Below are 144179 nucleotides of genomic sequence, written 5' to 3' on the forward strand. Positions count from 1 at the left end.
GTGTGTGGTGGGAGGAAGGGGCGGAGGAGGGATGACAAAATGGGAAGATTGCATAAGGGGCTAAGATAAATAAGACGTTTTTCAAGTAAAAAGGAACAAGAGGTCACTGGAAGAGGTAGTGGAGCTTCAGACATAGCAAAGGTAAGCTGTTGACAGAAGAGGCATGTGTTTCTAAAATATTAAACAAATACTTGGACTCAGTTCTCACAAAGAAGGCTGCGGTAATAGAAGACCAAAAGAGACACAGATGGAACATGGAAACAGAATAGGGAATTAGTACATACTCCAGGAAACTAAAAAAGTTCAAGACTTCAGAAGAACCATCCTGGCATGCTAAGAGAAGGAGACAATTAGATTATTAGTGTTGGAAATGCTGGGCATGGCATAGGAAATAGAGACGGGTTATAAATACTTGATGGACTGAAGTATAGTCAAGAGCTTTTAACCCCAGCCTCTCATTAATCCGTGCAAAATATTCCAGATTGTGATGGTTCATGGCTGACAGAAGAGCCAATTTTTGCACATGGCAGCCTTCAAGGTCCTTCTGCGCCATTTGCTCACTTCTGCTCTATCCCAGAAACCAAGCTACCAAAAGGGGGCAGAGGTGGTTGAGGAGGAGGTGAGTCCGTAGCCCCACTGCCTGAATAGCCCACCGAGAAGAGCTAGTATGCAGAGTGGAAACAGAGCACATTACTCACCCCAAGGCAAATTTCAGAAGTTGCAACCTATGATATTGGCTTCAGCATTATAGAAGACATTGTGAACCCTAATCGGAAAGAGAATAGAGAAACCTCAGGAAAGTCCTGATTGGGAACCAGCCAGAAGGAATGTTAGATATCCATTTAAAAGCCACAATGGGCAAAAGAAAGATTGGAGGATAGCAGAGGATAGCAGAGGATACAAATGTGCACTTCTTAATGAAATAAATACAAACAATTCTGAGACGTGCATACAAAGGCACCAAATAGTATGGTATCAGTGAGCGATTACATTATTTTGGCAGTGCATGAAAGACAGGGTAACCAAAATTGCAGACTAATTATAAAAAAGATATCATACAAACAGAGAGTGCAACACAATGCAGCCAGACTGATATGGGGACAGAGGACCTTATTTATTTATGAAGGTTAGAGAAACTAGGTCTGTATTCTTTAGAAAAGAGGAAATTAAGAGGCCATCTCACTGGGTTAGAGATAATTCTGAAGGGACTAGATAGGATAAAAGCTACAAGGCTGGTTGAGCTACTCCCAGATACAAGAACAAAGAATCATGAACACTGGAGAATTGTCCAACAAAAATATTTAGTCAGAATTTCTTTACAGACTGAGGAAACAGGCCAGTGTATGAAATATACCACCAAAGGCATCAATAGGAACAACAAATCTAAACAGTATTTACAATTCTGGATTTAAGATTTTTTGAAAATGTGATTAAAGTGGAATATTTGCACATGCAAAAAAGTAAATTAAACCCATGCACAAATTAGGCACATCATTGTTCATACAGTCTTTTTTGTTTGGTTGGTTTTTTGGGTTTTTTTGGCCTTAGGTAATAACTACTATATCTGAAGGGGAAAATATATTCTGGAACAGAAATGCTAACTCAGAGAATGGACATAGATCTAGACAGGTTTCTTGTAACTCATCCATCATAAAATTTCTTATATTTTACCATAACTACCTATATAAGATTTTTCCTGAGAGACTCCCTGTACGGTGCAGTCCAAAATAATAGTACAGTATACATAAAGAGAGAGTGTAAGGAAAATCCTCAGAAAAATGTTTGTGTTTTTTAACCTGTCTGAATGAGCGCTCATCTCATGTATTGTGTATGCAGCTGATACATGACGGGATTCTGTGATGTCTGGGTCATAAAGGTTTTGATTTAAAAAACTGACTGCACAGTCATACAGATGATAAACACGTATGCAAAATAAAATGTAGTATATTCAAAGGAATATACTGATTTTAACTCTACAGAAAAGGCTGAAAGTGTTTTAATGGATGGGTTTCATCAAAGTATGCCTGCCTGAGACCTTCAACAGGAATTTTTCTGAATACTTACCCATCATTCTCTCCTGTAGAATAGTTCTTAGTGAAAAAGAAGTACTAAAATAGTTGGAACAAAAAAGAGAGCGACACATTTCATTCCAGGACAGAAGGCAAACAAACTCCTTGTCCTAACCACAGCATTGGAAGGGTTCCCTTAGGTACCATAATTTAAGACTACTGTAATGTACTCTACTTGAAGCTATAATGTGGGATCATTCAGAAGCTGAGATTAATTAGGAATGTGGCATCCTGCTTGCTAATATCAGCCTTTCCAGTGAGAACCCATACCACCACTACTTCAGACCAAGTCCCACTGTGCACTTCCCGGTAGAATTCATGACACTATGTGTGACCTTTAAAGCCCTAAATTAGTTGGATCCAGGTTACCTGCAAGACTACCTCTCTCCATGTACCATACTCCTCAACTAGAATCAGTGGAGGTACTCAAGCTGGAGTGCCCTCAATATAGAAAAGAGAGAGCTGTCAGCAGAGGCCTTCGTGGTCTGCCAGAACTCAGATCACTTATTTCTCAGGCTTTTGAGGAGAGGACAAGATGAGGGCTTGTGGGGGGGGGGGGAGGGGGGAGTTGTTTGTTAATGCAGCAAAACCAAGTTATAGAGTGAGAGTGAATTATGAATGTACAGATGATCAGCAGTAGATTACGCAGCTCAGAGCAATTATTGATTGTTGTGTGTTTGAAATATTGGAAGGGACACCCAAAGCTATGGATGAGTGCTTCTAGTATCTATGCTTTATAAACTGAAATAAATTTGTTGCCCTAAAAAACAACAACCCATAGACCTAAAACCATATCAGGAAAGTTCCTTGGTGAGGATCTGCTTCAATATATTCACTCAAATGACATGGTCTCCTTCCCTCCTGATACTTCCAAAACAATGAGGATCCCATATTGGTTCAAATCCAGGGACCCAGAGCCTACCTGAATAGCAAGCTGTACGCTGGATATCTCTGAAGGAGACGGTGTGAGGATTTCTCCCTCCAATTTGTGGATCAGTGCTATGGACACTCTGCAGAGTCCATTTTAGGCTAATGGCTGAGTTAGTTCTAATGCTGTCGCACCACAGAAGGAAAGGAATGGATCTTTTGCCATGGCCCCATCTGTCCCCATGTAGTTGTCTGCACTATATAGTGATACCCATCCCTGGTGTGGACCCTCTTTGCTCAACAGATCCACATTGGTTTCTCTGTCAAAGGGACCACCACAGCTCCAATGTATGTAGTGAATTTGCTATAACAATTGAATTTGCTATAACAATTGCTAATACTCAGAAAGAATAAATAATTGTCATAGAAGCCTTATCTCAGAGCTTGCAGAGAACAAGAGAGCATTACAAGTCAGAGTATAATATAAAGGTATTTTTTAATCTATAGAGTAGAATAGAGCTTGATTTTTGTAAAGCACTTATGACAAAGTTCCTCCTCTACCTTGGTGGGTCTTGTGCTTATTGGCGGCTTTGCTCACTTCGGAGATTCACGGCAGCCCATTTTTGTGAACCCACAGTCCAGATCAACTCCTCCGGTATCAAGCAGGGAGTTGGGGGGGATGGAGGGATGGGGGAAACCCGGGCCCACCCTCTACTCCGGGTTCCAGCCCAGGGCCCTGTGGATTGCAGCTGGCTACAGTGGCTCCTTTAACAGCTGTGTGACAGCTGCAACTCCCCGGGCTACTTCCCCATGGCCTCCTCCCAACACCTTCTTTATTCTCACCACAAGACCTGCCTCCTGATGACTGATAATTCTTGTACTTCTCAGTCTTCCAGTAGTATGCCTTCTCACACTCAACTTTTTGTACCTCTTGCTCCCACCTCTTCGCACGCACACCACAAACTGAAGTAAGCTCCTTTTTAAACCCAGGTGCCCTGATTAGCCTGCCTGTCTTAATTGATTCTGGCAGCTTCTTGATTGGCTGCAGGTGTTCTAATCAGCCTGTCTGCCTTAATTGTTTCCAGAAAGTTCCTGATTGTTCTGGAACCTTCCCTGTTACCTTACCCAGGGAAAAGGGACCTACGTAACCTGGGGCTAATATATCTGCCTTCTATCACTCTCCTGTAGCCATCTGGCCTGACCCTGTCACACACCTTTCACACTCAAGGAATGGCAAAACACTTTATGAAGCAGTGAGTTATAGTTGTGGCTGTTCAGTACAGAGCAATGACTGGCTTAGTGGTTCATTGCAAAGTCATTATGTGCTCAGCAATAGCTCACGCGCAGCCTTGGCCATTAGAAGATGTCTTACTGAGATAGGGAATGTTAGCCAGGACACCAGCATTATCCTCTATTCTTTTCAAAACGTCTCAGGGGATTCTTTCTGTTCCCATTGGATGAGAATTGGAGTTGGAATGAAGGGAACTTTGGTTTCATTTCTCACCAAGGACAGCAATTTGGACAGCGCTGTTCCCTTTTAATGGTGCACTGCAAAGTCAATAGTTGATATGGGCGTGGAACTTTCAAGCTCAGAACTGAGAGGGTTATGCAGCCAGAGGGTCACTGTATGCCTGTGAAATATCTGGCTATGTAACAACATGCTTCTTCCTGTTCTAGCACGAGGAACCAGACTTTTTTGAATATTTAAATTAAATCCAGCCAGACCACTAAAATTTTTCTATGCAGCAAGGTTGGATTTTCACAGGAGCCTAGGGGAGTTAGGCCTCTGACTCCTATTGAATTTGAATTGGACTTGTGTATCTAATTCTCTTAGGCTCATTGAAAATCCCTACTTCAAATTCACATAGAATAAATTCTGAACTCGTAAACTTGACAATTTGTAATAGCACCCAGTTAGCTATACTCACCCAGTAAAGGAACAGAAATCAAAGAATCCTGCACAACACCGATTTTGAATTTAACAATGTACAACTTGTGACTCGATCCAAAAATTATTCAAAATAAAATATTTGTTTCAGGCTCTGATTCAGCAAAACAGCTCAAGTTCAGCTCAATCTTTTACTGTAAAATGCATCTTCAGGTTTTTCTTTGTTAAAGCATCTTAATGTTTTTAGCCTAGGAACAAGTCATTACTCAGCTCTGTATTCTCAAGGGGCGTAAGTCACTTCACTCATATAAAGCCATTTCCCCCCTCTCTTTGTGAGTATGAAGAATGGGTGGGAGGGGTGGATGGGCAGAGAGCCCCCAGCTGCAGACACTGCTGTGGTTCAGTAAGAGCACTAGATCCATGTTAATAAGGGTCCCACCTTTGCTATCTCTTGTGTGCTGACCTATTTGAGGTTTAGGCAGGGGCTCTCTCACGGGCACTCCTTCTTAGCTTCATCCACGTTCCACCCGCAGCGCCACTAACCTTAAGTGGTATGGCAAGACGTAGGGTTCCCATATTTCCCAAAGGGAAAAACAGGACACAGTGTGGGACTGGCCCAAGCTGCTGGCCCGACCACCTACCCCCTCCCCCCCAGGGCTGGCATGAGCAGCTTGCCCAAGCCCTGCCTGCCTCCCCACGCATGGCTTAGGTCACTGCTCACCCGATCTCTGCCTGCGTCTCCCACGCCCCCAGCCCTGCCTCTCCCCTGCGTAGGGGTGGCATCACTGAGTGTCTCCCCCCCACACACACACGTTTCTCTGCACCGTACCCCAGGTTTTTGACAAAAGTGGTCATTTGTCCTGTTTTCTCTTGCCAACTGGCAAGAACAAACGGGACAGATACCCACTTTTGCCAGAAAAGTCGAGATGGCTGGGACAGGACTTAAAAAAGGGACTGTCCCAGCCAAAATGGAACAGATGGTCACCCTAGAGAGATGTAACCCTGATCCGGCAACTTACTCCACACAGCGTGGACACCTTCTCCCCACTAAAGTCAAAGGGATACAGTGGACACAGGGGTCCACTCAAGCAAAAAAACTTGGAGAACTAAGGCCTTAATACATGTGGAGGGCCTGCAGTAACCCACATCAGCTGGGTGAAAAAAAACAGAAAGTTTTAGAGAACGCTTTGCCAAGCAATACCTTTTGCAGGAGGTACTTGCAGTAAGAGACATCAAAATATTTTAGCCTTTCATTTTCTATAATTATTCTGACTAACTTTACTAGTAACAGCCTTGTTTTGGAGAGTCACAAGTTAAGAACTAGAACTGGCCTTGTAATTACATAATGTTCTTTTTGTGAGAACTCCCATAAAAAAAGACTGCAATCTCATTACATGAAGAGATTCTAACACCTTGCCCTCCATTACCACTGGACACCCCATTCCGGATCAATGTGCACATTGGAAGTCACTTAAATTCATAAAAATAACCCAATAAAATGTAACATTTAAATGCCAGAGAATAGGTCTTGTAAAAAGAAGGAATTTCTAGTTCAAATCAATGTACAAGATAACACAAAAAGTACTAATGAAAAAGAAAGAAGCCATTGTCACTATTAGTAGTAGGGATATATTGCATGTCATGTGATGATCTGATACATGTGAAGCAAACAACTTACACAAAAATATGTTTTCTTTACCAAGTTGTGTATTTAACAACTTCCTTCTTGAGCAGTTCTGAGTACTGAAGGATATATTCCACAGCTCTTAGTACCTGGCATTGCATATTTATTTTTTCAATGGGAAAACCTGTAACAGTACTAGTAGAGAACACATACACATAATTTACCTGTACACTTTAAACAAGAAAATATCACAATTTTCATCACAGCTCACTTGCCTTTGTTTGAACATGCTTTTTAACGAAAATGTCCCAATCTACCTTGTGAAACATTTAATATTTAGAATATATTCCTTTAAGGTCATCAAAAGAGGCAAAGCTGCAAAACAATGCCTGGCGCTGGAGCATTGTGCGTCTAGTACAAAGGAATGAGGTGATTCTTTCTTTCAGGTCAGAAGGTCAGGCTTCACTGCATTAATTTTGCTGAGTCCCTTTGTTATAAATAACAAACAAGGTCATTTATTTTCACTTCCTTGTTTCTAATTGCATGCATCTCCTTTGGAGTATGAACTCAGTAAACAGGTGGCTGAAATGCTGGGGGGAAAGCTTGAAGCTGTTCCAGAAAAGAGGGCACGTCCCACACTGGTAAAGTGGTTTGATGAGTTAGAGATTTAGTCATAGCAGGATGTGCACCTGCTTGAAAGCAAACACACTTCTGTTTGGCACAGGCAGGTTCATGTAAATTAAGAGAGATTATTTCACTCTGAATGCTGTGTTGATATTTGATCAAATTTAACATTTCAAATATAATCACAGTGTGTATTAATGAAACAAGTTCTTTTCAGCTGATTCTGATCCCCCACCCCTGCTTCGATGGGTATTACAAATGAATACTATTTTTCCACTGGCTGGGTCTACAAAAAGAATATTTCTCGAGAGGAGAACTTTATCAGAGAATCTTTTTGATGGTAAGTAACTGCATGCACTAAAAATAATGTAATAACAAAAAGCTTGGACTTGTGACTGAAAGGCACAAACAAGTCTTATTGATATATTTTTACTCTGAAATTAACTGCCAATGAATTAAAGGGAACTTGTTGAAAATTAAAATGTCTGGTTTATCTGTTTTGAGCCAAATGTTCAGCTATCCTATGCTCAGTCTCTAAATGGGCTCATGTGCATATGAAAATGCAGTAAATGTTTAAATTAGAAGCTGCTTTTTGCAGATATAAGATCCTTACCTATACATAAGGTACGGAACATTTCTTGAGACATACTGTGGGCTGTCAACTCCCATTGATTTTAGAGGCAGTTGATGGCATTCAGAACTGGGTCCCAGATTGTACTCTCAGTGAATGAAAAAAGGGCCCTTTTTCCAAGGATATCCCAATTTCCACTGGGAATGGGAGCATCATCTCCCTGTCCCTGGGCTCTGTGGTGAAGCCCTCTGCAAGCTTAGGAAACTGTGTGTGGGAAGAGGGCAGGCTGAGGTAGGAAGAGGGGCTGGGGAAAGAGAAAGGAAGAGAATATGTTTTACAAATCAACCTAGACAGGATAAACAAACACTTTTTTCGTTTTAGTCACTTCATTTTAAAAGGCAAGGTGTAAACCACATGGAAAATTCTTCGTTGATTACTTAGGCTGCTGTAAGAATCAATGTCACTGAAATCGTCTTTTATTGTAGAGCATTGTATTTAGCAGTGAACCTGGAGGTTGTTTCAAAACATATTTAATTGGTTTGGTTTTGCTCTTGGCAGTATTGTTCAGTGTTACATGTGCGTGGTAGTGGGGGCAGCCCTTTAAGAACAGAGTGTGGCGCTTGACTAAATGTGAATTTGCAGAGTCTAAGAGCAATGGGTGAAATCAGCCTTCTGCCTTCCAGAGGGTGGAAGACCCAGCCTCCTGAAGCAGCAGAAAAAATCAGTGTCACTCTGTCTGGAGTGGCTCCCAACCATCAAAGGGCAGAAACCCCAAACTGGTGGTATGTTCTCTAATTAGTAACCCAGTAACAAGTGTGAACACCTAAGGCACTATAACAGTCTTACCATGGAGTCACAGACAGTCCCCTTAAACATTCCAGTCTATCTTGCCACCCAGCAAGTTGGACTATGTGATAGATCGGGGTTCTCAAACTGGGGGTCGGGACACCTCAGGGGGTCAACAGGTTCTTTCATGGGGGGTCGTGAGCTGTCAGCCTCCAACCCCAAAACCCGCTTTGCCTCCAGCATTTATAATGGTGTTAAATATATTAAAAGTGTTTTTTAATTTATAAGGAGGGGTTGCACTCAGAGGCTTTCTATGTGAAAGGGGTCACCAGTACAAAAGTTTAAGACCCACTGGGATAGATGGACACTAAACACTAAAAATCACAACAGTATTCCAAAGGACCAGTCACTTACCCCAGATCAATTGTACTCAGATTTCAATCCTGTAGCCAATCCTGTAATAATCTAACTAAAGCTTTTTTAATTAAGAAAAGAAATAAGAGCTATTTACAAGATTAAAGCAGGTAAGCATACACACAAATAAGGTACAATGTTAAGTTCAAAAGGTAACAGAAGCTTCTGTAATAAGCAAACTTTTATGTCCTTGGGGCTAACTCAAGCCAAGCAGCTTGGGGATTTCTTGCTTATGTCTAGGAATCTTTGCCCCTCAGAGTTCAGACAGCATAAAACAGAGGTGGGCAACCTGTGGCCCGTCAGGGTAATTTGCTGGCAGGCAGCTCCCAGTGGCTGCGGTTTGCCATTCCTGGCCCATGGGAGCTGTGGGAGGCGGTGGCCAGCACGTCCCTGTGGCCTGCGCAGCTTCCCGCTGCTCCCATTGGCTGGGAACAGTGAACCGCAGCCACTGGGAGCTGCAGGTGGCTGGGCTTGCGAACGGTCAATGTAAACAAACTGTCTTGCGGCCCGCCAGCAGAATACCCTGATGGGCTGCAGGTTGCCCGCCACTGGTATAAAGAGACCTCAATTCCTTCTGGTCAGGGATTTTATCCCCTACCTCAAGTAAAAGCTGATGGGACGAGCGTGCCTGTATGCAACCTTTTCATGGATGGTATGACGTAGTGTACCTGCCCCGCGCCGGCCCCGAAAGGGTTAGCTTTGCAGGCTGAGGAAGCCCCACTCCTCTGACTCTGCTGGGCATGCTTAGCTTGGAGGCAGAATATAAAGTGAAGCAGCCCAATCCAGTCTGGGAAGGCTGCTGGAAGGGGAGGACGCAGACTGCAGGCACTCTCCAGAGAGCTGCTACAAGCTCCGAGTACAGAGCCACAGCACGCAGCATTCCAGATGGACTCCAGACTGCCTGACAAGCCTGGAGAAGAGACTGCGCTGGCAGGAGCTACGCCATCTGAGGACCCCAGAGACCCGGGGGAACCGTGGAGCATCGCCGAGGGAGAAAGGGTCAGAAGCAGCCCAGGGGACTAGGACTCTTCTCCAGGGAGTGAACTGGGGAACTGGTCAGCACGTTTTGGGAGGATCCCCACTGACTTGGTGGTGAGCACCCCTACCACTGCCAGGGCCCTGGGCTGGGACTCTGAGGAGCAGGGAGGGGCCGAGTCCCCCTACCCTGGGTGTCACCCCCCCAAGTGGCGCTCCACTTTCCCAATGGGCCAATAGGCCACACAATCCTACAGAGGTGGGTTACTCTATTGACTCTGGCCACTGGGCCCCACTGCCACATTTGATAATTAGGGTCACGAACGAGGGACCTAACCAGCTGTTATACAGGTTTTTTCCCCTTTCTCCTCATCATATGTGACCCAGCATCCGTGACGGAGTGTACCTACCTGCGACAGGTGCGTGGGAGGGAGAAATCAACAATTCTTTGTTCCATAAGGGCCCATTTGGATTCAACAGTCCTACTTGACTGGCAAAAGATAACACCTCCTGGAGTAAACTAATATTTCACACTTGGTAATGTTTCTCTCCTGACTACAGGGAATTTACAGTTTTAATAAACATTTTTATAGTTACAGAGCAAACATTGAAGCCTTACCTTATAATGTGGGATAGAGTGGAAATAATACATGCAGCATCCTACAAGCATTCCATAAGTCTAAATACATTGTTACGACTCTAATATCTATTTTGATAAGGCTAACACACATTAACACAGGTGAGCCAGACCGGTTTCCAGCTATACATTTGTAAGTTACTCATGTAAAAAATTCTGTGCACAATATTTTAAAATTCTGCATTTTTTATTTGTCAAAATAACACAATATAATCCTGCTAGTTACAATTATTTTGGTAATATATACCTGTCAGTAAGTATGTCTGTAACAATACAGACAACGAAAAAGATTCAAGAAATGTCACTAAGCTGGGGCTCCCGCTGTCAACCCCACCATGTGTGGGGCTAACAGCCCAGACACCCAGAGCCTGCCATGCACAGGGCTGAAATTTGTGATTTCCACCAAAAGGAAGCATTTTGATTGAAATCACGAATTCTGCAGGGAAAAAATAGAATTCTGCAGGGAGCATTAATTCTGCACAAATTCTGCACTGTGTAGTGGTGCAGAATTCCCCCAGGAGTAGTAAGTGTTCAGTGAGCTCGGGGACCTTGGCATGAGCTGGGATCTGGTTTCCAGCATCAGTCAGAATTAGAGTTAATAAAGTTACTCTTTAAAAAACCAGGCCTGATTCTTGAAGGTACAACAATGTGTTTAAAAGATTATATTGGAGTGCTGTGTGGGTCCCTAGATTGCCCTTTTAGGAAATGGGGCCCCAAGTCAGAAAAGCACTTAAGCACATGCTTAAGTCACTCTCTATTAAAAGACCCCTAAGCTCATGCTTAACTTAAAACATTTTTCAAATTAGGTCTTATTATCTCTTACTTATATTGTGGTAGCACCTAGGACAGAGGTGAGCAAACTACGGCCCGCAGGCCACATCTGGCCCGCGGGACCGTCCTGCCTGGCCCCTGAGCTCCCGGCCGGGCATGCTAGCCCCGGCCTCTCCCCCAGTGTCCCCCCTCCCCCATAGTTATGCCGCCACGCGGGCAGCATGGCTTGTGCCCGCCTACCTCCCAGGCTTTCCAATAAGCCTGTCCTGCCGCTCTGAGCAGCATGGTAAGAGGGTGGGGGGAGGGGGGTTTGGTTGAGGGGCTGGAGGCCCCGGGGGGCAGTCAGGGGACAGGGGGCGGTTGGATGGGGTGGAGGTTTGGGGCGGGGGCAGTCAGAAGACAGGGAGCAGGGGGGGTTAAGTAGGGAGTGGGGTCCTGGGGGGGGCAGTTAGGGACGGGGGTCCTGGGAGGGAGTGGTCAGGGGACAAGGAGTGGGGGCGGGGGTTGGATGGGTTGGGAGTCCCAGGGGGCCTGTCAGGGGATGGGGGTATGGATAGGAGTCGGGGCAGTCAGGGGACAGGGAGCAGGGGGGGTTGGATGGGGGTGGGTTCCCGGGGGGGCAGTTAGGGGCGGTGGGTCCCAAGAGGGGGTGGTCAGGGGACAAGGAGCGGGGGGGCTGGATGGGTCAGAGGTTCTGAGGGGGGCAGTTAGAGGGCGGGAAGTGGGAGGGGGCGGATAGGAGGTGGGGGCCAGGCTGCTCGATGAGGCACAGGCTTCCCTACCCGGCCCTCCATACCGTTTTGCAACCCTGACGTGGCCCTCGGGCCAAAAAGTTTACCCATCCCTGATCTAGATGCTCCAGCCATGGACCAGAACCCAGTTGTGCTAGGCACTATACAAACACAAAACAAAAAGATGGTATATAAAGTAAAACAACATGTTCTTACAGTATTTCTGTAATACATGAGTCAGTGTGATATTTTCCATTATAAAAAGTTATAAAGTTAATCTTTGCTGAAGCACACTTCTTTGTTATATTCTATGAACACAGTTTTAAGTCCTATTTTCTTTTTTTTTATTTTTCCAAGGAGGGATGAATCATGTTTGTCTTCTGTATTTCTTGCTATCTTAGAGAGTCCTTTTCACTGGAAATTTTCACAAGCAACATCTCATTTAATTCTCAAAAAAAAAAAAAGAAGTGTTTCAGATTTGCAGATGAATATATCTTATCGGAAAATTCAATAAAAAGAAATTGGGTATCTTACTATTTGCTTTTGCATACTTTGTTCACTTTTTAATTTGATGCACTAATAACTCCATTATGCTATGTCCCAAACTCGATTGTAGCAAGTACTTACAGAGTAAAGTGTTTTCTTTGTCTAATTCCCAGCTAATAAGAACCATGCTACTACTAATAAAGGAGTTATTAAAGATTTATAATCTCAGAAGGCTACGTCATTAATTAGGAGATCTAAAAGGATAACTAATGAGTCCTTAAGAAGACCACTTCCAATTATTGACTAGATTTTATTCCAGTCCTGCCCCAATAAAATTGTGCTTGTGGGCAGTCTCACCAGATATGAATAAATCTTATATTTTCACATCTTCTCGAGCACTGGTCACTGGTGGTTTTTATAATTTTTTTTAAACTGTGTTGGAGCAAGGTACCATTAATACAACCTCTTAATAAAACATTATTCCTTTAGAATGGTACTGTGAAGGCGTGCATAGACCCCACATGGACCAGGAAGGTGACAGAAAGGCCCTGGTGGTAGGGCTAGCCACATCCTTCCGGGCCTGTCAATCTTGAATGAAAGGGAGGAAACTACAGTAAGCAGGGGAGAGTGTGGAGCAGGATTGCCCTGAACAGCAGACAGCAATGGTGACTCCTGAAGCTGTGGAGGGAACTCCTAGCCAGGAGACCTTCACCCCAACCCTGACGAGAGTGCAGCAAATTCCCAGGGAAAGACAGAAAGGCTGAGCCTGACTCAGAGGTCCGTCCAGAGGATTTTTTCCAAGCCCTCCTAAGGTGGTGCTGGATAGTTAGCAACATTGTACACTTGCCACTCCCCTCTTTGCTGGGGCCACAGGGTGGAAGTATCCCCGAATACATTAGAATTTGTGACTTTCATTTTGATTCCCCATCCAGAGAGACTTAAAAAGGCTCACAAAGGGCAGAGCCCCACCCCTTGAAAGTGGGGCCTGTTTTGAAATCACCCAGTATAGATAATTGGGCATGGTCAGGTCCTCCCACCTTCTGAGGGAGGAATCACCTAAGACTCCATTACAGGTACACATGGCAGACAATCATTCCTTAATGAGTATTTCTCTAAGATTTTTTCCTCTATCTCTTCCTCTATACCCTTTATATATTTTGCTCGAAAGTTTGTCTGTTTGTGAGATGGTACAATTCTAAACCAGTTCCTGTATAGCTAGTGAACTTTCTCTTAAAATTCTGTTTACTAGTTTTATCACAAATATAGTATCGGAGCTGTAAATGTTGGTAGAAGGGTAGTGTTGCAGATCCAAAATGGTCTTTAATTTCTTGGAAATTCATTAGAACGTCTCCATGATACAACTGAATTAAAGGTAGGTTTACCAGACTAGTTTCTTAGGATGAGTAAGAGTGGGACATGATCAAACCATGTGATGTGTCTTTCAACTAATTGCATGAAAACGTATAATGGAAAGTGTAGGTGAGTATATTTCATGCAGGCGGGAGAAAAAAGTGTGAACTTTGTAATTCAGATGTAAAGTTCACCAGCTGTCTCTAAGACTTTATAAGTGAATTTAAGTAAAATAATTCTTTCAATAATCAACTTTTGGTTCTAGAGTACAATTAAAGTACCTGCCAATGATAAGTACTCCTTCTTTAAACTTGTGTAGAATATTAAAGAAGTTCAAGAAGAATTTGGTCTGCCCTTGATTAGGAACATATATGTTCCTCTTGATAAACATATTTCTCATTTAATTTCCTTTAAAAAGTATATTTTTTTAAAGAGACCTGTCTCTCTTTTCTTTCAACAATTTATATAGATTATATTCCATACCTGGGCATACATAAATGAATAGCACACCCACACCCCTAATTTTTAACTGATGCAGAAGAAAAAATATGCATGACAAAACCAACTGACTCTAAAAGAAGCATCTTGTCCCACTTTAAAATGTGCCTCTTTCAAGAAGGGGCTACCTATTGGGCTACATTTCCTTAATTTCAGTTAAAGCCTTTACAACATTATTGAGACCTTTAATATTAATCCAAGTAACCATAATCAAATTAGCCATTCCAGTCATTTGCTTTCTTGAATAAGTTAATTTTTACATTAGTTTCTAATTTTTGTTGTTGTTGTTTTGTTTTCAGCTCTGAGGTCAGTCCTGTGGTCCTTATCCCACAAAAAATATATGCTGGTATGGCAGAGTACCGTACATAAGACAGTATGTAGACAATAGCAACAGAATATTCACTCTGCCAAAAAGTAATTTTATACTTTATTATATTACAGACAGGTTAATTTTGAAGGTGTATGGAACAGAGTTTTAAAGAAGTAGGACACTTTTTACTATAAAATAACAGTAGCAGTATTGGTCTGTGCTCCAAAGACGGTAAATAACTTGAAATAATAAGTTTCTGCCTTAACATGGTTAGAAATGTCAGATGTGAGTTGAGATGATGAAATAATTCAGACAAATAAAAACAAACATGATCCTTCCACACAAAAATTAAAATAAACATTTTTAGACGTTTGAGAACAATCAATAACTTTGATTTTTTTTCCAGTTTCACAAACTTCTGCACTTCCTGATTTTGGCAAAGACCATAAGAAATGGGATTTCCACTACCCACATACATCACTTTTGCCTCTGAAGCGATTACAGTATCACAATATTGTGTATTTTAAGTAAAGTGTTATAATAATAACAACACTTGGCTCTTGTATGATCTTTTTCATTCATAGATGTCAACTGGATTGTAAGTATCATTAGTCCCAATTTACAGATGTGGATACTGAAGCAAATAGAGGTTAACTGACTTGTTCAAGATCAAACTGTAGACTAGCAACAAACCCATGATTAGAACCCACCTGTCCTGGCTCCTGGGCCACTCTGCCTCCATAATAAAATACCAGGTTTACTGCAACAACCCTGGGCGGTGAATGTTGAGTGTTTAATGGTGCCCACTGTACCTGGGACAATTGTGTTGAGCAGAAGCATCGATATCAATGAATATCTGATTCAAATTCATGTTAATGGTAAAAATGGTCTCTTATCAGACTCATTGTTTCGAAAGGAGGGAGCCTACTTCCTGTCATCAGTTTCATTTAGAAGTGCCAGCTGACCCTAAGATCTGATGAGAAAGTGGCATAGCCATGATTAAGATAAACTGTGATGAATTAAAATGCTGTTAATCATATCAACTCAAAAGTCAGCATGATAACTGTTATTTCATGGGATGAATCAAAATATTATTGATTCTCAGCTGTTGTTCTGGTAAGATTGCCATCTGGCTGGTTTTCAACCGGTCTGGCTGGGGAAGAACTGCCAGGGTTTTTTTTGCCCTTTTCCTGCTCCCCCACCCTGAGAGTGAAAGGGAAGAAATGCTCAGCAGAGACTTCCCATGGGCTTATCCTTTTCAGAGCTGAGCCTCCCTTGGAGGACTGGGCTGCCTTCCCCTCCTTCCCAGCATGCTCCGGGATCAGCCAGACTCTGTAGCCTCCAACTCAGTAAGAGAAATGGGGGTGGGGAGTTGGTTGTGGGGCCACCTTCCCTGCTGGCTGCTTGTGTATTTGACAGGGGACCAGAGTCACCTTCATCCCCAGTTGGACACGGGCTCGGACTCAGAGTGCAGCAAGGCCTTGAACCACCCCCAGCCTCCCCCACCTGCACAGCCATCTGCATGAGGAGGGCAGAAAAGGGTCAGGCTGATGGTGGTAGAACACCTAAGAGGGGAAGAGGAGGGTCAGGCTGATGGTGGAGGGGAGGCCAGTAGCCGTGTTGTCTGCGTTTTGGAGGTGGCAACCTTATGTTCTTGGTAAGTAGATTATAGGTCTGATCCAAAGCCCATTGCAATCAACAGGAAGGAGTCTTTCCACTGACTTCAATGGGCTTAGGCCCTAAGCAAGTTAGTTAGTAGCTCACCTTGGTGCTGTCCTTCTCTTGCCGTTTTTTACATCTTGTACTCCCTGTTCCTCTCTTGCTGCTCTGTGAATGGTTTGATGGTTGATGGGACTGTGATACCCTCCCTTGAAGGACAACATCAGAGCTTGATCACTCACCCGAATCGCCATCTTCTTCCAAGTAGGATGGAGAATCAGAGGTAAGTCAGTCTAACAGTAGCCTCTCTAACAGCCAAAAACAATGGATAATAACACCTATCGTGATGGGGGTATCAGTGTTTTGTAACTCTGTCCCATATCATGAGAGTGAGGCAAAGAAATAATCTCTTAACAACACTCCTGTGAGTTACAGCCTTATTACAGTCAAAACCGCTCTCCCCGCCCTATTTCTTCTCCCCTTCCTCTTCACTTTCCTCATCCTCTTTTCCCCACCCTAATTTTTCCTCTCTTTTTTCGTCTCCCTTCTCCCAGTGTGGTTATTGTAACATCAGACAGAAATCACCAGTGGAATGGTTCACTCAAGTTGCTGTATTTGCACAATACTGTATTGAAGTTCTGATCACTGAGGTTGTAAGTGTGTAAATGCTAGACAGATGGCATGGTCTACTCATAGGATAGAACTAGGAACTCTTGAGGTTTACTATAATCCTGGCTCCACTATTAACTCATTGTGTCCTTGGTTAAGTCACCTTAACCTCTGTATCACAATTTCTGTGATTGAAAAAGAAGGATAATACTCGCATCTCACAGTATTGTATCCATTTTACAAAAGGAGAAACTGAGGAGCAGAGGTTAAATGACTTGTAGAAAGTCTCACAGAGAATAATAAAAAGGTCACTGGATAGAGCCTATGAACAGTCCTGATTTTCTGTGCTTTTCTCTGATTCTAGACATACTGCTTCCCCACGTCTACTACTGCATGGAAAACATACTTGCCAGGGATGTAACAAAACCAACTGGACTTGGAACATGAGGGTTTACAGATTTAAGTCAAAGATACCGCTTTTTAGGCGGGAGTGAATTTATATGTGCATATTTTTGTAATATATCTATTACTGATTCATTTAAATACATTTTCTGTGCTTTCCATAGACCAGGAGTCTGAGTGTTCTTTATGGCTAATTGATTTGTGATGATGATGATGATTCAGAAGAAAGTTTAGCTGAGGATGGAACAGAGTCATATCTTATGTGATACCTCAGACTTAATAATTGTTGGCATTACTAGATTTAGATTATACTACTACCAAAAGGGTACATTTCAAAAAGTTTCTTCAAATTCAAGGCTGGCGGGTTTCAAAGGAAATCCTTGGCAAGAGTATTCTATTTACTGCAGAAAGATGCTTACTTTATTACACCATGAAAAGAATGGAACATGCACTTAAAATGACCAATAATTCATAAATACAACTGCTCTGAAAGAAAAAAGAAAGTAGAATTTCAAAGCCATGGTTCTGTTAGAGGATATGAAAGTGAATAACCAGAGTGAAATTTACTGGGCCCCTTTAAGATTAAATATATAAAATGATAGAAACGCTGGGGACCACATTCTGTCCTTAGATAAACCAATGAGATCAATATGGTTTGGCTGTGTATGTAGCCATTAAAAGTGTAGCAGGAATTATTCAATTTATCTCATGAACTTGAAGAGATGCTGAGAAAATAAACCCCTTACATACCTGTTTTATTTTCAAAATTGTTAAATTCTCCATGGAACAATATCTCATACAAACATAATGCTTTGTTGTAAAAGAAAGGTAATAAGCATACATCCTAGTTTCCATTCCTTTCACCTTAAAATGGTCCTTTGCTCTCACTTGATCAATTATAACTGTCACTAGAAATTCATACTTACATCCTGTGACTAACTAGAAATGATCGAAAACTGGAATTTTTATTCTGTGCAAAAAGCCATATTTTCTAAATTTCCTGTGAAACAAAATTTTTGAACATTTTTTTCTTTCAGATCAATTGAAATGTTTTATTTCAATAAAATCAAAACATTTTGTTGTAATTTTCACTTTTTAAAAATATTGTATTATAATTTAGAAACAAAATTTAGTTGAAATAGACCTGTTCCATTGGACATTTTTCAGTCAATTCTCGCCAAAAACAATTAGACTCCTGGGGACAAATCATGCTCACCTTAGTTATGCAAGTCCCACTGTATTCAGTGGAAATATGCCTATACACTGGCTTCATAAAAATCGTATAAAAGCAGAATAAGGCACTTAGGGAGTTGCCCTCAGATTTGTGATAGTTTCTCAGAAAAACTGCTTGTCATAAATAATGTGTGGAGTCACAGCTAAGAAGCGACTTTTCCTACCTTGCATAAATGTCTTCCAGGAGTATAGCCTCCAAGTGAATAGACAGATTTTGGTGCTTGCACTTGTTAAGCCTCATTCAAAATTCTTCTCTCCTCTAGAAATTGAGTTGCCATCCCTGTCTATCTATCATTTTTCTGTCAATGTTGTTTGTCGATGAGATCTCCAAGAACATTTTACATTCTGAAGGGCTGTATGAATTCTGGAATAGGCTCTGCACTTCTGCTATTTTTTTTATTTGGCAAATGACTTATTTGTCTCATGAGTGTAAATATTTTTGCTACATGGTACATGTTGCATATGACTGCACTGTATACACACCATGCACATTTCAACCATTGTTTGCTTCCAGCATCAAAGCACGCTGTTAGTTTTGATTCGTTGGAGGTTTGAAATTGGCATACACTGACTGAACCAGAAGCTGATTACAGTATTTGGATGAGCATATCTTGTTGCTCTGTTAAGGCACTTGTGTGCTCCTATAAAAGGTGCATGGCCTTACTTATACATGTTATAGGTAAGTAAAGATGCACCTCCATGCCATGTTCGATTTTTGGATTCAGAAGCTTGTTTTTGGGCTAGACAACTTTTTTTTGCCTCATGCCATGCCTCTCTGGGATCAGCGTAGAATAAGGTGCAGGGATCTCAGCACTGAAGTCTTTCAACTGGGAGGTTGCAGTAGCTCAAGGCAACCATTACCGCCCCTCTACTGGGATGTCTGCAGTCAACATGTTGATGGCTCTGGCTGAGGGGAGTCTATGGAAAGGTTGTTGGGGTGACGTGCTGATTCCCGCGGCATCCCAGATGGAGCTTAAAGGTTTTCCTCTTACGTGGACTCTATGAGAAGGAATCATGGGTGCTGTCATTTGGATTTCCCTGTGCTAGCAGGAGTGAATCGAGCCACAGGATGTAACCAATATTAAACTGATAAGAGTACAATTGGGACAATGTCCCCTTTTTAAAATCCTGTGTGTCTTTCAGGTGTCTGCAAAAATTAATTTAGGACACATCATGATTGGTGCTGGTCATTTCATTTACTGTTTACAGCCCAATCTGCCTATACAATGAAAAATGGATCATCTTCTTGCTCACACACACATGTACATACGCATACATATATAAGACCTGCCTACATTTGGTTATGAAATGATATAATGGGGAGGCTTGTCAGTTTGGACTGTGCAATGGACTTTAATTGGTGGGCCAGGGTTCCAGTTGTATGGGTATCTCCTATAGCTGTAGTTCAGGACTCAGCCACACAGATGTCTCTCCCTCATTTCCTCAGACCCATGAAAGTGCAATAAAATTGTACTTACCTAAATTTTCTTGTAAGTTAGAAGATTAGACACTAGCCTGTTGGACCCTAAAGTCTATAGCCACCTCTTTCTGTGGAGCCTTTCAAAATGAACATGTTTTTAAAATGACCTAGGCACTCCTCTGTATAACATATATTTTGTGCTGAAATCCTCTGTTTATTTTTTAATGAAATTAAAAACCTTATGAAAACAATACCATGTCAAGAACTGCAACATGTATAGGAATATCCTCTCTTCTCAAGAGGATGAGGACCTTTGGCCACATGTCTTGCCAGTTTCTATGGGTGGTGGGTTTTGCAGTTTGGTGTTAGGGTGGACCTAGGCTCAAAGAGAGGCCGCCTCAGCTTCCTAACTGCTGAAGTGGAGAGGAGGGGCTGCAGCCTTCTTTTGGATCCAGAGATCCATCTTTCCTTGGTCCCTGGCTCCTTCACAGTCTGGGGTCACAAGAACCCTTTATTTTTCTGTCATTTGGTTTTATGAAGGATAAAATGAGCAGATGTACAAGACATGTCCCCTCCTACAACTGTACAGAAATATGAGTGCTACCATACAGGGTCTTGTTTAAAAGTTCTGCGGCTAACATTTTTGGGATACAAAAGTCTCCATAGATCTCTATTGTGACAACAGATCCAATAATGTGGTGACTATGGTTGAGTAAACATATTTGGATTACTGTTCTCCCTTTCACATTGGCTTCCAAAGAATTTGAGAGAGAGAGAGAGCGCTAGCTTTTGTGGGCAGGCTATTATGTTTTAAAGCCTTAGTCTGATATGCTATAAGAATCTTTTTCTTTCTTCTACTTCCAGGTTCAGCTAGCAAGATATCACTATGAATCAATAAAGTACATTACAAAACAAGCTGCAATTTAAAAAAAATGCAGCGGTGGAAGTTACTCACCTAGAATCTTTCAAGAAAATAGGACAGGAATTGAGAGGTCCGGTTACATCCAGTTATTGGAATACTTTTTGAATACAAAACAAGACCAAAAATAAATAAGAAGGAAAGAAAGTTTGTCGAATGAAAACAAACTAAAGGAAATACTACGGAAAATTATTAGAATTTTTTCAAGTGAATAATGGTCTTGTTTCTCTAGATACAAGATATGGAAAGTGTTGAGGAGGAAGGAAAGAAGGAGTAGATCTTGCTAGGGAAACTGAAGTCTGGGAGTCCTAGAGCGGTGGATGAATAAGAGGCAACTATGAAAGTGGAAAAACAAGGGGGGAAATGGAGGAGCAGGAAGGACTCAAAGGGGCAGGGAGATATGGGCATGTGGATTAAGAGAAACTGAGGAATAGATATGAGGAAAGTGGAGGATGGATCAGAAAAATGGGGAGGGGGTAGGAGTGTATATATGTACAAACTGTTCACTACGTGTGTATGCATGCATTGTACACTTTGCATGAACTTTGCATTATGTTTACGTTGAGTAGGTTATGTACACTCGCATGTGCAGCTGTGTGTGCGCAGTCTGTATGCGCTTTGCTTCATGTGTGCATTTATGCGTTCACAGCATGCCCCCTGGGCACTGTGTGTTTGTGGGCGCATTGTTAACATTTTAGGCATTTATATAACACTTCAACACTTCAACTGTAGCTTTAAGCACTGTGCATTGTAGTTGTGACTGTGAGGGCAGATGGGGCATGTGCTGTACAGTGTATATGTGACTGTGTGCGAGCACTGGGCTTCCTCTACTCGCTCCACACGTGGGATGGGATGGGGGGTATGTGCATGCACTCTATGCTCTGTGCACGGGTGTGTGTGTGTGTAGATCTGTGCAAACATTGCGTGGCACTGCCTATGCACTCCATGTACCGATGGGCAGTGTCCTCTGGGCACGTCTGCTGTGCACTTTTTGGCTGGGTCCCTGCTCTGGACGGAACGGTGGGGGCGCAGGTGGCTGTGTGCCCCCAGGGCGTGCGCACTGCCCTGCCCTCCCCCGGGTGCGCGCGCGCGCGGTGTGCTGTAGTCCGGCCGGGCGTGCGCAGGGGGGCATGCCCGGCGAGCGCGCGCCGGGCTCGGCGTGTAGGAGCGCTGGCAGGCAGCCGGTGCGCAGGGAGCGCCAGCTGCTCGCCGTGGGAGGGGTGGGAGCGCGGGCGCGGGGAGGGGCCCCCCGGTCCCTTGTTTCCACCCGCTTCACTGATTCATTCCTCCTGGGGAGCGGTGCCAGTAGCAGCGGCGGCGGCTCCCCTGCTTCTCCAGCACTTTGAACTCCGCTCGGTGTAGCCGGGGAGCCCCCCCCGCCCCCCAGCCTGGTTTCACCCCCCTCCCGGACAGCGGGGCCGGGCAGCTCTTTCTCTCCCGCTTGCCTCGCAGCCAAGCGCGGGGCGGCTGGATTGCCGGCGGGCAGAGGGGTGAGCGGGACCCTGTTTCCTCCCCCCCCGCCCCGGCAGCGGGGCAGCCCTTTGTTCCCCCTCCGGCCAGCGAGCCCCGGGCAGAGCTCAGCAGCACCCTCCTGGGGCAGGCAGGGCGCAGCGGGGAGAGCCGCTGCCGCCTCCGTGCCGGGCGCGTGGCTTCTTTGTGTACAGCTGCTCCTCAAGGCAGAGGCAAACCCTGTGGCTTTTGGCCCTGAGCTTTTAGAAACAAACAAACAAACAAAAAACCCCGCCCGTCCTGCCTCCCCCAGCCCGGCAGAGAGAGACACTACCTGGGCTGCTCCCCTCTCCTCCCTTTCCCTTGTTTACCTGCACTTTCCCCACCGCCTCTTTCTTCTCTCTCTGGCTCTGCCCTCGCTCGGTCCCTTCCCTTGTTCGTCCCCCTCGCCTCAAAGGGAAAGTCGGCTCCCTCGCTAGCTCCAGCAACTTGGTCCTTTCCCTGAAGCACAGATCCAGGGAAGGGCACTGAAGGTGGATCTATTATAACCTCCCAGCGCTTTTCTCGAAGTGCACTTCTTGGACCAAAACCACCCCCAGCATGGATGTAAGATTTTACCCAGCTGCAGCTGGCAGCTCTCTTCCCGGAGACCCTTCCAATCTGGACTTTGCCCAGTGTTTGGGCTACTACAGCTACAACAAGGTGATCATTTCTGTTCTTCTTCAGGTTGCTGTTATATTGCTTATTCTGTATGTATTAGATTTTGGTGCATGCTGGGGGGCATTTCAGGAGGAGGGAATTTTAAGGACTGATCCAGCAGGTTAAAACTTACATTTCGAAACTGCAAAATGGGACACAATGTCCTTTAAAAGTTTAAATGCTCCCTTTTCCCCTGGCATGCATTGATGGAGAGAGCCACTGTGATTTTTGCTCTGTGAGAATATTTCTGTCTCCCCCGCCCCCCCCCAGTCTGAAAGGCACAGCTTTGTAATATTGCATTTACATCTGTAAACACAAATGTGTTACACTTTGAACAGCTACATCATGTTACCGCTTGTAGCGTTTCATTGGTCACAAGAGAATTACTAAGGAACCAAGTGTTTTCATCTGGGCAAAGGATCTTGTGCAGTTTTTTTATTAAATATAACTTTAAGATGCGCTGCTTTTCTCCCACATGTCGGGAACAATGGACAGCTTCTTTGAGTCCATAGTAGCAGAGTGGGATTTCTATCCAGGGCCAGCACTTGTGAAGTTTTTCAGGGGCTGGACCGACTTCTGCTCCCAGTGTTATGTTATAGCAGAGTTCTGATGGAAATGATGCTTCCAGACAGTGCATCTGTGTTGTGGGGGAAAGAAAGAGATTATTCTAATAACTCGTTCATTCTGTTCTTTCAGATTATTTCAGATCAGTTTTATCGAGTTGCTAAATAAAGGATTATTACAAAGTGGAGGGTTATCTAGAGGTTTATGTACCTCAGCTACTAACTTTAAAAGGGAATAACCATTTTGATTTGGATATTGTCAAAGAAGTTGCAGTAGTGCTTACTATATTTGTTTTTCACACCTTTCTTGTGGTTTTGTGGATTTCACAACAGATGTTGCTAGTCAGAAGAAGTAGATGTTCCCCAGTGGGTCAATTTATTTACAAAATATGTCTTTAAATAATATCAAGACAGTTTGTTTCACAAATTACCAAAAGATGGAAAATGCGAAGTTAAGAATGACACTGTGACTCATGCTATTTTGAAAAAGACTTAGCTGTTTGCACTGGGATGTGTCAATAGCACATTGAGCTATTAGCACTGGGCCCTCTCACATGTACATAAAGGTCCCTTTCACACTGTGTTTTTCCTGGTGCTGTGTTTGCCCAACCTCTGGGGCCTTTTGTGAGGTACTATATGAAATGTTGGGGAAAGAAAGGGTGCTGCACAATGTGTTAACTTATGTTAACTCTAGTTCTAGAATGCTTTGCGAATGCCTAGTTAAAGTTTGAGGAAACACAGAGATCACTTCAGGGGAGACATAATTTGGGATCAGAATAAATGGATGGAGCAATATCTGAGTATGGAGAAACTTTCTCATGAAAAAATGACATACAAGTGGATGTCACAAGTATACTTTTCTATTCCTCTTCAAATAATAATTCTAATTTCAACTGCTGCAATGTTGAAGCTTGTGAGTGCTGTTTTGTGAGCTGCCTTGCTATTCAAAACACAGATATGCTTTCACTGGGAGATGTAGAACAGACTTCCCGGGAAATGTACATGACTCACGCATTGCGCATGCTCTCACTGAATACAACACGGAGGCTATTAGCATGCTGCTTTGTTAATAGTTAATATCAAAAGAAAACATGAATGAAGATAACATGAGTGTCAAGCTCTGAATGCTGTTAAAGGCTTCAGAAATGCTAAAATGCCTAGTAAACATGCATTGTTGTTTGGTACACCAACTAATTTTGAAAACGTTTGTCATTTGCTTGACATAAATTTATTTATTCATTAACGTTTTTATTGTATTATACACATTGTGTACTTATGTTGGAGCCACTACAATCTACTGTGTAAATTCTTACTGATACAGTGCTTGTTACATCCAAAATCATGAATAGCTCCAAAACCTGAAGTTTGTTGTGTAAACTCAGTTGGTGCACATGCACATAAAGTTCACATCTAAAATCAGATACTGAATAAATTTTTATTGCAGGCAGGAAAGGAAATTAGTGCACATATCCCACGAACATTAGAAGTAACTAACTTCTTGACCTGTAAGATTTTTGGAAAACCTAATGGAAGTTCTATTTTTCTGTGCTTGTTAACGCAGTTTTGGTAACGACTAGTAGGCCAAGCTTCAACATATAGCAGAAGACATTTTTATAACTAGAGGAGAACTTGTAAAGATCTACATTGTGTGAGTTGTTACAGATAAATCTTTGCATGTTAAGGGCCTGATCTTGAGCAGACGCATGCACTCACAGTTCCTAGTGATGTTATTGGGATTGGTGGGTATCATTTCCCGTTAGGATCAGTCTGGAAAGCAATAGCATACTGTGCAGGTGTTTCAAGAACAGAAGTGCAATCTGTGATTGAGTTCCTAGAAGGGAGGCTCCTGTTCTATAGTAAGTTAGGTTTGACTTCTACCTATACTCAATAGCTCACCTATCTTCTGTAGTTACTCTCTTGCATGGAAGATATACTCCCCACCCCCTTAAAAACAGAGTTCACAAAGGAAGGTTAGACTAGATAATCACAATGGGCCCTTCTGGCCTTAAAATCTATGCATCATTTCAAGTTCTCTTATTAAGTTTAGTTTTGAAGGATTATTATTTATTATTATTTTTGCAGATATGCTTAGGCAAAATAAACTATTTTAGTCACTGGGATGAATTGAAAGCATAGAACTCAAGGGTGAAATCCTAGCACCATTGAAGTCAATGGTAAATCTCCCATTGACTTCAGTGTGGCCAGGATTTCACCCCAGGTCTTCAGACTCCCAGCTGAGTTCCCTGTCCACTTGACCACTCTGCCTCATTGTTATAATCTGTATTCATATTCCTCTTGTAATGTGCCAATGACATTACCTGTGACCACTGAGTTGCTGTGGAAAAAAATTGTGTGATGTTACAAATAAAATGTTTTCCTGTTGGAACACATCACTGCATAAACACAGTTTCTATGAAAATATTGCCAGTGTGATTAAAAAGTGTAGTTGACGATTCATGAGTCAGCCACTGCAAATTAATTGTTGAGTTATGATGTCTAAAAATTTCAACACAAGCACTGATGTTGGGTAAATACACTAGAGATAATCATTGGAGCAGAATTCTCACTCTAACATACCTCTCCCGCCCTCTGCCTAACGGACAATCTCCCTGTCACTCTTCTGGAGGCCAGGTGACTCTGCCTACCCCTAAACAGAGCTCTGGTATAAATGTCACAACCTAAACCTGTGTACCTGCAGGTATGCAGTACACAAGAAGGCTAACTTGATTTCTTCCACCAGAACAGCCTCTAAAAGTTGCTACTCTCAAGCTTAATGTCACACTGTTGGTTACTCAGTGTTGTGGTAATTATTTCCAAGGGGTAGCACCTTGATTTTGAAGACTATTCGTTTGGAAATCAGATAGGCCCCTCCTGCAATGTATTTAAGCACAAGTTTAACTTCAAGTACAAGAATAGTCCAAGTATTGTTTATATTATAGTAGCTTCTAGATATTTCTAGATTAGGATTCTATTTTGCTAGGCACTGTACAAGCACATAGTATGCTCCAAAGAGCTTACAAAATAAATAGCTGAAGAGCAATCGGCGAAACAGAGGCACAGAAATGTGAAGTGATTTGTCCAAGGTCACCAGCATAGCCAGGCATAGAACTAAGAACTTAGATCAGTGCCTTATCTGGTCCATGCTGGATCTCATTGACTTCAATACGATTAGTTACAAATTTAAAGTGAAGTATGTGCTTAAATGCTTTTCAGGATTGGGCCAGTACTTCATAAATTTTCTATACAATTGTGAAGGTAGTTGGGTAATCAAAGTACATAACCTGCCCCTCTGTGTGTTAGGACTGATGGTAGTTCTCAAGGAGGAGACCCATCTCTAATTGGTAGAATTGTATGAGGGACTGCAGTATGCCTCTTTCTAGTCCAGGCCTGTTATATTTATGTGCACTAAAAAATTGACCATAAAAGAGTTGTAAAAAAATTATAAAAAGTTGAAAGAGACCAGCTGTTACACATTCTGCTTCTGTCTTGCTCCCTTTTATGGTTCTGCTGATAGACAGTAATTTTGGATGTAGGCTATAGTATAATGTTTTTTTTTCCTAAATAAACTTTTTCCAGTTATTGAGTAGATTACAAGCCTTGAACTGAAAATATTTATGGAACTTTTTGTCAGAGAGAATAAGGAAGTCTGTATAGCAGCCACAATTCTCATGGTGCTTTTAAAACAAACAAACAAACAAAAAACCAACCACAGGCTGGTGCTTATGTGAGTTATCATATTAGAACTGAACAAAATTTGCTGCATTATTTAACATTTACATTTTTATTGAAATACAGTGTATTTATTCCATACAGATGCTCTTGACGGTCAAAAATTTCAAATTTGGGTGCCTAAATTTAGGCACCAAAATCCATATTTGGATGCCAGAGTTTGACATTTTTGGCTGAAATATCTTGTATCTTATGGGTTTAACAATGAGTTTATCCTATATTTTAATAGAGTTAGAGAAGAGACAGCAGTAGTCTGGGTCATGGGGAGCCTTTAGTCTGGCTGTACAGTAGTGAATGAAAGGAAAACTCTGTTTCCTTTTGGTGGCTGAGGATCCCTGGTAATAAGCTGAATGCCTTAAGACATATGCAGCAGTGTGCATTTTCAAAGAGAAATATGAGTTTTAAGTTGGCTGTAACCCACCATTGCTGTTTGGTCATGGTTATGCATATAAGCATAGGGTTCCCCACATGTCCCAGACAATTCAGTCTAAAGGCCATGAAATGGGAGACAATCCAAATAAGGATCTGTGATCTCTCCCCTTATCACCTCTTTCTGGATTGCCATTTTATCACCATTATAGTTCAGTGATCCTCCTGGATAGCTGACAAATTTACTGAACTGTCACTTGCCCAAAATGGTAGACAGACCCGTCAACATTTCAACACTTTACAGGCAACTTCTGTGGGGAACCAGAGAATAGTGCAAAATGTCCCCCCTGTCCTCCGGGGACCAAGAATGTTCCATCTGAGATTCCCTTTCCTCCAAAGAGGCATGAATTCTGATATCACTGAAACCTTTTTCAAGCCATTGCGCTTTGCTAATACAGGCTTCATGAGGAACAGTGAAAATCCAAAATTAGAATAAAAATTACAGTTTGTGCCATCACTAGCTCTTGCAGTACGTTGTCTTTCTGAAGAATGATCTACAGCTTTTCTTTACTTGAGTCTTCTTGAACAGCTAGCTTAGAAAACAAGCCTCCTATATGTCAAGGGCAGCAACTTTACAAAGGACTGTTTTTTTGAAGGAGCTTGTGCATAGTGGTGACACTAATTGGATTGTGCAGTGTATAATTTTTTTGTTCAAATAATGCAACGTCTGTATTGAATAAACCATTTGTATGTATGACACAGGGAGAAATTGGTTTTAAAAACAGTTAACATAGCAGAAGCTGTTTTGTCAGCAAGTTTCATTACAACTAATTACAATTTAATCAGCAAGGATTTTAATGTACAATAGTATAAGAAAAGTAAAGTGCAATAGTTTATTATTAAAGATTTTCTGAAGTATGTTTAGTATGGTATATGAAAAGCCCAAACATGTATCTTTTAAAAATATGAAGTGAAAGTTTGTAACAAATTAATTCTCAAAAAAATATTTCCAAGAATGAGGAAAATTATTTTTTAAATATCCTTTTGAGGCCTGTTCTCATAAGATTGTTTACTTTAAAATATTATTCTTTGATATAAAATGATCATGTTGAGTTCTACTGAGGAAGTCAGGTGAAATTTTGGTAGCAGTGTTACAGGTAATCGCTTACACTCTACTGCAAACACTTGTGCAATTTTGTAGATTGTAAGCTCTTTGGCTGGGACTTCCATTTACAGTAGAACCCAAGAGTTACAAACTAACCAGTCAACCACACACCTCATTTGGAACCGGAAGTATGGAATCAGGCAGTAGCAGAGACCAAAAAAACCAAATACAGTAGAGTACTGTGTTAAATGTAAACTACTAAAAAAAAAAAGGGGGGGGGGGGTAAGTAGCATTTTTCTTCTGCATAGGAAAGTTTCAAAGCTGTATTAAGTCAATGTTCAGTTGTAAACTTTTGAATAATGTTTTGTTCAGAGTTACCAACATTTCAGAGTTAGGAACAACTTCCATTCCTGAGGTGTTCGTAACTGAGTTTCTACTGTATTATATTTTTGCACAGTGCCTAGCACAATAGGCCAAACTGGTTGTAGCCTTTAGGTGCTACTTATTGCAATGTAAATGTTATAATTATTATTGATTTGTAGTGTAGTTGTAGCCTTGTTGGTCCAGGATATGAGACAGACAAGGTAGGGTGAGGTAATATCTTTAAATGGACCAATTTCTGTTGGTGGAAGGGACAAAATTTTGAGTTGAGTTGTTGTTGTTGTTACTGATATTGGATTTGAGTAGTTTTATTGAGTTCAGTAACACTATAAAAACACCCAAGTTATGTAGACATAAAATAGGTAATTCAGTGGGATTACTCAAATGCCTGTTTGCAGAATCAAGGTCTTAAGTGAACAATCTGCCTTTTTGATCTGTAGACTCCCATTGCTGCTTACAGCATGACATAAAATTGGGTACTGCCCTGACAATATGCAGCCAGATATCTAACGGCAAGGCTGAGTACTCAGATGTTTAAAACTCTTATCTGATAGCAGTTGTCCATACCGTTACCTCTCTATCTTATGTATTTATAGAGTGCCAGTCACCCTGGTATCTTGGAGATGATTTCTACCAAAATTGAGAACGCCAGGGAGAAAAACTAATCAGGAATTTAGATAACAAAATCACACAGGAACCTTCTGGTCTCTACCATTTTGTTACATTAAGATGAAGCCTTTGATGAGATCATGTTTGCCCATTATTAAATGTTTATTTTTACAATAAGGTTACCATTTCATATCTGTTTCCTCGTGTTCTAGGCCTGTCAGCCCAAATCCAAATGCTATTTTTTGTGTGTTCTCTACTTGCAATGAAAACAACATATTGAAAAAGACAGATTTAATACAAGTACTGAACTTGTATAAAGAGAGGGGAAAAATCCTTTATTCTAGAATTACTCCTCAGATTTGCAGTTTTCATATCAAAATAGGTGGTTTATTTGACAACACTTGGTGTATATATAAAGTCATTTTCACTGTTTCCCCTGTGTAGTCAGTTAGCTGGTCCGTTTCTCTTTTGTGAATGACCCCTTATAAACATCATCATGGGAGCAGAAAAACCCTTATAAAGTATAATATTTTCCTCTCCACCTCCCTCTCCCCCCCCCCCCCAAAAAAAAAAAATTAAGACCTATTATTAGGAGGTTCCCTGTCAAACAGGAATTTTTGAAATTGGTCAATTTAAAAAAAATTCAAGTTGACTGTGTCCCTTTAAGCTCATATAAGATTTCTTGGATAGAAATGCAGCGTGTTTCTTTTCACTAGCACTTTTGGTTTTTAACTTTGTTTATACTCATTGAGGTCTGATCCAATGTGGGAATTGTTTCAATGATGTATATCAGGCCTATTCTTGGTGTTTCATGGGAAAAATAATTTGCAACTCAATAGTTTGATTCTACTTTACAGTAGCAAAAACATTCTCAATGTGTGGTTCACCTTGACCTTGCATTATTCCTCCTGGCCACAAGTTTGCAGCACGGATAACTCTGGTGGAGGAGAGGTGGATGTGGCATACACAGAAGGTAAAGGTAGAGGATATGTTAGTGTGCGACCGGGCAATTGCTAGAGGCAGGGGGATCTGTTTGAGTTCTCTTCAGGTATCCTGGATAGTGCAACTGTTTTGGTTTGGATCTCATCAGCTGAGAGTTGCTGTGGAGAGGCAATGGTACATCTCTTCTTCCCATTTCTCCCCATTTTAATGTATACAGTGAATGATTTGGGCCTCAATACCTTTACGTCTGCATTTTCTTTTTTTCAGTTAACTCTATCCACTGAGCTTAATGGAACTACCACATAAGTAAAGAGGCATGTGTAAATGAGGTTCAGAAGCTCAAAGCTACCTGTATTACAAAGTCAATTGTCCTTTCCTATTTTACTGAAAAATGCACCCAGTTTTTGGAGTGAGTGCCTTCTTATGGGTAGAGCTTTCATGGATGTCTCTTATTCACTAAAGTAAAACAGTAGTAAAGTTTACATGTAATTTTCAGTTTGAGAGCTACTTTCCCTTTCAAACAGTATTTGCAAATCCTTTTTTTGTTTGTTTTTTTGTTCAGAAACTGCTTTTACTGTGAAGCAGACTATCTACTGGTGATGCTGAAACTTGCGGGTTCTATTTAACAGTGAAGAAAGGACACACCCTTTGCATTGAAATCAAGTAGTTTTTTTTAAAGAGAGAGAGATACAAGAAAATTAGCAAATATTTCAAAACTGGGTACCTGAAGTTAGGCACCTGAATCCATATTTAATCCCTGCAAACATTTACACATGTGAATAATTTTGTATGCATGAGTAATCCCATTAAACTCAATGGGATAACTTGCATGTGTAAAGTCAGTCATATATGTGTTTGTAGGAGTGGGGCATATTTAAATACCAAAACATTGATTTAGATGCCTAATTTTAATGTGAAATATTTTATGATAATTACAAAAATTGACTGAGAGGCGCAGAAGAGCTGTTTGTTTTCAAAGCAGAAGATATTTATCTCATGACTGAGCTCTTTTACAGTTACTCTATTTATAGTTATGCTGCTTTTATAAATAGCTGCATTTCAGGTGGTTTAGGAAATTGCCAAACTCTGTCTTATTCATAAAAGTGCATTTGTTAAATTAAATTATACTTTTATTCATAAGCTAGTTTCCGATTGGCAGAGGTTTGTCTCTTTTTTAGCAGTTTCAGTTGGTAGAATAAACAGTATTGAATTTAATTAAGTGAAGTGTCACTTAGGTATTGGAAAATTGATATTCAGTGTGCTTTAGAAAATAGAATGTGTAAAAGAATAACCTTGTTGGGTTTTAACCTGTAAGCATAAAGATACAATACTACTACTAATAGACAAGCAACTATGTACTAACTACAAAGACAGAATTTCACTGATAGGCAGTAGTAACACGCTCTGTGGTTGTGGTTTCTCACCACAACCCAAGATGGAGTTTCTTTCTGTTGCATTGTTTAAAATGGTTAGAAACACTTTAACCTTACACCTAAACAGTTACAAGTCAACTTCCGCCCTAGATATCTGCACTTAAGACCTAGTTACTTCAGTATAAATGGCAAAAATATTTGAGAGCACAACTTTGGCCTACAACATGAAACATTTATGTTGCATATAGTCATGGATCTCAGTGGAAATGAATACTTGTACATGTGTAACGGTGAAGTCTGTGACTCTCTAAGAATTTGCAAAACTATATACAATATGATGAATTGGCATAACTGACTTTTTGCAGAAGAACAGTGTGTGCTTTGTGGTGTAAGCTTTTTTAAAATAAAGTCATGCAATGTGTGCTCCTGTTTTCCTTTCTTTCTTTTAAACACACACTTTAAGGCACCTTTCCTCTGCCACAATGATGTAATGGGGCTTCAGTGTGATTGAGAGTTAGGCCCAAGAAGCATGTGTATGTCTATAGATGAATTGCACATTACTTCAGATGGTGCAGTCTGACATCCTAACCTAAACAGAGGCTTGCATGGTTGCTTTTTTGATAGAGATCTACCTGTTGTTTGTGGTATAATATATACAACAGATAACTTGTGTCCTCTGTTTTATTCTGGTATCTTTGTCTTTAGATTTCAGCATTTGAAAAGCACATTTCAGAATAGCTGGGTTATGTTACTCATGGAAGTCGTTTACAAAAAAAAAAAATCTGTAGCTTGTTGAATATACATCTAGAATTGTTACTCCAAGGACTCAGCTGATACTCCCCTACACAATTATGCATTCTTTGTGGGATTTGGAAGGTTCTAATACGGTATATGAGCAGATGGCTTGATTCACTGTGGCTGGCTCTGGAGGAGTCTAGCAGCACCCCGGATCATTAGGTGCTGCTTCAAGAGAATGAGGATTTATGTCTGGCGAGGGCAGGTGGTAATTTGCTAGCAGAGGGCAGTTTTATGTTGTGTCTTTGGCTCGCAGTAGCAAATGCTGCCTGGGGAATGTTCTGAATCAACCCACTCTTTGGGTTCTGTTGTCATGACCCACCTCTGATAGTGCTTCCCACTTTTGACTTAGGTTGGCTGATTCTAGCTCATACCAGCCACTTTAATTACTTTTAACTACCCCAAACCCAGGCAGACTTTCACCACCCAGGCCTGAGGTCTTCCTGTAAAAACCAGCGTAATCCAGGGCTAAATATAGCCCACACTTTTTAGCAACAGGTTGTACAAAAGGAAATCACATTTGTTATGCTAAGTGGAAGGATATGATGAGGTAGACAAATGACTAGGTAACCTAGATTTACAAAGCACTTTGGCACTGTACATACACGCAAAGCCATTTGTGGGATAGTGTCAGGTTTGCCAGCTTGAGATGTCTTGAACTTTCTACTTGAAATTTAGCTCTGCTCTGAAAAGTCACTAAAAATGGCATTATGCGGTTCCATGGTTATTGTGTCACAGTGATTAGCAGATCTAATTTGCTCATTTTAAGTAACAAGATATTTTTACTAAATGCAAATAAAACAGGGCTCTTTCTGTCTTTCATATTATGAAGCATATGGGAGTTCTGCTTGAGTGAGGACTACAATATTTCACTCTACATTCCAGTTGCAGAACTGGATTACTGGTGACACAAAAGAGTCTAGAAAGCCTTTTGCCTACATTACTTTATCCATATCTTTAGTCAGTAGGAGTTTTGCTTGAGTAAAGGTCACAGAATTTGGTTCTTGAACAACTCTGATGATGATGTGTGAACCAGAAAAGAATCCAGCTCCCTCACTTATAGGTGTGTTGATTCTGTAGGACGAACAGGAATAAAATGTAATAAACTTATTCTTCAGAAAAGTTTGCAGCCCTGACTTGTAATACACACAGGGATGAGAATGGTTGAGTCAGAAAATGATACTTTTATATAGTCTCTTTTTAAAATGTTATCCGAATTTAAGGGTCTGACTCAGTTGAAATGAGCTTTCATAGCACCACAAAAGTGGTAAGAGGCTACTTTTTATTGTGAAAGGTTAGGACTCTATCTTTGGCTTCTCTAGAGTCATTGAATTTTTGATGGCATGTTTATGGGCCTAGTCTCCCATAGACCTACTGTATCTGACTTTCTGGCCCATTCCATGCTTACCATTTCTGCATCACATTTCATACTTCTTGGCACTATGCATATGCACAATTATTTTTAAATAGATGCTTTTAAAAGTTCTCTCATCATGAGAAATGAGCAGTATGGTGTGTGATGATAAAGAGCTTGATTCATATGATGATGTGTGTGAGCTTTATGCTATTTTAGACATTATTCTCCTGCAGAGTTTCTATGACTCAAACAACTCATAATAAGCTAAATTAAAAAAAAATAAGGACATCAGAAGAGTTAGATAGGGTCGAGAAATCATAAAAATCTAACAGGCATCAAACTATATAAAGGACTTGAGTTTCATTATCTTCTGCATGGATGAGAACTGACATCAGACATATTCCTTGCTGCCTCCTGCAACTACATTTCTTCCTCACAAAATGTAAACTTTTTCATTTAAAATAAATATGAGAATAAAAAGGAGTGTACAATTTCTGTAGAGTAAAATCAGTTCTGGACCTTCATATTCACTTGTCCAGATTGATGGGTTGCAGCTACTCTCGATGAGAGACCGGTAGTTCCGTTGCTGAGATCCAGCCCAGAATTTTGACAGCAGGCATCTCCATGTCATTACCTCTCACCATTATTTTAATGCGTTCCCCCTACTTCTTTCTGCTGCATTCCTCACCTTCATTCCCTACTTTCACATTTCTTTCTGAAGAGTCATACCAGTGTACTCCTGCTGCCACATAAAATTCTGTAAAGGCCACGTATTTTTTAAGAAAGGAAGATAGCTGTGGCGAACCTGCAAGAAGGGTGAAAATAAGAGTGTGAAGGGTTGGGAAGTGTTGCTACAGTTAATAATTTTGGGGTTGATTTGTCTTTAGTGCCCCTGGGCTCTGAAACCTGCAGTTTCTGGGACTGAGGATGCATGCTGTCTTTCCAGAGAAACAGATGACTCATTCAAAGAACAGACATTGATACTAACCAGACAGAAAAGGAAAAAATGGATTCATCTTTTTCTTCTTTCATTCTGATAGCTTCTGGTATCTAGCAAGGGAGCTCACATTTGTAGCACTCGTCCCTTACATTAGTAGTTCAGGTTATCAAAGTTGTTGGCATGGATGCAGCATTAACATCCTTGAATTTAGAAACATGAAGATTTCAGACAATGCATCTCTGTGTGGGTGGTGGCCAGTGAAGGGGAAGAGGCAGTTACTCTGTTCCAGCCGCGGAAGTTTTTCTCTTGGAGAAAATCTCTTCTCTTAGAAGTTCCTATTCTGAGAAGAAGGATCATAACTCTTCCAGACGTTTAACCTAGAGAAAGCGCTGGACTTGGTGCTAAAATTTGTCAAAAACACATGTGATTCTCTCTTCTCCAGCTCTGGTTTCCAAAGTCATCCAAGGGCAGGAGAAACTGGATAAGATCATGCTCCCGTACATAGTTGTAAGGTCTCGGATGGCGAATCTGTGGCAGGTTGAAGATAGAAATAGTTCTTATACTTTCACATTTGATCGAAGCTTCACAAACTACTTGCTGAAAAAGTAAACTGGGGGGTACTATAGGAATATCAGCCGTCCCAGACTCCACAGACCTGGGTTCTAGTCCCCCAGTTCTTAAGTATCCATAATCTGAGAAGTTAAGGCCACTCCCTGATTCCGTTTGGAAAATAAATGGAATCAGTGACAATAATTTGTGCTACAAGTCCACCACACAATGTTAGTAACCATCCATCTGGCTGTTAAAGCACCAACTTGCATACAACCGCCACTACATGCAGTGTCTCAGCCTCACCAGCAGCAGCAGCGTATCTGCCTGGTGACGAAAATGGGGTATACAGCCACAAACTAAGTCATAAGACCTGCGTTCTTACTTTATGAAACGACAACCATTGTTATGTTCTTCTACAGCAGTAAAACATACAGAATTGCCTCACGTGCCGTGTCCTTGCACTCTAGGTTGTTCTGAGTTCCAGCAGAAGGATTGGCTAATCTGGTGGGAGCAAGAGAGGTTATCTGCTTTGACAAAGCAAACCCTAGATGGGACAATAATCCAGAACCTGCAACAGAAGGATTTTAGAAGTATCCATCAACCTTCAGTGCAGAATTTCAAGGAAATTAATTTTTTAGAGGGCAATCAGGTCAACCCATATGATTTTGAGAGTCCACATTGTCAGACTGGAGGGAGGCTAAACGGGCTAGTGAAAGCATGAACCGATGTGTGAAGTCAGTAATTAACAGAGGTTGTTTGTATAATTTATAGTGATTCCATCAGCTGCTTGGTTCATTCCCTCTCCTGTGTTATGAACTACAGACAGAGACAGATGACGTCAAGCCTGGTAGATAACCTGCTTGGTATCCCGGAAGAAAAACCATTTTCTCCTCTGGAGGCATGCTCAATCATTTACTTAATTTATTTTGCCATCTCTAAAAGATAACAGGAGATAGATGGCCAATCCTAGATCAAATGGGTGACTCATTTTGTAGTGAAGCAATGATTATGAATGGAAACTGCAAGGGCTTTATTGTGGGCGATTATCAGGCATCCCTGGACTTGGAGGGATCACATTCTTGTTTCATTAGAAACCTCTTGAATTTTGCTCGAGGGATGATTATCTACAATACTATTCTCTACACACTGAATTTATCTCAGCTCCAGAGTACTGTATAGTGTCCTGCTGGGGGGAATCTCCAGGAGCCTAGAAGGAAACTATCTATCTAAAGAGATTAAAGGAATTTTCCTTTTTACATTAGATTACCAATGCCGCCACTTTACGGGTATGTGGCAGATCTTTAGCTGGTGCAAATTGTTATAGCTCAAAATGGAACTGGGATGGTTTACATCATCTTAGGTTATGGCCCATGGGACTTGAAGTGTTCCTTGGCTCAGGAGAGATGGTTCCTTTAGAGGTGTTTATAAATCAGTAGCCTGAGTTTCAAGGCTTTGGAAGTGTTCATGACTTTTTAAGGATATGCCCTTAAGAAATGAAGTCCTCATTAATTTGGGCAGTGGAAAAGAATAGACATTTCTTCACAGAGGTATGCCAAGTGATTGTGAGTTCAGCCGTCCTTGGACCTGTTTGTGTACAAGGTCAATGTCAGACTGTCTTAGTTCTGCAGAAAGTAATTAGAGACGAAATTAGCACAGTGGGTGTCTTTCCTTAGTCCACAGGGATAGACACACCTTAACTCTGATCCCACTAATGTAAAAAGTGGTTTGCAAGACGCAGAAGGGTCTGGCCATAAGCATTCTAGGAATTCCACCCGAGCTACTGCTGTCTGAGTTTGATCCTGTGCAATTTTCAGTAAAGGAATAGTGGTTCTTTCCCCATGTTTGGATTGAAAGCTGGATACTTAAATCCATCCTGACCGTTGACATGTGTGAGGCAGAGACAGGAAAAACTCTGTTTGCCAAGCAAATTAGGCAGCATTTTCTAGTTCAATCTAGTCCCTGATATTTTTATTAAAGGCAAACAGAACTATTGATGGTAACATACACACATATAATATTCATATACAAGTGATTGTATAGTGTATCAGATATAAAAGTAAAGGATTACAAAAGAGTCAAGGCAATGTAAGTTAAAGGTTAGAGTAACTACATGTACTGTTATAAAAGTTATATCAAGGATACATTTAGAACTACTTAATTCCACTATGTCCATCTATCCTCAAATAGTCAGGCATAAATTGTTCCATTTCTTTTAATACTTTTATTCTTGTCATCCTCATATGTATAGTAGGTATTTGTTTTTGCAAGCATAGTAATTAAGTGCAATTTTTTGGGTTCAGTTACAAGGATTTTTCTGTCTTTGTTTAACTTCAGTAAATCAAGACATTGCCTTAACACCATAATTAACGGAATTTGGAGATCCTTGAAATGGTTCTTGTATCCATTGTCTAACAGCACATCGGCGTTCTTTCAGTTTGGTACATTCTTGGAAGAGAGATAAAATGATCACTCGTACCATGACGCACGTGCTAGAATTTTCTTGTAAATTTTGCATCTATTTTGCTTTTTTAAGACTAGTGTACAGAAGTATCCATAAATAATTTCCCACCTACCACAAAGTGGGGGAAGTTGTACTTTTCATAGTGATTAGGATTATGTCCTCTAAGATATGTTGGTCTATTTCCCTTCCTAACCTAGTGTCATGTTGTCAGTATTGCCCTCTAATTCTGTAGAAAAATGTGTAACAGTGTATTTATTTATTTTTTATCAGAGATCGGATTATTTTATAATTTCCTAATTTAGTCCTCATGTTGGGATATTGCTAGTTTAAGCTTCCTCCAATTTATTTTCTTCTTTTTAAAAGGCACACCAAGCAAACCCTCTCCACCACTTTCCAATACTTAAAAATTCACTTCTGCCACGAGCCTACAGGAAGAGAGGGGAACTAAAGAAAATATTAATGAAAAGAAAAATCATCATGATGTGTATATGCCTTACTAAGTAACTGCATGATATGATTGTCGGCCCACTTTTCCCCTCCGTTATTTCCCCCTCATCATAGAATCATAGAATATTAGGGTTGGAAAAGACCTCAGGAGGTCATCTACTCCAATCCCCTGCTCAAAGCAGGGCCAACACCTCTTGACTGTTTGAGTCTGACATGTTGTGCATGACTGATTTAGATTTCTTTGGGGCCAAGGAAATGCATTTGCTTTTTGAGGTTTCTATCATATATTTGGGTACTCTATCATCATCATCACCCATTATCCATTGTTCATCATCGTATTATGAATTCAGAGGGAATTCTCCAACAGGTAAAATCGAAAAGTTCTAATTTAAGCACTAATTGGCATTAGTATTTATTCAGGAAGGCTTGGACAAAGGCTAGTACTTTCAGAATCCACACCTCCTCTTTAGTGCAGTTCAGGGGAAAATTATCTGGTCTTTAGAGGAATTCCATCTTCTTGTGGTCTCTTCAGGCTTGACAAAGCCCTGGCTGGGATGATTTAATGGGGGATCGGTCCTGTTTTGAGCAGGGAGTTGGACAGATGACCTCCTGAGGTCCCTTTGAACCCTGATATTCTATGATTCTATGATTCCTTAAGAATGTGGCTCAGTTTGTTGTTGGATAGCATCCAAATGGTGATAAATGGGATATACGGGGTTTCTTCTAGGTTTCACGTGAACCAAGAGATATCTCTCCCTACTTTTTAAATGCACACTGCTTTATAATAGGATTGTATTTGCTACTCCTTATGTGTACGAGGGGTGAGTTGTATTTGGGGATGGGGGGGAAGGGAGAATAAGAATTAAGAATATCAAATCATCTGTTTATCCTGTGAAGAGATCCTAAAAAAGGAGCCATGATGTCCAACTTTACGATTCCCAGACGGGAATGGAGAGATTTTGGAGGCATGCTTGTAGAAGGTATCTCTGGCTTGATGATCAAAGTACATTCCACAAAGAAAGTGGTCTCTTCCTGGATGGAGAGATAAGGTGAAGGAACTCTATAAACACCCATTTAGTCCTCTTCATTTTGTTTTACCAGCATAATATAAGTTTTCTCTCTCTCTCTCTTCTCTCTTCCCCCTCCACCCCCTCAGAATGAGAGAAGAGAGCATTTTGTCATCTGGTGGCTGGTCCACAAAAAGGAAAAGGAACTTACTATGACTTACATGCCAGGGAGATTTTCCTTTACCTCAAGTGGTATATGGCTGTGTTTTCAAGCTGAAGCACTGGGATTCCAATCCCAGCTCTGCAGGTGTGTGTGTTTGTGTGATTTACCTAGTAATTGTGACTGTTGTCTGCAACATATGGATTTGTTACAGCAAGCTGGACACTTTTGACTCTGCAGTTGTGTGTTCAGCCATGACATCCTGAGACCAATGATTGCTATTTAGCGCCACTTAGTCTTGTAAGAAACTGCTGTTTAGAGCCTATCAGCCTGGGTTGGTGGCTCTAACGGTGTAGAAAATAACAGAGTGTAAAGGCTGTTTATCTCCGATACGCCCATCTGGAACACCCCACACTGATATCTGTGCACTATTTTATACATCTGAGTGTTAGGGCTGCTGTTTTCATAAATGGTTTTTATAATTCTTTGTTTCCCTTTACTGATTACGATGCAGTAACATTATAGTTTTGATCCTCTTTAGTCCGTTTTTATTACCTCTGAGTGCTGTAGTAATTTCGTCTGGGGAAAGATAGCTGAGAACTCAGGTACCAAACTCGTAGGCTAGTTCTCATAGATCCTGCTACTTTTAACTCACAGAGAAAGAAATTAGTCTGTCAGTACAGACTGGGAGAGGCAGAAAATGTCTTTATAAAAAAGAGTGCTACTTTCCAAAGATAAAGGTAATGGAAAATAGGACTCTTGATAGAAAAATGTTACTTTTATAGTAGGTACAAATTAATGCAGTCATCCTGTCTTTCTCCTCCTGTGTAGTTCTGTCCCCATTTTGGATTGCATACTGATGGGGTGCTGTAACAGATTGTGGGGACCCATGTACAAAGAAAGCATAGAATCCAGTTAATTTTGAAAGGGGACACGAAGGTTGGGTGATATATTTTCATACACTAGTTCCCAATAAGGTCTTTGTTAAATTTAATTGCAGGGCCTAAACTGCAGAAAGCGAGGGCCTACATTTTCAAAGTGACTAATGTTTTTTGGGGTGCCAGATTTGAAGCACTTTAAAAGTGACCTGATTTTCAGAGGAGGTTCACTGTATGATCTTAAAATCAGCCCCTAAAAGCATCTCAAGTTGGCTCCCGAAAATTGAGAAACTCAAAATCACTAAACACTTCAGAAAATGTAGGCCCTGCAGTACTTTAATGAACTGGATGTATGACTACTCAATTCATAGGAATCTCCAATCAATTGCTAGCATGAGAACCATCATGATAACGGTACAGATCTGTCTTACCAAGAGAAGATCATAATCATATGATTCCTGTTTTAAAAAAATAATTGGAAAGAACTTGTTGCTTACAAAACTGATGTTTTACTATTACTTGTATTTATTGTAGTCATGTGTGGGAATGGTAAGATTAGCAGAAAATATTCACCACTTTTATGTCTGTCCTAGTAAATTTCATAGCAGCTTCTTAATTCTTATTAAAGGACTTTGTAATCACAGACATTTATTAATCAGAAATAATTAGCTTTTTCAGCTTTACACATGTAAATCACAGAAGTCCTAGAGAGTAAGAACCAGGACTCTTACATCTGACAAATACATGAGGCTTCATTTCCAGAAATAGAGCTTTAACTATGTTCTTTCTTCTCAGATAACTCCTCCTTCTTGAAAAAGATGCTAATCATAGAATGTTTTATGAAACAGAAATACACCACTCACAAGCCCCGTTGGATTCCACAAGTTATTAAATTTCACATCCTATATGGTTTATTTTTCCAGATGCACACTTCAGAATAATGTATTTTTAATCCTACATACAGAATTCAACAGATTCGTAATAACACATGACATCTTAATATCCTTTGTGACACCCTATTGGTCATATCCAACTGGGCTAAACAGTTGTGTGTGCTATAAAAATGACATCTATTATAAAAATAAGGATAATACAAACAATCCCTTAAATTTGTAAAGACTGTTACAAATCTTGAATGTTAATTTTGAAGGAGAAAAATACATGCTAATGCTAAGTTTATGCCTTCAGTTAATAGCCCTTTATTCCTCCAGGAAAAAAAATCAAGCAGCTATGCTTTAAATGAATTTAATGAACTGCAAAGACTGACATTTTCACTATAAAAGTCACACTTCATTTAATGAAGTAGTTAAATATTGATGCTATATTAAAATACAGGCTGAATAAAAATGGCAATATGATTTTCAAAATAGGAATTCAAGGGGTTTTTTTTTTGTTATATTGAAAATTTCATGAACTGAGAAAAGGAAAGTACAGTACAGCAAAATATCTTCATGATAAACACAAAATACAGTGTTGAAATAACATTAAGGTTGAAAGACATAAACCCATAAAAGCAAGGAAATTGAGTTAAGCCTTTCACTGCACTCTTAACTCAGCTCCTTAGTAGTTAAGCATTGCAGTGTTATATGAATGGATCCCTCTTTATTCTCCAGTGTCTGTGTCTTTTGTGAGTCTAGAACAAATGCCAATGGATTGTAACTCTGTAGTACAAGTGGTGCACAAAAGAATTATCCACATATTTAATCCATGTCATTAAAATAAATATTTCCCCACATATTCTATGTGTGTCACAGTTTGGTGTTAGTTCAAAATTGTTGTTTTTTAATGTTCAACTTTTGTGACAATAGTCTGTTTCCATGTTGACTATATTATGGTTTCTATTAATGTGGCCTTTTTCATTTATCTTCATCTTTGTATGTAGACTTTCATCATCATGATCTTGAGAATTTTGTCATGAAGCAAATAAGGAAAAAAAACCTGGATGAAGAAATATCACTGGCAAATGTGACTATGATGTCAGCTCCAAAGAGCTTGACAAAGAGGGGAAAAAATGGGAATCTTGCCATTGACTTCATTGGGAACATGACTGGTCCGATAATCTGAACATTTAGGACTAAATTTTGATGTAACACCATGTAAAGCCATAACTCCACTGACTTCAGTTTTCCAGTGCTGTAAAACACACAGGGTGCAATCTTAGCCCCATTGAAGCCATTGGCAAAACTCCTGATGGCTTCATTGGACCCAGGATTTCACCCTTAAGAAGTTAATTTATAAACCAATGGCAAAGAATTCTGGCATATTTATTTTCTTGGGTCAGATCTTCAGTTGGTGTAAAATGATTTCTGTACTGTGAATTTAGTAGAGCCGATTTACACTAAATAAGAATTGTGCCCTTACACTGTAAAAATAAGAGTTTCTAATTTTGGGAATAACCATGGTCTCATTTTGTCCCCTGACTGACTATCTCAGAACCAAAAGGTAGTAATGGGTACTGAGCAAATAGGGTTGTTTAAAAAAATAGTATTAGGTATACATTTAGTAATACTACCCAATGATAAAGGTTGCAGGCTTGTTAGGGAACATTAATTAATTTTATTTCCATTTCTAACAGCTGCCATGAGTGGTCTATATGTGTTGGACTGGTTATTTTTTCTGATACATAAAACGCAATTTTAACCATTTGTTTTTAAGTGCAGCCTTGGAATATGCAGACCCTGATATATAGGTATGCATGTGATAGTATCTGGGTTAGAGTTAGTGGCCATCATAGTTTCCACTAGTGGGACTGTGCTACAGTGTCTTTACGTTACTGCTAATGGTGTTTTGACATGGCAGTGGCTGAGAAGGGAAGCAATTTCAGTCAAGTCAGTGGAAGTGGTCCTTTTGTAAAGCAGTATTGACGATCACTAAATTTTATCCAGAATATTATCAGAACATTGAAGAATAAATTCTCACACTAGAAATTGTTGCAGAGAAAGGGAAGGAAAAGCAAGGATATAATGACTGTCACATATTCATGCTGTCCATTGTTCTCAGAAAGTAAACCATCATGCAGTGTTTGGTGCTGCAAATGGATTCGTTTTAGTAATGCTAGCTGGTGCCTGATCCTCTTGCCATTGAAGGCAGTGGCAAATTTCCCATTGAATTCAAAGGGAGCTGGAAATGACCTTAAATAAAATTTTTTGGGGTGTGTTTATCAATGTACCGTATGTCCTTCTGAAATGAAAACACTTTAAAAATGGTAATTGAGTACTTGAGAAATGTGGCATCTATAAGACATTATTATAATTATTCAGCAGTTGTATATTAGAATACTTTTATTAAAACAGCAACAGTGCTGATATCCTTAACAGTAATACAGGGAAGAAAATGTTTTATTAAATGCTAATTTCACTTGTTATTTAAGAAGTAGCTAGCTTTGAACACATTAATCTTTTTTTCTTTTTAATTCAAGGTTGATGGTCTAAGTCTTACACATTGTATCTATGAATAGGGCACTCAATAACTATGCAAAATATCTATTTCTCCCATGGGTATTTGGGCTTTGATATATTCTGATCCTTATTAAATTTAAACAGGATCAAATTTATACAGCTCTGGCAGAGATTTATTAAAATACACTGAGTGGACAGCTTGTGGGAGTGCAGTGTACAGTAATAACATATGCCTTTTACCAGATAATAGTAATTATTGAGAATCAAATAAATCTGTAGGAGGTTAAGTATATATGGAGTAGAGATCAATTGTAGTTTTCTAAAACTAGACAGAAATACTATCTGAAGATGTTACTGTATGAAATAATGAACTTCATCCTTTAAAAGCCCTGAACCTTCAGTAGTATTTGGATATGTCATTCCTTACTAACAGATCTAATATTAAGAAAATCTTCAAAAAAGAGTAAAGTTAACACTTGTTCAGTGGCATTACATACATTAACATTTAGCAATATCCATCTGCATAAGCACCTGTTTCCTCACTTACCTCATACTTTTATTAAATGTAAATTTAAAACCACATGCTCTGGAATTTTTTTTCTAATTTTTTTCTTGAACAGAATCTTATTCCCTTTGGAAATGAAAATCCAAAATAAATGATTGCCGATTAATGAAGGAGAAAATATCTTTTTTTAAAATAGATCATATAATGTAAACATTTCATTCATAGTTCAGCAAAGTTCTACCTAAAATTAGTTCAAAGTATTTTTATTATTTAGATTAATGTCTGCAATAACTCTATTGACATAAAAGTATGGACCATCTATGGTAGTGGCAGTGCAAATAATAAATATTAAGTATTGACATGCGTATAAGTATAATACTTCTAGATATTGTGGTAACCAAGGTTACTTTCTTAGGTAGCTAATGTCTTGGGATTTTGGAAACTTTCATGACAATGGAAGTTCAATCCAAAAAAATAAGGAAAATCTTTTTCAATTAACATTTCTTACTTTTTGGAATTTTAATATTACAGTGAAACCCACTTAAGTACCAAACGGTTTCATGTGCCTTTCCGAGCTTCTGCAGTGGTTGAAAGAATTGCTGGGAATAGAAAGTATAAAGTAAACAAAGACCAAACCATTAATGATGCATTTCCATCAACTTCAATGGGCTTTGGATCTGTCTCATACCCTGATCTCCAGAGGGGTCCCAGGCAGTGGAGTCAGTGTTGTTCAACTGGGGAGGCAGGATTTGAGCATCCTTAGCCAGGGAGGGAGGGAGAAGGGTTAACTCTCTTGTGCACCATGGCACACTCTGTTGTGGGAATGGTGCCAGAATAAGGTGGGCAGTTCCATGTTAGTCACTGGTTGGATCTTTTGCCCTTCACTATGCTGAGGGTACTCTCTTGGAGATGAGATTACTTCAGCCATCAGCCTAGAGTAGCCTCTATGGAATTGTGCTGCTGTCGCCCTGTGGCCTTGAGGACCCCAGTCTTTCTCTCCAGTATGTCGGCTGAACACTATGAACGTATTACTGTCTGGTGCCTGGAGAATGGATTTCTCCCAAAAACATTAATTGAAGCCTCAGTAATTTTGATGATATAATCAATTTGTGATAGGTCATTGTCAAGGTCTTTAAAGGTGAGAGAAATTATATTCCAAGCTACCTGAATTTAGTTAGCACTGGAACTCATTTGTAATGAGGGTTTGCAGAGTATATGCAAAGTGTGTCCCAGGAATCCTGCCACACTGGGCTGGTCTACACTGAAAAGTTACATTGGCATATATCTCTCAGGGGTGTGAAAAATCCACAACCCTAAGAGATGTAGTTAAGCTGCCCTATCCCACAGTGTAGACGGAGCTACTGCTTCTTGGGGAGGTGGATTACCTACTGCAATGGGAGAAATTGGTAGAAAAAACAGTTAAATTGTGGTATTCAGAAAGTTCCAGATACATTTTTCCTTGTCTCATAAACAGAATGTTATAATTCTGCACAGAAAATAAATTATACATCCAGTTTAGTATTTTAAGATATTTTCTTTTAGAGGAAAGTAAGTATAGAGGAAGGCTGTATTAGATTTAAAATTAGACCCTTAGCATACCAAATTGTTGTTTTTTGTTACACATATCTAGTGTAAGCAATTTGGCTTTTCTTGGAACAAATGAAAAATATGTCATAATGTGGATAAAACATATATTTCTGCCTGTGTAAGCTTATCCTTTTTTGATTGATCAACCAGTGATTCTCTAAATGATATCAGCTAGAGATTGTTTTTTGTATTGATAAGTCTCAGGTTACAAATTCAAGACATACATTATCTCAGTATTTACGTTGATAAACTCCATAAAGCCTGATCACTTCCCACTTAAGTAAAAGTTTTTGTTTCTTTCCTTTTACTATAATAGAATGATTAGAAGTACTTGGTGCTTAGAAGGAACATACGGTGTACTGGTTGAAGTAAAGGACTCGGAGTCAGGATATTTGAGTTCTATTCCCATTTCTGTCCTTAAATTGCTGTGTGACCTTGGGCAAGTCATTTACCTTTCCTGTGCCTCAGTGTCTGTATCTGTGAAAAGAGAGATGTTAATACTTCTGGTCCTTACGCTAGTGTTCTGAGGCTCAGTTCGTTAATGTAAGTAAAGTGCTTTGAGTCCCACTTAGAAGACACTGTACAAGTGCACAGTAATTATTACTATATGTATAAATGTACTTGGGTACCCAATATAACCTCAATTTGTTTTAACAAATGAATTTTTCAATACTGTTGCAATTTTTGTTCCCATCTAGTATTTCAATAGAACAGTGTAAACATGTATCAGGTTGAAAAAATGCTGATTTACTGTATCTCCTCCTTGAAGACCACAATTTTTGGCAGATGATGTCTAGTCTTATATGCCAGCTATTTTGATAGGCACATTATCACAATATATACATGGGATTTTAATAATATGAAATGAATTAAAAATAAAGTGTAGTTCATAGTAGAATGATAGCCTGTAGCCATCTTTATTGAATGTAGGTAACTGCAGAGTTGTTCTAGATTTTTCAAGTTTAAACTATATAGAATTATTCAATGATGGAATAAAAACTGAGAATCTGATGTTCTGCAGTTCTACAAAAATCTCTTAGTGCTCTTCTGTTAAATATTTCTAAATCACTCTTTTTCTTTCCAAATGCAGTTTTTTAAAAGAACACTGTTTTGCAGCTGACTTTTGCTGTGTTTTCCTGGGACTATATGGATGCTTTTGGTATAACATGGATTAAGGAGTCCTTGCTCTGCCTGTGGCCAAACATAGAACAGCATCTGGTTTACGCATGGTAATAGGAATATGCCTGTAAAAAATTGGACGTTATCCTTTGATAGATCCTAGCCGTATGGCTTTGTGTTTTATGTTTACCTCTCATTAGATATCACATGTAATAAAAACTCAGATTTCTTCCTGTGTTTTTAGTTTCTTAGGGGGAAAAGTATCTTTTACAAATCATTCCATATTTTAACTTCTCAAATTACTGTTGTTAAAGGTTTTGCTACAAGCTGTTAAACTATGAATTTATTCATTCATCAGTTTGGCAAAATGGTTTACCAATATCGACCATGATCTTTCATATCTTCAAGATCAAATCATTAAATCTTTGCACAGTTGGAGCTGGTACCAGCTCTTGTGCGGTTTGGAACTAATTCTTGCTTAGTATAAATCTAATAGCAAGGAATATTCTTGATTCTGGAATTTATTTAAGGAAATAAAGTAGAATCAGTCTTGTTGCTAAAATTATTCCTACATTGCAACAGGTGTGCAATGCAGAGCATTTTGAATATTCTAATCTGTGATTTTGGGTACAAATATATACTAATCCATTTGATATAATAACATATACAATAGCGAGAATATAGCTTTGTGGCGGAAGAGGGGGCTGAAGGCTAATACCTGTGTAATATTTTTTTAACAGTTATCTAAATGTTAGGTCTAAAAATTTGATAGCTATGATGACATAAATATACTGGTTCTTTCTCTTGAATTGTGTCTCTGCACTCTTAGAACATTAATTAATATGGTTTAGATAGTAAAAGTTTTAATTTGAAGGTAACATATTGAAGTACAAGATATTAATTGCACCAAAGATAACATGCTAATTAAAAGGTTCATGCACAGTTGTCTAAGGTTAACAGTGTGCGTTGAAATACTCGGAATGGAAACCTAATTATATTCTAGTCTCAGAATGCTGTATTTTGCAAGGGAACGAAAGACATGTCTTTTATGCTGTCCAATTTTTCCTTTTCCTGGGAAGAAATCTTTTTGCATGTTGTTCCTTTGTAGTGAAGCTGCACAGATAAGAAAGAACAAACATTACAAACCATTGATTGAGGCAATATAAATAGATTCACATTCAGAATTTACTTCCAAATGCAACTGCAAGGTTCGTGTCAAAACAAACTTGATTTTTATTTATAGTTTAAAAGAATAAGCAAAATACAGGCCTCTTAAATTTACCCATGTGATTTCTTGCAGTAAGTACAACATCCTTAAGAATGTCTAAAAGAAGCATTTGTGTTTCTACCTATTAGACATATCAGTTTGGACAGTGGAAGCATGTACACTGTAATCCGGGAAACCAATCATGATTTTAGAATGCTGGTGCCTTAACAGGTCAAGTGGTACACCCCATCTGTGTTCTGGGCCAACTTCAGGTCGGTAATTTTAACAAGAAAGGAAAGGAAGAAAATGCAACTCCTGTGACCGTGCTATGATTTATTCCATTACAAGACAATTCTCAGCCACACCAATTTTCTCAGTTTTTTCCTCTAGCCTCAAAAACCCTTCAGGATCTTAGTGTCATCTCAGAGGAGGGAAAAAGAGCTTCTGACACTATAAAGCCACAGACTTCCTCTAAAGGAAAACTGCACCCGTTATTGGTTTCAGTTTTCAATGACGCCTATTTGCAGATCAAGCTAGCCAAAATGAAAGTAAATAGGAGATATAAATGCATATGTCATGTTAAAGACAAAAAGGTTCGTTGAATTATCTCCTCTTGGACATTTTCCTAGAGCCATTCCCCACGGAGGCAAAGTTCTGGGATAGAAATAAAGCTTCAGTTTACTTTGTAGGAGCTCTCAGTAGAGGAAGGTGAGACCAACAACCTCCACTGGCATAAAACTGGATTAAACAGTAGTAAATCACCTATGTATCTAGGTAAGATTCAGGGCCTAAGTCCCTCAGGACTGATTTTGATCTCAGACCAGTATTACATCAGTGTAACTCCACTAACTTTGATAGAATCCCATCCAGTCGTGAGGCAAGAATCAGGACCCAGAACTCTCTAGCTCATGAAGACGTAACACCACTAAAATTATAATTCTGTAAGGGGAATCATGAAAAGAAATTATGTATTTGTGAGATTCAAAAATATGTAAAGAGAGGTTGTGGCTCACCTGGCTGTAAATGTCTTATGATGAGGGAGGAACAAAAGCTTTACATATTATGTTACTCAGGCCAATGAAGTTCAGCACCAAAAACAAAAAAACCCATCAGTGACTTCTTGTATCCATGAGTGGCTATTCCGTTCTGCTCATTGGGATTCTGTAATATTGAATGAACTGATTCACTGAAAAATGGCTCTAGCCCTTAGAAAAGGTTATGACATACTAGCTAAATCTTTGAGTGTGAATGTATTATGTATCTGTTAATTATCTGATTGGTTTAACAAACTAGTTAAGGAGCCTAGCACAAAGAAGTGTAGAAAAGATTAAAAAATCAGTATTAGTGATTTTAGCTGCCAATTTCCTGTATATTCATGCTTCTGTGGATATTGTCCCCTTTCCATTCCCGAATTTGGCATATAATTTGGTGGCCCTCTGTGTATTAGACCATGGCCTGGTGGTTTAATTTCCATGGTTGGCTTGGTCTTACTGTTTTCACTTTTTTCGGGGGTGGTCTTGGTTAAAAGACTTAACTCATCAAAAATCCTTCTTTGAGCAATCCTTAGACTTTTCCTCACAAACATTACAAATTCAATCTCACAGATTTACCTTCTGTGGGATAGTGAAGTAGTATTATCCCCAATTCCTAGACAGGTAACTGAAGCAGAGAGAGTAACCTGCTCAGTGTCACACAGGTATTCTGTTACAGAACTAGGAACAGAACCCAGATGACCAGACCTCCTGAGTCCACTCTAGTGGTTTAATCTCACAATATCATCCTTCCTCTCCTAATAAAGCATCTCTGGAAGATAGGCTAACAAATTTCCTACCAAATTAACTAAATATAACTTTAACAATATCCATGGAATATTACATATAATTCTGGAAACCCACCCTCCACTTCCCTTCCTCAGATGATTTCCTTGCACGTAAACAATTAAATGATCAAATTGAGAAGTCTTTACAGTGGAGAAAAATCTCATTGATCTCTCTAGGAATTTTGTCTGAGTAATTAGTAAAAATAAGGGCCCAGTTCTGAAAATACTTATTACTGGGAATAGTGATTACTATCATAAAGCAGTTCCATAGATCACTCTACAACAAATCGTCCCAAACAGATGTGAGTAATGACAACTTGAGCCAGACAAATAAAAATTCACAGGCGGACAGTCCCTTTATTTTGGTCTTCTGAGAAGTAGAATAGACACCTAAGGACCTGACCTAGACCTAAAATAACTCAACAACTACACACTATTCAAAAAGTTATAAATGCAAATTCTCTAGACACTGATTTCACCCAAAAAACCAGGACTTTTTTAGCATCAGTAAACTTGCAAGGAACAAGAGGTATCTCTGTTTTTCCATAACATTTTTACTTTCAGTTTTCTTTACGCTTTAGACTTGCCACAGCTCTGAGATTTTTTTTAAAAAAAATTTATTTATTCTTTTTACCTCAAGAAAAGAATTTGCAATCAGTCAAGAGCATGAAAACCTATTCCTTCAGCTTCAACAAATAAAAAGATGCCTGAAATACAAAGCATGTACTGACTCTGAAAAGACACATTTAGTAATACACACAAATGGCTTTATACTTTCACAAATTCAGTAATAAACAAAGACTTCACTTTGGTATATAAACTGATGCGTGTGCATGTATACTTTGTCGATATAAGCTTGAAAATCCAGGCCTGCGTTTATAATTTTTTCCTTTTGTTTATTTAAAGGGTACACTCAACACTACAAACAACTAGTAATTTTTAGCAAAATGTGTACATTTTTCTCTGAGAATACAGAAATGGATTCCATATCACATTAAATTAGTCACTTTATCTAGTATTCCAAATACAACCTTTTCAAATGAGACTGTGGTAGTACCTCAGTTTTTTCCCATGAAAAATCCTTGTTTGAGTAGCAGTAATTTTAAGGTAATGAAGGATTCATCTTATACTTTATCCTAATGATTGGTTAACGAAAGCTTGGTCATTTTGAGCAGTTGCCAGAGTTCTGGATAATTTACAAAGTCTCAAGTTTCTGGTAAGTACCAAGAGGAGTGCCTTTGTTTTTATGCAAGTTCTGCTCATTCTGGAAATGAGCACAGTGTTCCCCAAAACAGAGAGGACACAAAAATACTAGTTTGAATGAAGCAGATTCAATCATTCTGCGGCCCTAAAGCAACAGATATTTTAGTTCTTGTGTTTGAACATTGCCCAGTGGACATGATTACTTCCAGCCAGGGATACAACAGCAGCTAAGATAACTTATCTAAGGGCTTTTCTTCTGGTACAGTGCTACAGTGCTTTAGTGAAGATGCTACTATGCTGATGGGGGAGCTTCTCGTGTCAGACTAGTTAATTCACCTCCCAGAGAGGCATTAGCTATGTCAATGGGAGATACTTTCCTGTTGACAATAGCGCTGTCTGCATGCAGGTTAGATCAGTATAACTACGTCTCTCAGGGGTGCAGATTTTTTCACAGTAATATCAATATATGTCTGTAGTGTATACCTGCCTAAGATGGTAATGATGACTTAATGCTTCAAGGCTTTTCTATTGCTGTTGACTATACCAGAAAATCTGCAAATAGGAGTTCCATTACAAGAATTGTCTTGGCAAGTTATAACTTACTTTCAGTTCCAAGTTGGGGAGTGCACTCTCAAAAGAGGTCAGTCGGGTACCATACAAGGAGAGTGGTTAAAGGAAGAGAGGAAAATGACAGACATTTTCTAGTTACTTGCCGTGTGTTTTGATCTTCCAGCTCCAAAGAGCTGTCTTTGCCACAGATGTTAATAAGAATGATTTATCAGTGGCAGGGCATTTGAATGAAGCAGAAAAGGTCAGTGGCAATTCTTGCCAAACAAGAGTCCTTCCAGATTCTGTTCTGGACAGCAAAATACCTATTGTCTATAAAAGCTGTATATTTGGAATGTACATTAAACAAGAATGTGGATTAGCTGTGTCGCTGTTTGTTCGTTTTGGGCTGCTCATGGAGTATTCAAAATGAGTAAGGGAGGTAGAATGGGGCCCCATATTGCAGACAGCACATGTCACACATGAAATGCACAAGGGGGCTCCAGACGATACATTTGTCTAAGAATATTAGGGTTTTTGTTTGTTTGTTTTCAATTTATTGTAAAGGGCCAGTGACAGAATTCACTGGTTGACTTCCTAGACAAAAGTGAGTTTGCAAAGTCACGATTGACCTTTCTGTATCTCAGAGTACCCTCCTTTTATGGTTACATGGTTCTTTAGAAGTTGAGCTTTTCTCCCTTTAAATTTTTAGTCCTTGCTGGCCTTAGGGAATGCAGTTGGCGGTGGGGGCTACCCTGACAATCCCCACTTACTGAAATGGACCCTGAGGGTTGTTTTGGCAACTGGCACAACTTAGGGCAGGTCTACGCTGGGAACTTACATAGGCATAGCTATGGGGAATACCCACATCCCAAGAGATGCAGCTATGCTGACCTAACCCTCACTGTAGACCATGCTAAGTCAATGGAAGACATGGCTGCTGTAGCATTTTAAATGAACAGTTACCATTATGTTACTCTGGGTTAGCAGGCCAGATTGAGATAGATTGGCCCACAAAGGTGGCTTAAAGATGCCTTTGTGCCCCACCTTGCTGAGCTGTGCTGAGTGTTCCTCAGTCCCAGCTCGGAGTCTGAACTGTAAAGAAGAAGGAATTTCTTGGCCACTAAAGGTTAATCAGCTCATTCTCAGAGATGCTATTCGCTATCCACCTGTCTGGATTGCTACTGTGGACATGTAATTAAGGATTGTAGCTCAAAAGCAGAAACGTTAGGTTTCCATTCCATTAAAAATTGTGTAAAAAAAAAAAAAAAAAGACTCCGCTTTTAAAAATAACAACAATATGGTTCATACTCCAGTTCTGATTTCTTGGAGGTTTCTGTGTATAGAGTAGCAATTTGCCTACACTTCAAAATTCTGTTACCAGATTTCATTGAAAAATCTTTCATTCTTCCCATGTTTATCAATCCTTTAAAGAAGAAAAGGAAATTTTGTTCTTTCCTTTGCAATGGCAGTATATAAGATCAGCTCCAGTTTTCACAGAAGACAGTGGCTTTGGTGGGGTTGCTGGTGTGCATGCAGTATTTGTCCCAGATTCTAGATTAGTTTGGAATAAATTATGGAATTTATTAATTCTAGTTCAACTTTTCATACTTTTTTTGAACTAAATTTACTAGTTTCTAAATGGATTCAGTATCACATTAGAATCACTGCAGTGTAATGTTAAACTTTAAAGGCCCAATTTTGAACAATATGGGAGTGTAAATATGCATGCAAAAAATTAGCATGCAAGTACAAGCCAATTTGCAGATGCAGTTTACCCTGGTTGCACATGCAAATTGAATATTTGGCCATGCAAATACGGAGTTACAGATCTGTCAAGCTGTAAAAGATTAGTTGGCCTTTTACTCTGAATGTTTCACCTATTCTCATTAGTGTTCTAATTAACTTATTAACTTATTTTTTCTACCTAGTTTCTCCATGTTTCTGCTGCTGTAACAACCATGCGTAAATCTCACTTGAAAATGTATAGGCTTTTTTTCTTGACACTACACTGTTTCATAATTAAAAATAGAATAAGAAAAACTGAGGAAGGCAACATTATTTACCTTTTTTTTTAATAAGTAGTTAAAAGTGCTGCTAAAATGTTACAGCAGAGGATAAAGAACATCTTAACAAAAACTTCTTTTATATTATTTTTACACATTAGAATTTCTAAATGTTAATTCTAATGTCCGCTTCAACAGTAAGAAAGTACATGTTCAAAATTTTATGAAAAGACAATAATAACATCACACCTTCCTGTAAAATATCAGATGATTTTCTCCATTGTTTATAACATCTGCTGAAAAGAATGCCTAAAGTGCCATGAATATTTTAAATATTTTCACAAATGTATATTCATAGTTCTTTTGAAATGTTGCACATCATTATTATTTTCCAGATTAAGTCATTAGCATTGATATGGAAAATGTTATTTTATTAATTTTCAGTTTGATTTTTTTTATAACAAGTTTAACCACTGTTTCCACATGTACAACATGGACACAGTCTAATGAACACACTTGAATTTAGTGTGTTGGGTATACAGGACTTTGTTTTGATGGTTGATAACAATCACGCTGCTAGATATGTTTTTCACTGTATAACGCAGAATACAGGTCACTGTAGGTAAACCTATTTTAATCATAGTTTCTGTGAACATAAATCCATTAACCTGCAGCGATAACCTCACTTTGAAGATCTGACATAAACAATACTGGATTATAAATTGTATAGTTTCATGACTGAACTGCATTTGGAAGGGCATTCTGAATAAAGTTAACAAAGTTATAAAGAAGAAGTTCATAGGAGTTTAACTTCAATTGTCTGCTGTTTAGATACAGCTGAATACTCAAGTTCTGTATAGTGAGACACTCCTTCCATATATGCAGAATCTTGCATTGATGGGCACATAAGCATCATATGTCCAATATGGTACAATTTCAATGTGCTTTTTTTCTTAAGGTGTTTGGCAGATCTTTTTTCAGGTTGCTTCAACAGTGCTCAGTCTGGCCATAAAATTATTTTTCCTGACCGACAATGAGGATGTAATGGTCGTAGTGTTATGACAACACAACATTGCTGCTTCTTCAGATGATGGTCCTTATTGTATGCCACAGTATGTGCGGATGTGCTCTATGCACAGGAGACCAGAAGATTTTTGCTTGCAGTATCTGTTGATCTGCTCCTTCTCCTCTCTTTCTTGTGCACTGAACTGGAGCATAAAGCATGGTACGGACTGACTGCCTCTCAAATTTCTTTCTGCCGCCCATGGACTGAGACCGAACCTCTTCAGGGTCTGCATCTTTAGCTAGCTTATTTATGCTTAAACTCTAGTTGTTTACAAACTATTTACAATAGTTATTTACAATCTTTAGATAGATTATAGTTAGTTCAGGACCCTGCCTTCTTTTTTTAGGGGCATCTATTATGCTCAAGGTCCTGAGTTTCAAGAATTGTGTGGCTTGCCCACAGTTTTTCCGGTCAGTGACTACTGTGACACATATGTCTACTGTCTCAGGAAAGCCCACATCCTCTCTATGTGCAGCATCTGCCAAGCCTTTCCAAGTGGAACCTGTCCAGCCTGTGAGTACAGACTTCGAAGATTCCAAATGGATCATGTTCTGAGGCCCCAGTCTAATCATGGCCCATCAGACCCCACTGTACCTTGGGCATAGGCACTGAAAAATAACCCTCCGAGCATGGTGATCTCTGGCTCCAGAACTGATAGGAGTAGAACAGAGGACTCCTCCAAATGGGTATGAGGAGGCTAAGAAACACTCTCACAAGAAACTAGAGAAATCCGCCTGTAGGTCATCCTCCTCCAAAAAAAAGACTTCCTCCCCAACACTCTGCAAGTCAAGTGAGATTCTTCATCCCAGTATGGGAGTGCCAGGAGCTCATATGGAGCGTGTCACTGTATTCACAACACCAAAGTACAAGAGCACCCAAAACTGGCACTAAATGAAGGAGAGGGACCATCCCTGGTACCAGTGAGGAAAAAATGACAGTGTATGCCTCCCACACTGGCTCTACCAACATGGCATGAAAGGGAGTCATCTATACCGAAGACCACAGCAACACTGGCGTCACAGATAGAAAGAAGCCTGAATCCGTAAAATACCACCAGGATCAAGACAATCTCCGTGCAGGGAAGAACCTCAGCCTCCTCAAGAACTAATTGAGGAAGAGAAGGATCTGAATCAGGAAGAATCAGGTTGCCTGGCCTCACCATCTCCACTGTATGACAACAGACAACTTCAAGGACTACTAAGGAGAATCCTACACACATTCCAGATCCCTCATTAACTACTGTAATCCTCCAGAGTGCTGGTCCAGTAGGGTGGCATGCCCAATTAATGAAGCCATCTTAGAACCGACTGCAATGGTGTGACACAGTCCTGCCACATGTGCTTCCAGTTTGAAAAGAATGGAGAAGAGCTTTGTGCCATTGAAGGGAGCAGAATACGCACTATGCTCTGAACACGCTAGTGGTGCAAGTCATTGCTGAAAAGAGCAGATAACCCCACCCTAGAACATCTACGTGTTCAGGGCTCTGTTACCCAGTATGGTGGCTGCCTAGTCCTTTTTCTCAGGCTTTGCACCTGATAACAGACAGGTGGGTTCTGGAGATAATCACCATTGGTTACATCCATCTCCATTTATTTTCAGGGACCTTTTTCACAGGAAGATGCTCAGGGAGCCATAAGATTCCTACTCAGCACAGAGAGAAAGGATTTTATTCAAGGTATTTCCTTCTCCGCAAGAGGAAGGGAGGATCGAGGCCTATAATAGATCTCAGATTGCTGAACATCTTAATCCATTGCTTGAGGATCAGGATGATCACCCTGGCCTCTATAATTCTCTCACTGAACAAGGGTGATTGGGTAACAGCTCTTGATTGAAAGGCTGTTTATTTTCACATAGACATCCATCCTGCACACAGGAGACTCCTGAGATTCACCATGGCCCAGGACTACTACCAATACAGAGTGATCCCTTGGCCTTGTAGGAGTGCCAAGGATATTCACAAAGGTGTTATTGAAATGGCTGCCCACCTCCACTAGCAGGGGTCCACTGTGTTCCCCTACTTTGATGGCTGGTTAGTCACAGGGAAATCTCATCAGGAGCTATGGATGACAACCCTGTCACTGTTCAGTCTCCTACACTCCTTTGGGCCTGAAGTAAACATAGAAAAGTCCACTTTAGTTCCCACACAAAGAACAAATATTTTTGGGGTAAACCTAGACACAGTCTGTGTCAAGGTATATTTGCCTCAGAGCAGATTCCTGGTTATGAGTAATCTCATTACTCAGCTCTGGCTGAGCTCCCTGGTGGCCCAGACAATACTGAGTTTTCTCCAGATGTCCATCTGCCTTACCTCCATATATAGCTTTCCCCCAGACCTGTTGACTCAAGGCAGAGGCAACATCAAACATTTCAATCAAGTATTCTTTCACCTAATGGAAAATGAACCTACAAAAGTCATGTTTGGCAGTGGTACAATCCATTCTTAGCAATAGTAGGAAGAATGCTATGAGGAAATACTATACCTCAAAGTGGAAAAGATTTTCCATCTGGTGACAACATCATTGGAAAACCGCAGAGGAAGCCAACCTCTTGCCATTTTGGACTACCTTCTCTCCTTAAAAACTCCAGGTCTCTATCCCTTAGATCTCTGCAGTTTCACTTCACAATTGTCAGTGGCTTTTACTTTGCGACAGACAACCATTCAATATTTGCCTGTCCTATTATAGTATGCTTTCTAAAAGGCCTGGTCAGAAACTTTTTTCCAATAATAAAACCTACCCCAATATGGGAGTTCCATCTAATCATAGTGGCATTGTCAAGGGAGGAGAAGCAATCTCTTTTCAGAGACTTCCCATATGGATTCCAGGCTGCATTCTGCTTTGCTATAACTTAACAGCAATTCATCCCCCACAAAATATGAGGGCCCATTCAACTAGAGCCTCGGCTGCACTGGTACCATCACTTTCTGATATCTCTGCTAGAACCCTGTAGAGGGGCAACGTGGGGCTCCATTCACAGCTTTGTGAAGCATTATGTCCTGGTGCAAATTTCTACAGCTGATGCATCCTTTAGCAGCGTAGTCCTGCAGTCATTGTTACAACAGGTGTCCTCAAACCCACCTCCTCAGCATATGCTGCTTTAGGTGTATACCTAAAATGGAATACACAGAGAGGCCATCACTTGAAGAAGAAAGAAAGGGTAGTTAGTTTGTCCTTTGAGATGTGTGGTCCCTGTCTGTATTCCACTACCTACCCTTCCACTACCTTTCCCTTCTGCTCCATAATTAATCTGGGGGGCGCAAGTAAACCCAGTTGTGTTGAAGGTACTCATCTCAGAGGAACAGAAATGAAAGTCAACAAACACATATGGAGGATTCAGTGTTTCTCAGAATCCACAAGCCAGTTTCTCCTGAGTTGAGGGTTGCCTGTGTGGGTCTGCATTAGGCCAAACTCTACCCTTGTAATAATCATCATAACTAGGGCCTAACCAAATTCACGGTCCTTTTTGGTCAATTTCACAGTCATAAGATTTTAAAAGTGGTAAATTTCATGATTTCAGCTATTTAAATCTGAAATTTCATGGTAGTGTAATTGTAGGGTCCTGACTCAAAAAGGAGGTGTCGGGCGGGGCGGGGGCAAGGTTATCGTAGGGGTGGTTGCAATACTGCTGCTGGCGGAAGCGGTGCCTTCAGAGCTGGGCGGCCGGAGAGCACCAGTGGCTGGCCGGGAGCCCAGCTCTGAAGACACAGCTGCTGCCAGCAGCAGCACAGAAGGAAGGATGGCGGTATTTGGATAGAGGCTAAAATGGAGTCCCGACTCATGCATACTACAGTATGTGCTATAATTATGTATTTTTTTTATGGTAGTGCGCACTATGTGCGAGGTGCCTTCCAGACAGACACAAAGAAAGGTTCCCTGTCCTGAGACGCTCCCAAGCTAAGAACATAGAGAAAGAGGGGCTAACCTTGTATTCCTTACTCTCTCAAATATTCCTTTTTACTTGAGTAGCTGCACTGGCTGCAAAGGGGCTATTTGTGTGAGTATAATAGACCTGAAGGGGCTTCTGTTTCGTTAATTTTTCCCTCATCATCTGGTACTGAACTAAATTTTTTTTAAAAAAGGAACTTTTTTGTGAGGTACATTTAGTTAGCGTGTTGAAATGTCTGCCATGAAAGTAATCTATTTCATATACCTAAAAAATTACATCTTTGTCCGTTTCCACTGAATGTAATGAAATACATTTTACTAGTGTGTACTTTATTTATGCAATCTTAACTCATGATGAGTAGCACTGCACTTTCATATGTATGTCATTCCAGGGAGGTAGTAGTTCTTTGAAACTACTCATGTAAGTGTCACTCAACATGAGTGAATTGGATCCCTAGTAGGAAATATATCTGGATACATTTTAACTGATACAGTACTTTGGCTGTTTTACGCTAAGTATGCAATGTAGATACATTTAGAGGATCCTTTTAAGATAAATGATCAAGTGGTTTTTATGGTAAACAGAAGAAGAATCTGTTTACGTATCTGAAAACTACTGTATATGCAGCCTGACTTAATTGCTGCAATTGCATGAATATCCAAGGTAGTTTTAATGTCAAAGGTTTCACTCTCTTCCAGTACCTTTTGCCTTTTTGATTTCCCCCTGTGATCATAAAGCTATAAAAATTCTTTCCAGGGGGTCCCTGAGAATCCTATTAGTAGCTTTTTATTATATTGGCAAATTCGTATTGAATTGGTATCCATTTTCACTAATGCAGAGTAATCAAATCAGTGCCATTATTATTGTACTGTTCAAAAAGAAAATAATGCGGGTGTAATGTAAAGCTGGTAATGTGGTGAAACTCTCTTATTGTGTTAGGCTAAGAATGCTGTTCCAGCTCACTTGAAGCAGTGATTGAGTAAGGAAATGGAAGGCATTTCATTTGTGATAAGGTGCCATGTACATCCTTATTTGAATGTGTAATTGTCATTTTGTGGCCAAAAGGGTGATTGCTCATGCACATACGTGCTTTCTCTGTCAGCCATCATGTTGGTTTTAGACTTGTGAGCGTGATACTGTATATGTTGTTTTATGTATAGTGCTGTGATTTCCTTTTTTAAATCATGAGTAGCATTTGATGGTTCTGTCTCCAGAAGAAATACTTTATATATTCTTTTTATGTTCATCTGAGCTTTTTTTCTTTTTTTTTTAAAAAAGGGAATAGGGCCTTTAGAGTACATTGTTAGAAAGTACAACAAGCCCCTGAAGGTTCAAATTTGACAGGGATGTTAGGAGGCAGGTCAAGTGACTGCCTAATGAAGATGAATGGAGAAAATTGCTGGTACAAGAATCATGTGGTGGGTGCTCAGCCCAGGTTGTTGAAAAAGTGTGATGGAATCTCACAGCTTCATTTATCAGTGTCATATTTGGGCTAAAAGTGAGCAGTATTGTTCTCATTTCTCCCAGATGGATAGGTCAACTTTAATATTTATTGCTCTGGTAGAACATTTGTTTGATGTATTTCCATTAGCTAGGCAATAATAGAAAAGCAGTGGAGAGAAACATAAAACAGCTTCCTTCCTCTTCAGTTGAAATACAGCATACACTAATATGTAAGTATTGCTAGGAGTGACATTGATTTTTTTATGTTTGATGACATGATCATATATATTAAAGATTCTTGTAAAAATAATGGGGAAAGCAACATCAAGGAAATATAAATTATACATCTGTTGTAGTATAATTTTTCATCACATAATATTTTCCAGGATTCTGTAGTACATCTCATGCATGTCTGTGCTGAAAAGATAACTTCTTTGTTGTATGCTGTCCTCACAAAACAAGGCAAAACCACTGTACTAGGGACTATTACAAGAGCAGAAGCTAATTTTGGTAAAATGCTCACACCAGTTTGAATTTGTCAAATGGAACAGAGATGTTTCATTTTTTTCTCCTTTGTTTCCTGATAACGTTCAAATTATCTTCTTTAATAGAAGACCAACTAACCATAACCCAGATTGTCTCCTAATATTTTAAGTAAAGAAGGAATTTACATTTTCCAAAATGGTAGCACTGCGTAAACATCTACTTACCAATTTATTAACATTTTATAATAGTCCGAGCACCAGGCCTACGGTGTTTTGACACATTATTTATATTGTACAAGGAGCCTAGCTGTTTGTGAAGCAGGTGTTTTGTTAAGTGCAATGCAAACATCCTAGCCATATGTTTCTATAATTTAAATTAATTTGGTACAGTCATACTGTTAATCTTTAGTGACTTGTTGATTGGCATTTTGCAGACATATTTCTGGAAGGCACCCAATACCATTTTCTGCAGTCTTTCTGGCAGTAGCAGAGAGCAACATTTCCACAAATTGGAATCTTGTACCGCACTGGGAAGTGAGCCAAGATTTAAATTAGACAATAACCTCTGCTCTGTATATAGCTTCTATTCTTCAGCTGTAGGGAGAGTGATTTGTTTAATACAGTCTGCTCTGTAGCATATAATAGACTGATATATGAGTTGCTCCTTGGCAATGTGTGTTTCTTAAATTTATATAGATTGAACAACTGGTTGGTAATGTACTTAGTTACAGTTGTGCAAACAATAACTATTAGCAGGGCAAAGCAGGCCTGGAAAAACTGCATGTGGAGAGTGTTTATTATTAAGGATTCTGCAGAACTGTTGAATTTCAGAACAATCCCTCTTTTCAGGTGAAGAGGAAGCTATTTCATAAACATGAGTATTGTATGTTACTTTAGAAAAGCAGCAAGAAAAGTTTTATATCATAATTTGGTGTTTCTTATGCTTTGTGTCTATAAATATTGACTTTGGAACATAATGTTCCTCAAAAATTAAATTTAGCATCAATCTGTATTTGCAGCTATGTAATTAGATTGCAATTCTTTTCGGTTTTCCCTTTTTGCCCCCCCCCCCCCCACCTCTTTGCATGTTAAAATGTATTACTGACAATTGATATCCATGGATGCAAAGAATTCTTTTCTTTCCAAACAGCAAGATTCTTTTTTTTAAAGGGGAGCTCTTTACATCAAGTCAGTTCATGTTTATTTAAAAGCTTAAAATCTTTAGACCAAATCTCAGTTTTTGTCCAAGACAAAATTGATTTTGCTAACAAAAATGTGTGGGTCTGAGAGAGAATATTCAGAAATATGCAAACATAGCAGAGAGAGAAATCTGTTTGAGCGGCTGAACAAAGCAATCACATTTTTACCATTGAAAGTTTATTAAGTCTTAGTGTGAACATTTCTGAACAAAACTGTCAGCTGCTTTTAGTAAAATACTTTTTTTTTTTTTTTGTAGGAAGGGGGTACATTTGCTGCCAGCTCTACCATTTAAAAATTAAAAGCACACTGTAAATATTGAACAATACAGAGATATCTTTCATAACAGTTTATGGTACACTGCACATTCTGGGTGGATTCCAAGCAGTAGTTAGTAAAAATTACATGCCAGTCAAAATTATTATTGCAAGTATAACCTGTTATAATGCAGTATCTTATCTGAAAGTTTCAACTTGGTATAAGCCAGATCTTTTTTTTTAAATTTAAACTCTTACATGTATAATTCTGCTTGTACTAATCTTAATTCCCTCCCATTGGCTCATTGGAAGAGTAGTATAGTGAAGCATAAACTATCTGTCAGTTGTATACATTTTAACCAGGGCTGCTGCTGATGTTCCATGTATGGTACATGCAGTTCATTCCTTAGTCAGGGAAGACTGCTATACAGACTAATGGCAAGATATCAAAAGTGCTCATCTAACATTTAAAGAAATGAGGGTCAGATTTTCAGAAGAGTTCAGCATCTGACTTCTTAAAAATCTGGCTGGTTATGTTGGTCCCTAACTGGAAGCTGAGGGTTTTTTTGAAAATACGGTTCTGAAGGGACATCTGACCCATTGAAGTCAATGGATGTTTTGCTATTGACTGTCAGTGAGGCCAGGATTTCAACTCAGGTATCCACTACCATGTGGCACAAATGTACTACTGTGTATGACCTTTCCTTGCATGCTATAGGTGTATTTAAAAAATCTCTTTCCTCATTGCTGGTGCTTGTTTAACATTGTGAATGTTGACAACAATATTTAGATGACCAAATAAGCTATGTGAAGAAACAGTATTGTAAGTCCTTTATGCTTTAGAGCAGCACTGTACAAATGTATTGGGCTTGACTGCCCTTGTAGTTTTGGAGGAATACATGTGTTTCTGATCTCTTGTGAAATTTCATCATTGAGATCCTAATAATAGAAGTCTTTTAAAGAGGCTGAACTACTGTGGGCCTAACAAGCTGAGCTCAGAAAATGCCCACACTGTAGCACTGAAGAAAACAGATTGGTACAGAGCAGCAACACCTAAAGCCAATGATGTGACTGAGACTTCAGAGGTAATGGAGAAGGCCAACAAAGCGCCCATCTTACCTGAAGCTAACCTTTGTAGAAGGCAAGTCTGCAGAGGGGAAACATGATAGCTCACACTCAAGCCTTCCATAGGAACATAAGACTTCGCAACTTCAGAAAAAATCTGTTGTTCAGCTAATCTGTTTCTGAAGAATCCTGTATTGGCTACTGCTATTTGAAAGTGTAAATGTCATTCACGCGTGTGAGGCATGACATCACCTTTTGGTTAAATCATATAATGGAGTAGGAATTTCTTCCTGTGGTCAGAAGATGATCTGTTTGTACCCTAAGCATGAACAGTGGTAGCTCTTTTACTATTTTTGGTATCAAATAGTATAGCTGCAAATGATATTCCCGTAATACAATACTGCTACAAATATGATATTCTATGTGTGAATCAAAGATTATTGCTTAATCCATGTGGGCAAATGGCCTCTTTCTTCACCACTAGCACTACTTGCAGGTGTTTTATTCAGGCTTTTCTTTATTACTCCTTATTTTCCTGCCCGGCCTTGCACAAAAGGTTGCTTGCAGTTTGATTTTCTATGAGTTTCTTTTTTCTTCTGAGTCGCTTTGAAACCAACCCTGTAATATATTACCATTATCAGATTCCCTTGATGATTTATTTGTCCTAGCAGCCCTTATGAAATTGAGAACTTGTTTCTTCCTCCTCTTTCTCTTAATGCTAGCTGTTACAGTCACTCCGTACTTAATGTAAAAGAGGGAGGAAAAGCTCTTATATAAAAGCATTTTCATGGATGGCCAGTTTTGCTGTTTTAAGAGTGTTGTCTGAAATCTCTGCAAGTCTGAAGGAATGATGCAGGTTTTAGGTTGATGATGCAAGATAAAGAACCAACATCCCTTCCTCACCACATTGTATGCCCTGCCTGACTTCTTCAGACTCCAACAGAACACCAGAGGGTTATTTCTCGTCTAACCCTCTTACATTCTGAACATCCAAGTTTCTCCGTGTTGAGCTGCTGTGGCTTGTCTACTGTTATACCCATTACCCATAGCCTTTATTGTAATTTACAATTTACTTCTATGGAAGAATGTGTTTCAGCTTTTTTTTTTTTTTTAAACTTCAGACCAGCCTGAAGCCTCAAGTAGAGATTTGGGTGAGTGGAGAGGCTCTGCCCTTGGGGAATACTCATAATTTTCTTATCCAAATCTTGGGCCAAAAATCCCAATAAAAACACTTAATCTTTATGCACCTCTAGAAGGAAGTGCCCTTTCCCTTAGGATTAAATAGTCAAAGATACATACTTTGGCCAGGGTTTACTAGGTCTTATATTGCTTTTCCTATATTAGAAACCAAGTGTAGCAAAGAAGATAGTTATATGGATTACCTTTTTAAAACTTTAATATTTGAAAACCTCTTCACTGAGGCAAGGTTCTCAGCCTGGACTTTACGTCTATCAGCTTCTTGTACAACCACTTCTCTGACTTCCATGTGACCCTCTGTGCATGATATGACCTCCCTTATCTCATCTGCAAAGCTACGACACAGTCCACATTTAAGACCCTCTTAAAGGCCCACTTCTGCCTTGTTGACTATAGCAAATCAGATAGACTTACATATAAATGGGTTGCTGATGCTCCCCTTCCAACACCCTCTGTCTGCTTGTGTGTCTTTTCTTAAGCTTATGAACTCCTTGGAGCATCATTCTTGAATATTTGCAAATATATTTTACATCATTCTTGAATATTTGCAAAGCACCTAGCACATAGTGGGTGCTATTGTAAACAAATGTATAATAATATTGAGAGGGAAAGGTTCCCCAAACCCATGGAGAGATATTATGAGGGGGTGGAAGACCCAGGTGAAAAGATCCCCCATTTTCCTGGAATGATTTTGGGTTGAGGGTTCTAACTCTGGTGGTGGTCTGCCCGTTTGTCTACAGTGTGTTCATTGTAGGGCCAAAATCATAATGCTGAGAGCTACCATCACTATGTTACTAGATGCAGGCTTATATACAACGAAGTAGAATTACTATAAGATTTAAAAAGTAAAATAAAATGTGCTGATTTTTCATTTGATACTGAGCAGTGTTTACTAAAATGGAGACTATGCCATCACAGAAAAAAATTAAAGGAACTGTTGTGTCAACGTAACTAAGAAATGGGAGATTTAATATTGTCTTCATGTACTGTATTTAGCCAAAAGGTGGCTCGACTCATCTTCCATTATGATCATTATAAAGTACTATATGTGCTTCACTCTTTTTCTCTATCAATTTTACATTTAAAACTTGATCTCATGTGTTACTGTGTAGTACAGTTAAATCACAGTCCAGAATGGAATTTACAGGTTTTGCTGAAGTGAGTGAAATTCGATATAAGATTCTAAGAAAATCTACTTATAGACCAATTGCAGAATAATCACATCACTTTAAATTCATGTGAGAAAATGTTACGGTAATCCTGAATGTAGTGGGATAAAACTATTTCTTGGGATTCTAAGAATAAAATGCTGTCATTATGTTAAGAAATACTTAGATTCAGTACTTAGACAGCTTATATAAAATGCTAAAATAAATGAGACACCTGATTAATTCCTTGATTGTATTAACTTAGTGCCTTGAAGATGAAGGCCAAACACCAAAAGTTCATATGATGATGATGATTGATTCTATATTTTACGGTATCGCTTTTTTTTAGGAACTGTCTCTAAGTTACAGCCAGACCAATTAAAAATAAACAGTTGAAACAAAGTGTATTTAAAGGAAGTGAAGAATAAAGGGTAAATTGATCTGCTCTGCTTGTGCTGGCCAATAAGAGGAGGACCATGGAAAGGGGAGCAGGACAAAGCAGACTTCAAAGCAGAGATCTGGTGACACCACTGCATGATTTCTGTCCTTTTCGGAGAAGGCACAACCTCAGTTGGAGTAGCCTTACAGCCAGGAGGCCAAATCCAACTCCCACTAAAATCTCGTAAAAGACTGCCATCAACTTTATGGTGATTTGCATTGGGCCTGATGGCCTCACAAAGGAAAGGGGTAGGCAATCCCAGAGTTAGATCCACAGAGTTGTGCTTGGCCTTTGCTGCAGGTTGTTGTGTTCCATAGAAGTTGAAAGCCACATCCATTCCGTGAGGCTGCAAGTCCTCCTTCATTGAGAAACCTTGCAGAGGTTGGAGTAATTAATTTCTGCTCTCTTGTAGGTGGTTCTGTGGGGAGGGAACAATACGGCTCTATCCTTGCTTGTGTGCTTTAGAGAAGTTACAGGGAAAAATGTAATTTAACTTCTTCCTGCCCCTGGACCTCATCAGGAATGAAATTTTATGTCTCATTTGAGCTATATCTTGGTAACAGATTTTAGATAAATCAATATTACTGTTAAATAGAGAGAACAAACGAAACCTATAAGATTATCTGTTTGGTAAAAAGCTTTCCCTGTGGGAATCCTGGCAAACCTAAAGTCATAGAAAAATGTATGTAATCAAGATGTTTTGCCATGTGAGCAAAGGCCTTCTGTTGTTTTGCTGTATGTTCCCTTCGTTGACATACAGTCAGACTGATTCCAACAGGCAAACATGCACTCATGAGATTCATCATTAAAAGAAGTTTCACAACTCATCAGTGAAAAATCTCTGAAAAGTAAAATTAGGCTAAAATTAACAAAGCAGTGAAAACATTAAAAACACAATTCTCAAGTTTTAATATGTTTTTTTAGATGTATTGTCTCAGTTACTGTGGGTTGTGTGTCTGTGTGTGTTTATCGCAGCATTTGATCTTGAAAGTGTTTTAAGCCTCAGGTGGCAACAGGGTGTGATGACAATGACTGTAGAACTCCTTGGAATAACATCTGTAGATCTTGTTGAGATAATTTTTACATTAAACATAGAGTACCTAGTCTAGTTAAGTTTAATATTTGTATTAACCTCTGAAAGAAAAATATACATAATGTGCTATTAAGTGTGTGTGTGTAGGGTGTGTGTGTGTGTTTGGGGGGGTGTATAAGGAGGTGCAGATACTCTCACAAAAACATATTGCCTGATTCTTTACTCTGTTACACCAGCTTTACATCTGTATAGCTCTTCAGAAGTCAGTGGAGAAAACTGGTGCTATAAAATAGTCAGGCGCAGAATACAAACATATTAGATGGTAAATTGGAGCGCTCTGAACATTTGACAACAAATGGAAAACAAAGGTTTTATCTACGTGATAATCTTTGTCACCTTTGGAATGAAGTAAATTAATTTAATGACAGTTAGTTTATATAATCAAATTTTATTTCTTAATTTATTAGATTTAATAATTTTATTCACACAGCTGTGTGTGATGTACAGTGCTGCACAAATCAGCATAAGAGGCCCATAATAGCACATTCTGTATTACTTCCAGTGCAAGCCAAACAAAACTATCATACTGTATGTCTTTATACAAAGTAACTTATTTCTAGAGGGAGTAATTTTTATAGACTGTATACTTCTTAAAGGAACTGAAAATGGCTATAATTTGAGACCATTAAATATTCCTCATTTTACTGTTCCAAGAGTAGAACAGTCCCATACTTGGCAAAATATCATTAAGTTACTGCTGCTGGCCATGGAATTCGCTGAAGAAGGATTTCATATTAAATGGTTTGGCGGTATTGGAGAGATTGTCAAGGTTGTTTTTTTTATTATTGTTGAAGATTTTCCTGCTGGCTAAAGGCATTTAAAAGTAATTTTAAATATATTCACTTTAATTGCTTGTTGAAAACTTTTAAATCTTCAGATTTGCAAACAGTATGTTTGATAGAGACTGGGAATGTATGAATACAATTTAGTTTACCACTGTCATCTTCAGGACATTGCAAAAAATTATTTTGTCTCAATGAGATTTTCTTCCTTTGTTATTTTTTAAAAAACAAACCAATGTACAAAATATAGGTTGCGGTACTACAAACATATATGCACATGCTCTACTTTAAAATTGGAGTAGTCCTACTGAAGTCAAGTGAAGTAATTTTTAAAACTATAGTTCTGCATAAGATCTTGATCCTTCAAACACTTATACATATGCTTAACATTAATGAACAATTGATGGGACTACTCGCGTGCTTAAAGCTGAGCATGTGCAAATGTGATTGCAGAATTGGGAGTTGTGGGGGGGATTAGGTAATGCTGTAAATTATTTTAAGATTCTGCTTGCCTGGTGGCTTATCACTGGCAGATCACTGGCATAGTTTCAGTCAAAGTAAGATCTGGGCAAAATGGAGTTTCCCATTGACTTCAGCATTTCACTCCTGATTTTTAAGCAGTGGAGGAGTAATCAGTTGCAAATATATCACCTGAGGGAACTCTGTATGTGGCTGGCTGGTAGTATGAGACTTGGATATTAACTTCTTTGGGCCAAAATATCTTTAGAGTAGATTCTGGTATGAACTGTCATCTTTTTACAAGGTTCTCTAAAGTCTTCCTGTGGGAAATTTGTGGGCATATGCAAATAGGAAATGAATGTGCTTGCAGAAGAAAATGTATTATTCTGTATTTTAACATGTATTTTTAATGATAATATGTCTCACAAAGTTAGAATTAAACTATTTTCATCATACTGTGCCTTTGTGGATCTCTGAGGTAAATTGCATTGTATGAGCTTTTGAAATATATGTAGAAATGCAGGAAGGATGAAGTAGTACGTATACCATAACTTGCGTCTTGACCAATGACCTAGTACTTCATGCAAATACACACAAATGCTTACTTTTGATTACATGTGATTTTTACTAAACCCAGAGGGCTGTTAACCATTGCATAATAATTCCAACATCCCTTCCTCACCACATTGTATGCCCTGCCTGACTTCTTCAGACTCCAACAGAACACCAGAGGGTTATTTCTCGTCTAACCCTCTTACATTCTGAACATCCAAGTTTCTCCATGTTGAGCTGCTGTGGCTTGTCTACTGTTATACCCATTACCCATAGCCTTTATTGTAATTTACAATTTACTTATTTCAGAAGTTTTTCTATCTTGCAAGACAAAGTACTGAGATTTGCAGGGTCCCCAAGCAGCCACAATACCCAGAGCATCATTTTGGATTCACTCTGAGATGGAATTGACATTCCCTTTGATTTATTATTTTTTTAAAGGATTTGGGCCAGATTTTGAACTCAGTTACAACAGTGTAAATCCCAAGTAACTCCACTGAAGACAATGGATTTACTCTAGATTTACATCAGTGAACCTGAGAGCCGAATATGCCTCTTCATTTTTAATTGCAAAAGTAAAATGAAATAATTTGCAGTATAACCTAAAGTTTCTGAAGCATTTAAATGGTTGTGGAGACTTACTCTTTCAGATCATCTAAAGAGCGCTGTGTTCCTTGATTCATGGGTCCAGGAGCTATATGTCCACTATACTTAAAGCGAAGGCACTACCTAAAAAAAAAATGAGATGGATAGGTGGTAACTGTTGGTGAATTACTTTGCACTGCAGTTGTGTGAACTGAAGAAGTAAGTAGTTTTTCATGATGGGAACAAATAATATTTGCTTTATAATTTTCTGTAGCAGTTAATTACGACATTGGTGTTTGTAGATGTTAGTTGATCAAAACCTCCTCCCATTCTTCACACTTTGTTGTCAGAATGATTTTAATGTATATTGTGGTGTTTGAAGTAATCAGGCTGAAGTAGCATTAGTCCAGCTTCTCATCTTTTAATTACAGACCGTTTATTGTCTATGCTGTCCCACTTTCTGCATGGCTCCCCACCAGCTAGCTAGATTTAGCAATCTCCATTAATTTAATTTGGCATTTCATTCAATCAGACAGGCTGTGAACATGATGATTTTTATTTTTTTTAAAATAACACAATGCTCATTCTTAATTGATGTCCTTATCAGACATTGTATTTGCCAGAGCTGTAATTATTGGTCAGGCAGCAAAATCAAATCTGCCCAAATGCAGTGAAGATGTTCTCTAGTGGAATTATGAAGATACAGTACTTAGACCTGCAAAGTAATTTAGTTCTGGTCTGTAATTACATCTTTTGGGATCATTATCTTTTTTTTTTATTATTATTATTCATAAAGATGGTATAGACTCTCAGGAATTAATTTGCCAAAACGAAGATAGAGCTGAGATCTTTGCCATAATAATAATTATATATAATATCTACTTCCACAAACATACATATATTTGTGCAAGTAGATATTTTTCTACATGAAATGAATATATATAATAATGGTCATATTTAGTAGATACAATAATTATAATATATCTACTTGCACAAATATACATATTCTTGTGCAAGTAGAGAAATATATATAATGGCCACATTTTAAAAATATGGCTTCTAGCTTTATTTTAGAGATTGCCATTTGATAGGAGCAATGAAATGAGAGCACAAATGATAGAATGTGGATGTCTGTCTATCTAAAATGCAGATACAAAGAATATTTGCACGCACAAATTAGGTAGTTGTCTGAATTCTACTGTTCACACCTGTAGTTTGTTGAGAGTGCTTTGTTAGGGCCCAGTGCTGCAGCCACCCATATAATGCTTATTTACAAACCTACCCACTGAAGTCAGTGGAGCTATGAATGAGAGTTTGCAGGAATTAGGTGCAAGGGTTTGCAGAATGTGGTGTTTAAAGACCACACTGAGAACCCATTAAATATTTGGCCCTAAATATTTATTTTTGATATTTATTTACTAATAATTATGAAGGCACAGGTTGTTGCATTAGTTAAATATGAGTTCTATTTTCACCTAAATAAGGGATTCAATGTATCTGTTCTGTAAGAGAAGTATGGCATATCCTCCTCAAACTTACAGTACTTTGAGTACAGAATTATCTTTTCTTTCTTCAAGTGGCATAAATAAGGTTTTTTTTCCAATTCACGATATGTTCTGTTAGTATGGTACCAGTGGGCCCATTCACTGTCTTGACATACTGTGATGTGGTTTTGGTTTTTTTTGTTTTTTTACTGTGGTATGATTTCAGTACATCTTTGCCGCCTATTCTTATTGCCAGACAGATTTTGTGTTTGTTCTTGGTTGGAACAAAAGCTTCTCCTTTTGTTCCTTGTGTTTGCCTGGCTAGTCTATACTAACAAGAGGAGTTTGATTGGGAATATATAATAGATTTGCTTGGTGAGTCAGTTGAGGGTAAAAGTACTATGACTATAAAATTGTTGTTTGTGTTCGATAGAAGACGTTTGGGCAACATTTTCAAAGGCGCCTAAGTAGTCTAGTGGCTGAAATCTATTGAAAGTCCATTGGACTTAGACTCTTAAGTCACCTAAAAGCACTTTGATGCGGACATAGCGGCAAAATGAGGACAGACACATGCGTGGAATTAAGTGGCAGGTTGCAACTTTTATTAAACGTTAACATGGGAGGGGCACTACCTGCCCATCACTCACACTCTCCTCTACCAAGCATTAGTTGGTTCCCATGCCAGGGTTACAGGGATCATGACCAGAAAATCCATAACTTGGGATAGGCTCTCTTCAGCCTATGCTCCAGGACTCATCCGTTTCTGAGCCCTAGTACCCTCCCCCCTGGCCAGGGGAACAGGAGGTGCAGAAGGATGGGGATCTCAGCCCGCGAGGGTCACAAGTCTAATCTCAGCCTGCGAAGGCCACAAGGTCTCACCCTATCCCATGAGCCCAAGGCCTATCACCAAAATCCCAGATCTTTTATCATGGAGAACTGTTCATTTTATTCTCTTAACTGCCCTGGAAACTGGCTGCAAGTTGCAATGAATAAACAACTCAACCCAAGTACCTGTGTTAGGCACTAAACGTGTTCCTACCTAACCTGCTGTGGCTTGAAGATGCTATGAGGAAGGCAAAAAACTCCTTGTCCTCTGCCAATTGGCCCATGGGAGAACAAATTCCTTCCTGACCCCCCAAAGGGTTGAATGTCTAGACCTGCAGCATCTGTCAACTGGATTCCAATTCCTAGTTTGGGGTGATTAGTGTGAGGCCACTGGAACAGAACTGAAAGAGGCTCCATGTGGCCCCTGCTTCATGTTAAATCCTGGGAGCTATGATATGCTGGCCAATCAACACCCTCCCTCCCAGCTGGCCAATGGGTGCCAGAGACTTTCAAGGTGGAGGAGCAAGTGTCTCCCTCCCTTGCTGCTGGGACTGTTCCCTTTCTCCACAAGTCCCATTGAGGCAGGTGGGTGGCATTTTGAAAATTTTACCCATTTGTCTATCTTCAAGTTACTTACTGTATTTCTCTATCTGTTTCTTTCTAGTGTGAATACTAGGGATGAGTTATCTCAAGACTAAATGTTCATTTTTATTCACTAATTTTCAAACAGATTTATACTAGGGTTTTGGTAGTTAAAAGAATGGTGATATGTACAGTTCGGTTATTATTTAAGAATTGCTAAGTATTATGGGTAAAATCATTGACCTTAGTGGGACCAAGATTTCATCCTACGTATCTAAACTCTCCCATCTCACTCATAGTTAATGTTCTGAAAATCATGGGATATTTTAGAGCGAATTATTCTCCACCATATTTTTAATACTTTCAGATTTGAGACTTATGGGTACAGCTGTGAAAATATGGTCATGTTTTTAGAACAGGGTATAATATAAAGTTGATTATGTACTGTCGCTTATATTTTACTTTCTGGAAATGTGTTTTGCCTCATCACTGCTACAGAAGAATAACACACTTTATAGCCCAAAATTTAATTTTTTGAGGTTTTTGAGGAGGCTATGTTGGAGAGGAAGCCAGACTCTATGAACCTTTCACCTGTGATGTGTTCCTGACAGTATTGCCTCAGCTCCTGGTTTCATATGAATTCATGAGAATTTCAACTTTCATTTACCCAAACAAACAAAAAGTTTCTAGCGCTCTTGGTTACAGGGAACAGATTGAAAACCCTAAAGGCAAGTCCACCATAAAGGTTCAAAAACCAGAATGCAAATAATCAGAATCTAAATTATTGTTATAAAATCTTGTGATTTTTAAGCTAACATCATGGTGTTTTGGGAGCTGATTCATGATTTGTGGATATCTGAGGTTGGCAATACTGCAAGTTAAAGGTATAAGGGTTAAAAAGAAGGGGAAGGGTTGCACAATATTTAAAGCCTAATCCTGCTCCTTGGGTTGATTTGACTTTGTCCATTAGGACAAGCATGCAGGGTGGGAAAGAAACTTTCACCTAGTGATACTCAGACCTCAGTGGTTCAGGAGCCAAATTAGCGATCCACATCACCCAAAAGAGCCACAGTGGTGTGATTTAATTGTTTCACTTATTATAGCTATCTTTCTTTCTTACTCTGACCCAGTATTATTTTGTCAACTACAGCAACATAGTAAAAGCATCCAGACTGGTTAATAACTTAGATTGCTTAATAATTAAATCAGTGTTTTGATATCATGTGCTGTAAAGAGCTGCAGGAGATGCATTACAGAGCCACTTGCTGCTGCTGAGCCTCAGTCTGAGTATCACCGCTTTAACCTAATATAGGAAAAATGTTTTTAAAAACTGCAATCTGTAGTGAGATTAGACATTTCAGTTCAAGCATTGTAATTGAAAGTATGTAATTGAGAAGACCAGCAATGGTGGTCTACTGGACTACAGAATGGCAATTACTTGGCTGCTTTGGATTGGCACTAAGAATGAGCTACAAGAGATTTCTTACCATTCCCCAAAGTGAAAACAAACACACACCCCACCTACTTAACCTTATGAGAGAGAAAAAAGGATGAAATCCTGGCCCCACTGAAGTCCAAGGCTATTTCACCCCAAGGACTGTTGTAATTTTAAAGACATAGGACCAAATAATGTCATTAGTTTTAATGCAAAGCTCCCACTCACTTGAATGGGCATTGCTTGGGCCCTAGCAAATTCACGGCCATGAAAAATGCATCTCGGTCCGTGAAATCTGGTCCTTTGTGTGTTTTTTACCCTATACTATACAGATTTCACAGGAGAGACCAGCGTTTCTCAAACTGGGAATCTTGACCCAAAAGGGAGTTGCAGGGGGGAGGTCGGAAGGTTATTTTAGGGGCGTTGCAGAATTGCCAGCCTTACTTCTGAGCTGCCTTCAGAGCTGAGTGGCTGGAGAGTGGCAGCTGCTGACTGAGGACCCAGCTCTGTAGGCAGCAGCGCAGAAGTAAAGATGGCAATACCATACCAGGCCATCCTTACTTCTGCACTGCTGTTGGTGGTAGCTCTGCCTTCAGAGTTGGGCTCCCGGCCAGCAGCCGCCGCTCTCCAGCTGCCCGGCTCTGAAGGCAGTCACCGCCAGCAGTAGCACAGAAGTAAGGGTAGCAGTATTGCACCCCCCGCCCCCCCCCCCCCCCACACACAATAACCTTGCCACCTCCCCACAACTCCTTTTTGGGTCAGGACCCTTACAATTACAACAACGTGAAATTTCAAATGTAGATAGCTGAAATAATGACATTTATGATTTTTTACATCGTATGACCGTGAAATTGACCTAAATGGCCTGTGAATTTGAGAGGGTCCTAGGCATTGCACATGCAGAATGAATGAAAGAGATGATCTACAGTTTGTTCAAAACATCTTACCTGCTTTTCTTATTTCAATGCATTGCAGAACATGAGGGTGCATATACAGTTTCTTTTGCTCCATCAAAATACAGTGTGCATATGGTGTGCATATATAAAAGCGAGACTGGGTGCAAATCTTAGTCAGTATTGAAACTGGACTTTGTGCAATTCTTGAAATCAAACAAGCATGAGTCAATGGCTGAACACAGGACTGGCAGCCAGTAAAACTTGTTCTGTTTTCAGTTGGGCCGCAGACTTGCTTTGTGACCTGGGAAAATCACTTATGGTTCCTCTGTTTCTGTATAACTGGGGATAACACTGCATGTTCCTCCAGAGACTTTTATTCATTATTAGTTGTATAGTGCGTTGAGATTTTCAGGTGAAAGACGCCATATAGTACAAAGTATTACTGACTATTATTACTAAACAAAGAAAAGGAGTACTTGTGGCACCTGGTAGTCTCTAAGTACTCCTTTTCTTTTTGTGGATTTAGACTAACACGGCTGCTGCTCTGAAACCTATTATTACTAAGTAATTTTTAAAACAACACATAGGCCAACTCAAACAGTAAGGTATCAGGGCTAGATCCAGCAGCTGGATCCACCTTAATGCCCCAGTCAGTGAAATCAGTGAAGCGTCACAAGGGTTGTGCTCATGTGAATTAAATTGCAGAATCTAGCCCTCCTTTTGCACCCCTGTTCTCAAGTATGTGGACTACTAGTATATGTCAGTCTAGGCAAGTGAGTTCCCAGAAAATAAATGGAGATAGGTGTTGACTCATTTCCCACAACAGGTTTGATTTGTCTGCCTATTCTAAATTAAATATTTTACTAAAATAGAATAGAACTCCTTGTTCTATTTAGAATGATTTATAACTGTTCCCAGATGATCATAAAGTGTTTCTAAATTAAAAGCCATTAATTATAGCCTTATATAGATACAAAAGATATGCAAGAAGTGCTTTGTAATTCCAGCTCTGCACTTCAGGTGAGAGCTTTTAAAATTACTTGGACCATTGGAGCCACCTGCTTGACTAACTGCTGAGGGCCCTGTGTTTCAGTACTCATCAGTGCATTGCGGTGTTAACATTGTTACTGATTTTTCTCATTTCTCCAGGGCAAATACTAATTAATGGATACAATTCACAGCTGATTAGCTGTAGTTTCTTCAGTAATTACATTCGCATACTAACTGTTCAGAAGAGGATTTCTAACCCAGTTCTTATTTCACTCTAAGCTTAATTTGTTTTTTGAATTGTTTAGGTCCTTAAGATAATAACCATTTTATTTTCCTGTGTCATTTGTGGTTACTATTAGATAATAAGTAAGTTTAATCTTTAAAATGCTCACTGATAAAACATAGTTTGTCTTAATGGATTTCTAATTCACAGACAAAGACCTACAATTAAATAATGTTGAAGTTGTGATACACGTTGGCAGCACAGAGACTGCATTGTCTGAGGCTAGTTTCTGGAGTTCTTATAGAAAATGGGAGCTGCCATTTGCAATCACAGTAGCAAGTTAAAAATGTAGTTGCAGCCTTCACTTTGGCTTTCCTTGTTTTCTCATTTTGTTCCACCATCTTAACGACACACAGACATAATTTTCAATATGTGAATCGCATAAAATTGAGAAAAAAACAGTTGGCATTCAGATCTGCCTAAGCCTATGTTGTACTTAAGTATATGAAGACCAAGAAAATGCATCATTCTATTTTTTTTTTAAAGGTGTATATAGCCAAAACCAGGCCTGTTGTGAGCAGGTCCAACCTCAGGAAAGATTGCTCATTTATATAGTAGGGTTGACTTTGGCTCTGCCCAGTAGATAGTGATAAAATCACTCTCTTGTACATGACTGTATTTAGATATTATTTTAATAAGTGATTTGTTTTGGTACTGTAGAAAAGAACAGCTCCTTTGGAGCCATTATAGTTTTTCATGTAAATCCTTCTTAGTTCTCGACTCACTGACATGAGTAATCTATCATGTCAGTCTCACTGCTGTGCATGAGTACTAAGTCTGTACGCTAAAAATCCACACAAGATCTTGGCCGGAAAAAATTCCGGTTAATATGCAATGGCTGACTCTAAAAACTAAGCCCCTGGTTGAATTTTATATTGACATCATCTTTAGCTATGTAGTTAGTTGTAGTTATGACACAGTATATGTATGCCATAAACACCAGTTTTACTTAGACTATATCCTAGATACGATTTGTGTATCGCTTCGTATTTTGGGGTGGAGATTTTACTCTCTAATTTTGTAAATTGCAGTTGATCTCTTGCCTTTCCTTCTCCAGTTCTTCCCTCCTCCAGTTCTGTCTTCTACCCTGTTTCTAAAGTCTGCTATCTCCAAGGGCGGGATCCAAAGGCCAGTGAAGTCAATGGAAAGATATTCATTTTACTACAGTGGACTTTGGATCAGACCCCAGTTCCCTTTACCCATCTTCCTTTTCTTCCCTCCTCCAAGTGCTGCTGGGAGTTTGGGGAAAGGTTCTTGTGTCTTTCAGGGAAATTAACCCTTTCAAGAAAAGACCCAGTTTTCTTCCCCCAATCCCATTCTCTGATGCTGCAGGTATGAGGGGCAAGGTCTGAAACCTCTTCATCACCAAGACCTCCAGGCAGTAAGTTGGACAAAGTACTGAGTGAGGGTGGAGGATATCCCTTTTCATTATGGATCATCCCGCTCTGGCAGCATTTTTGGATTATCTCATTTGGAGTAGACAATTGTGGGGGTGGCTGTGAAAATGAATATTTCCCCATCCTCACAAACTCGTTGTAGAGCTCTGTAGTATCAAAAATGTCTATTTTTAAAAAAATCACTTCAAGTAAAATGCACTCAAGACTTTGCAAGACAAGGAAAAGACCCAAGGAAAGATTTATATTTGAGTTATAAAACTCAGAAAATAAGAGGTCAGGATAGAAATGCTGATGCAACCTTAACTCTCATGGTGTGAGAAGGTCATTTTAATGACAGTGTATAAAAAATTAATGTGTTCAGAGATTTCAGCAATCCCTTTTTTTCACTCTTGCCCAAAATGCTATGTTAGGTATTAAATATTAGTTTACAACAACACTAATGAACGTAGATAACATACACAAATGTGGCGTAGGGACTTTTTCCTTTTTTGCTACCCTTTATTATATTTTTTTCACTATGCCTCGTAGTAAATAGAACGTTAGAAACACAAAGGAGGTTTGAAATTCCATAGCTTAGTGTTTCAGCTGACAACATAAACACACCAATGGTATTTGTTCTTGAAAAGCAAAGCTTATGAAATGCCTGTATGTGTATAAAGATAGTTACCAGTCTACCTGTTTTCCTACAAACATCTGACTGCTGCCATTTAAGAGAGCCGTGCATGTAAATCACCAGTTAGCGACATCCTCTTTTCCATACTAGTCCCTAAAAAGAATAAATATTTCTCTAATACAGTCAACTGATGTTCGTGATTCAGAGTTTGAAGGAAGGAAACTTGGGGGAGAGAAGCTCCATGAGGATACCCTTTGATTGTTCACATGTGTGGGAGGAAGAGGCCCTCAGTGGAATGGGCCACTGAGTTCACCACAAACCTGGCAGATCCCCAGCACAATTTCCCTATCCAGGCCCCCATTGGCTCCCTGGCAGTGTGACTCCACTGGAATGAGAACTGTGCAAAAGATTTCAAATTTTTGAATGGGTGGGAGGAGATGATGGAGAAGTAAAAAAAAAAAAAAAAAAAAATCTTGCAGACTTCCTTCATTCTCCCTCCCCTCTTTCCTTTTTTAAATAAGCTCTAATTGAAACCCTGCTACTGGGGACTCCCCTGGCATTGGTTCCCCTCAGGACCTCCTGGGTGATGGGTGGGCCTTTGCAGAAACATAATAGAGCCTGGGGATGAATTATCTATTTCTGAGAATGGACCCGTGACATGCTTGGTTGATAGAGGTGATTGTGCTGCAGAGTCAGCTGACCCCACCTTCCGCATGAGAAGGGGCAGATTCCAGGCACAGAGTGGACCCTTTCTATGCAGAACTGGGGGACACAAATGATCCATACTAATTCAAGCAGCAATATAATAATCAAAATCTCCAGCTTGGTTGTGACTATAGCAGCTCCAAAAGAGCTTGTGCAGATTTACATCTGATCTTTTTTTCAGAAGGAGTTCTTTTCTCGGTAGTTGATGGGATAAAGAATATATTTTGACTGTATAGTCATAAAGGTTTATCATGGCATATATTAAAAGCCAAATATCTATTTTTCTTTCAGTTTGGAAACAATAACAACTACATGAACATGACGGAGGCAAATAATGCATTTCTTACTGCAAATGAGGTAGATGTTTTTCTTTTTATCTGTGTTCATATTCTGCTGTTTGCTTTGATAATTTAACAGACTTTCAACAAATGAAGAGTGAAGTGCTGAATTTGTATGTGTTTTATGGAGCACAAAATAAAGACTTTAATGAGAAAGAAAATAACCTGACAGCTCTCCATTACTACTCAATTTAGCTGTCCATAAGGCTGTTACTTACATAGCATGTCAATAGAAACAAATCTGCTTTGTGTATGAAAAAAATTATAAACAGAAGGAAACAAATAAAAGGCACAGTAGGTGTAGATTTTGAAAGCAAGCCTAGTAGAAGTCATTAGTAGCTAATATGCTAATTTCACTCATAGATACAAACATTTTAATTTGGGTTCTTAACACTCACATAAGTTAGAAAACAAAACAACTTAGTTGGCTGCAGTGTTTGTGTTGTGGGAACGAGGAACAGACTTTCAGCCAAGTTTTAGACATGGGCTTGGGAACGAGCCTTGGGTCTGAATTGATGGAGGCTGACAGATCACTGAGGTGATACATTTGGCTGCTAGCTTGTAGGAGTGGGGCTAGTGAAGGGCTGTGTGCACCAACCACCATGTTTTTGCAGTTGTTTTTAGACCACAATCTTCTGTCAACCAGTTGTTTAGACTATCGTTGCAGTAGTATTGACATCAGCTCCAGATGGAGCTGCCTTTTGGGCATAGCTGGAAAATAACAGCTATTGTTCCAATGAGGGTGGAAAGATAAAAAGGGCAAGATGTATTGCCTAAAAAACTATGGGCATGCATGTGTAATATAGGAATATGGAGACAGAGGCAGAAACTGGTAGTAAGTAATATTTAATATGTACATAAGGTGTACATCATAAATCTCCCAAGGGTAAGGAAAGGTTAGAAAAATGAGCAGCCTTGACCTTATTCATTGAAGGTGACAATTCTGTCATGACTGTGCTCGTTAGAGCCAAACAGAAAGTGGTATGGAACTCAGTGGCAAAGAAGGTGTTACAATAAAGACGAAGGTTCAAATTAAGAGTAGTATTTTATGAACCATTTTTACAATGGCCACCATCTCTTTTTATCCAACAACACTGCTTAGATAAGGGAATATTGTTTGGCACTGGCTCCAGTGTTGTTTGTGATAATGAACACAAACCCCATCTGTAATGACAACATGATGTTTCATTCTGTAGAATTTTTTTCCTACATTTGAATCAAACATTGATGAAAGCTCTGCTGCCAGCAGCTGTTCAGAGACAATTTAATTCCAGCTGTGATAATTCACCGTGTCAGACATTGGCTGTTATATGTTGATACAACAGTTCTCCAGATTTGCATTTTTATCAAAAGGAACAAATGTTTTGAACATTTCAGTACAGATGGCATTTAACCATGCACACACTTTTTTAAAAAAAAATGTAAGAAATAAATATTTGAAAAGCTAATAACTTAAAAAATACAATTTGGTAAGATAACCCCCAGAAATGTTATATTATCTTGGTGATAACAGCACCTTTCTGCAATCTCAAATCACATACCTCTTTTTACAATCTGAATAGCCCAGTGATTTGGATTAAGACTACATCACTACAATACTTTTTTTTTCTTTTAGATTACATCTATTTTATCCTCATTCTTGGATCATTTAGAGATATTTTTAATGTATACTTATTTCAAGCTATTATATTGTGAGAATTAGTTTTATGTAAGTACTCATCAGTTTACTCATGATTCTCTCTGTACTTGTAAATTATACAAATGTTGCATTATTATATGGTTGCATTATATATTTATACAGTTGTAATGGATTTATCCCTTTAGATGAGGAAACAAAATCCCATTCTCATATTTACTACTACCTCATAAATATGACACTTAAAACAGAGTTTCAGAGCTAGTCTAATGATACTGATTTCACTGCTTGGAGAAAGAATAAGAATATGATTAAGTGTTAATATTTGCATTATAGTGTGAGCCTAACTTGGCAATTACTGCATTCAGTGTGTGTATGGTTATTCAGTTTTTACATTTAAATGAGCGCAGCTTATTCATTAGGATTTTGCATATGGACACCGCCGTGCTAGAAAACCATTTTATTCCTGTAAATAATGGGAATAATGTAAATGCCCTACAGAGAGAACAGTGTAAGCACTAGAACACCTTCACATTTAGAATCCTCACTTCTGCTTTGTTTTCTGTCTCTGTGTCATGATGATTACCATGACCCATTTTTAAAGCACCTTAAATATTTATTGAAATAATATTTCAAGTGTTAATTACAGTGGTAATGAAAACAGCCAAATGCCACATATCAAGAATGAGTGTTTATCCGTATTGTTAATGTGATATGTTAGATTTCATTAAGCAGTAATGGGGTAGCAAATGAGTCACAAATTACAGTTGCATCTGTTACTAGACCACATTAGTGCCAAAATAACTGCAAATGCAGCCATAGGGTTATGTTCATTAGCCAACCACTTCTCATGGCCAATCCATCCTTTGTGTTTGTGAACTCAGCGCTCCACACTAAGAAAATGTACGCCTTTTGTAACATGGCAATGAAAGTCAAATGTCTCCCTAATGCAGGACCAGCTTTCAAATCTGGAATTAAGTTGCGATATTCTGCATCAAGCGAGACTGCTAGAGTCTCAGCAGACTCTCTCACTATGCTCCTGCAGACTGTAGCAGTCTGGGACCTCATCATTTCTGGTGAGAGACCAATAATGACAGCTGACAGGTTCTGTATGCAAGCAAAGGTTTTACTTGTGTTTCAGTTTCCATCTTCTCTCAAGCGGTTATTAATTTATATCATCATTAACAGTCTGAAGGATGACAATTTACAGCACTTAATGAGATCTTTCACTGAACATATCATTTTAAAATTAACGGGAATTAAGACACTCTTTCAAACAATATAAATAATACATGAAACAATTTTTGTCCCTCTCAACTAGAATTTTGAACTAATACAAACAAATAAATCCCAGGGCAGTGCTGCATGTCCAAAACAAGACAGAGTGCCTATTTTAGGCTTGCCAACTGCTGAGTTTGATTGAGATAGTCCTGATTTGGGTATATGTGAAATGGCCTAATTTCAAGTATTAGATTTCTATTATTAAGAAGCAGTGGACCTGAAGTAATATACAGAAATTCATTTAGCTCACAAGAAAGAAATCTGAATAAGCTTAGTTCTTTTTTTTTTTTTTTCTTTCCAAATAAAAGTCATCAATGTAGAGGCCAGATCCAGACTGTAGTTGAATAAAGATTATCTTAGACACACACACAAACATACACATACAAACCCTGATGATAACTGGCAGTATATGTTCTGCTCCAGGCATCTTAACAGGTGTTTACTTAATAAAAAAAACCCACTGTTCAAACATGCTGGCTTGCTTCAAAAAACACTGGAAGCTACTATACTCACTATTGCTATTGTATACATTTCTGTGGTCCAAATAATAACCCTTATGTAAAAGGGTCCATTGTACTTCATAGGTGGAGTAGAAAAGAAATCAAAAACTGAATTATAATATTTCATGTTTGTTAGTTGTAAAAAGGAAACAAAAGATGTGCCGTGTTCGGTACTGGATTAATGGAGTATATGTGCTGCAAAATTGTCAGTATTTTATGAAGCATAAGAATAATGTAAGCTGTTGATGCTATTTCAAAAACATATAAATAAAGTGGCAATTTGTTATACGGCCAAATCCAGTGTGGCTGATGTTCAATCTAACAACAAAGACAGATGTTGCTAATTAAGTACGCATTAAAAACTGTTAATGCTGATACTCCATTAAATCCATATGATAATGAGACTTAAATCTTTAATCAGACTTATCCACAAAGCCCTATGTATATGAAACTTATAAAATTTGTTATTTACAGAGTTTTCATTTGAGAGCTAAATAATACAGAATTCGTTTGGTTTGCAAATCCAAAAATGAATATTTAGAATGGTGCACTCTAATGTGTTTGCTTTTCTTTTCTTTAGCAGACATTCCATACTCCAAGCCTCGGAGATGAAGAGTTTGAGATCCCACCAATTACGCCCCCTCCTGAGTCAGACCCCACGCTGGGAATGGCAGATATACTGTTGCCCTTTCAGGGTCTAAGCGACCAGCTGTCTGGACAAGGAAATGAATTTACACCCCAGTTTCCTCCACAGAGCTTGGATCTCCCTTCTATTACAATATCACGAAATCTTGTGGAGCAAGATGGTGTAATCCATAGCAATGGATTGCATATGGTAGGCATGGTCCTTTGTATCTTTCAGTTAATTAATAGCACCTGTCAAAACATAGAAATGCAGATTTTTTTAATATATAAAAATACCTATTTTTATTGACCTCTCAAAATATCCGTCTGATTTAGTGGAACGGTAGTCACCCTTAAACACTTGCCAGTATTAAATAGATAATATTACCTGCGTATCTGCAGCACTTTACATATGATAGGGAGTACTACAACTAATGGAATAGCATTACAGCGGACCCTCGCTAGAGCGCGCATCGCTAGAGCGCGGATGCGCATATAGTGCGTTTGTGGCGATGGATCCCATATTTAAATTGGGATCCATGGTAAAGTGGTCCCCCTGTTAACGTGGTACCGCACCTGGATCCCGAACCCCGCATTCTAGCGAGGGTCCGGTGTATTTGTTTCTCTATGGCAACTGGAAAATGTTTAAGGGTAACTGTTGGTAGATTCAGGAATGTGGGCTTTGTTGTTAATAAACCATGTATTGTTGAGCTGCATATGAATGGATTTCTCTATTTTACAATAAAGGAACCAGCCTGGTAAAACTGTTAACATAAGAATTTGCATTCTGGGACTGGATTTAGAAACCCATGTCCATAGGCCAGATTCTACCACTGAATGCACTCAGGACTGCTGAGGAAGTTCATGAGAGCTATATCCACACTTTTGAGGGCAGAATTTGTCCTGTAGAATTGAAGGAACTGCTCTTCCCCTGTAAAACTTTCTCCTGTCTTAGGTAAGTTAGTTACAAAGGAATTATTTGGCTGTATTTTGAGTGGAAGGTAAGGGACTGCCTTGACAGTACCAGGGATGGTTTGCTAGCATAATACAGAGAATGTTTCTTCATTTCCTTTCCTTTCCTTTTTGAACCAATCTATCGACAGGAAAGGAAATATTTTACTATACTATGTATGTATAATTCCATGGAGTTATTCTAAGAACCCTGCATTTCATCTTTTTAAATTAATAACTTGTTTGTTTTCAGTATTTTGATTATGCTTGGAAATACAGGATAAGATTGTCCTTTGAGGATCCTCGCAAACAGGGGCTCTCTGCTTGTCCATGCCCCTGGGAGTGGTGGTAGGCTGAGGCAAGGCATCATATATGCCCTTGTCCTCTGGAAAGCCTGGCATGGGGTGGGGATGGGGTGCAAGGTAGAGATCTGACTGTGGGGAAAGGTTCGGCCAGCGTGATAGGTACACCTTTAACCCCAACAATCAGAATCTACTAAAAATTTAGTAAAACCTTAAGATATATTAACTTTTCTACAGAGCCTTTTCATGCTGTGCAACTCCCACTTTAGTGGGAAGTCTGTTGGGATAGCAGTGGGTTGAGGAGTCTCTGGCCAGGATGACTCTGACCATATGGCTGGGAAAGTTGTGGGGGGAACTTTCGGAAGACACAGTTCCTCAGACAGACTGCCATGATGTCAAGTAGATCTGCATGTATCTTGCAGGGTCCATGTATTTTATTGCCCACAGTGTTTGCTCATTCCAGTGTGCAGAGATTCAAATCTCACTTCTTGATCTGGCGGGAACTCTACAAAAGGGAACCTTGTAGTTTTTTCTCCTACAGGTCCCATTTTTTGAGTGTTTTTGGGGTGAGGCTATCAGATCCACAGTTATTTCCAATCTCAGTGGTAAATTTACTGTAATTAGCATTTTAAACTCCTTGGCTACAGTTTGAATTAGTCTCTGTATTTCATAATAAAGAATGGCTATATATACAGGTAGACAGATATGTTATACAAATAATAGTTATTCAGATTAGCAGTTTTCTAGGAGCTTCTTCTTAGCGTGGTGAAATTAAAATGCAAGTTTACTAGTGGTCTAGAAGAAAGCAAGTCACATTGTCAGTTTACAGTTTTATACAAATGGTCTTATTTTTTTAAATGAAACACTCCAGATAAGGTAAAAGCATGGAAAGATTAGATTTCTACCGAGATGCAGTAATTTAAAAAATTACAAATATATGTGCAGCAAATGTTTCTTTGGATTTCTCCATTCTAACTGAAAGCCCATTACAGCTTGCTGGCTTCATTGCAAACTTGAATGTTCCCATTAAGGTCATGATAAATAGCTAACACCAAAAATAAATAAAGAAATAAATAAAAGAATCTCACTGCTGAGCAGGCAGAAAGTCAAAATAATTCCATGGCCAGGAGTCATAACTTTCAGAATATGATCCCTCTACTCTGATCTCATCCTGCCTGGGATTTGTGTATGTATTGAGCACACAGAGTGATTAAACCAGAGGAAAAAAGTTTATTAAAGTCTCAGGCTTTGGAGTAGAAGTAGAGAATTACGTGCCAAAGAAGTAGGGAATCCTGAACTGTTGTGACTTGTATGGGTATATAGTTCACACACCGCAACCAGTTCAGGCACAAACAATAGAATGTTTTTGACCACATCCTGCATATTTCTCCTTGGTGTTACCAGTTGGATTGTGTGAACAAAGTGACCAGGATATGGCCTTTAATTTTGCATTTTTCATATTTTGTGATTCCCCACAAATAATGGTGTTGGGTGGTCCCCTTCAGATCTGCTTATGGAAGAGACCCTCTGATTGGATCACTTCTTCTCCACTGACCCTCCCACCTCCACTAGGTTAGCTACGCTTCTGCAGAATCACGTCCTTCCTTTTCCAGGGCCCACTCTGGGGGAAGGAGTAGACACTGGGGGCTAGATTGTGTGCCCATTGAATTTGACACCATAGCTCCCATTGATTCATTGGTGCAGGACTAGTTCCTGGTGGGCCAGGAGGAGGCCTCGGCAAGCACCCACCTCATCCTACCACCAGCCCCTCTGAGATTTTCTGAGGAGACCGTTAACCCAAACCCCACCCCCCGCAATTCAGGTAGTGCTGGGGAAGCTGTAGCTGTGGGAATCCCTGTTAGCACAGCTCTAATGGAGCTGCCTTACTAGGTAGCTGATGAAGCGGTGCGGGTAGGTCCCATGGCCTGACCAGGTTGGAACTTTGCAGGGGGATTCGTGTCCTGATTTCCTCCCCAGGACTGTCCCCTCTGGGTTTTACTGTGGGAGAGGCAGCCTACGTTTTTAAGTGATGACATTTTTTCCTCCCCTTTCTTCTTAAATCAAACTCTTCCCCTGCCCGCAAACACTGGATAGCTTAAGGGTCTTTAAAAAATAAAAAAGGGTCATCGTGCAGGTTTCCCAAAACTCCTTTATCTCTATCTACTATTCAGATACATTCCCAGTGGATCATCTTCATTCTGCAAATAGATAATGAAAACAGTATATCATATTTTATATTGAAAATGGGCACTTTATTCAACTGGTAAATATTTATTAATAATATTAGAATTCATCTTTAAATTAGACATTTCATGAATTACCTTGCCTGGGAGCTATAAAAACTTTATTACAGCAATAAAAAAATGTAAAGGAGGCATTTTGGCTATGAAATTTCATTTCGTGGTCAATTGAATTTACTATATCTGAAAGAACTAAAGATGGGGCCATAAAATAATTATGATATTCATATACACTTACAGAACAATGCTCTTATGCAGTGATTTTGGGTAGTCTTATTTTAATGCTTAATTGATCGTTTATGGCTAATTACAAAAGGAGATAGTTTATAGATACTGAAAAACAAGCAGTAGTTTCCTTTGCTGAATATGAACGGTTAAAATAATTTGAGATGAACCACATCAAGTTCATTGGTCATTTTCTGAATTATTAGAGAGCTTACTGTAAGTGATAGTTATTTTAGCTTGATATAGACTTAGCTTGTTGAAAAGTCCAGTAGAATTTCACCTTGAAGAAATGTCATGAGATTTTAAATCAGAAATGTTGAAAAAAATAAAATGTTTGGACAGAATTATGATTAATACAGTGTGTCTTTGGCTTTGTTCTATGTACTACCTGACATGTTCACCTATAAACTTGAATGCAGAATCGCTGGAGGCATAGTTAAAAATAGGTTATGTCAAGGTTCTCCTATGTCTCCCTGAGGGTACAGAGTTGGCTAGCTACATCATAATACTTCTGCAAGCTCCTCAGATACTCCCCATAGGAGGACCAGAAAAATAATAAATAATACTTTACATTATATTCTTGATTTATTATTACTTATATTCTTCAGTTCATGCAAAGTGCAAGCAAGATGTTTATTACCAGAATAAATGTGGTCTAGCAGTTATTAAAAGATTGTATTGATGGATTAACAATTGGTCATGCTATTAAGAACAAGATAGTTTATGATGTATTGGGACTGATTTCCTAGCCTGCCACATTGGTTTTGCTTTAGAAAAGAGTGACAATTTGTCACACTGCTGATTAGCTTCATTATTATTGGCAACAAGCACAATACATTTATCTTACTTAAATGCATGCTATTACATTTAAAAACAGGCAACAGCAACAAAAAAGGGGAGATAAAAGGAGTGCAGTATGATTAACATTTACATTTTAATAATATGCAAATAAAATCCTAGTATTCAAAAATGTATTAATGAAAAATGGAATGTTGATGCTTTTTTGACTTCAAAGAAACCTTTGATTTACATGATGCAGATACTATACTTATAAATATCTAACTCAAAATAAATAGAAATCAGTAGCAATATTCTGGCAAAAACATTTTACACTGAGGCTCTGTTGTCTGTTTAGATGATCTTCTGAAAAATTATTTTAATCTACAAAAGATGGCAATTCTATAAAACTACAACTTGTGCTCCTGAGGGTTCCCTTTTTTTAACACCTCTCTATAATCTGCCCAGCCTGCTGAGTAGCATTGACATCAGTAGTACATCAATTTCAGAAAGTGGATTATTTTTACTAGACAGCTATTGTGACATATTGGGTCAGTCATAAATGAAAGATATTCATGCAAGCATGCAATACTTGTAATGAAGTCTCACTCTGACCTTCTGTATGATTGATTCTGTAATTTAGTTTTCTCAGGCAGTGCCTGAAATGAAATGAAATCATGTTGAACAAGTTTTGAATACCCACAGTGCACCAGGAGAAGAAAAATCTGCAGCCCCAGAGGCTTGAGAGAGAGCAGCTGAACGATTTATCTCCATGCTATTATAGCCTTTGCCAGCGTTCAACATTTCTTTCTTTCTTTCTTTCTTTTTTTTTCTTATTTGGCTTAAGTACTTAATTCTGCAGGTAGCTGTAAATGGGAAAATAAAATGCTGTTCAGATTTAAAATGACAGGACAGGAGTATGTGCAGGGGACTGATAAAATATCTTGAATAGAACTGACCTTTCATGTAGCTGAAAGTTACTGGGGGATTCATCCTCATAATTACCATATAGATTATTTTTATTTCTTTCCTGCATTGAAACATTTCAGAGAGCAGTAGTGCTGATTGAATGAAAATTGAACTTGTTAACATTCTTTTCAGCTTAGCCTGTTGTACATAACAGAAGGTTAGCTTTGATGAATTTTGAAATTCTCTTTCTGATATCTAAGAAACAGACAGTAAAGTAATTTTCTCTTTTCAGTCGTATTTTTTCCCTTTTATCCAAAAAAGTATAGATTTTACAAAAACAAACTGATAATTTTACATATATTGCTCCATATATTTTACTGCCTGTTGGAGAAATTGTGTTTTCTGTTTGGTGAGGATTTGATCCTATTTGAGTTTTATGATTGTGACAATACCCTGATTACATTTAGGATCCTGCCCAGATACACTTAATTCATTTTGGAATAAACTCATCTTTAATTATGTTACAATTTAAATGTCGGCCTGAGGTCAAAAATCAAAAAATGATGGTGGCTATAACTGAGATAATAAGAAGAGACTTTTAAATAAACAGTGAACCGATGTCATGACCTTCAAGAATTTAGTTGCAATTTTTATCCTGTTAGAGGGTAGTAAATACACAAACCAAAGAAGGAAATGTTATAAACATCTCAAAATAGTGGTGCTTTTTACTTAAAGATCTGAATCTTACTGTATTCAATCCCAAATTGGTAATTTAGCTTTTCAGTCACTAGATTAACTTAAAATTGCAAAAATTAAAGCTAAAAAAAAAAAACTAGTTTAAATGGCAAAAAAGTCTTCATTTCAGGCAATTACTTCACCACACATGACTGCATACCTCTAATTTATATCTTTAATTTTCATTTACAAAGAAACTTCCATGTAATCTTTTTTTTAAATATTTGGTTTATAATTTTATATTTTGAGAGAAAGGAGTAGGTTTTCAATTAATATAGAGTTATAGCTATGTTGTTTAATGTGTTACAGATAAAACAGTTATTTCATGGGTCATTAATGTGTTTAATGCCTGGAACGTTCTATTAAAACAAGCCCTTGTTATTGTTATGAACATGTTTATTGCCATCCTTAATAGGAAAAAATACAACTAATTCTGGAAGGTGATAATTATTCATTTATAAGAACAGTGGCTATTTCTCACCAGAAGAGATCTTTTACTTTCCGTGATTTGATTTTTTTCTCAAGAAACTGTGGGTCACTAAAGTTCAGATTAAGATCAGAAGTATTAGTCTGTTTTATATTTGAGTTGTACTTTAGGAACAGTAGTTTTTATAGTCACCCCTTTCAAGAAATAAGATACCCACAGACATGATCTCAAAATAAATAATTGCTGTTGACTAAGTGTAACTAAAACGAAAGGGTACTCTTAGGGACCAATCCTGCAAGAAGCTGCGTGCATTTGGCTTTCATTGAAGTCAGAGAGAGTTGTGTGTATTTAGCGCCTTTCAAAAGATGCTTAGCACCTTGGAGGAGCAGTCCCTTAATTCTCAGTTAAGGCTTTGCAATACCAGTGTGCACTGGAATCGTGACAGTTGGTTTTATACCTGCAAATTTGAGTTCAAAGCTTAGTTGAACAACTTTTGGGATTTCTAGAGGTGGAAATAAACAGTATATATAGCCCACTCAATTTACAGTAACAATCCCGGCTACAGCCACTGCAGTTTGACACAACACTAAAGCAAATACAGTCCTTCCCTATCTTGATGATGGACTAAAACATCTAACTGGTCTTTGCAGACTCTAGTTTATTATGCCCTCAATGCCATTTTAATTTTGTATGTTTCAGTGCAGACAAAAGTCACTTTGCTATAAGACGTGTTTCCTCCTTCTCTCTTCTTGATACAGATTTAACAAATCCAGGTGCTAGTGAACTTGTTACGGTACAAACAAACAAAAACCCCAAATGCTCTTTCAAAAAATGATGCAACTCAGAGCAAAATGGAAACTGAGTATATTGAAATGAGAATCCCCATTATTGGTCCATTAGTCAAAATGGACTCGTACCATATCATAGAAACCTTAGATTAAGTTCAGTAGCAGCAATATGATACAGATTGGCAGGATTTGCCTGAGACACCCATCCAGTGAGCTGGTGATGTTGCTTCTAGTAAATATGAAGGGGTTTTGCTGAGTCACTGGTGCAGGTGACGACTTATTACCCCTTCCAGATATGTGAGGGGCTTTCTAGAAAGAGAGAGGAAGGATCTAGGCTGTGGTTGAGCACTGAGGAAGAAAAATTAATTAATATAGCAGGACTGTCTTTAGGCCAACCAGGCTGAGACAATATTGTGATAGGCACTACAGGAATATATAAAGAGTTTTCAGTCTAGGAGCAGCCAAGTGTCGGATGAGTTCTGTGGAGTGAAGGAGTGAGCGGAATTTGTTATCTTGTTAATTTCTGTGTTAATAGAACCAAGCTCCAAGACAGAAGTGAGATCCACACCATGTATGGATTGCTTTTGAAATGTAGTTGGAAAAGGCAACTATCACACATGGTTTAAGGTTGTGTTGTTTTTTTTTTAAAATCTCTTTGCAAAAATGGTATAAAAGAAGAAAACTGGAAGACGTCCTGACTTAGATGATATGCCACAGCAGACCTAGGCTGCAGACTGACAAGAACAACCAAGATAATTCTAAGAATAGTAGCAAGCCCAGTCTGCAGTCCAACTTCAACAGCAGCAATTCCAGGAGCAAATGTTCCAGAGACACCATTCAGGCTATCGATATTCATGGCAATTAGCCAGGATGGGTAAGGAATGGTGTCCCTAGCCTCTGTTTGTCAGAGGGTGGAGATGGATGACAGGAGAGAGATCACTTGATCATTACCTGTTAGGTTCACTCCCTCTGGGGCACCTGGCATTGGCCACTGTCGGCAGACAGGATACTGGGCTGGATGGACCTTTGATCTGACCAAGTATGGCCCTTCTTATGTTCTAATACCCATCATCCTTTCTCTGTTCAAGATGGGACTGAATGATGACAGTGCCTGGTCACCTTTGAGCAGATGGACACTGCTGTTGCCTGGGAGTAGTCCTGGGCTGTCCATTTTGCTCCTTTCCAAGTTCTTTTCTGGCCTTTGGTAAGAACGCTGCCACTGACTACCTTCATTGTCCCTGGCTGCCATCCTAGACTGGGTTAGGATCTTTGAGGAGAAGTACCAGCAGCATTTCTGGGGGAAGGTCTTTTCCTCAGGGTTCCTTCACCTAGCAACTAACCTATGAGGTGACTTGGTGTCTCAAGCCTGAGTATTAGTCAGTGGAAGAAATTATGGATTGGTTTTAGGCTGTCTGCTCAAGAGTTGCAGACTTGGGTGGACCCACATCAACTGTCTATGCTGGCAGACGTTGTGCAGCACACAGAAGACTACATGGAGAAGCTGAGCTACCAGAGGGACCACCACAGCCAAGGGCAGCCCGAGCCTGAAAGACAGTTCATAAGCCAGACTGAAAAAACATCAGAGAAAACTGAACGGACCACAGGATTAGAAGTAGGGAGTTAAAACACATTCTCGCCCAGACTGCAGGGAGAGCTGGCCACACCTCCTAACCCATGTTTTGTTTGTGAAGGGAGGCATATAAGAAAATTCTGTGCCCTAATGAGATGTGACATGGAGATGTGACATGGAGATATGTGAGATCAAGCCAGCAGAAAAGGACACTCACCTAGATCTAGGGGTGATTCAGTAGTTGCTCCTTTGTTTGCTCTTTGTGTGAGAAAGGAACTGAGATATATCCAAAACTTTCTCCCTTTCAGGCGTGTAATGATGGGGAGATATGTGGTCTTGCTGAGATCTCTGGGGCCTCCAGGGGGTGAACTGTGCCTGTATGAGTGGAAGGGAGAATGGCTTTTTGACCTGAGAGACTTGTAGTGCACTTAGACCAGAAGATTTAAAACAGCCTAAGTGTTTTCAGGTAGCAGAACCTGTGCATGTCTCCTCTATCCAGAGGAACTTCTAGATGTATCTTGCAGCCTTAATTCCCTGTGAATGGAGATGGTCATTTATCCTTTCCTGTTGTTGTGGGACAAGGCTAGGCAAACTTTCCTCTCTCCAGAGACGTGAGACAGGGTCATGGCTGTGGAACAGGAGATGCTGGCAACCACAGTTGGGCTGGTATTTAATCTGTATATCTGAAAACATGACTACTTCTTGAATGGTGGCAATACTGAGCAAAGCTTTGTGTTGTATTTCATAAAACAAGGATTTAATCTATGACAGATAAAAGCATCCTGTTAGTATGTTTTTTTGATGGACGGACAAATTCAAATCTTCTACAAATTTGATTAATGGATTCTTTTATCTATACTGCAGTTGTGGAGAGAGAACATTGACGATTTCCTTCAGAGAGATGCTGACTTACAAAATCTGAGTAATTTACAGATAGGAACAAGCGATGGTTTTGCTTTTTATATTGAAGTAAATTTATCAGTTGGTATATCACATTGGCTTATGTTATCTTGACAGTGACAAATCTGAAGGATAATAGAATGTGTAATGTTTTAAGTCAACTTTCCGGGGGTAGCTGGTATACCCACAGAGTAATTTGCACACAAGTGTGGATTTGGAATACATACTTTTGTGGGGACATTTACCATATCCTTCTGTAAAAAACTGACCCCCAAAGTTCAGAGTTTGATCCTGGTCCTGTATCTTTATACAGGCAAAATGTTTATTGGACTGTCCTGACATTGTTTTTCTGCAAGACTCCCACTGAAATTTAAGTGGAAGTGTTGCCTAAATAAATTATTCTGGATTGGCCCCTTGATTTTAACAGTATTTTTGAAGTTATCAAGACTTCGGGATTGCTCCATGATACTCAAAAGAGTGATTTTTCTAGTGATTTGAGCCTAAAATTCAGATTGTATTTTTAAAATATTATATTAAATGTTCGTGTAGGGTGAAATTCTCCTGTCTGCAGAAGACTAGTGCAATACCATTACACCAAAGTTACCATCAAAATAGGGTTTAAATGGGATGTAAGCAGTGTACAGGTTCATGCTAGCCCCTTGCTCCAGGTGAATTTCACTCTGCTCTATCAAGAGGAATACTAAATTGTTTGCTTTAATTTCTGCTGGATGTTTTGTGAGTTTGATGTTACAAGAGCAATATCTAGCAGTGTCCTTGGTTGGAAGGAAAGGCTATATAGTTCCAATTGTATCTGCATTGCATATCATATAGTGAAGTCTGCAACATTGTGCTGGTGCACTGCAGTAATTGCCTCCGTTACTTGGGGAGGGAAGAGGGAAACGGACAGTTCAAAAGGACAATCCTTTTAAAAAAAAAACAGGGATGCTTACAGAAAAGACTGTTAGACTAGGTTGGCAAAGCAGTGAGCAGTCTGATGTCTGGAGATCCTCTTGGTTCCTTTGATTTTGCCTTCTGTGTATCACATTACACTGAGATAATAGTGCAGAACTCTAGGACTACGAACAGTTAAATTATGCACACATATATAATGGACACTAACATTTGCTTGCGGACAATTTGAGAGGGGAGAGTTTTGATGGTAAAACATTTTAGGCTAAATATTGACTTGCCCCGAGCATGGGTGTTCTTGAAGGGGCAGGGTTTGCTGACTCCCTCACAACAGTGCTTTTGCACAGGACTCCACCATAACTTTGTCTTTAGTGCTCTTGAGGGATATTAAGCAGAGCTAGGTGAAACTTTGGGTATGTCTACACTACAATAAAACACACGCAGCTGGCCCATGTCTGCTGACTTGGGCTCCTGGGGTTTTCAGTCAGCACCGAGTTCATACAAATCCTTTCCCATTTTGATTTCAAATTCATATAAGTTTGCACCCCCTGAATTCTTATGATATTCAAACCTGATTTAGCCCTGGTGCTACTGGACTCTTGCATTTTGTCTCATTTTGGGTCAGAACAATGGAGTATTGTCCAATTTCAACCCAAAACCATAAATCAGACAAGGTTCACTCAAAACTTGATTTTTTTCATCTTAAAAGATGGATGAATATTTTGGCAAACCTGATCTAAGTTTTGAGTTACATTGTGAAAGTTGTGCACATTTCAAATAAAAAACCACACTGAATCCCATGTAAATTCATAATACGAATTGGTAGAGCTCTGCAAATCTGCGGATATCCTCATCCGCGGATCATTTCTGCAGATTGCCGTTCGGATGCAGATACAAATTTTGTATCTGCGCAAGGCTCTAGAAGTGGGTACATAGTATTATCTGTTGTTTTGACTATTCCAAAAAGATGCATTCTGAATATGTGAGCTTTACTGTTTCACTTTTCAGTGTTTCAAGTACTAATGGAATTAAAATATCACATAGACACTGTGATCCAAACACTGATTATATTCTTTCCCTGAATACTTCTGATATGTGAAAGTTCCTCATAATTTTCTAGATAATGAAGGAAATGTTACTGATCCTTTTGACTCTATAGGAAGTGTTACTGATAAGGAATCCACCATGTTTAAAATGTTTGAGGGAAAAAAATAAACAGTTAAGGTATCTTGGTGGAATTTTACATGATAATGGTGCCCTCAAGTTGATTTACAAGCTCAGAAGGGATTCACCAAGGCTGTGAACCAAAAAAGTTAGGACTGTGTATATCCCATTCCTTCATACTATCACATCAGACCGTTATAAAAATATGAACAGCTCTTCCACTTCCTTTTCTGAAATCTCCTCTGCATGCACAGTTACGTACGGTATTCTACTGAAATTCATAATGATGTCTCTCCACAAAATAATAATTGCATTCACACTCCATTCATCATGCTATTGAAATACATATATTAGGAATATAACTTTGAGTATAAATGCAGCAAATGTATTGCTGATGGTTGTTACATGACAATAGAAACTATTTTTTTACCAAATCAAAATATAAGAACCAGAAATTAACCTTTAAAATATTTTCTTTTTCATATCAGACTTTCTATTTGATGCCAGTTAGCCATTTCCAGTGATGAAATGTTACTTACTTTCCAATTTGTGTTTTTACTTAAATTTTTTTGAGGCAAAACAGGGAAGGGAATAATAAAGAAATACAAAGAGGTGAAAAAAAAGAGAACTCCCCCTTTCCCAAACAAACATGTCAAAAGAAGGAACCAGTTAACAATTCATGGGCTTGTGTATACAATTAAATTCTGAGTCGGTGCAAAGTCAAGAGCATTTAGTTTCAATAATGTCAAGACTTAGAGTCAATTATTTGTAACCCATGGCTTCGTATTCTGCTGCTTTGGTATAAAGACTGTGAAAGATGGTTTTGTGTAACAGCAAGGAAGCGAAGGAAAACTAGTCTTTTAGAGGTAGAATACTTCCTAGAAACCGCTTTGTGCATGACCCACAAAGAAAGCGAATTCTGATTATCTCCACCTTTGTTTTAACAGCAGTTTTTTTTCTTTATGCGGTAAAAGAGTGTCTGTAAAGCAAAAGGACTTAATTAATGTACAGAAAGTGATATCCCTTAAAAAAAACAACCTTGGAACGACTTCCAGATGCCACTGTCAATATAATTCTAAATCAGAGTGACCCTATAGTTAGCGGTAGTAAATTTCCCAGAAAGGTGCCCTGAAGCAAATAGGCATTTCAGTTAATCAGTCTGATGGTTTAAACATTTCTATATCAAGTGCTTCATTTTTGGCACACACATTCATCTCTAAGGAACTAGGTTCCTTTTCTTGGAGGTGGGAGATAATAAAAGCATTTGAGAAATAAGAAGAAAAATGAAGTCCAGCAGGGGTGAGCAGCCCAGCTGGCAGCTGCTCGTAGACCATGGGAAATTTGGGGAAGCTGTTGGCAGGTTCTGAGATTCCAGCATGTAGAGGTCTGTGCCTTGAATTTGGAGGGTTAGTGCATCTGTGTTGGACCCCAGTGAAGTACTTCTTCTTGGTATGATTGGGTGTTTTGTGTGACAGATAGCCTGGCTGTCCCACAGCCTGGTATGCTCTGGCACTGGAAACATCCATGATCCCATAGCTGTGTGCTAGACCACTCTGCAAATTGAAGGAGGCTTCCTCAGTGGGTATCAGCACAAAAACAAGAGAACCCTAGATTCAGTGTTAATGTAGAAGGGGCACTGACTGGGTGCTCTGGGGAAGTGAAAGAGGCTGGGCAATCTTGTTTCCAACAGATGAGGAGGATGGAAAGTTGAATGAACATCACTGTCCACTACCAACCCCTGCAGCACTTAGGGCCAGATTTTCATACCTTGGAGCTTTCAGGAAATGGTTTTCCCATAATGTGAATATTTTTGAGATATCGAAATTTTTTCCTGATGTGAAATGGAACAAAATATCAAAATTAAAAAAAAAAAAAAAAAAAAGGCTGACGTGAAATGTTTTGACCATTTCTGAAACTTTTTTACATATTTTTTGGAGTCAGGAGGTTTGTTGAATATGAACCTGTTTCATAAACACTTCTGGTTTTGGTGAATTGACTTCTAAAAATTTTTTTTAAAAATGCTTTGTTGAAAATTCCTAACCAGCTCTAGTCAGATTCTTTGGGAGCAATTCTGAAAGAGTTCAACCTTATTGAGGCACTTAAATAAGCTCCAGATTGTCAGATAAGTTCAGCGCTTATCAGGTCCTACTGAGATGCTTCTGGCCAGTGTTTCAAGTAAGCTCAGCAACCAGCAGGGAAGTCGGGGATGGACTGTAAATTGAGCACTTCAAAATCTGCAGTTTGCTGAGGTTCTACAGTATTTCTTTAAGTATTCCTTCATAAGCAAATAATTATGCTGTAGATCATTAGCACTGAAATAATTTTCAGAATCTAATTTACTTCTTGCATTTCCCTCTGTTTGGACAATATAGATTAGGCAGATTTCTAAATCAATTTGTGAGATTTTTATTCTCTCCATTTACTAAGTGTGGTCTATAAATTACCATTTTTTCTTTCAATTTTAAATGTTCTTTTATGGAATATTGATCTTCTTTATATACTTACAAATAATAAAACCTATTTATGCATAGACAGATTCCAGTCCGTTTTACATTAAGGGTCTCTGTTGTTATTTATAAACATGCAGGTACTGTACAGATTTATAAGAAAGCAGTCCTGGCCCTCAAGAGTTTATGATCTGTAAAGACAAAAAACCCACAAACGGTGGGTGTCAGACACAATATGCAAGAAAAATAAGGCTGATGATTAGGATGTAGCTTGTTAATTCCATGCGTACTTAGTTATTTGGTTTTTATTTTTATCTTTGTATATTTACTTTTTTGTAGGCTACCTGCAGAATGGGTTTTTTAGCAGTGATTTGAATTATTTGAACAGTGCACTAGCATGCTGCAATGTCTGAGTTCCAGACACAACAGGTTCTTTGTTTAAAAGAACTTAAAGATTCCACTTCAGTCTGAATTATTTTTTAACCTATTTTGGTTACAGATAAGAGCTATGTAATAACTGAGTTGCCATTCAGTAGAGGAAAACGTACATTTGTTTGTTTTTTTCATTTTGTTTACTTGGTGCGTAGACAGCAATTTGTGTCTAGTCAGTTTCAATGTTTCCCCTGCACAGTCAGTCAGTCTTTTCCCCTTGTTGTTCGGGTCGGTATACTGCACAGCAACGACAGGTGGAAGACATTTCAAAGAATAGGGAAATGTGATTGTAATGCCACAAAAATGGGCAGGGGGACTCTGGGGAAGGTGTTATACCTGAAGCTGCTTTTAACTCGTTTTTTAAACTGACTAGATTTCAAGTTGACAGTGTCAACTAAATAAGACTGTTAAAACTATCCATAACATTATTTTATGGTCGCTGCTAAATATTTGCTCTTTCCATGCTTTTTAGGATCATAGCCACTCACAAGTTTCACAGTATCGCCAGGATCATTCTTTGATTATGAGATCGATTGTCCATATGACTGATGCTGCTCGTTCAGGAATTATGCCTCCTAGTCAGTTAACCACCATTAACCAGTCTCAGCTCAGTGCACAGTTGGGACTAAATTTAGGAGGCACTAGCTTGCCACATACTTCTCCTTCACCTCCTGCAAGTAAATCAGCAACTCCTTCCCCATCCAGCTCTATAAATGAAGAGGATGCAGATGAATCAAACAGAGTAAGTTATAGTATGTGTTATAATATATATGACCATATATAATATAGTTTTGAATACGTAGCAATAGAACTGCTGACTTCACTGCAGTGTGGCCGGCCAGGTAAAATATACAAATATTTCAGTAGTGGAGTATATGATTGTGGCAATATTCATATGCTCTGGGTGACCTCTTTACTTAGTAAAACTATATTTGCTTATGAAGTGTACATAATATAGCTCTTTAGTGATTTTAGGAGGATATCTTAGGCATGTATGTATGTATAGGCCTATTTCTGGCAAATTTCAGATTTTATAGACATGATCAGTCAGTTTGCGTTATCTTATAACTGTTTTGACATTTTAACATTCTTTAATATCGTATATTTAACTATACATGCTTTTTTCTAGAAATAAAGGTTGACCTTTCCCTTTTTATGAAAGTTTTAGTATGCCTGTAGTTCATTTCCAGTGAGATTTAAATAGACCTGTTAGCAAAGGAATTATTCTGGCCGGATCAACTGAAATTAATACAAATATTTTAGCAATTAAAATTTATTTTAGGGTTAGGATTGCATGTATTACCCATGCAGATCTGCTGATGAAACCAATGGGAACTGTGCATGTGAAAGCTCTGCAGGATAGGGTCATCATATACCAAAGTAATATTATGGAGAAAGTCCTTTCTTCACCATATCCCTCTGCTGCCACAGAGTATCCTTAGAACAGCAGAATGGGGTAGAATGCAAGGAGCATATACATCTTGTAAGAAGCCCCCTCTATGATTCTTGGAGGGGTCCTCAGGAGAGTCTCTTGTGTGCCAGCCTCAGTGAGGTTTGGGGAGGATCCCTGGCAGGGAATTGATGACTACATGGATCCATCTGTTCACTGCTTCTCCACCCATCAACCCACAGGAAGTGGTGGAGTTAGAGAGCGATAGCAGCGTGTGTTCACTCTAGCTTTGTAGCCAGAGTAAAGTATTTGTAACCCCTGGCCCAAGGGGTTAACAGGCTTAGCCAAGGGACCAGGAGGTTCCCCTAAGCTTCTTATTTTTGAGTTTCTGTTGCTGAAATCTATTCTTTCATAGAGAATGCACAAAATATGTAATGTATCCTGTATTAATTTTTATAGAAATTATATCCAGGACATGCTCTTCCCATCTAAAACTTAAGGGGCTGAGTCTGCAACCCTTAGTCATGTTGAATAGTTATTACACACACATTTAGTTCCATTAAGGCCAATGGGATTAAATGCCTGAGTTAATTCTACTTAGGAGTAACGGTTGCACAACAGGATTCTAAAATGTTACCTGTCCATTAATCTTATTCATTTGTTGTTTAATAGAGCTACTGAGGATTTTTCATACACACATATATCTGAATATACTGTGTAGGCAATGATTTTTGTTGCTGTTTCTTAGGCTACTGGAGAAAAAAGAGCTGCTCCAGATTCTGGCAAGAAGCCCAAGACTCCAAAGAAGAAGAAAAAGAAAGATCCCAATGAACCACAAAAGCCAGTGTCAGCATATGCTCTATTCTTCAGGGACACACAGGCTGCAATTAAAGGGCAGAATCCTAATGCTACATTTGGAGAGGTTTCAAAAATAGTAGCATCTATGTGGGACAGTTTAGGAGAAGAACAAAAACAGGTAATAAAGAACAGACTGCAGTTATGCAATAGTATATTACAAGAAGTAAAATGACAATCCTGTTAAGTAAATAACAGGAGCTAGATTGTCAGCGAGTGTGTATCAATGTTGCTCCACTGAGCTATGCTGATTTACACTTGCTGAGGAGCTTACCGCAGAACAGCGTGTCGTTATAGGAGTCTTATGGTGGTATCGAACTTTGGTGGCCTATCAATTCATGTAGATAACTCTGTTGCCATCAAGTCCAGTCTTTACAGGTCAGTTTGGAGAAAGCTTGGGTGAGGCATCCCAGTACACCGTTATATATAATTAAATAATATATTGTCAAGCTTTTTTCTTTTTTACTTTACTCAAAAGTTAGACTAGAAGAAGGGAAGGTGCAACACATTTTCCATTTCCTTTGATCTTCTTTATGAACCTTTGTTACAAAGATTGTTGGTTTCAAACCTTTGAAGCCAACCCTGTGTGCCTCACTATATCAGCCTAGTGTTTGAAATTTTATTCATAGCTCATTTTAAAACTTAGTACAGTAGAATGAGTTTTAAGAGATTAGCTGTTCTTCCTTAGGGGTTGTGTTCCTCTTCATAGCCACATAACTCCTACGCATGAATTGAGAAAATAATAGGCAACATCTTGCCGAAAAAAATGTCATACTAACTGAGCACCAGCTAAGATCATTCACTATAGCAATCTGTAGCAGCCATAGAACAATAATATGATTAGTGATAAGGAAAACATTAGGGTGCTGTGGTTAAAATCCAAACAGGAAGGCAGTAAGGTGAAAACTGAAGTTCATCTACAGGCATAGATAGTGTACAGTGAAAGGTAATATGATTTTCAGTGTAAGGCTAGTTGTCAACATTTTAAGAGAAGAAAAATCACGTGTGTGTGTTGGGGGCGGGGGGTTATAGACTGAAAAGCAGGACCATATCTTTAATTCCTTGCATGTATACAAGTATGACCCTATTCTGGCAAGTGCTGTTTTATGGTGAAAAATATGTAAGCTGAAGTTGGTGTTAATTGTGGTGTCTTTAACAGATATATAAAAGGAAAACAGAAGCTGCCAAAAAAGAATACCTAAAGGCACTTGCTGCCTATAGAGCTAGTCTTGTTTCCAAGGTAAGCCTGATGGTGACTTCAATCAAACATAAGGTAGAGTTTGGCAATGGTTATTTAAATGTGAATTTTGTCATGTGATTAAAAATAAATCTAGAATCCCAGAGTTCCTTTAATGTAGCCCTGAAACATAACAGCTCAAACTACATTCTGTGCTTAGTTTTTGCACAAAAATTTTTCATAGTCCAAAATCACAGTAATAAATATTGGACAATAACTATACAAACACACCTTGTCTCTGGGTTATTTTTAAAAGTAAAGTAATACATGCTATGGTGAGTGACAGTTTGTAAAAGTAGAATCTGGTTATTAGAAATGTATTGACTTTTAAATACTCAGATTTAAAAGCTATTTGCAGAATTTCCCAAGTACCCACTTTTTAAGAAGACACAGCATATACTGGATATGGGGCAAGGTGGAAGATGAGATGTGATGAATCCTGTGTATTTCTTGCTGTTGAAGGACAGATATACACTGTGGCTTTGAATTTAGAAAGTACCTGCAAATGGACAACCTGTCAGGGATCCACACTGAGTATGGACAGTGAGAAGAAATACAATTATAAAACCCAACTTGCAATATGAGGAAAGTCAGCCTGTAGCGTTGTTGTGTAAGAAGTAGCCTTTTAATTGGCATTCTTAGATTGGTTCTGCTTTCACATTTGAACATAAGCAAGAGATATATCCATGCGTCCAACTAAAATATCTATGGAAGAATTACTAGACATAATTACATGTTTCATGGATTAATTACAAAAGAATCCCTAACTCCAACAATCAAACATAAGGAAACAGTACAAGAAAATGATGAAAACTAGCTTTCAGGATCACTTATATGAATAGCACAAGAGAAAGTGTTAAGCATTTCAAATAATTCAGATTACAAATATAAAAACAACACCAGTAGTTGAAAACCTTGAGCTATATCTGAAGTTATATTGTCCACAGGATATGGCTCGTTATTATCTCAAGAGTTTGTAATATGAGGCTACTAAGTCACTTGGACGCTTTTGAAAATGTTACCCTAATCCTCTTTTCAAAAGCACCAAAGTTGCTTAGGAGCCAAAGTATCATTGTCTTTCAAAGACAGTGGGGCTGCTTAATATTATTTATTTGTATTACTGTAGTGGCCAGGAGCCCGAGTCATGGACCAGAATCCCATTGTACTAGGTACTTTACAAATACAGAACAAAAAGATGGTCCCTATCCTAAGGGGCTTATAATCGACGTATAAGACAAGAGAACAGATGGATATAGACAGCCAGGGGACTACACAGAAACAATGAGACAATATTGGTCAGCATAACAGGCCCAGATTGTTAAATATATTTAGGTGCCTAAAAATGCAGATAGGTACTTACTGGGATTTTCAAAAATGCTTCGGAACCAAACTCCCATTGAAATCCCTTTAGACTTTAATCATCTGTAAGGAACTCAGACTTGGTACTCTAATGACAATAAATAGTTGAGATCCATATTCTACAAGTCAGTTAAAGAGGTTTTGCCCTTCAGTGCTGTGTCATCATGTAATTCCATTCAGATCTGTCACAGGAAAGTTTTGTGGAAAACAAACACGCAAGTATGCAACGTATTGTGCTATGATGTCCCTGTGGGTATTTATCTTAAAGCTGCTGGGCCAAATTCAGGTCTTCCACCATGCAATCCCACTGACTTTAGTGGGATTGCAAGGGTTCAGGGAGAGCAGAATTTAGCTGCCTGTCAGAACCAGAACTTCTGTTGCTTGTGGTACCAGCTAGAGCGGTGTATTAATGCATGATGGAATAAATATGAGCCCTAATGGTCTCTTCTCCCTGCTAATTGATATTTTCCAGAAAAAAACCCACTCTCCATGGCAGCTTCTGGATTTTCTCTCCTCATCAACAGCGCCCCTTTTTGTCCCTGTAAAAATGTGTGGTCCCTTAAATTGATCTGGGTAACCCTGAGCCAGGATCCCTGCCGGCCTCTCTATCTTGTACAGATTTAATGTAAAAAGGAAGAAATAAGAAATGAGATAATAAATCTATTGAAGCTGCTGTTCAATAAAGGAAATCAGTTGTATTGAGCAAACTCTAAGAAGTGGTGTGACTCATATCTGCTACATGAACCACTGTCCCAACTGTAAGACTGCTTAGGATGAATTATCTTTCCTACTTCATGTTAAGCTGTTTACGTTAACAGTAGATGAGGGCAGAAAGGGACGTCAAATAATTTGTGAGCCTGATAATAATGCCCTTCTCTGTACCAATATCAGCTCTTGAATTTCTCTTTTAAACACAGGCGGCTGCGGAATCCGCTGAAGCCCAGACAATACGGTCTGTTCAGCAAACGTTGGCGTCCACTAATTTGTCATCCTCCCTTCTGCTGAATACTCCTCTTTCTCAACATGCAGCGGTGTCTGCATCTCCTCAGACTCTCCAACAATCCCTTCCCAGGGCAATCGCTCCAAAACCTTTAACCATGAGACTGCCAATGAATCAGATTGTAGCTTCTGTTACCATTGCACCAAACATGCCAGCAAACATTGCAGCCCCATTGATAAGCTCTATGGGAACAAATATCGTTGCAACACCATCTTCATCGCAAGTAAGCCCTTCCATGCAAACCCAGCAGCACCAGCTGCAACAACTACAGCAGCAGCAGATGCAGCAAATGCAGCAGCAGCAACTACATCAGCATCAAATGCATCAGCAGATCCAGCAACAAATGCAACAGCAGCATTTTCAGCACCACATGCAGCAACATTTGCAGCAGCAGCAGCATCTTCACCAGCAAATTAATCAGCAGCAAATGCAGCAGCAGCTGCAACAGATACAGCTCCAGCAAATGCAGCAGCAGCAAATGCAACACATGCAACACCAGTCCCAGCCTTCTCCTCAGCAGCATTCCCCTGTAACCTCCCAGATGACTTCCCCCATCCCTGCCATTGGGAGCCCTCAGCCAGCATCTCAGCAGCACCAGTCACAAATACCGTCCCAAACACAGACTCAAGTACTGTCGCAGGTTAGTATTTTCTGAAGATAAATGTTCTTGCAACCTTGTTTTGCATTTATCAAGGGGGTAGGGGTAAACCATATTTGGCTGAAAACTGTAAATTGTTGATGGTAGTTATGCAGAGATGCATAACAGATCAAATGATCCTCTAAAGTGTCTATTAGATAGGCAATAAAGAACTACAATGTAGCTGTGTATCATCTTTTAGCTGACTATAAATCATTTTGTTAAAAAAAATAATAATAAAAAATAAGCTGTGCTCCTTTTCATGTGATGGCCTTTTTAATTTATTTTAGCTTTACCTACAATATGTGAATAAAATGGCCTGATAAATACGTGGATGTTATGACTGCAAAATGGCCTTTCAGAGTTATATAAGGTAACCTTTCTTTCTCTAAAAGTGAGTAATGCACTTCAAGGCAGTTTAAACTCATGAAACCCTTAAAAGCACAGTTGTAACTACCTGTAAAATGATGATTGGATTTCATACAATCATACTTGTATGACATGAGTAGTTGATGGCATTTTTTTGTCATGAAAATAATGTAAATCACAGATTTTTGCCAAAGCTCTTAATTTTTTCTTTCCTACACGTCTTCAGAAAAACAAATGCAAGCGACTAAACTTTAATGGTTGACCCGTCCTTTCACTTTGATTTCTCCAAATAAACCTACCATACTTTGTAACAAAATATATATCGACACTGTTACCCTATTATGTTAATTCCAGTTGCAAAACAAATGTGAATATTATATTCTGTGTTTAAGTGACGAGTTTCAGATTTAATACACTGTATTTTTAAAAGGGAAATGCACTTAAATAAAACTGTTATTACAAAAACTGAGATTAAAAAATGCAAGATGTTTTAATATGCTGTAATACCAGTAGAATATTTAAAAGAAGCTCCACATCTGAATAATCAATGTAAATATTTTCTTTAAAAGTTGTAAGTTTTTCATATCATGTGTTGTAAAGTTTTCATAAATGAGGCTTTAATGTAAACACTGGTAACATGAACTATTAATTGCTACATTGCTTATTGTGTTTTTAAGCTGTTTTATACTTTTTTATGAGTTATGATAGCAGCAATTAAGTTGTTTGTATTTTGCTTATCTAAAATAAATGCTTTTATCTTGCTATAGAATAAACACATTTCCGTAAAACCAGTGGACTGGAAGTGTTTGATGCAACAACCAGAAAAAAGTGTTCACTTTTAATACTACTGTCTTTAAAAACAAACTTACTTCTCCCTTCAGATTTTTATTTTCTCAAGCACACTGTGTAGCTAGGCACTGTGCAAAGTTTGCTGGTGCTGCATATGATCAGTTCTGGTGTATGTACAAGTGCCCTCGTTAAAACATGTGAAGAACAGTGTATGACTTGTTTCGAGTCTCTGTGACTAACTGCACAGGCAGGGTATAGAGGGTGGGATTACAAAACAGTCACAATACACAGATATTACATAAGATCAAAGGCACGACTTGAGGAGACGAGGTAGCAGAATCGGGCAGACTAGTAGTATTTCAAAATGGTCCTCAGTCAAAATTCTGGATTTAAAAAAACCCAGAATTTTGTTGCCACGGACCCATAGTTCTGTAACAGGCTGATTCAAAATCCTGGATATAAAAGCCCTGAACTTTGTGATTCAGGCTCATCTCGATTTGTCTTATTTGCATATTTTAGCATATGAGCACTGAGTGATACCTAGGGGTAAAGAACATAAGCATGTCACGTGGCAGGTTTGGAATCTTCCTCTGCTATAGTGTCAAGATGCTGGTGCTTTGTATACATTCTTACTCTTGAGAAGGAAGAGAACTCTTTTTCTTTCTCTGATTTCTTTCCCCATAATAGCTGCCCTATGAGTGCACTGTGACCACTATCCCCAGTTGTCTTGCGTGATTAATTACAGCATCTGTTCTGTCAGAAACTATAATGAAGAGGTCTTGATAAAAATTGCAAATTACCACTGGCAACAATTTAGAACTGCTTATGATAAAATGAAAATTAAAAACCGCAAGTGTCAAGCCTGAGCAGAATCCTCATCTGAAAAGAATGAGCATGTTAGAGGTGGTGTCCATGGCTACTGAGCTCAGGACAGAACCCAACAAAATGGAATATAGATTCCTAAAAAGTTGCAGTTATAGTTGTGAGAAGATTTACTATATGTTGTGAGTTATTAATAATGAATTCAGCTTTCAGTATTTCATAATCTGGTACTTTGTTTAGTATGTACAACTATTGAACAGCAAGAGATTCTAATTATAAATTTATAGATTTCTTGGAGCAGAAAAATTCATGTATAAATTGAAGTATTTCGTAATAGGTGTTAGTTGACAGGTACCAGTGTTCGAAATAGTCTTACTATGATGTCTAATTACGTCTCAGAGGGAGACGGTTTATTCCACACATGAGGAAGTCTGCATGCGTTAGAAATGTCACAGCAGAGGTTGGCAGTGAGAGATTTTTCTGTGTCACTTTTAACCAACGTTACATAACAATGGGAACCATTTTATAGTCTATTTTAAAACCTTTAGACAAACGCCTTCAAAAATAATTGCTAAACTGCATGTGACAGTAATTGTGTATTAGTTTTATAATTGTCATTTTGAAGACCTATGAAGTATTGTTGAGAAAATGTCACTAGTAATAAGAGTTAATTACAACTGAAGTCTGTTTTCAACTATTTGCAGTTAGACTCAGGTGTTATTACGCTCATTAAATGATTTCATAAATCCTGGGTGGTATCCCATTTGTTTCAGTGCTGCTGAACTATTGATAGTCAGTTCCAGGAAAAATAGTTTTAATTACTGCAGTTAAAAACATTAATCATTAAACAGAACTGTATATATTAAATGTCAAGATTTGAATCATGGAAAACTACTTTCCCCCTGCTTGTTACAAAATTATATTTCACATGATCCACAACAGCATATTGCGGAACATCTTGTGTTTCAAATTGTACAAGTTAGCATTCATATGCTCCAGGTTTGAGTACATAATTTTGCTGTTACAGGTCAGAAATACAACTGTTAATATACAATTCATACAGGAAATATGCTTAATGATTTTGGTGTCATACACCTATTAAATAAAGTTTTTACTCCTGTCATTAACAAGTACTTAACTACCCCCTTCATTTCCCAAGGTTTTAGATACTTTATCACCCCAGTTAACTACATTCTACTTTCACATTAACCTAGGCTGCCATATGATGAAAGAACATAAGGAGGTTTAATTTTTAGCTGACATGGGGTCATTAGTTTCCAGCTCGGAGAACAAAGGCTTTAAATACCTTTATGCTGCATAATTTCAACTATATATTATCACCTGACCATTGTGGTTTGAAGATTTTTCTAGACAGATGGATTAAATATCTCAAGTTTAACCAGCAGTCTGGTGCTGACTCTTTTCAATGGGATTTGGACATTTGAATGGCTCCTTTTCCATTTCTCACTTCATGGAGTATTTTTCAGCACTGGACTTCATTCTAACCTTTCCCTCTCCTCTTTGTTTGGCTTTTGTTTTGCAACAGCTGTTATTATCGTTTTTGGTCAGCTGTGATTGCTGGAGGCAAAATAGGACCAGATGGTGTTTTGCTATGCATGAATGGAGAGTTAGAGGAGTTTGGATTGAATAGGCCAAGTTTGAATGGTGTCTATGCACCACCTGCCCCCTTCAGCAGCGGCACACACATCATAGTAGCATGATCTGTCTCAGACCTACTAGAATTGGATGGGAATGGAGCAAGCCTTGTTGGATTGTCTCCATATTTATTGATCTTCCATGCACTAACAGCATAATGCAGAGCACAGTCAATTTGAGTTAGTTGAATATGACACAGTATGTACGTGTAATTTATCACTGTAGTCTCTTGGTACACTTTAAGTTTTGCTGCTAGAGGAACAAGCACACTCAGTAGTCACCTGCATTAATAGACTGAGTAGATGAAAGTAAAATAGGATAATTGTACTGTTTAACAAAATATTCTGTAGTTCTCAAAATACACAATGTAAACCATCAGAGGAATACATTAAATTCACAAAGCTAATTGGTAAAGAACACATCCAGCATTTTGGCACAAATAAAAGGCCCTGTTTTTTTATTTTTTGTTTGGGTTTTGGTTTCCCTGTGAAATTTAAATAAAGAATTTGTTCTACCTGGTAATCGGATCACTAGAGCAGAGCCAGAACAGTGCAGAAAATCTTTTGGTACATGTATGTGCACAGGTGTCTTCCTGTCTAGTTACAGGGAGGATATTTTACTAACTGTACATCACTTACCAGCCATTAACACATGGTAATTCAAATTAGCCATGCAAACTGGTTTTGGAGGAGCATAGCTTGAGCAAAGGACTCCTGGATTCAATCAGTGCTGGCAGCAGTGATGGGGTCGGATTTTCAAAGAAATTAACGACTTGATGCAGCTTTTAATAAATAGAAAAAAAATGGGAAAACTCATAGCAGCCACACTAAGGCTGGATCTGGCCCTAGCTGAACAAAATGTATATGCAATTGCATGCCTAAATTGCCTATTCTATTACTGTGCTTGCACTTTCAAAGCCCCAGTTCGATGTGTTACTGGCCATTTGATGTGCAGCGCACAAGTTAGCGATGCAGTTGCAACCCTTGAAAATCAATCTCTGGCTTTGTCTGTGCCACTGGATAGAAAAACAAACACTTCATAAAAGTCAGCTGCTTGCTTATGAAAAAGCTTGAAAAATGAAAGTCCCTTCAACTGAAAAATGCTTAAGTATTTTCAGCTGCCAAATGAATTTTTGTTTTTGAAAGGTGGAGGAGGGTTGGGTTTCATGATACCTAGGTGCATCTGAGGGACGGAAAAAAGGGACAGGTGTTTTTTTTTTCTTTTTTCTTTAAATACTAAAATCTAACAAGGATGTACTGCTTTGGATGAGCTTTTCTGACATTTAATTACTATACACCTGTGATGTACACTCTATTTATCTCTGTTGCAAAGTAGAGAGGGAATATTTTCAATAATGTTTTCCGTCCAAGCACACAGGGCATTAACTTTTCCAACTTCTATACCATCAGCTCGGTCTACACACAGTTTTTTGTACTGATTTAACTGCATAGACCAGAGATGTGATTATTTTTTTTAATAGAAAAAATTACATTGGTAGAAGGCCTAGGAATAAGCCATACTCATAAAAACACCTTTGTATCAGTATAACTATCCACACCAGTGTAGTTGGTATAGTTAAAGTTGTGCAACTTTTTTGTGTTGACAAGCCCAAGGCCCTGATCCCGTAAAGCACATGTGTAACTTTAAGCATGTGAGTAGTAATTTCATGGAAGTGACTGCTCATATACTTAGTTACACATTTGCATAAATTCTTTGCTGAATTAAAACCTAATTGAAAAATGTATGTTTTTACAGAAATAGTCTTCAATAATAATAACATCCTGAAGATAACATAGAGCAAGGAAAGAAAGAACAAGACTTTTCCATGCTGATGTTTTTTCCTTTTATTAGTTTCTATTCCAAACCACTCCAGAGCCTCATTTGCAAATGCGCAGGCAAATATATACACCTCCGTTTTATGCTCGGACAGTGACTACACATCACAACCGTGAAGTGAAATAACCATCTAACTTGTTATTTGCATGCTTAGTCATACTCAGTTAGTTTTGCATTTCTGCGTGCAAGGGTCTGAAAAGTCTGCCCTTGTACTGGTATTAGTCACAGTTCTCAGAGACCTTGTCTTGACTAAATATTTAAATTCTGTATAAAGAGACTTTACAAAAATGAAGATGAGGAGAATATATATTCCAAACACTGCAGCATTATAGTCTCTGGTGATATTTGAAAAGTTCAAAGTGTACTGTTGCTTCAAAGTCCGAGCTCTCTCTTTAATAACACATCCCCAGGTGCACGGAGAGCAAACAAGTACTTGCCATTAACATAAAGCAGTGAAAAAATAAATTCTGTGTACTAAAGTGTAGCTAGCTTTCATAATTGCCTATTTGAAGTGTCTCAGTTTGAAGTTTCTTCTGGCTTTCAGTGAACCTCCCAAAATGTACCTTCTTGGTATGATACAGCCAGTTTTTAAAAAATAGCCTGTGATTTTGGTTACTCAAGGCACCTTGCACCTGCTAACTCCAGTTGAATTGGAGCTGTGGGTGTCCAGCACATCTGAAAATTAGGCAACTTTTGAAAATTTTGGCTTACATCAATAAATTATATCTGTGATATCTAGGCCATTTGAACACTGATATCATTTTATTAAAAACAGCAAGCTGCCTGACACATCCAAAATTAATTTACAGTCAGGTATCACCACTGTCACCTATGTTTATGTGGGTATGTGCTCTCCGTATCACTCTCAGGGTATGTCTTCACTACCTGCCAGATCGGCGGGCGGGGATCTATTTATCGTGTCTAGTCTAGACGCGATAAATCAACCCCTGAGCGCTCTCCCATCAACTCCTGTACTCCAGCGCTGCGAGAGGTGCAGCCAGAGTCGTCAGGGGAGTGACAGCAGTCGACTCACCGTGGGGGAGACACCACAGTAAGTCGATCTAAGTACGTTGACTTCAGCTACGTTATTCAAGTAGCTGATGTTGCGTAACTTAGATCGACCCACCCTCACCCCAGTGTAGAGCGGGGCTCAGAAGTGCCAAAGTAAATACATAAAAGTTACAGTCTGGGCCCCACCCTTGTAAACTTGCAGTGTGTTTCATTTTAGCTACATAGCCTGGTTTAGAGGTGCATGGCACAGCAATGCCTCTGCAGCTGTTACTGCTGGCTGGTACTGAGATGCTGTCATGGAAAAGAACCTCCATAGGGTCCAAACCTGCATCACCGCGGTTAATGAGAGTTTTGCCATTGACTTCAGTGGATGTAGGATTAAAGAGCAGCATCGTGACACATCCAAGTGGCAGAGTGAAAAAAAATCATACCATACTACAGAGCCTAGTAGTGGTGCTACCAACTACAGCAAGTTTAAGCTTTACATATTAACCTTCAAGGTCCCCTCCAGTGTTGCTGCTCCCTACTTTTGTTCTTTTTCTTATCCCAGCTCTCCCCACTATCCTCTCTGTTTTGCCAATGATGACAACCTTCTCCACCCCCTTTTCCCACAACTGTCCTGGCACCTGTTTCCAAACTACTTGGAAGGCCCACCTGAAACAGATCCATGAAGCTTCTCCCCCTCCAAATCCCTCTGCAAGACCCATTTCTGTCTTGATGCCTGCAAGAAAATGGGCAAAAATGAAGAGGCAGCTAGCTATAGCTGATGTGTATTTATTAAAGAGAATAATGTATATAACATATATAAAAAATGTGCATATATTTCATTGTGTCCCTCCTGACCTTTTATACGTTGTCATTTTAGATTATAGCCTCTTCAGGGCAGGGACTGTCTCTTTAGTGTGTGGGCAGTATTTAGCCCATTATGGACACAACCAGAATACAGATAATGGTGATGATGATGATGTGTGGACTTTCTCCCTATATCTTATTGTAACAGATAAGTTTAAGGCTGTTTTGTGCATTTGCAATGAAAAAGTGAGGTCCGGAACTCATGGTGACACAGTTTCAGGATACTGGTGTTACTATAAGTGATTGGACAACCTTGTTCTCTCTTTCTCATAATACATGAAATAATTTCCCCTCACGGAGGAAAATCTGGCCAGAGATTACTAGCTGGCATGTAAAAATTAAACAGCTTTGAACAAGAAGAGCAATACAAAATTAATAATACTTACAATCAGTTGTGAGCAAATCAGTGGAGTGGTACCCAGGCTGAATTTGTCCCAGTTAGTTCTTTTCATTTTCAAAGCAGTTGACCACTGTGAATTAATTAACAACTGTATGTGTAGCTCTGCTGCTCCATCTTGCTTGCAAGATAGTCATGGGGGAATCCACTTCAGAACTAGAATCCATAGCACAGTTAAGGAGCGCATCAGAAGACACTAGTGACACTGGCTGCCTAGATGGGGTACTTTGACCTCAGGCCTGATCGTGTTCCCACTAAAATCAGTGGAAGATTTAGCCATTAACTTCAATAGATGCTGGATCAGCCCATGGTATAATCAGTTTTAACTTCATTAGTCAGTGGGTGAAATCAAGGGTCACTACTGAAATCAATGGCAAAACTCCCATTGTTTCTGTGGAGCCAAGATTTCACTCAACAAGTCACTGGGCCAAATTTTCTGCTGATGTAATGCCATTGAAACACTGAAATCCATGGGTTTATGATAGCAGAGAATCTGGCTCATCAAAAGAAGTTTTCTAATGTACTTGGGGCCTGTTTCAAAGCTAGAGAACTCAGTGAAAGACTCCCATTGATTCCAGTGAACTTTGGATCAGGCCTGTTGTGAAAGCTGGCACAAAAGTGCAGCATTTTAAGTACACTTAAATTTCAAATTATGCAGGAATAATTCTTTTATAAAGAGAGAGAGAATTCCAAGGGGAAAAAAGTAATTTCCTGCTGAACTGAGAAAATGAAATGAGCCTGTGTTGTTATCACAGCAAAGTGTTTGTATCAACCCTCTATGCTTTCACAAATAAACAACTTTCAAGTGAAATCTATAGAGTGACTGTGCAGAGCATCTGGGAAAATATTCATGATTTAAGTACATTAAGTAAAATGATAATGTTACTTGGCTTTGGTTAATCAATAACAAAGGAGAAATGTCATGCTTTAGTTTGATTAACCTTCTGCTGTGCACTGCAAAGTCAAATGAAATCAGAAATATTTTCTCTTTTTAAATTTGCACAAATTGGGTTGCTCAGACTGAGGCTTCATCTCTGGGAGTTTTTTTCCCCCTCCTGTCATTTATCTGTGTGTTTTATCTGAAGTTTGTTTGTTGCGTTAGAACAACGTATTTGTCTACTCTAGACAAAACAAGCTCTTTGTTCAATTCCTCACTTGAGGTCAAATTCTCTTGAGGAGAACAAGTGTGGGTTGTGTAGCTGTCAAAGGAGGTTTTAGTGCTTGACCCTAAAAAGCATTCAGAGACCAGAGTCTTTTTTTTTTATTGCTTTTCATTTTCATTGTTTGTACTTTATACTTAGGAAGGGGCCTCTGCAGAGGGAAAAGACCCTGCTTTGGTATTCACAACTAGCAGCCTGCTACTAAAACACCTCAAAAGCTATTCACTGCAAGAAATTTGGGAACCACTGCTCTGTGTCAACCTCTAGTGCTTAATCATAATTGCACACAGAGAGGGCGTGGGCCAGAATGCAGAAGTGCAAATTAAGAATGTTTAATACTGGGGAAAGGCTTGGCGGAGGTGGAGTTAGAGATTCAGGGCTTGTGCATATAGATTTTTGCAGTAAACAGAAAATGGTGCAAGTAACTAAGCCTGGATTCAATGAAGCAGGAAAGTGAATCTAAAGGGGTAAATTGTTGATTTAATGTAGATTACAGGAAGTTACAGAAAATAACTGTTTAACTTGATGCTCGCTAAAAAAAATGATACTTTTTTAATATATCTGTATTCAGATAGTAGTTGAATGTCTTATGTTTTCTACAGATGGTGTTTATATAGTGTACACAAGCTCACTGTTAGAAATAGCCATAAAAAAGACTGAGATTTTGTATAATCATTCACAATTACTATTGTTTAATTGGATTATGCTACTGTTATATTACATTTTTATGGAACTACACTGCAATTATACTTCAACAATAGTTATTAACAATAAGAGGTGCCTGCTTAAAATACACAGCGTGGTTTATGATGTTTACTAATTGAACAAGGGATTTGGCTAACCTGGGAACGTGGAATACTCAATCCTTTATATGCCAATAGACAAAAGTGCTGGCCTAAGCTTTCTCAACTCAGACAATAACTTGAAGTTCTCCCAGGGTTGGCGTGGGAGAGAAAGGGCTGGTGCCAACCACATCCCCTGTGCAGCTCTCAGGTGAATAGCCTCATAGAGTTTAAGGCCAGAGGGACCAACAGCTCATCTAGTCTGACCTGTATATCACAGGCCACCAAGCACCTGCATGTTAAACCCACCAATTGAGATTAGACCAAAGAATTACAGCCCACAGAAGACTAGACTGTTATGTACTACAGGATTGAATAGGAGAGACCAAGGCACACCAGCACCTGAAGCTCCAGCAATGGCAGGGAAAAGATTGTGAGATGTACCCAGATAATCTTGTTAAGTGACCAATACCCACATCCCGTCACTGCCAATCTGACCTGGGGAAAATCTGCCAGCCAGGCACCTGAGAGACATAAACCAGAAGTGAGCCCCAGGGCTGCTGAGCTCTACTCCCCATCATCACAAGCAACCCCCTCATCCAAGTGCACTCATACATTTGTCAAGCTTGCTCTTAAATCTCATTAAGTTGTTTGGCCCCACAACTCCTAGTGGGAGACTGTTCCGGAACACATACCTCCATTGGCTGCCTAGAAACCTAATTTCCAGCCTGAATCTGTTCATGGCCAGTGTATATGCATTTGTTATGGAAGTGAGTACCTATTATACAGTGGGTATGACAGGGTGTACTCTGGACACAGGCCCTGAGAGGATAAATTAGGCTCAATTAGCTTACCAGGCTGCACCTGGAGGAGGAGCCAGGGAGCAGGGGTTGATTAAATGAGGCTCAGCTGGGCAGGAACAGGAGTGGTCTGTATAAAGCCCAGGAGCAGGGAAGAAAGAGGAGCTAGTCTGTAGATACTTTCTGGGAGAAGGGTGGTGTTTTTGGTGCTATAGGTCAGTAGTTAGCCTATAGCTCTTCCCTAAGAGGAGGGAATTTAGGACTGACAAGCCCAGAGGAATGGGGAGAGCCAGATGGCAGGAGAAGGCTCAGGGGAAAAGCAGTAAGCCATACGTAGTGTGGACCATGGCTGCTGACCAGGGAGTTCCTGAGCTAGGACCTGGACTTGAGGGCAGGTCTGGACACCCCTACTGGCTCCTGATGAAGTGGCACCATCAGGGCAGTGAGCAGTCAGACTGCTTGAGCCCATTTGTTGTGTTTAGTATTCTGCAAGGGGCAGGCGCTAAGTTGTGAAGAGGAGGCTGTAGTTCCTGGGGTGAGAAGCCTCTGCAAGGCTAGAGGATGACTAGAGAGACGCCACGGGGGGAGGGTGCAAGGCCTGGCCAGAGCTAGTCCCCAGGATATCCAGGAGGTGGTGCCACTAACAGTGAGTGAACCCTGTGACAGTGGGAAGAGAAGAAATGGGTCTAGGTCCCATCCTTATCTCTAGTCCCTTGGGGGCAGTTTGCACTCCCAAGTGCACTAGGAGGGAGTGGTCACTGCGGTCCTCTGAGCATAGTGGCCGCAAATGTGCGCAGCCTTTGTATGGGGAAGCCCAGTTTTAGTTGTACAGCCCTCCATGTGCTCTGTAACCAAAGGGGTGTGATCCCAAGGAGGTGCAAAGATACGTGAACTCTGCCTATCTCCTGCCCACCCCCATCTTCAGTCTGACAAACCCCAAACATTCCTTCTCCTACTGTTTGAATTAACTTTTTTTTGAGTAGATGTTTAAGTAAAAAACTGTCCAGATCAGATATGGCTGGAGAGAGCCTCATTCTACAAATTGCTTTCAGTTTTTTGTAATTGCATTGATGAATCATAGAATATCAGGGTTGGAAGGGACCTCAGGAGGTCATCTAGTCCAACCCCCTGCTCAAAGCAGGACCAATCCCCAACTAAATCATCCCAGCTAGGGCTTTGTCAAGCCCTGAAGCAGAGAAATGAAAGGGCTGACACGTCCTTCTGCTTGCTGCAGAACATAAACTTTTTTCTTCCAAAAATTTGTTGTTTCTTGTAAAACTTACAACAATCAACTGGGGGGGGGACATGGCAGACTTAATGTTCCTGAGACACCTTGGGCCCAGGTGTGTTTGCTCTTCCTTGCTTTCATAGAGCAAAATAGCTGAGCAGTCCTCCTGACAGCGACTCCTGGGGTGGTGTAGAACTTGATTAGTTCTCGCCACCCTAGGCCCCCCGCACCTAGGGGTCATATCGAGGACAAGGAGTGGCATGCGATCTGTGAGAGGAGAAGTGTGACCCTTTGCCTGAGGCTTGGTCTACATAGTGGATCCTGGGCTGGCTCTAAATTATGCTAGAATTGGAAAGGGCTGTGACCTTCCCTTGCTTGGGCAGTTCCTCACTGGCAGGCATGTAAACAGTTCCTTAGTCCCACTGATTCCTTTTGCACTAGTTGGAGAATAAGGAACTGAGGTACCTGTGAAGAGCTTTCCTTGAGAGAGAAAAGAGCGCAAATTGAAAGGACACATTTGTTGCCATGGCGCTGTACATGGGCTTTTGCTGCCTTGTGGGTGCTGCTATGCTTTTCACTCTACTGAGTATCCCAGACTGAAAATCTTTTTGCAATGAACAAACCCAGAAAGGGTTTCATAAGAACTATGTAGTGGCTATAAAAGCTGAAGGGCAAGATCTGCAAATAACTGGTACTTGAGCACCTAACTTATACCAGTGCCTTTGAAAATTGACCCCAAAGGTCATAGCTCTACAATGAAGAATTGATGAAGGACCAACTTATTGCAGAGCATACAAAATGTAATGGGGCACCTGTAAGATTAAGGTTAGAACATAGTAATAGGACATGGGCCTGGAAGGAGCCTACTGGGTAAGGGAGTCCGGTTCCCTGCTATGGCAGGCAACCACCCGGGAGGGGTGTGGGTGGGCGGAGGTGAGGAAATTGTGGCCTGACAAGTTCTGTACTTCTGAACAGTTGGTTTCTTCGGTGTTGGTGTATATCTTTTCCCTGACTATTGATTATAAACTCCTTGGGGCAGGGATTATCTTCTGTTCTTTGGACAATGGGACTCTGATCATGACTGGACCCTAGGTGCTACTATTAGTGATAATAGATAATTAAAGTAGGAATTACTAGGATGAAGGAAAAATGGGGCTGCTCTGACATGTTTGGTTGAGAACAGCTAGAAAAACAAAACCATTTCAAGTGATAATTCTCACCACAGATATGTTATGTTTTGGATAGTATCCAAAAAGTGACACATTCTGGTAAATATTCAGCTTGGTAATTTTGTGATGGATGATAGTGACACTAAAGCATATATGGTGGCATGCCTTATATAGGGGACCTGATTCAGGAGAGCACTAAACCATGTGTTGGAGTCCATCCCTATTCAGGACAGTAATTTATCATGTGCTTAGCTTAAGTACATTCTCATTTTCTTATTTAAAAAAAAAAAAAAACTTTAACAGTGATAAATAAATACCCCCTACCCCAGCCCGGTCCGCTTAGATCTAAAACACACACCAATGGCCTATAATGTGTAACGAACCCAAGGACGAGTACGAAGGTCATGCATTTGCTACACCTTCAGGCCCCATCTCTGGGTGCTAGAGTCACAATCCCATCCTCTTCCTTCTGGCTTCAATGAAACTTAAGCACATGCTTAAAATTAAGTCCAGGCTGAAGTGGGTCCCTGAGTAGGGATGATATTTAAGATTTAACAGGAGGGGTTGAGGAGGACTGCAACTGTTGTCTTTCTTCAAAAGCCAAAAATAGGGATAATAGATCATGTGGCAAATCTCATGTTATGCCTCTTTTTGTGACTGTTGAAGATCGTTCTATCTGAAACTGAAATGAAAATAAGTTTATTAAGACGGGTTTTTGTTAAAGTGAAAGGCAGATTAAATATGTGATTTCTTGAAAAGCTGAACTGAGGGGTTATTAGTACTGCTGATTAATTAAAGTCTGGAATGTTAAAGTGCTGGTAACTGTGTGTTTCCCCTTGCAACATTCTCCTGGGTTGCAGATGCGGAAAAGCAAAGGATGACTTACTAATTGTATGCAGCTCAGGAGTAAAGTATTGTTGTGACGAACATTTGTTGGTCACTGAAAGAAACTTAGGCCTTGAGACACAGTTGTTCAGCCAGCTGGTAACAGAAGGGTTGGTGATTCCTGTGTGAACTAGCAAATAGTTGATTAAAAAAAAAAATTCATTAACCTACTAGAGTATGTCGTGTCATATTTTCCTCCTATGATTTACTTTGTGATTTTACTTGCTTATGGGGGTCTGATCCATGACTTACCGAAGTCAGTGGAAAGACTCTCATTGACTTCACTGGAGCTCAGTCTGACCCTGAGAGAGCGGTGAAGCAAAACGGTTCTGCTCTCAACATTTTATGAAATAAAAGAACCGGCACAACTCGGAGCAGTGCTTACACTGTGAGGGCCGCGTTGGTCTCTAGCCAGGGTAGGCTTAGAACCACCTTTGACCCTGTCTCTCACTTGCACTAGCTGCAGCTCATGACTAAAAACTCCAGCTCTACGCTGGCAAAATGCCACGTAATTTTATGGCACTGTATAAATGATTAACTGACCTCTGAAGCATTTTGGGATACAGCTGGTATGAAAGAATTAATCCTGTGCTGATATTGTTTCATTGTGAAGCAGGCTTTGATTGAGACACTTGCCAGGGCAGTATCTGGACATCTGCGAGATAAGGTGGTATTAGTTATAAAAATGATATTATCTGCTCACAAAGCTGAATTGGTTTTACCACAGAAAATATTCAAGGCCAGGGAATCTCAATCTTTTCCACCCCACACGCACCTCAGAAACTGTCCTCACGTAGACCTGAAATCTAGCTGGGATCCCCAACCATCTTTGGAAGGGCAAGTAGCTGCAAGTTACTGACACTTGTTCACATGACGCACATATTGAGATATAGATTAGAATAGGGTTTCTCACTTTTGGTCCATATATAGTTTGTTTTACGCAATGAGAATTTTTTTTTTAAGATAAAGGTTTGATGTAAATATTTTGAACAGCATAACTTCTACTTATAATTTTTATGCATCTTGCAATTATAGAGAGAGCCTGCCTCGGTATCTGCAAGGTACTCCTAACGATTACACACTGCATTTTTAAACCTCTTTTAGTTTGGAGAGGGCTTCCTAGCTATTTGCATGGAATCACGGCATCTTATTATATGCAGCTGTTTAACAAAGGTGGTTAGTGTCTCTGCACAGCAGCAGGGTTGTTAATGATTATTTGCTGTAATAATCGGCAAGCTACAGCAAGAAAGGCATTCTTCAGGCCCATTAAACTGGGTCAAAAATTAGTTGTTGAGGCAAAACTTAAAATCTTAAAGGGGCTAAATAGCTATTGCAATTTCAGGTAAAGACCCACTTAGACACGGGTTTAAAAATGGTTAAATCTCTGTGCTGACAACGCAGTTATCTATAAAGCACCGTATCCACTATTGTATTATAGAAATAGGAATGATATTAAGGATCCAAACCAAAGCCCATTGAAAAGTCCACTCTACCTTTGGGGAACTTCAAAACTGGTTCAAGATCTGAACTTGGTGGCTGACTCCCATGATCAAGATTTGCAGAAATAGGAGGCTTATAGTTAGGATCCTGAGTCTGTTGGTAGACTGGTAGACTCCTAAATATGTGGCCTGATTTCTCCCCCACCGCCCCCGTATTGAGCACCCAGCAGTTCCCATGGGACTCCCTTGAAAATCAAGCCACTTATTTATCAGCCTAATGTTCAGCTCTTTTTAAAAAATATAATATATAATATCATGACCAGGGTTGCATTTTTCAAAAGCACTTAGCACTTAAATCTGCTCCAATTGAATTTCAAGGGTAAACCACCAGATAATTTCAGTGGGAACAGTTAGGCAAATGCTAAGTGTTTTTGAAAATCCCACTTTTACTGTGTAATCATGCATAGACCAGCATTGCATACCTTAAGCTTTGGCGCTAAGCTTATAAGCAGTAATTCTGTTGAACTTCACTGTATATTGGATCATGGATATACTCTAAAACTTCACATTTACTTAAACAAAAAGTTTGGAATGATGAAATGGTATAATATACAATAACTGACTTTCAACATCCATGTTAAATGCATAGTTAAGAATATTTAAGAAGCTTAATTTGAAGTGTTACTGATTGATTTTGCTGCAAGTTACTGTGAATAAGGCCTGCAAGGAGGAAAACAAGATGATAATTTAATGATGGAAATGAGAATGGGTTACAATTGTACTGCTTCCCATTCTTATTACATTAATTGAAAGAGAGAACGTTGATCTGTCCCATTTTTTGTAAACAATTACCAGATCAATTGAGATTTATCTTTTGTTGTTAGTTATTTTAATGTAGGGTTGCCAACCCTCCCAGACTGGCTGGGAGTCTCCTGGAATCGGCTTCAATCTCCTGGTAGCTACTGAAAGCAATCCAAGAGATTTTAATAGGCCAAAAGTCTGGTTGGCGGTGCAGTGGGGCTAAGGCAGGATCCCTACTTGCCCTTGCTCCGTGTGGCTCCTGGAAGCGGCCAGCATGTCTGGCTCCTAGAGGCAGAGCAGCCAGGGCGTCTCTGTGTGCTGCCCCCACTTGACCGCCACTCCATAGCTCCTATTGGCTGGGAACCAGAGCCAATGGGAGCTTCAGGTGCAGTGCCTGCAGGCAGGGCAGTGTGCAGAGCCGCCTAGCCACCCCTGAGCCTAGGAGTCGCAGGCACATGCTGCTGCTTCTGGGAGCTGCCTGAGGTCAGCTCCACCCAAAGCCCACCCGCACTCCCTCACCCCAGCCCTGAGTCCCTTCCTGCACCCTAACTCCAGCCCAGAGCCTGGACACCAACTCCCTGGCCTAGCCCTGAGCCCCCTCCCAGAGCCCACACCCCAGCCTTGAGCCCCCTCCTGCACCCCGCCCCAGGCTCAGGCCAGAGCCTCCCCATACACTCTGAACGGCCCCAGCCGAGAGCTTGCACCCCCTCCCACACCCCAACCCTGTGCCCCAGCCTGGTGAAAGTGAGTGAGGGTGGGGGAGAGTGAGCGATGGAGAAAGGAGAGATGGAGTGAGTGGGGTAAGGGCCTCAGGGCAAGGATGTGGCCTCGGGGAAGGGGGTGGGGCAAGGGTGTTCGGGTTTGTGCAACTAGACAGTTGGCAACCCTATTTTAGTAATCAGCAGAAACTATGCCTGAGAGCAGCCCAAAGCATTGTCTTTTAATATAGACAGGTGACATAGTCTGCTGTCTCGGTAAACAGGCCATATAGGTCTACGTGTCATATCCCATTAGCTGACACTAAGTGGCAAGCCATTACTTCCTCCACAGGAAACTATTTAGCAGGAAGTGCCAACCTGCTTAATGCAGCTGATATGTGCTTTTTTTCCTCACAGAAACATGAGTATTGCCCTGTGATGGGGTAGCCACCCACACAGGACTGGAAGGGGTTAAGTTCATCTATTAACTCCACAGACTGCACCTGCAGGGAGAGCCAGGGAGTAGGGAATTGACTGCAAGCAGGTTCAGCTGTGCAGGAATAGGTGGGGCCTATAAAGCCAGGAAGCTGGCACTAGCTAGGGCTGCTGCAGAGAAAGGACAGTCATTCCCTGGGAAGAGGGAGGAGTGTTTGGAGGCTGCAGGGAAGTGTAGGCAGCAGCCTCTCCTTTGGAAGAGAGAGGAGGTTTGGAGCTGTACTCCCAGAGAAAGTAGTGGTGGGGGTGGGTGGGGAAACCGGGAGTTGTAGGGAGAAGCCCAGGGAAGGAGCCTGGGTGAGTAAAAGCCCAGGACTGCTGGCTTGAGGGTCCCTGGACTGGAACCTGGAGTAATGGGTTGGCCTGGGATCCCCTGCCAGTCAGTGAAGGCATAGCGTAGACCAGATGTGGGACAGTGAACTGGAAGACTGAGTCACTGTGGGTGTGACAGGGAATTTGAAGAACTTTATCCCGGAAGGGGGGGAAACACTGAGTGACCTAGCCAGAGGTCTGAGTCATGAGGAGGACACTGTGGTTCCTGGGAGGAGAGAGAAGCTGCTGACCTGTGAGAGAGACTGTGACACCAGGAAATGGGTGTTGACTTTAAGCTAATTCCCAGAATGATCAGGAGGAGGTGCCAGACAAGGGGTGAGTGGAGCACCCCCTGACATATCCATACACTTGTATGTCCATTGGCTACAAATGCTAACTACCCTAACAGGAAGGTCAAACTCCATCTTCTGGCTCCCCAGATTGAGGACACTTCTTGCAGGTCTCCAGTCTAAATTCTGGTGGGAGGATTAGTGGTCAAACCTTGGTGTTGAATAGAGCCTGGAGCCACGGGCACAAATCCTGGCAGACTCAGCTCAGCCCTTCTTTCTTATAAGATCCTTATAGTTTGCCAAGTGGGAAATGTCCTTTACTGGCAGAGCAGATAGTATCTCAAATTTGCAACAATTCTGCATACAAATGGCTAGTTAGCTCATACAGTTTGTCCAATTTGTGTGTACAATCCATGCGCACGCACACGACCTGTTTCCTTGAAATTGCGTCCCTAAAGATCCATGACAGGAGAGTAGGAATGCGTTTTGGTGTTAATGGCCAGCATTTCTGCATGGTTAAGCAGCTATTTCTCTCTATCCCAGCTGTCTCCCACCCCTGCACTATGAGATCTGGTGGATGGATGTGGTGCTATAGAAACACAAAATATGACTCGTTATTACATGTATTAGCCACTAAAAAAAAAAGTGGTCAGCTTGAGTTATAAATCCATGGCTGACCCAATTTATTAACTCCTCTGAATATTAAACAGATACATCTATATAGATACTTTACACATTTGTAATGTCTATTTCCATTTTTATATTCTATTTTGGCACTTCTCAAACATTATTCCATAAGGAAATAAACATATCTATATTTATGCACATAGTGTACCTGTTTATAAATGGTCATGTATAGTTAATGTATAGCAGTGATAAGGCTGGCAATGCATTGCTTGTAATACATTTATCCAGCTTGCTTTTGGGAGCAAATTTCCTGTTTTCAGGAAACAGGTCATATACTGATTGGTTCAATACATGCAGAACAGAATATCTGTTGCAATATACAAAACAACAGTGTTCACTCCCCCTCATCCCTTCAGTTCGAGTATGGTCATTTCATTAACGATTAAATATGGGAACTAGCTTAATTTTTCTAAACAATAAATCCCAACATATTCAACCATGTCATGTGCCTTTCTGGCATTTCAGCATATGCCTGCAGCACAGAGGCTATTGAATTTGGACTGTGACTAAGATCTAACAAAGAACACTGTCTACTGAACTCTAGTCTTTCAGATCTGCTCAGTTAAATCATGCAGTGTGCTGTACAAGTTATTGTTCAGCTGAAACTGAAAATACAGTCCTTACAAAATACAGCTTCTTTACGCTTAATCTGGAGCAGGATCTTCGTTTCAGACACATGTTCTGAGAATTTTAACTACAGTGTGGAACTGACACAATTAAAGCAAAAATTGCTATTTTGTACCATTGCAGGCTCCTTATGTAGTTTGCTTGTTACTTAGCAGGAGCCCCTTAATTAAGCAATTAAGTATGAGAAATGTGTCCTATTGAGTCCTGTGCCATAGATTTCCCCATACTAGTTTTTACTTGAACAAAACTCCTGTTTACTCCAATTGTCTGAGTAAGGACTGAACTAGGACTTCAGGAGTTGGCCCAATATAGAATCCTGAGATGTAGAAAAAACCATGTTTATTGCAAGTTAATCCATTCCCTGAGTTTTCTGGTGCTTACGTCCTTCAGACTGAGCAGTACAGGGGCTTCTGTTTCTTGGTACTTAATAAAATTAATGTATCCCATAATCATACATAAAAACAATAGTAGGGAAACATCTTCTCTACTTTGAGGAATCTACATATCTGATGCTAGAAAGTGAAAGAAAAGGACCAAGGGGTTTGTGCAGCAAACTAGATAAATACTAAAAGAGAATCTTTGAAATTTGATGGAATATCAGTTGATAAAAACCTTGGGCTAAGTTCATCTCTGGTCTAACTCCACTGAAATCAGTGATGATTGGAAATTTATGATCTATTTAATACAACAGTCTGAAGCCACACTAGACCTAAGTGACCTGTTATGCACAGAGACTGCACAGTTCCAATTATACTGAGAATACCCAGTGTCCTATCACTTTTTGGTCAATTACCCTAGTTAATGAATGAAGCAATTTTTTATTGTAATTTAATTACTCAAGATTGCTCAGCTCACATGCAGCAGCTGGGTTTCAGTGAGGGCCTACTTTTGAACCCAGTTTTACAACTGGGTCATCTAAGGCACAAGAGCCTTGATCCAGCCCAGCACTTAAAGATGTGTATAACTTTAAGGATGTGAGATCAGGCCCAAAGAGAACTGATTTGCCTAGTGTCCCAAAATGAATTGAGCTGTTAAGATCTCATTTGAATCTGAACCTTTCCTGTCTCCCAGCTGTTTAATAACCAGTTGAGCACAGTGCTTCAGGTTTTTTTCCCACCACAAAAATCTGACTGTCATCAGCTAAACAATCTGATTAATATAAGCATGCTCTCCTATTTCAACCCATAGCCCCGTAGCATGTAAAGTCAATTGCCAGAAACAGTGAAAGAATTCTTAACAGTAAGTTTTCCTTAATGACTTAATTCGCTGCCACATCTCTTGCTACAGTATGCAGTCAATTTGGACATTGGATCAAATTTTAAAGTGGTGCTGTAGACTTACATCTGTGGACTAAAATTGGTTTTAAATATTAGGGACCCAGTTTCTACCAATAGGGCACCTTAACAGGATGTCCAAATTCCACATGGACACTTCAGTGCAATAAAACAGCTATTGACACATTGCTTTCTGATTACTCTCATAGCTTTGTATACTAGCAAAGCCCTGCATACGTGGTGTATTTAAATGCTTTAATTCAGTGTGTCGTTGTGGCCTTGATGGAAAGAATTACTAAGTAAAATTTTATGATCCGACCAGATGATCACAATGGTCCCTTCTAGCCTTAAAAGCTATAGGCTTAATTCTCATATCGTAAGGCCATCCTTCTAACAACATAAAGGGACTGTAAGATTGGAGTAAGTTATTTACTCTACTAGAGTAGGGCAAAGTAGTCTTCATGTAAATGAGAATTAGGTGCTTTGAAGTCATGTATTACCATATTGAAAGTGTGGCTTTATTACAATTGATTTATTGCTTTGCAAATGTCCTTAGAGCCTGGGACAGTTGTAGTGGACAAATGTGAATAGTTAATTAGTTATTCACAATGAATACACCCACTTGCATTTGGTCTAGCACACTAAGCAATGTGCACATACTTTCAAGATATGAAATGTTACGCTGAAAATTTCTGATCCATGTGAGCCTTTATAGCCGCAGAGTAAAAGGAAGAAGCAAAAAAAGTAAATCTTTTAAAACGATTAGGACAACTTCTAGGTGCTGATGTCACACAGATGGCCTGTACTTCACTGGTGGTCAATGGGTTACACTTTGGAAGGATGTTGTTTAGATCTTCTACGGTTTCCTGTCTTGGAAAGCCTTGTCTGCCAGACCAGGGCTACTGTAATTAGTAGAGCCCAAATAATGCTAGCCTCAACTTTATGGGCTTCACTTTCAAATTGTATTGTTAGCACCACGGTGCAGGCATTGCGATGGAAGTTAGGGGCCAGATTCTTGGCTGGTGTAGATCAGTGACTTCAACGGAGCTATGCCCACTAAGATCAGCTGAGGATTTGGCCCTAGTTGTGCTGACTTTTTTTTTTTTTTGAGATCCTAGCCTCATTGTGTTTCAAATTATTACAAGATGGACCCTGTCCCAAAGAGCAATCTACACACACAATTAATTGCCTTATTCTTCCTGTGCATTAAAATTGATCTTATAGTAAACAAATAAAATGGTGGTATCCTTGGAAAGCAGGCTTCCTCACATTGCCACCACACTAGAAGATGTGTTGGAGAAACACAATGTGATCTTTGAGCAATTTTTATTTGAAGTTTCACTTTAAAAAAAAAACAACAAGGTTCCAACTTTAAAAAAAAATCCTTATAGCAAAAGCCGAGTTAGCTATTCCTTCACTAATCAAAGTTTTTGCCTAACAAATGGGTTGGAATGCTCCCAATGAGTTTCTGGGTTTTTCAGTCCCTTGGAGGTTGAAGGCAGTAGTGGATATTTGGATTTGTTCACAGCTGCTCTCCTAAATGTCTATAGATTATACAATAATGCTTTCCTGTGTGCCCTTCTTTGTGATAGAGACAGTAAAGAGAAATTCAGAGGCTATGGTTAATTACTGGATAAGTCTGTCATTCACTGTGCCCTATAAAACTGCATCCTGCACAGACTCCTTCACTCAGTTAAACTCTGCCCAAATATCCCCTTCAGGGACTGTCTCCTGCTTCACTGCTCTTTTATGCAATATAGCAAACCTTTGCTTCTGGCATGAGAAAAGAGGGCATTATAGGTAGAGCTCCACTTATTCCAGACTGTAATTCCACAGCTGCAGAATTTGTTGGAGAATCCAACCCTTCTTACAGAATGAGACCCCAACCCCTTGTCCTCATGGTTGTGAAGAAAACTGTGACAACTAGAAGTGAGTGGAAAGTGATGTGCTGTCTTCCTCTGTATACAGACAGACTGGAACGATCATTCTCAGGTATAAATTCCCCGCAATACTCTCAACGAGTTAAATCTGTCCAAGTGGCAAAAGCCTCAACTGTCCACTACTCAGCAACCAAAAGCTTCATTCTCCTTCTAGCAACATAGTTATGTCTTCAGTACAGTTAAGTCTTACCAATGCAAATAATGAATATGTGGGGATAGCAAAACCTAAAGCTATTTGCAGAGTACAAGGCTAGACAGCATAAATAAGTGTGGCAGAAGCTGCCCTCCCCTGCCCCCTACCCTCTCCCCCCCCCCCCAAAAAAAAAAATCATAGGACAGCTGTAACTGTTTTACTTTATATTAAATTCGTTTATTTTTTTTTCATTTAAGGTAAAATATCTCAAAGTCCAGCCTGCCCCATCAGAGTCCAGCAAAATGTAGAGACCTTGCTGCAGGATTTAGGTTTGGTTTGCAGCAGAGAGCACGGGTATCTTCATCATAGTACTATTCACCTCTGATAATGCAAGCACTTTAAAGAGAAAATAAGGACCTTAGAGCTCACTGCTTTGGATTACAACATGTCACTTTGTGTTACACTGCATTAGGTCCTAAGCCGACCTGACACAGTGTAACTCAAGGTAACTTGATGTGGAATGACATTACATGATGCAGTGTGTCAGAAATTCAACCCCCACCCCGCATCAACTATTCACTATCAATACCAGTAGTGACTCTACAATCTGGATTTTTGGCAGGTAATTAGTGGTTTGGATATCTGTGAGAACTGGGTAACTTTCATTAAGCAGTTTCAAATCTCATTAGCAAATTTTCATCTGATATCAGTGTTGTAGCATTAGCCATGTTAATCCAATATGAAAGTCAACAGCAAAATAGTGAAAAATGTCAGCAGCAAGCCAATATTTCATATGGGGTGGTAGCACTTTATAATGATGGTATCTGTATGGAGTTTCACTACAGAAGCCTTCTCCTGTTCTAGGGTGTTTCAACACACATTAATCTTTGGAGTGGGGTGAATTAAGACCAATGGGCACAATCCAAAAAGGTTTCTCTACCTGTATCAGAATAAGGGATTCCCTGCTCAAAACAGGGGATATTTTGCTTACTGGTAAAAAGATAAAAAACTTTTTAGTTGCACCCACAGTAAGCTTTCATAGCCACAGAATAATTGTGGTGTGGTTCAAAATAAATCTACCTACAATGGGATTTCAACTGCTGGTGTAGCTGCACTCCTGCAAAGCCCTAACACAGATCTAATTTACACCAGTGTGACTTGATTTGCCACTGCTTTAAACGTACTGCATTGGTGTAAAACCTGCTACACTGAAGCTTACAGCAGTGGCAGACCTCTCAGTGCAGATAATGCCACGGCTTATGTGCTCACATAAGGGTTCCCCAAGTCATCTTCTCCTTGCTAGTGCGTAATAGTGACCATCTTTACTGTTCAAGATTGAACAGCCATAACATGATTTGAGGAGAAAATTTGAGGAGAAAGATTTGAGGAGAAAATCTAAAGAGAATGAACTTTTTTCTACGTTCTAGAGACCCTTTCCTTATACTTAACTTCATTTGCATCTCTGAATGCCCAACATTTGCTTATGCAAGGGACACTTCCTTGTAGAGGGATGAGGAATGTGGCTGGGCTTATTTGTTAGCCTTATCATGCATCTTTGTTAGCCTTTGTTAGCCTTATCATGCATCTTTCACTGGAGTTGAAAATAATCACCCCAGTTTTAATGTCCCAGAGTCTGGCCCCTGCACGCACAGAAGGGAATCATAGCCATTAAAAAGAAAAGCAGAATTCTAGGCTTATCTTTTTTGCTGTTTAAGTGGCTTTCTAGTAGCACATTTAAAATAATCTTAATTAATGCTCAATTACACTAAAAAACCTATAGAAGTACTTAAGGCAGCTACATGAATACCAAATGAGTTTGTCCTGAATCATATTATTATACTGTATACTGAATAGCATGAATCATGCCGTTATTTTTAAAATTGTTACTAGATTTCTTTAAAAATATTGTGATACAGGAGGGCCAGGGAGCAGTGGTAGCATGAATCATGCCGTTATTTTTAAAATTGTTACTAGATTTCTTTAAAAATATTGTGATACAGGAGGGCCAGGGAGCAGTGGTAGAGTGCTAGAGGGGAAATATATAAACCCAAGGCTAATTAAGGTGTTGTTCCTTGTAGGCTAGGGAGGGTGGCTACAGGTTAATTGGAGCACCTGCAGTCAATTAAGGCCCTGTCAGGAACCTAATAAAACTCCCTGCTTCAGGCAGTCAGGGGGAAGGAGAGAGGACTGGAGCTTGGAGGTGTGCTGTAAGACTTGAAAGATCAGAGAACTGAAGTGAGGTAGACTCCCTCCCCCAGCATCTAAGGACCGAAGGTACCCCACCCAAGGAGGAAGAGGGAAAGAACCCACAGGGGTTCAGAGGGGCTGGTGCTCAGAGTGAGGAGGAAACCCAGCCCCCTCCCCTGCTTCCCTTCTCTACCACCTTCCTGGGCCACTAGCAGGAACCTCGGTGGCCCAGGAGCAAGGGGTGGTGTCTTAGCCCCCCTGCCAAGAAAAGCGCAGGACCCACCATACTAACACTGACCATCTTGTCACAATACCAAAACACCAGTGCTGTATGATACTGATATCATACGTATCAGGGTGTAGAGCACTGAAATGGGAGGCCCTCTTTGGTAGCCGCACCAAGATCAAACAATATTAAATGCAGGAGCACTGAGGAGAGTAGAACAGAATACATAGGGTCAACTTCACCTTCAGCATCCGGCTCAGCAGCAAGAATAAAATATCACAACAATGGCAGAGTTGACCGTACGCTCAGACTAGGCCAGTACTTTTTCCCCTGGAGAGAGAATAAATTATCAGCCTCTTAGATACCACTTTTCAGAGTAGCAGCCATGTTAGTCTGTATCCGCAAAAAGAAAAAGAGGACTTGTGGCACCTTAGAGACTAACAAATTTATTTGAGCATAAGCTTTCCTAAGCTACAGCTCAGTTCATCAGTGGAAAATACATTCAGTGGAAAATACAGTGGGGAGATTTATATACACAGAGAACATGAAACAATGAGTGTTACCATACACACTGTAAGGAGAGTGATCAGGTAAGGTGAGCTATTACCAGCAGGAGAGCGGGCGGGAGGGGGGGACCTTTTGTATTGATAATCGAGGTGGGCCATTTCCAGCAGTTGACAAGAACGTCTGAGGACGGTGGTGGTGGGGGAATAAACATGGGGAAATAGTTTTACTTTGTGTAATGACCCATCCACTCCCAGTCTTTATTCAAGCCTAAGTTAATTGTATCCAATTTGCAAATTAATTCCAATTCAGCAGTCTCTCATTTTTTGAACATTTCTCAGTTTTTGAAGTTTTTTTTGTTGAAGAATTGCCACTTTTAGGTCTGTAATCGAGTGACCAGAGAGATTGAAGTATAAGTGTTCTCTGACTGGTTTTTGAGTGTTATAATTCTTAATGTCTGATTTGTGTCCATTTATTCTTTTGCGTAGAGATTGTCCAGTTTGGCCAATGTACATGGCAGAGGGGCATTGCTGGCACACGATGGCATATATCACATTGGTAGATGTGCAGGTGAACGAGCCTCTGATAGTGTGGCTGATGTGATTAGGCCCTATGATGGTGTCCCCTGAATAGATATGTGGACACAGTTGGCAACAGGCTTTGTTGCAAGGATAGGTTCCTGGGTTAGTGGTTCTGTTGTGTGGTATGTGGTTGCTGGTGAGTATTTGCTTCAGGTTGGGGGGCTGTCTGTAAGTAAGGACTGGCCTGTCTCCCAAGATCTGTGAGAGTGATGGGTCGTCCTTCAGGTTAGGTTGTAGATCCTTGATGATACGTTGGAGAGGTTTTAGTTGGGGGCTGAAGGTGACGGCTAGTGGCGTTCTGTTATTTTCTTTGTTGGGCCTGTGCTGTAGTAGGTAACTTCTGGGAACTCTTCTGGCTCTGTCAATCTGTTTCTTCACTTCAGCAGGTGGGTATTGTAAGAATGCTTGATAGAGATCTTGTAGGTGTTTGTCTCTGTCTGAGGGGTTGGAGCAAATGCGGTTGTATCGTAGAGCTTGGCTGTAGACAATGGATCGTGTGGTGTGGTCTGGATGAAAGCTGGAGGCGTGTAGGTAGGCATAGTGGTCAGTAGGTTTCTGGTATAGGGTGGTGTTTATGTGACCATCGCTTATTAGCGCCGTAGTGTCCACGAAGTGGATCTCTTGTGTGGACTGGTCCAGGCTGAGGTTGATGGTGGAATGGAAATTGTTGAAATCATGGTGGAATTCCTCCAGGGCTTCTTTTCCATGGGTCCAGATGATGAAGATGTCATCAGTGTAGTGCAAGTAGAGTAGGGGCGTTAGGGGAGGAGAGCTGATGAAGCGTTGTTCTAAGTCAGCCATAAAAATGTTGGCATACTGTGGGGCCATGCAGGTACCCATAGCAGTGCCGCTGATTTGAAGGTATACATTGTCCCCTTTTCACCCTTAGATCTTAAAGCACTTCACAAAGAAGGTAAGTAACCATGTGAATCTGAACATAACACACTTTTCAAAACTCTGTCAGTTTAAATCTTAATGCAAAATTTTACAATATTCTGTAGAATATTTCAGCTAAAGCAGATTATGCACTAACCCCTGGCTATACACTTATTCTAGAACTTCAGATATTTTTCTATTGACTATTCCAGACATGACTCCATTTTGTAAGCCACTTTGATCTAGTTCGGCACTGTCCATTGCAAGTGGTGATTTGGAGCTGCAAGGCCTTAACAAGAACACCCAGAGGCATCCTGGCTTGTGCAAACGGGAAAGTAGCTTTCTATATCCCTGTAAGAGATGCAGAGTATCAGCCCCAAGAGTAACCAGAACAGCTGGCCAGGAAATGTGTTGTGTTGTTCTGGTAAAAGAAATTGAGGAGAGCCATTTTATTTTCGTTAACATTTTTCCCTAGTTTTGTTTTTTGTTTTTTGTTTTTTTGGTGGGGGAGTGGGGGTTAATCCAAACTTGGGGTGGGGGGGAATGGTTTTGGTTTTTTTGGAGGGTGGAGGGGGGGTTGAATGGAAGTCCAAAAACTCTTGTCAAGAATGGACATTTCCTGGCCAAATTTCCATGTTGATGGAAAAAGCCATTTTTCAACCCCAAACCATTTCACATTAAAAATGTTGACCCACTGTAGTGACCACCCAGCAATCCTGGCCGGGGCCTGGAGTGTGAGGGGACAGAGACATGACTCTGCCTACACCCCTCTTCTCTCCTCCCGGCCTCTTTCTGGTGAATAGCACCTGAGAGGGGGAAGCAACTCAGTAGCAGTGTTTACACTCCCTGAAGCAGAGGGATTGCTCTCCAAGGTGGCCCTTACATGGCTGCCTTCCTGCCACCTCAAGCTGTCATGCATGTGTTGGAGGCCCTGGAAAGCGAGGATAACTAATTACACTTAACCCAGGGCCCAGGCCTGGACTTGTTGGCTGATACAGAGCTTTGACTGTTGTCAAGGCTAGTTTTGGATTTGCATATGGATTACAAATAATACTAACATCTACCGGATTTCTCCTTTATAACAGGTTTTGAGATCTACTGATGAAATGAGCAAAGTAGCATTATCCCTGTTTTACAAAGGGGGAAATGACTGGCTCAGTGTCACCCAGCAGGCTAGCACCGAAGCTAGGAATGAAATCTGGGTCTTTTGAATCTCACGGTGAGTGCTCTGGCTACTAGGCCACTCTACCTTTCTAATAGGATGACTCCTTCATTCCTGCAGGGGTCACTGTATAGAAGATTACTGCACAACAAACTTAATTAGTTGCCACTTTTCTTAGCTATCTCATCAATTAGTTTGTCAAAAGATCAATAGCTTTTTTTCAGTCCTCTGAAAGCCTTATTTATCTAATGGTCAACCAGGTGGTTCATGTTCAGAAATGACATGAACCGGGGGATGATTCAAGAACCGTTGCAGAAGTTGATTAGTACTTACTCATGGGAGCAACACTACTCACATGAGCAAGCGCTGTACAGCTTCAGCCGTGGTTGCAGAAAGGTGCTCTCTGTACACAATGTGTTTTGTTTTTGCTTAAGGGTTTCTAACTTGATAGGCATTTTTTGTTAACAGGAAAATATGAAATCAGTTCCACTTATCTGACTAGATCTTTCAGCCGTCTCAACGTTTATTTTGAGGGCACTCAGGCAGAATGTAACAAATACAGTAACATAAAAATGATTAAACCATGATGAGCAAAGCGATGGAGATTAAAAAAATGAGATGCAGACCGTTAGAGAAGTGAAAACGAGTCATCTCTTCGATACTAAAGGGTCTATTTTCCATGCTTACGCTGCTCTCTCTTCTTTGTTCATCATTTTTTGCTCCATCATCAATCATTGTCAATTTGAAAAAGTACGATACTTAAGGTCATTTATCCAGACCTATTGGAGTCTAAAATTATGCAGCTTCAGTCAAATATACATGAATAAAGACTGTCATTTCTGATTAATGACATGTGACTTCAGTGTCTCTCAGAATCATCTTGCCATCCAAGCTTTACAAAAAGGTTATTAGGTAAGGCCTTTTCCATAATAATTCTACTTTTTCCTCCAAGACCTCTGCTGGGGCCATTAATCAGTAAAATCCCTTATTATTCCAGTAAGAAAAGGAGTACTTGTGGCACCTTAGAGACTAACAAATTCTAAGGTACCACAAGTCCTCCTTTTCTTTTTGAGAATACAGACTAACACGGCCGCTACTCTGAAACCTGTCATTATTCCAGTGTTACTCAAATAGATCTTTAGAGGATCAAACTAAATGCTTTTGCTTTTTTTTGGTGGGGCTGGAAGTTATTTTACTGTGGATGGTTTATGAAGTATGTGGTTTTGCTGTTTTAGAATTTCTTTTGTTTTAGTTGCAAAAGATCGCTCAGCCTGCTACAGAAAAAATAATCCATGTAAAGCACTAATCTCATTCAATATATGGGGGGGGGGGGGAGTGCTGCATATTCCACTTTGTTATAAATTACTATTTTTCATGATTCCTTTCCCTATCTCCCTGCACATAACGGAACCCTGATGTGTATTCATCAATGAAGAAGAATGAGCAGGAATTTAGCAAATTTCTTAAAGCAAAAGGTGGCTGGGGGGCAGAGGGAAGAGGTAATGGTGCTTGATGGCTGTAATAACGTCCATGCAGCCAGTTTGTTCCTAAATACATGCACTGGCCTTCACAATCTCATGGCACTTAGGTTGCCTCTGAAACACAATGCTCCAACAGGTCTGAAAGAAGTGCCTACCACAGCATGCCATATACTCTGCTTGTTAGTGTTTCCTCTTAGTTTACATCTTTTCATTTTAGGAAAAGGGGCTGTGTGGTTGCGATCATACGCTCATTTCAAGTAATTATTCAGTCTGGGTCAATCATGCCCTCCTCAAGTGAGCATGAATGTAGAGGAAGGAGAACATCACAAGATTTCCCCTTGTACTCTTCCTTACCACTTCTGGCAGAGGCGGGCCTTAAGGTCCAACTCCAAATACTGCAAATTCACCGGATGCCTGATGCAAAGAACGATTAATGAAAAGGCCTGGTGCTTCTGCTCCAGGGCCTTCTCTTATTCTCTCCATGGTGCCATGGAGAACCCCTCTGAGAGCAGTACTCTACAGCATCCTGGCAAGGGCTCTCTTGCCGTCTGTTCATTGATTCCTCATTCTCCCTTTCCACGTTGCCTGGAACTGATCTCCTCTGGAGAGAGAGAGAGATGGGATGTGATCTTTCCCTTTGCTTTTGAAGTAACTTCATGTCTGTCAGGATAATATCTGGAATAGGAGACCAGGATAATTTTCCCCTCCCTACGGCTGCACAGCTTGCTTTGTGCTGATGGGTTACTGTCTTCCACCCAAGGTGTGGCCTCTGTAATCTTCTGCCAAGTGTTGTCAGTGGCATGGGCTGGGTTCAAATATATAGCGCTTTGTTTTAGGGCTATCAATTAATTGCAGTTAACTCACACAATTAACTCAAAAATTAATCGCAATTTAAAAGATTGCGATTAATCACAGATTTAATCACACTTAATAGAAACCAATTGAAACTTATTTAATATTTTCGATGTTTTTTTTACATTTTCAGATATATTGTATTCTGTGTTGTAATTGAAATCAAAGTGTATATTTTTGGGCCACTCTGAGGCCACGGTGTGTGGAAGGCAGCCTACCATGTAACAGGTAACTAACAAAAGCATTAGCACATGCTTAATGAAGTGGGACAAACCTAAGGCTTAGTCTGGGAGTCTACTCAGGTTGGTCTGCCTCCACAGCTAGGGGAAGTGCGGCTTGGTCTGATTCTGTGGCTTCACCACTATACCCAGCTATAATGGATTAAACTTTATTGGTGCTGGGTGGGGACCCGCACCAGACTCTGTGTCTCTTCAGCTTTAGCAGAGGGTCGAGTTCATCTAATTGCTAATTTCTTTTTCTCGTCTTTGCCTTGATGTGAGGCCAAAATACTGCCACATGCATAGTAAAATTTAGCTGTTCAGCCATTGCCTAGTAATTTCAGGAATCCCATTAAAAGGAACAATCAGTAAACCAAGGTTTCATTACTGTTTGCCTAAAATTAAAAGATTATTTTAGTCCAATTCCTTTATTTTTTATTTACTGATCTTGGTGCTCTCAACAGAGGAAAAGCTGGCCATTTTGCTTTGGATAGTGTATGTAGTGTTTGTGAGCTTCAGGTGTGGTCAATGAGCTAATTCTGTAATGTCTCATCCACTACTGGGTGAATGATTGGTTACGTGAGTATGTTTGTACAAGTCAGAATATAGCAGTGTGAAGCACTGTAATAACATTATATTGTAATAGATTATGAATGGTTATAAATGTGGCATAGGCACATTTTGAGAGATCAGATATGTATCAACTGCTCTGAAGGCTTGTATACTCTCATCGCTTGTGTATGGCTGTGTTCCTTGTAAATAATTAGCTTAATCTGCCTCATGTACATAATGCCTATACCTGCAGGTAGATTTTAGTACCATAGGTCTGAATGGATTAATATACTTATAACTAGGGCTGGCAGAATTCAATTTTTATCTTCTTTTTTTTCTAATGACCATAGCTGTAATCCCCAAACACTGTGTGCAGTGTTCTCAAAGGTAAAGCCACAAGGTAGGGAATGCAGGTGTGTGGCTTCATCTCCACTCCCAGGCATGGTAGTATAGACTGGTCCAAACCCACTGTTCCATTGACATCAGTGGGACATCTCATAAACAGTCAATCAGAGGCCAGCAGGCTCAGTTAAGGAGCTGCAAGGGCTTAGCAGATCAGTTACTGGCTGGGACCTGAGTGGCAAGGAAATTTCAGTGCATGATTGCTGTTCATAGTGTCCCTGGGTTGGGACCTGGAGTAGTGGGCAGGCCTGGGTTCCCCCCCACTGGAGAAGGCCTAAGCCCTGAGAAGGGGATAAGGTTTGTTTAGAAGCCCAAGCATGGGGCTGGAATTGAGAGATGACCTGTCTGGAGAACTGGGGCAGTGAGAACCAGGGAAGACCAAGAGTCTCCAGGGAGAAAGCCCTGGGGGCCGTGCTCTATAATAGGGCAGGGAAGGACTAAAGTTAGCTCAAAATGGGGGCTGAGAACTGAGGCAAGAGACAGGACTGAAGACACTAACAAGGGCACAGCGATAGTCCTTGTTGAATCTTCGTTACCCTGGAAGGGGTTCATTCATGTATATTGAGTGTGTGAGACTCTGCCAGGGGGCTGAATCGCTGAAGACCCATCTAGTAAGGCCAACAACCTACTGGGGGTGCCAGGATAGGGGAAAAGAGGTTGCAGCATCACACCCAGCTGGCAGCAGGTGCTCTTAAGAAGCATGTCCCCGTCACAGAGAGCATTACATTACAGCAGTAAGAAACCTGTGAAAAATTGTATTTGCCCGTTGTAGCATTCACAGCATTGTAGTAGTAGCAGCAGCAGGGTGTGTGTGGTGGTTGTTGCGCCCTGTAAATCAATTGTTAACCAGAAACAAGTATCAAATAGTTCAAGTTTACTCCATCTATTACTTCTAAAGAAAACTACTGGGGAAGTCTACTGTACGTCTACATATATTGTGATTCTAATGACATCAAAGCTAGTTAAGTGTTATGCTTGTTAATCTGATAGTGAGCCCCCCTAACTGTGATTATTGTTTACGTCTCTATAATACAGAGCCGGATTGCGTAGCCCGTAGTCACATCAGTGACCATGTAGTCCCACTGATGTAAGAGTTGCCCAGTTGCGTGGAGGTATGTGAAGCCAAGTCTGTTCAACTTACAATAGTATAAATTTGACATAAGTCCATTTAAACTATTGGGCCAGATCACTAGCTGAGGTAAATCCCTGTAGTTCCTCTGACTTCACTGTGAAACTTAGTGGAGCTGTGCTGATTTATACCAAGAAGATCTGCCTCATTAGATTCACACTGTGGTAACTTAAAGGGCAGAATTTGTTCCACTGCCAGGATAGCTACAATTAATTTCACCACAGAAATATTATTTTCAACACTGAGGGGGTGGGGGGAACCAAGAAAACCTCTTGTACAATATAAACAAAGAATTGTTAGAAACAAGAAGGTTTGAGATTCACATTTCTTAACCTTTACACTGACTATGAGTACATCAGCTCCTACAAGATGAACTGCATTATAAAGTAAATAGATCTGCTTTAAGGAAAGGTCAGGACACATGTTCTGCTAAAATCTAATTTCAATCTATTGCCCCATAACCTATTGTATACAACAGATATAATGGTAAAGAGACTGCATTCAATCATCTGTGATATAAAGGCTTCCTCTCTCTCAAGAATATGCATGAGAATAATAAAAGGCATCTTAAAATATTGTATTTGGTCCTGTATAATGAGTGCATTGTCTTTTTTAAACTCTCTTGTGCTCTGCAGGAATATTCTCCCAGAACGCTTTGCACCTCTTATTCAGAGCAACAGTTCTTTTAAATACTGAATGATATTTTTTGTGGTTTCACACTGAAACTTGTCTGCTTCGCATGCCATTAGCAAAAATCAGAGTCTTGGAAGCATATTAACAAGCTTTGCCCATCATCCTGACGCATTAACTGTTTGTCAGTGCCTCCTTTTTAAGATGAAGTACATTAAAATTCAATAGCTTAATAACATTAATTTTTGCCTGATATGATCCTGAAGAACTTTAAAATGAAGAGACTTGCCACAATCTCAATGTTAATCTGGCACAGACACAGCTAATGATAATGTGTAGACTTAAATAAAAGAATAATTAAGGCAGCCTTGGTCATGTTATAACAGATGTGTCATAGTACTAAATCAACATGTCACTTACAAGAAAAATGGATGTAAATCAGTTTTTATGCAGATAGGATAAGCACCAGGATGACACATTTAGAGCAATGAAAGACTAAAACTTTCAGAGCACGAGAGGCAGAAATGTCAATGAAGGATTTCATCTTTATTCTTATCTCTTGTGCTTGCATTCACGTCTGTCCACATGCACATAAGTTCAGACATGAGACAACATTTACAAGCCAAATTCTCAACTGGTGTAAACTGGCACACTTAAGTCAATGCAACTACATCAGTTTACACCAGCTGAAGTTCTGGTCTGTAATCTCCATGGCAATTTACCTCTTTGATAGCTAAGACAGGATTCAACATAAGCCAACTAGGAAGGTATTTAGGATATGTCTCCATGTGGTAGACTCCTTTTAAATGTAGTATGTCCCACTTCCCTGTGGTAGAACACGTGTTCCCAGTCTGGGTCAATAAGAAGGCAGGGCAGCACATGGTTTTATAAGAGTCAAGCTGTCAGGAGTTCCTTGCGAGAGGCTGTCAGTCCCCTGCACACGGAGGAAGTGGGAATCATCTGGAGTAAAAAGGGAGAAAAGGGAGAGAGCCCTGGGAGGTTGTACTCATTGAGAAGGGCATGGAATAATCCTGTAGTGCTCCCTGAAGCAGGAGGGACTGAGAGGCAAAGGAGAAAATTCCCAAGAGCTGTAGCCCAGGGTGGGCTGAGGAACTGTGTATGTGTCTCTCTCACCCATGTTTGAAAAATAAAACTGCCTGGAAAAGGACTCTGGGTGTGGCAGTGGGTGCTTTGTGGGAGGGGACAAGCCTGTGCCTTACAAAATGACTTAACACTGTCCCGATATACAGTGAAGATGTAAAAAGTATAGCACAGCATAAATGACTGTTATGTTAATGATCCCTGTGAATACATAGTGAGTGGGAGATTGAAACAGAAAATAACCAACTTGCAGTTTCAATAGGCCATACGATGATGGTTTTATTCTTTCTTCCATCAGCCTCCACCATCTCTAGATGCTTTTTCTGTGTATTGAAACTTCCTACATTTGTACAGTCTTTTTACATGGAAGGCAATCATAGGCTATTATCCTAAATGACTATCGTTTAGCAGACAACTCCCATTGAAGTCAGTGGGTGTTTTGTTTTAAGAATGGCTACTAGCTATGACCCTTTGTTTTCCCCAGAAACAATCCTATCTGTTCAAATTGCTAGGCCTATAAACCATTTACAGATATGATTGGAAATACCTATACCACTGCTATATAAAAAGAAATGGAGACACTTTTCAGAGGTGTACAGAATGGTTTATTACATTGAGTAACCATGTTATTTTGACAGGTTTCAGAGTAGCTGAAGATTGTAATACAACGTGCAAGAAGCTAAGTGTAATTAGTACAGGACACTCACTGTCTCTTCAGTGAGAGCTGATGTTACACATCAGCTGGACTTCTCCAGTCTCCCCCAAACCCTACCTAGTGGAAGCAAAAAAGGAAGTCATGTAATGACCAAAATGTAGTATTAAAGGTATTGATACACTTTCTTGCCTGTCTCCCCATCTTCACTGGAACTTCACATTAACACTGGAAAATCATTTAGTCTGACCTTCTCTTCATCACAGGCCATTAAATTTCACCCAGATAGCCCTACAGTAAGCCCCAAGTCTTGAGTTAGAGCACAACATTTCAGTCTCCAGGGGGCATAACTGTGTGCACCAGGCAGAGGAGAGGAAAGACCAAGATGTCACCAATGCCAAAGGCCCCAGCAGCGGTGGGGAATTGAGATGCCCAGATGATCCATGCCCCATGCTGTGGAGGAAGCCAACCTTCCACCTCAAGTTCCCTGCCATTCTGACCTAGGAAAAATTCCTTCCAGCCCCAATCTGATGATCAGTATGACCCTGAACAAGGCATGCCAGCCAGGCATCTGAAAAAAGGATTCTCTGAACCACCTCCTACCACCCGTCCACCCATTACAGCACTCCGCCTCCACTGCAGCCAAATTCTGAGGCTTCGGAACAATTTTTAATGTGAATATCATTTTTGGTAAGGGTAAGCCTGAACTGGAGCCTGGTCTCAGAGCTCTCACCCTCTGCAGACGCTGGGGATTCGTATTCAGATTCATACAGAGATCCAAACTTAGTGGATTGAGTCTATCATTATAAATGGTTCAAATCAGAATAACCAATTTGACCACATCAAGCTGTGGGTGTGTTCAGATCCATATGGTACACCCATGATATGCACTCCTATCTCAAAGACTTGACTGGAATCTGACTATTGTCATTCTGTCAGGGCTGCTTAGTGATAGTATCGAGGCATAGGAATGAATTGTCACAATTTCTAAATACTGGGCATTAAATTAATTGCATCAGGAAAGAACGGTTGTCTTTTTCATATACAAAGACCCATCTACTACTTTCAGCCTGAGCGAACTGTATTTGAAATTAAACAGAACAAAAGTAATTTTGTGTGTGCACATTGTGTGTGCTCTTTTGTGAAAGTCTGCACGGGAGGAATACAAGATGGCTGATTGACTCTTTAAAAGCGAAGGTGGGAAATATGCCATTTAGAAATCAAAAGACAGACAGAATTATGTACTTAATACCCTGCAAGGACAGCCCAAACTTCACCCAGCAAAACTCAAAGTGTAACTATTTTTTTTTTAAAATAAATGTTAACACACACGAACTACTACTTGTCACCTGGAGTGGCAGGTCCTTTGGAGGCAACGGCCGAGCCACCTACTACACTCTCCCCAGCATTGGGGTGCCTTTAGAACAGCTAAGGGTCTACTCTACCATCCAGCATTGGATTGCTTAGTATTCAAATGTCATACTCCATAGGGGAAGGGATAATCCCTCGTAGTGGGGTCTGTTTTTTTTCCCTTGGGGTCATTCTTTTCCTCTCCCCCAGATCATGTCATTTGATGCTAACTGATATTTTTTAGAGTTTAAAAAAGTGTTGTTTAGAATACTATTATTGGATAGAAATAATAGTGATGGTAGGACTGGTTTAACTGTATCCAGAAAGGGAGATAAAGTCAACCAGAGGTAGGACAATACCTCCAATTCTCCTTTCCTTGCCTTCAGGGAACACCCAGTTAATGAGCTTTCTTGCTCCAGTGCAGTGGGACCTAGTAATCCTTCTGTGGAGCCCATTGACCTTACTGTTTTAATATTTTTTTAAGGCAGTGTAGCATTTCCTCATGTCCTACACAGCTGTGTTCATGTTGGGACTGTAAAATACCAGAGCACATAAGAACCCTCCCCTGGATTCCTACAAAACTAATCGCAATTACCCAGAATGATTAGCAGGTTCAATGCTTATTATTCTTTTTTAGACTCTGAAACAAATGTTTCTTCTTCCACTGCAACTGATCATTTTAATTTCCCTGTTTTGTCTGTAATAAAAATTGACGTTAAAGGATGCCCAAGGCAGTGTAATGAGAAAATGAAATTAGTTTTTCAGTTGGCTGATCAAAAGCATTTTATATGTGATAATAAACAGTTTATTTTACTCTTTTCCTTATGGCATAATAAATGACAAATACTTTTGTGAAATACATATTGCCCACTTTGCTAGAGGAAAAAATCTCAGTCTGAGGTCTTCTCCATGCCTACAATCATATTACAGTGTAACTTTACTGCTCCCCGCTCATGAGACTTTCACTTCTTTATTTGCTTTGCTTAATTTTTTTCTATGCTGTGGATATCTGATACAGAGAATTATTACATTTCTTCCCCAGAAATAGAAGGGCAGAGTCTGTTAGTTACATTGATGTACACCAGTGGTAATTCCATTGAAGTTGATGGAGTCCAATGGTGTTACTCAGAATCTTAAACCTGATCCGGAAAAGCTGGGCCATAATGATACCTGCTTGTATGATTCATTGAAAATAGGCTATCATTACTTTAGCCCTTGTTTTGGATTGCAAGTTCATGAACTGATCCTGAGGTCTAAAAATGTATTATTCATAACTATTTACTGAAAGGCCCACAGTGAGTCCCACCATCTTACTTTCATGACAGATCCCATTAAACTCACTATGAATGAGTGTTTGAAAACCCTGCTTGATCAGCATTTGACCAGTTTTACCCCTCCTCTCCATGGGTCGGTGGTTTTTCAGGCCTTTTAAAAGCCTTGATGTGTCAAAGTGCTATTCCTAAAGTCAATGTTTCAGGATGTTAGAATAGGATTTGTTGTTTAGATTGATCATAATGGTTTTATCATAGCAAAGAATCCGAAGAAATAGCCTAGTGGTGAAGATGGAGGTGAACACATACCATGTTACTAAATGAAGTTACATATATGAACTAAGCAAGAAAAAGAGAAGCTAGATTGCTCACCAGTGATTCTTACCATATTTGACATCTTAAATTCCTACATGGATCAGTAGTTCAATGCTGGGTTAGTGTGATTGCCTGTTCCTGTGGGGTGCAGACTCAGTAGAAAGCACATCATTCAAAATTTTTGGGACAACTTGTGAAGTATCAAATTCTGTTGGTGATCCTATTACAAAAAGTCAGAGTTGAAGCTGAGCCTAGAAAAACAAACATGTAGCTGGTTGTATCCTCTCATAACTAGTGTGTTTTTTATAGAAAGGTGTAGAGCACTGGAGAAAAACATTCTGAGTTCTTTATGGTCTGTATAGAAATATATTATACACTTTTGCTGTGTGTCCAATATTCCTAATTACTGACACAAGGAGGACAGTAAAATGGAAAAAATAAGTATCTTTACCGCCTGGGTGAAATCCTGACTCCAGTGATGCAAATGGCAAAACCCCCATAACCTTATTAAACCCAGAATTTCATCCTCTATATTTAGGGGACTGATTTTGTTGTATTTATGGAAGGCAACATTTCCGCTGAAGCAGGTGAGAATTTTACCTGCATATGGCAAACTTCCCTTTAGTATCATGTCTTCTCACTTCCAACATGCATAATATCTTCAGTTGTAAAACACTTTTTTCATAAGAATGTTTGAGATCTTAAAAATGGCACCTACAGTATTAATATCCCAGCTAACATGCCACTAATACCAATTTTTATACTTTACTAGTAAACTTTGTTAGACTAATTAGAGTATAAAACCAACTAATCTGATCTCGTAATCCTTTTTCATATGAATACTCCCATTTACATCAATTGGATTGTTCCTCAAAGTAAAGATTACTCATATGAGTAAGGGTTGAGGGAGTGGCACCAGAGGAAGAGAGGTAGGCCAATAGACACAGCATCCTATAGAGTTTGAGGCTAGCAGAGACCACCAGCCATCTAGTCTGACCTCCTGTGTATCACAGGCCGCCAACACCACCCAGCTCCTGTGCATTAAGCCCAGCAACGGAAATGACTAAAATCCAGACAATCCTGGAAAGTAACTCACTCCCACATGCTTCAGAGAAAGCTGACTGACCTTGAGGTTTTTTCGATCTTACCTAGGGGAAAAGTCCTTCTAAACCCCACCATACAGTGATTAGTTAGACCCTGATCATGTGAGCCAGAACCAGCTACTTAAGCACCTGAGAGAAAGAGAATGCTCAGTGCTACTTCAGAGCCGTGGCCCATTCCACATGGTGTCCCATCTCCAGCCATGGCCATCCCTCATTCTTCAGAAGAAGAAGATTTAAAAAAACCTCCTGGCGTGCTTTGGGGGGGAAATTTTCCTCTGCTGATGCAACCCAGGGGCTAGCTGAAACCCTGAAACATTCCTAAAGCTCATGCAAGACATAAGCCCTGCTCCCCACCATCATGAGCAACCTTCTCATAAATTTGTTCAGCTGTCTTTTAAAACTAAATTAAAGTGTTTCTCCCCCTCCCGCCCAGAGCTCCTCTTGGGAGGCTCTTCCAGAACTTCACTCTTCTGCTGGTTAGCAACCTTTCGATTTCCAGCCTGAATTTGTTCATGGCTTCCATGCGGAGGCTCACTTCAAACACGCACCTGGTTCCTAAACAGCAATGCTACCACAAGACCCGTGCTGCA

General features: G+C 39.7%; 1 protein-coding gene across 2 annotated transcripts; it reads left to right on the forward strand.

Moving 5' to 3' along the window:
- Window positions 1–21978: 21978 nt before the first annotated feature.
- TOX3 (TOX high mobility group box family member 3) lies at window positions 21979–104761 on the forward strand. 2 transcript variants are annotated; one of them, XM_007054002.4, is made up of 7 exons: window positions 21979–22994; window positions 79204–79269; window positions 83248–83502; window positions 98540–98809; window positions 100206–100433; window positions 101472–101552; window positions 103826–104761. In XM_007054002.4, the coding sequence occupies exons 1-7, from the start codon at window positions 22893–22895 to the stop codon at window positions 104561–104563; spliced, it is 1740 nt and encodes a 579-aa protein (XP_007054064.1). In that variant the 5' UTR covers window positions 21979–22892; the 3' UTR covers window positions 104564–104761. The 2 variants fall into 2 exon arrangements, with proteins under 2 accessions (XP_007054064.1, XP_043382196.1); XM_043526261.1 differs by having other exon boundaries at window positions 22004–22994; window positions 83251–83502.
- The last annotated feature ends 39418 nt before the right edge of the window (window positions 104762–144179 follow it).

Source organism: Chelonia mydas, chromosome 12 (assembly GCF_015237465.2).
Source record: "Chelonia mydas isolate rCheMyd1 chromosome 12, rCheMyd1.pri.v2, whole genome shotgun sequence".
Taxonomy (NCBI): domain Eukaryota; kingdom Metazoa; phylum Chordata; order Testudines; family Cheloniidae; genus Chelonia; species Chelonia mydas.

Excerpts from the sequence above, each read along its gene's own strand:
- TOX3 (XM_007054002.4), top strand. The coding sequence starts at position 22,893 with ATGGATGTAAGATTTTACCCAGCTGCAGCTGGCAGCTCTCTTCCCGGA. Across the intron at positions 22,995-79,203 it reads GCTACTACAGCTACAACAAG|TTTGGAAACAATAACAACTA; the intron begins GTGATCATTTCT and ends TTTTTCTTTCAG. Across the intron at positions 98,810-100,205 it reads ATGCAGATGAATCAAACAGA|GCTACTGGAGAAAAAAGAGC; the intron begins GTAAGTTATAGT and ends GCTGTTTCTTAG.